This window comes from Phalacrocorax aristotelis, chromosome 6 (genome assembly GCF_949628215.1).
Source record: "Phalacrocorax aristotelis chromosome 6, bGulAri2.1, whole genome shotgun sequence".
Lineage (NCBI taxonomy): Eukaryota > Metazoa > Chordata > Aves > Suliformes > Phalacrocoracidae > Phalacrocorax > Phalacrocorax aristotelis.
This window is the reverse complement of record NC_134281.1, coordinates 18,636,422-18,741,220: the sequence shown is the minus strand read 5'-3', so window position 1 is coordinate 18,741,220 and position 104,799 is coordinate 18,636,422. Positions and strand designations below refer to the sequence as shown.

Genomic DNA, 104,799 nt, shown 5'->3' with positions numbered 1-104,799 from the left:
GGACTTTGACTCACTGATGTCTGTGAAACACTGCTACTAATTATGGGAGCACTAAAGGGAAGCCACAGGAAGTTTTCATGCAAGGCTCCCAAGTACTGAGAAGTAACTAGGGCACAGGGTTCTTTCTTAAAAAAAAAACCAAAGATACTGAAAAGCTTATTTGTTCCACGGAAACCAAGCACATGAGAGTTCCAAAAGGCTCCGGAAGTAAAGGCAGATGGAGCTAAAGCTCAGCAATTTTCAAAATCTGGCTTTTTAATTAATGCTTTATTCTTCAATGTATTGCTACAGTCAGGATTTACTTAAGTGCGATGATCTGTGACTGTGAAAAGGAGCCTGCACGTGAGTTTTTCATCTTGGGCTTTACCTTGGAACCAAAGTAAAAGTCTAGGTTCTTACTACTTCCGAAATAGAGGTTTATCCCAAGTAATTGATTTGCTGTCCTGTCAAAATATGCAGTGGCACGGTCACATCTTTAATTCTCTGACAGCTTTTTATCTCCTGAAAACACAAATAGCACTAGCCCTCCAGATCAAGTTCTTGGAAGACACAACATAAAGCACAGCAGTTACCCTCCACTTGCAAGTTGAGTACCTGCACTGTAACATCTTCAAAACAGCCACTGTCTCTTAAGCTGATGAAAATCTACTTCTGTGGAAAAAGGCTGTTAGGAGTTAGCACAGAATACATAGATTAACTCCCTCAGGTTTGTTTTTAGGCTGATCTTAAGAACTGGCTTCTTTGTGGAGCCCTCAGCATATAGACATACCATCAGAAATAAAACAATTGCATTAATATATGGTCCTCACTGGTTATACTGCACCAGTGACCCTAATGTATATTCACTTATGTGCTCTCAAACATCTGAGAACTAGTGTCAGGGTGTTGGGAAGTAAAAGCTGTCCAGGAGATAGATAGCAGTTATCTCTGCTTTACTTTGGGGAGACAGGAGTCCTACAAACAGCATTCAGGTTTGCCAGGACTGCTGTTGCACATTCCTCTGAACTTGTGCCTGTTACCAGGTAAATGCATCAAGACTTTTTTCCCCAAAGCCCTTGGCTCATTTGTTGTTAGAGTATCAACAGTGGGTCCAACAGCACTCACAGGCAGCGGAGCCTGAATGCACGGATGACTTTCCAAACAGTGTGGGCTGAGTAAACACTGAGCAGAAAGTCTGTCCTCTTTTTATCTAGTTAAAATTATGCCACATTGAAAAGAAAACAGACACCAGAGCAGTTTTTATCAGTACACACTGAACCTTTTGCTATTGTATTTGGCTTAAATACAAAATATTAAAGATATGAAGTAGATGGAAGAAGAACAAAAGTGACAAAACCATCTGAGAGTGTATTACACAAACTTGTGGATTACAGTTTATCTTGCAGAGACAAAATCTTCTCCTGCCATCAAGGTGGCAGTAATGCTTCTTTGACATTAATACAGTTGAAACATTCAGGACCTTCCCCTTGAAATGTTTCAGTTAAAATTAATTTTTTTCCATTCTTGCCTCATACTGTCTTTCAGATTGTTTCCTGCGGTAAACGTCATCTGCCAGAAAAAAAGGGTTTTTCTTATATTAGCGTTTTCCAAGTGCAAGACAGTATTGAATGTATGAAGCCAGTCACCTCGTTTTAAACTTGTCAATCTTTCTCTTGCAGACACTGACTGATAGCCAACTGAAAATTCAAGCCAACACAGATCCTTATAACCACTTAAAAATAGCTCATGTTCTTCCTCCTCTCCAGGCTAAAGTTCTTCCATCAGTCCTGATGAAATGTTTTCATAGGGAAACTAAGTTTCCGGTGTGATACAGTCACTTCTTGTCTACTTTCCCATGAGGGTAATTAAAAATACAAATGCCCAAACTAGCTGAAGCCAAAGGGAAACGAAATTTCAGGTGCAAAGTCAACGCCTGAGGACTGCCAGCATGGCTTCAATAATGTAGCTTTTTATTTTTAATAAACAAAACACAGGAATATATTCATCTTCATAGTCTTCCTAGCCATTCTTCCTGCCTCCCCTCACCCTGATCACCCCTAAATATCCATCACCAAATGGCATCTCTCACTTAAAAAAAAAAGTTTCAGTCTTGTACATTGCCACTTTGCATGAATTATGAAGCAGTAATAAGGCTAAACTGCACAGTTATTACTAATACTCACAGAGCATATAATATATGTATATATGCTACAATATAGTATATATATTGTATTACAACTATTATTACTATCATTTCGGCATAGCAATTTTTTTTGCAGGACAATAAGCTGAAATGGATGGTGTGCTTTAGTTTCTAACCTGACTTTTCTACTATGCAGATATGCCTCAAAAATATTAAACTGAAAAACCACAACAAAGCCAAGCCTTCAGAAGTGAGCAAGAAGCAATTCTGTTTGCAGTGAGCTTGTCAGCTATGGAAATTGTATCAAACCATTTTATCCTGCAGGAGACTCAACTAGATTTCCTATGAAGATGAGCATATTCTCACATAACATACGGCACAGCTCATCCTTCTTCGGAAGTACACAGAAATTTCTAGCAAAGTTTCTTAAAGAGACAAATGACACATTAAACGCTTTAAGTTCTAGAAACTAAGTGCTGTTTTCATACCTCTTTTTCAATTGAAGTCACCTTTCAGATGAACCCTCACCTACACTTAGTTTCTGACAACCCTGGTGAGTCTTTTTCAATGTAAAAACGTGTAATTTAGTATTCTAAGCCCAGTTTGTTTCTGTCCAGTGCCTTCTGCTAGGGAGGCAGAATCTGCAGTGTCACATCCCCCACTGAAGAGAAGTGCTGGACTTGCCGGTTATCGCTAAAGCCCCCCGGGTGAGGACCCCGCCATCAGCCCCAGCCACCCTGTTGTTGTGAGGGGGCCCCCCCGTGGCGTCCCCCGCTGGCAGGGCGGCGGCACACGGAACCAGAGGGAGGGAGTGGGGTGCCGGGGGGCAGGGGCGGTGCCGCAGGGACCCGGCCGCTTCTGCTGGGCCCTCACTTACAGAAGGTCTCCTTGCCAATGCGGACGTTGATCATGAACCACTCCATCGCTCCCCCAAGGAGGAAGAAGAAGGGTAGGAACCTGTAAACGCCGAAGCGCTGCTTCCCGGGCACCAGCCCCAAGAGGCGCTTCACCCTCTTGCTCACCAGCATGGGCGGGACGGGACGGGCGCCGTCAGCCCTGCTTCTCTGGGGAGGAGAGAAGGGTAGGCGTGTGAGAGGCGGGACTGGGCGGGCAACAGCCGACCCCGCTCTGGGAGAGCCCCAGGAGCGGGGCCGCAGTGCCCCGTCTTCCCAGTTACGCTGGGAGGACAAGAACCAAGTCACCCCCCACCACCACGACGGGCGGAAGGCCAAGGCGGCCCCTCCGCCCCGCCCCGCGGCGCGCAGCCAATCAGCGCGCGGCACCCGCCGCGCGCCCCTGAGCCGCACTCCCTTCACCTCCAGCCGCCGGCTCCAGACCCCCGGCAGCCGCCGAACGGAAGGACGTGGTCGGCGCCCACGTGACCCCAACGCGGGGCGTCTCGCCTCGCCTGATTGGCCGGGGCGGGGCTGCCGTGAGGGACCGAGGCCGTGAGGGGGCGGGGCCGCCGTGAGGTGACCGGGTCCGCCGCCCCCTGCCACTGCCGTCCCCCGCCTGAGGGGCTGGAGCGCGGCGAGCGGAGCCCACCCCCGGCCCCCGCCGCCACCCTCGGTCCTTCTCCGCCGGCGGCCGCTCAGCGCCGGCCCCCTCTTGCTGGGGCGTGTCGGGGCGTGGCGTGGCCCGGCCCACCCCCCGTCGGAGCGGGAGGCGGGGATTGGCGGCGCGGCGGGTGCCGCCGCGGGCCGGGAGCGGAGCGAAGCCATCCCCGGCAGTGCGCGGGCTTTCCCGAGGCTGCGGCGTCCGGCGGAGCGATGGCGGCGCTGGGCATGGCGGCACTGAGGAGGGTCAGCGGCGCGGCCCCGCGGCTCCTCGCCGTGGCCGTCTCCTGCCAGAGCTGCCGCCCCAAAGCCAGCCAGTGCCCCGGGGACGGCGGCCATGGGCAGCCCAGGGACCACCACCCGGCGGCCGCCAGCAGAGCCCGGCGCGGCGCCGAGCCCGGCCCCGCTGCGGGCAGCCAGCCCCTCCCGGCCGAGGGAGCCGACACCAAGACCTACTTGTGGGCAAGGTACCACGAGATGAAAAAGCTGGTCTACGGTAAGGGCCGCCTCCGGGTGCTGGGACTGCCACGTCCTGCCGGGCTTTTTCCTTTTTTTCTTTTTTATCCCCCTTTCCCCCCCCCCTCCCCGCTTTGCATCTCGGTGCCTTTCCCCGCGCCGCAGAACTGGAGATGTGCCCATCGCTGTGCAGCTGCCGGCGTTAGAAGCCTTCTCCCTGGCAATGCCATCTGCACGCCTCCATCGCCCCGGGCTCTCTGAGACGGTTTTATTTCTATTGAAATGTGGCCCCGGTCTTCCTCTCCCCATCCTGGGGTTCCCTCTGTGAACATCCCTCGGCTGGTCTCAACGTTTCAGAACAGGCTGAGTACACGGGGTCCTTCACAACCAGCACCCCTAACATGGATGTCATCATGGCAAATGGTCTAAATGAAGGGCTTGTTGCATTTTTCTCTAATTTGCCACTGGTTGGCATACGGAAAGGCGGTTAGACTAGGACAAAGAGACATGTTGACTGATGTGGTGAGGAGTCCAGGGTCCAACTTGTAACTCGCCATTGGCACAAGGGTGAATGTGGAGAAGACTGATGATGCTACTACAGCTACTAGGATGTCTCCTGATCCCAAGCTCAGTTTGTGTTACAGGCGCAAAACACCTTTTACTCACGTGCGTGTGTGTGCATGTGTTTGCCTCTCTGAGCAAGAAGTTACCTGGCTCCGTCAGGTACATTGACATCTTGCTAAGCAAGGAGAAAATTCATGCTACTCACCAAATCTGTCTGTGCATAAAATAGCACTGTGGTCTTTTTGGCAGCAGCAGATCTCCACTGTATTAAGCTCTCCTAAAAATGTGAAAGAACAGCTTTCATGGCATAAAGGCAGGGAACTTTTTCCTGCTGGTTTCTTGATTCTTGGGATACTGACGGTAAGCACTGTAGAGAGGTAGGAAGTGTGACTTTGTGTCTGCTGTTAAATAGCTCTCTGTTAGCTTTTAATTTATCTAATGGGTTGGAGAAGGGTGGCAGCCAGCCACAGGCATCTGGAAGAACCCTTTTGCTGTTCTGAGATTGGCAAATTCTGTTTGATCCGTTGGGTGCTCAGCCTGCTGCATTCCAGCTTTTGCAGGATGTGAGCTCCTTTGCCTGAGCCACTGGAGGCACTACAGGGTCTTTGACAGAGGACAGTATCTTCGTGTTAAATCCCTGCTCCAAGACTGAGTTGTGGTTTTAGCCCCACTGCTTGAAAGGAATTCCAACTTGCAAGACTTGTAAAGGTGTTTGGACCATAATATTCTCAATGGCTTCCCCCCCGCCCAGTGGTATTGAAAGCATAAATGAAGATATGTTAATAGACTGTGTCATGGTCTCTTGGGAAAAAGCTCTTTTTACTATGTGACAGATTGCGAAGTTTGTATTCACAGTTACACTTTGTTGCGCTGGAAGAGGTACAGTTGTTACTGGAGATAGACAAATAATTGGCAGGACTAAACACAAAATTAAGTTAGGTAGAGCAGACAAGATGAGTGTTACAGAGCAGACTCTACGAATCTTCAGATAACTATTAGAGATGTTAAATAAGAAGGCACTTGTTTAAAGAATAGTTCCCCAAACTAAAATCTCAAGGCTGTGCTGTTATTCAAGTCTTGTCAAGGAGAGCCATAAAAAAAAGTCGGTCCAAGTTGGTTTTAGTTGTTGCTTTGATGACTGAGTCATGCAAAATGTGGCATCAGTCTGTTCCTTTGTTCTTGATTTCTAACTCTGATGTAAAAGTGGGTGTCTGTGGTTGGGTTATGGATTTGAAAACCTTATCACGTCTCAATACTCATTGCATTGAGTTTGAGAAGATGCCTGTAGTGCTACCTTCTCCCTCCTTCTCTGGAACTCCACCTTTGAGGAGTCCTTTGCCCTATGTTGTCAGTTATTGCTGTTGGTTTTGGAGAGAGGTATCTGCCAGGAGAATTAATTATGTGTTTTCAAACCAGTTCTTGCTTAGGAGCAATGTTGTGTTTTTGTATGGAGGGGGTTCTAGCGATAAATGCTGACCAAGTTGGACAGGACGAGATGCATAGGACGAGAGCTTCTGTGCAGCAGCTCTCAGTGGTGGTACTGGTTTGGTGGCCAGAGCCCAGGCACCAGAAGTTTTCAACTTTGGAGAAACACATCTGCCTTCTGCCCGGTTTCATTGTGGTGATACAAACAACATTTCATTACCTGTAAGAATTTGAGGTTACTACTTCTACTTAATGCGGGCTTTGTTTTTTTTTCTTCCTCTGACAAAAGGAAAACTGTAATTGCATTTGTCAGAGGGGTGGTGTTGAGCAAGACTTGCTGTATTTTGGTTTTATTGCATCTGAAGCATCAAGGAAGGCTGATATACTCTCTAAGCAGTGTTGGAAGTCCTGCACAGCCAATCCTGAAACTCAATGGAACTGGCAAGCAAGTGAAGATTTGCCTGTAAATAAGTGTGTATGCTTTTTCCTAGATCTTTCAAACTTGCAAACGTAGCTACAATAAATCAGCTTTCCTAAGGAACCTTTACTGTTAAGTTCTTGCCTCTGCATGACAAGCTTGAGAGTGGTCAAGTGTGAGAACTACTGAGAACAGAGGCGTGTTTGCAGATAACAAGAACTTGGTTAGGCATTGATAGCACTGAGGATGTAGCTCAGAGGTAGTCCTTGCTCTTTTTAGTTTGAGATACCTTTGCATCTAAATAATGCAAGACACAGTCAGCAACATGTGCCCATGACGTCTGGAGACGGGAGAGAAGGCAACGCCCCTGTGTGGTCATTGCATTGATGATTTCAGTGCAGTGCACAGATCTTTTTTGCAACCCAGCACGTTTTGATTCTGCTTGTGTCGCTCATCTCAAGCAGGCACAAAGATTTAAGAGCCTCACTCTTTGCCAAACTAGGAAACGTGTCTAGTGCTATGATAATAAATGCCCTGTGAATCGCTTAGGGGAGTGTGCACGTTTCAAAAGTTGTGGCATCTACAGATTGAGCTGGGAGTGAAAATGACAATTAGCAGCCAGAACTGGAAGTGCAATCAGTTACATTAACTTCCAAATTCTGCTTTCCTAAATATAAAGGCTTTTTCTTGTAAAAAGCTGTTATATACCAGCATTCATCTGGTGCCTTTGTGTATATTAAAAATATTGTTTTGGAATGAAATGCTATTTTTTAATATTGTGTTTGGTTTGTGCAGATTTCACTGGTGAGAATTCCCAAAATATTTAGGCATAATGGCATAAATTCAATGGTCCAGCGTAATTTTCAGCACTCTCTCAACAGGGTTCCTCTTCATTTAATGCTCTTTAAGTAGTATTTCCCTCTCCCTACCGTCTTTTCAGAGGCATCTACTTTGGCTGGTTAGACTGCTTTGCAGTGAAATGGTGCAATACAACACTTCAAAAGGATAAAGAGGTACTTGGAAGGGAGGAAAAACTTGCAGTATGTCTTTAGAAAGCACGTCAGTGTGAGCAAGGGGAATTTTTTGATCCATGAAAAATGTGGAGGATGGTGGCCATCTGCTTTACAGTATCACTGTTTTCCTCGCTACTCTTACAAAGAAGTTAGCACAGATGTCTTCTTTGTCGGACCTCTGGGAGTACAAAGGGTGTGAGCTGCCTTTTTAAAGTATTCTTCACTAACTGTGCTGGGTCTGAGGTTGAGAAAAAAGGAGCATTTCCTGCATGGTGCTGGACGTACCCCCGGGGACATCCTTGACTGGAGAGTTTTTCACATCAGAAGGAGTCTTGGCGTCTCTAACCGTTGCTTACAGTTAATTACCTGTTTTTGTTTCCACCTCTGGGGTCCTGTTGGGGACTGAGTGCTATTGCTTTCTAACAATGTGGGCTATTGCCTGGGAAGAGGCACTTGTACTGTCATGAAGATACTCCGATTTAAGCAGCTGTTCAGGGACTCATAGCAGGAAAATGAAGGAGGTGGTGTGTGGTTACCTTGCATTTACACCCAGGCATAAAAAATGCATTACATCCAACATGCTTTCTTGTGGTCTGCCTTTGTTGCTGAGTTTCATCATGTACCAGGGATATGCAGACACTTCCCTTAAAACTGTCAAGAGCTGCAAACCGGAGAAAATTGTGCAAGTATGCATATTCTAGGAGTTTGTGTCTATTGCAAGAGCTGTTTTTTCGCCACTGTCCTCAAATGTACGCATGCCCGTTCTCCCTTAGATCATACTTCCTGGGTGAAGTGCTGAATAGACAGTGACTAACTGTGATATAATCTCCCTTTCCAGTTAGGACCCAGATGGAAAAAGTAATTGGGTTTATCACTCTTTTAAAACAACTAAAACTGGTTTGTTTTTTTTTTTCTTGCTGTAATTTATCATATCTGTCCAGAAATCTGTTTCAGTGTCTTGGTAGAGGAAAAGCAAAAGCTATCATCTTGAAAAATGGCATCTGGCATCTGCACGGGCTTCTGGAGGATGTCATCTGTTTGTTTTGACTTGACGATTGACATGCAAACTGAGACAAAGATCTCTGGCAGATTAAGTGCTGAATGGCAGCAGAGCAGTAGGACCCAAGTCTGCAGCCCAGGACTAAATTAATCACTCATAATTTGCAACCACCTGGATGGTTATCTTTCAGAAAAAATAAAAAGGCAACACAAAAAGCAAACCAAAGCAAACAAAACCCCAAACTTCGTAAAACCTGGCTCAGTAAGCCAGGCACGTTTTGGCTCTTGATTTGAAGCCCATCTTGCATGTGCACCCAGCTTCTGCCTCTTCCTTGATGTAGCCATCACCTGAAGAGAGACTGCATGAGCATAAACAGGGACTGACACTGACTGCTGTATTGAGGAAGGTGCTGCAAATGGACATTTACACTGAGCCAAACGTGCCACGTGAGTCTCTGGACTGAAACCCAGAGCTTTGTCCTTCTCTCTAGGAGGTCAGTGACTTTGAAATTACTGTAAATTTAAGATGGAGGATGACAGCGTGGAAAAAGCAAGCTGTCAGCAAGATGTTCCAAGTTTGGTTTGGTGATGATGGTGTGTGGTAGGAAACGCAGCAAGTAGATGTGTGGTGCTCCAGATGGCATGCGTAGGGAACATGTTATGTGTGAGGCAATGGTGATAAAGTATTTTAGCTAGTGTATTGGTCTTTCTTTGGTCCTTATGAGTAAGAGAAAACATGCTGTGTAAGTTAGTGACAAAACATCTAAGTGGGGTAAAATGAGCTGGGCAAGAGGCTGTCGAGGACAGCTCTGTGTGTTTGAGGCTGGCAGGGAGGACTATGACTTCAGTGGGTCTAAATATACTTCATAAATCATTCTGTGTGGCACAGTTAATACTTATGCTTCTCATCACAGATAAGGCTCACTTCATGCGCTTGGCGAATCTCAGACTACCCTTTACTTGTTACAAAATCACACCGCTCCTGTAGCTTTTCCTGGTAGTATTTTTGCAAAAGTTGTGGCTGGCATATGTTGTTGAATCTAAATGGGTCTTATGTCTTCTGTGAAAGGAGAGATGGGGTTCATGCAATGGATTTTTGCGCTGCTCTCAGACTATCAGAATGTGTTGCCACAAATCTTTTGCACTGTGATGTGATTATGTTGTGTCATTCATTTTCCTTGTCAGGGAGAAAAATAACACCCTGCAAATCCTTATGTGTGCTTAGAAAAAGATCTTCCCACAACTTATCTGGAGGTGAGGACAGGAAGTGGAGCTCTGTTTGTGGTGCAGAGAGCATTTATGATGAGAGAATGAAAGTTGTGATCATCTGAATCCTATTTACATTTCCCATCTTTTCAAATCCCAGTGGAAAGTACTCTGATTGCATTCATCCTCTTCAGTCTTTTCTAGGAACTTTGACACCAGCAGGGTCGCTGAAAGAGGTCTCTTGATCTTGCTGTGTAGCCAATAAGTCAGCCCTCCTACCTTAAAATACTGCTTTCTTTTCTGGTAATTCCCCTCTAGTTCATCTGGTGAAATGCATTTGAAGGCCAAAGGAAAGTGAGTTAGGAGAGAGGGATGGGTATGTTTTGTAATGCATCTCTTCCATGAAAAATAAATATTATATCTGAATCCTCTGTTTCTTCGGTCACCTCTTTGGATTAGTGCTTGCATATGTGCTTTGGACAATTACCTAAACTCTGTAATCATTCCAGACAAAGTCTTTATTGGGAATGGCTGGTATCTCTTTCTAATAATATTTTTTTTTGTTCTAGATTCAGATGAAACTTGGTTTTGTAGCAAGGAAGCAGTAAAGAACTGGCACAGGCGTTCTTGCTAAAAGCCAAAAGTTAAGGTAGGAAGGGAAAAAAATCCTAACTGTGGATGCTGTGTAGGATCTCAAAAATGTCTGCACTTTTCCTATCATTCGAAGAGAAAATGATCCATCTTTGTGGGGAGAGGAAATGTATCCTTCCCCTCTCTGTCCCCAAGTGTGGATGTGACTAGGCAACCTACTACAGGGAACTATTTTTATTGCTCTTCCTCGTCTTGCAATGGAGAGCTCTCATGGAGTGGGAAGCCTGGGGAGGGTCTGTTCCTGTCTCTCCCATTGTAGTGCAGCTAAAGCTCTCCGCTCTCTAGACTAGCTCTGAAAAAGGATATACAGGTAGTTCAACTGCTAGGTCACTTGGCCTCCATTTTCCCAGTGGTCTGGGGAGCAAAGTGTTATTCACAAGCATCTTGCACAGTAACCCTCTTTTGAAGAGACAAACCACACGCAAGGACTGAGCTGTTTCCGCAGCTGTTTATCAGAGGAAAGCCAATAACTTGTTGCTATCCACATTACATGTTCCAAGAGTGTAGCTTAATATGGTTTTTCTTACATTTTGTTGGTGTTTGTACAAAATCTTGTTTTATCCTGCCTAATAATAACAATAACAATAATTTTTTAAAAAGCCCTACCAGTACCTGTAGGATTGCTCTGTGAAGTCTGGCTGCTTCTGTGAGAAACAAAAAATGCCAAAAGGCAAACCTCAAAATTTCTAATTTTAAGTAATCTAGATTTCTCAAAGAGCAGAGTTAGCCTGTTTGTCTTGCTGAAGTTTTAAGTGAAGGGTGCATGTTTTTCTCGTGATACATTGCAGCAACCTTGCATGTTGGTGAGCCTGCTGAAAATGCAGCTGCTGTGAGCTAGAAATTTGACACTTAAAAATCTTGGGTCTGCTTTGTTTCACGTGGGCCAGAGACCGGGGGATGCTGTTTTGCAGCTTCCTGACACAAAAGGTCAGTCTTACTGTGAAAGTGGTGAGCACCATCACCAGACACACCGAGAGATTTCACAGTGTGCTTTTTCCTGGGGCGGATTATTTGAATGGCTTAAGGGCAGCAGCACTGTGCTTCTGCTGCTGTGAGGTACTTGCAGCTGATGTCAGGTCCAGAACAAGAAGTTGAGATTTCAGTGATCCTCACAGTTTCTCTAACCTCTCCCCTTTCCCTTCTCTTAGATCTTCTTCCACCAGGAGTCTGCAATCTCCTCAACCCGGCCGCTATCTATGCTAACAATGAGATCAGCCTGGGAGATGTTGAGATATATGGCTTTGACTACGATTACACATTAGCACAGTATTCTAATTTACTACACTCTATGATTTTCAACACTGCCAGAGACATCCTAATAGAACAATTCAAGGTAATGATGTGCTAAGAATTTCCACTCAATTAAGCTTACCACTGTCTTTGTGACACTCCAGATGTGCTTACAAAATGCGGCATTGAGCTTATGTGTCAATTTACTTGTTTTATTGAGATGAATTTCATGTTTCACAATCTTTGATTGCAGAAAGTTTTGATTGTATATGGAATTAATTTCCTTTGAGACAATTTAGCATGCCCTACATTCTGAGGTTTTATAAATATGGAGCAGGAACCTTAGTCTAGAAAGGTCTGATCTGTTTTACCTAACTATGGAAATAATGCCTACAGGGTTGCTTGTTCGAGGTATACATGATGCATAACCATGGACCATGGGCCGACATGGAACCTGTACAGGACTTGCTATGTGCAAGTCAATGTGGATGACACTGTATAGCATGTCCAATAATGGACACCCTGTTTGCAGTAGATGACTAGCCTGTGCATTTTCTTCTCATCATGCCTTTTTTTTTTGAGGGGTTCTGCAGTGCCATTGTTTTGCCAAATATATGCATCGAATGGAGCTTACTACAAGTGTCCTCACTGCCTGAATTACGTTTTCACTTACTTGAGCGAAACTAGTTTTGGGGATGCCCATCCTTTATGTCTTTTTCCATTCATCCACTTTCTTTGTTGATGGGGCAAAATGAAGTTCCTTGGCCAGTTTATGCCTGGGTGAGACAACCAGTACAACTAAGCCAGCTCAGCTGGTGAAATTATTTTGTTGATAACCCAATGCTTATGCCTCTAACAATGTCACTGTCTGTCTTCCCAGTATCCAGAAGGGCTTGGGAAGTATGACTACATTCCAGGGTTTGCCATACGTGGACTTCACTATGATGTACAAAAGGTAAGCTGTACAAATTTCAGTCTCCTGGGCTTTGTCTTCAATTGTGTTATGTTTTTAGTGAAAATACTTTCTGTCATTGCTCACAATAATATCGATCACCAAACTATCAGTGAAATACATAGTCTGGGTGGCAGTGCTTCTTTGGTGCACGGGTTCTTGCTTATAAACCTTCCAAGGGAAAGATGTGTTTTGTCTTTGCATAGCCTCTAGCAGAATTGGACATTCTAGCAAGGACCTCTGGTAAACAGCCTTGCCAATTTAAAAGTCAGTTAATTCCACAAGCTAATTAATAGAAAACTCAGCTTGTTTGTGTGATCATTTCTGTCTTTCAGGAAATTTAATCAACAAACTCAATCTTGCATTTACAAGTACTTGCCAGAAGCAGAGGCATTATGTCTTATTCTAATAATAGAAATGAGTTGTCAGGAGAATGCTTTAGGAAGCCTTCCCCACCCCCATCCCGAATAAAAGGACTGCTTAGAAAAAGATCCAAAGTACTTGAGATGCATGCTTCTTACAAGGACAGGCAAGCAAAGTGCAAGCATTAGCTTTAACCCTTTTCAGTACTTTGGATGGATTCCTGAAAGCCTGATGCCCAGTGGTGTAATGCTGGCTGCACAGCTAGGCAGTCAGGTGGGGACCCAGCAGAGAAAGTTGCTTCACTATAGTAGCTTTTCTTAGGTTGAGCTTTGAGCAAATTCAGGGAAGCAGCCAGTACAGTGTGTGTGTGCTGTTCTCCAGCAGTGGAGAAAAAAGAGCATGAAGAAAAAAAACCTATAGAGTTTTCCTGTGTCTTTTGTCCTAACTGAGGTGAAAGCATGGCAGCAGGCCACTCATGCCTCTGACTTTAGATTCTCACAGATCTACTTCTTACTTCTCTGTTTAAATATCTGGCTGATATGTCAGAGGAACTGAGGGGCAACTAGCCTAGCCAAGCAAAGCGCCCTTTGAGTGAGTAGGAGGTGAGAACTCTCTTTTGTCAGAATTGGCGTTTGCAAAACATGAAACACTGGGTAGTACCTATCTAAGTAAATCTTTCAGCATATTTTCCTGCACTCCTCACAAACTAGTGGGAGGTCTGCCCATGGTGTAACAAGCTGCACTGATATAGTATCCTGATAACAAAGGTGCCTGAAGGTTGTGAATGCTCTGTGGAATCAATTACCTTGCACTGTGATAGAAACAGCACATATAGTTTGATGCTGTGTCCTTATTCAAGTTGCAGAGTGATGCAGATTTAGTGTCAGTCTGTTTCCATGCCCTGACAACTTGTGTTACAGCCTCAGAATGATGAATGGAGGAGAAGAGATGACCTATGAATAGGGGAGTCTGATACAAAAAATGCAAAGAAAGCTCTAATGTTTGCCAGCCTGGTGTGCTCCTGAACATCTTTGCTTAAATGTCTGTTGGAGAGGAGAAATGGTGGAGGGAAGAGCTCTTGTGTAAAGAAAATGGCTGGGTGCAGCTGTGCTCTGAGCCAAAACTCGCCCATTTAGTTCTGCTTAAGATAAATGTGAGGAGAAATAGATCTCTTGTGCACACAAGGCTCATTTGGAATGTGTGCACTTTTGGAAGGGAGGTAAGAAGAGACTGTTTGAGTCACAGAAACATTGTTCTCTCAATTTTTCAACTGCATCCCTGTCCACGAACGTTGGAGTATAACAGATAGGGGGATTTTGGCTCATAGAAAGGTGGCTTTTTGGCAGAGAGGCCAATAAAAGGTCACAGTATGAATAAGTGTATGTAAAAGTGGCTGGGGAGTAAGTGCAGCTTAAAGTACATAGATGCACGATGTTTATATTTAATTTTATTTTCTAAATGTCATTTGTGTGGAACTTGAAACTTAAATAAGGTTTTAGCGTAAACCTACCCAATCCTAACAGTAAATATCTATCCCTTATTACAGAGTCTTCTGATGAAGATCGATGCTTTCCATTATGTCCAGCTGGGGACGGCATATAGGTTGGTCAGTTCTGAACATAATTTTCTAAATGCCCATATATGCAAAGCTGGATTACTAAATCTGAGTGTGTGTTTATGGCATATGGGTTGGTTTTTTTTTGAGCAGAACACAATATTGTCTGGCTTATCCTGTTTGCACTTGTTTCAAATGCTTACCTGGCATATAATTGCAGGGAGCTATTTTTCTCAAGCGTTTCAAGCCAAGCGTGGGTGGGAAGACCTGGAGCTTTTTGTAATGGATAATGACACATCTGGTCACGTACTCAGCATGATGTCTGAGTTGCAGCTACAGCATATCTGGGTTAACATCTGTGAGCAAACAGTGCAACTAGGAAAGGACCTGTCAGTAGATGGTCCACACACAGGCCTGTCTTCTCCAGGCAGGGGTGTATCCCAGCAGTGGTCTGCTGTGTCTTGTCACAAAGCTAGGAGGAGAGAGAGTAGTCTGGATATTTAAATAAAATCAGTGCAGACATGTCAATAAAGTAACGACGCATCAGAAACTGGGCTCAGTTTAAGGCCTAGGTTGTCCTGTTTCTCATTCTCTCTGTTGTCCTCTGGGAAGAGCTGTGTGTGCTTTGGAATAAGTGGCTGAAACAGTGCAGAGCAAACTTTTTCTCAAAAAAAGTTGTGAGGCTGGAGAATGGGAGAAAACCTTGCCCCAAAGTGGTGTGGGGTTGGTATGTAAGAAGTGGCAATTCATAGATACTGATACCAAAGCTCCTGTAAATCTGTGTTGTATTTCTTGAGCATGGAAGCCAATGGTTTTTTTCTTGAACTCTGCCCTTTTGCTGTTAAGCTTCAGTTACAGTAAACACTCTAAGAATATTAAGAAGGGAGTTTCATAATCAGAGAGAATTGGCTTTTTTGAGTGCTAGCTTTTGGGAGGGTGGAAAAGGAGGGCTTGGTACTGCCCCATAATTCATTTCAGCTTCATAAAGAGATTTTTAGCTAAAACACATTTAAACTCTTCCCCCTATTATCCATTTGTAACTACTCTTCTTGAAGTGTCTTTTTCCTAAGCCATCCTTTGCTTTTGAGCACTACTGAGGCAACTTTTAACTTCTCAGAGGCTGAACCATGATCGAATAGGAAAGAAGACCTGAGTGCTTGAGTAAACAGCCATCAAAAATCGTGCAAGAGACAAACCTGCAGCAGATAACCTGATGTTCACAAACTGTACAGTTCATAGCCATACCTGTGATTACAGTGTTTTGGGGAAAAACAGCGATCTCTGAATTGTCTTAGCGAAGAACTGGTTTTGCTTAGGAAAATTGAATAGGAGGGAAACCTCATTTTCAGAAAGCTCTTTTCCTACACCTTTGCATTTAACAGTGATATACCTCATGGAAGCAACTTCTCCAAACCTATAGTTATGCAGTGCTGCCAAAGTCAGGTCATGGGGCCAGTTTAGTGGGGCAGTCCCATCAGCAGATTGACAGCATATAGAGAGAAGCCTCTGTCTGAGCTCTCTGCTGGAATGTGTATAAAGCCCCTCAATTAACTTGAAGGAGCAAACGAAGTAGCTGAAGAATGTCTGGGGAAAGATTTTATGTGAATCTTAAGAAACTGTGGAGCTGTCAGCTTCTCTGGTTATCTCTTTTGTGCAGGAGAAATTTGTGAGTTTTAGAAAGGAGCCCGTTTGTCCCATCTTCTCTTCATCTGCAGTTTGTAACTCTGTGCAGACTGGTGATTATTGACAAGCTATTTCTGTTTTTTTTGTGTCTAGAGGACTCAAACCAGTGCCTGATGAAGAGGTAATCGAACTTTACGGTGGTACGCAGCACATCCCCCTGTACCAGATGAGTGACTTCTATGGCAAGGTATTGTAAGCCCTTTACAGCTATGATGCAGCAGGTCTCTTAACAGCTAGGAAAACAGTGAATTGTATGAGCATGTGAATGACTCTAGCCTCCCTTGTACTCTGAGAGGCTCAGTCCCTAGTGAGTTGCAGTGTGTGTTTTTGTTCTAGTGGGAATTTGCCCCAGAGGTTATTTAGCAGTTTAGCATGTGAAAGCCATCCGCAAAGCATTCCTAAACACCAGAGCTATTGGCCTAGGGCTGAATGGCTCTGGAGACTGATAGGGAGACGTTTCCTGCTTGTTCCTTGGCCAAATCCAGCTCCCAGGATACCAGGGCAGCCTGCGGTGATGGTGTTTGCAGTGAGGTGAGTGGGAGGAGGTATGGGTGCGTAGCAGCAGGGTGCTTGCAATGCCTTTCTCTCTTTGGTTTTGGGTAGGGTTTTTTTTTCCTTAATGAAAGGGATCCCCTTCCACACCTCTTCAGACCTATTCAGTGGATATTATTCATGGGGTTGCCATCCATCAGTGCTGGGGTTGTTTTTCTTAGGCAGAAAAGCTTACTGTCACAGTAAAGGACTGAAATTCTGTCCGTAGGAGCTGTAGAAATTCTTTGGTTGCCTGAACTAGAAGAAGTTAGGAGAAATTTTTCTTCCTCAACTGTCTAGTGTGGTGCAGTGGGTGAGAGGGGCCGTTCACATCGCTTTCCCCCCAGAACTGCTTTGTTTCTTGCCCTTTGTTAGTTCAGTTGCCTTAGGGAAGCTGGAAAGAGAAGGGCAGGCTTCCTTTGGTAATACCCCTTTGAGTCTGCTGTGTAAAGTCTCCAGCAAGGTCACTTTTTGATTTCTCTCTCTCTTGGGAGCAATTAATCTGAGCTATTGCTTTCTGGATAGTTTATAGCTCAATGTTATTTCCAGCTTTGAAACAGCATGCTTCTGTTTAGAATTTTATATCTGTCTTTAAACTGTACTCGAATAGCCTCCTGCTGTGCAAATCTCCTCACTCCTGGCAAACTTGAGATGACTTCACCTTTCTTTTTAAATAATTGTAAACATGAAATCTCCTTCAAGATATGGCATTTTGGAGGACCAGGTGCTCATGCCAAGGTGCCCTTCTGTGCTGCTTTGTATGTATGAGGTGTTTTCGTCTTTCCTGTAGTTAGCATTAAAAAATTTGATAAAACATTTGGCCACAGAAGTAGGGATAGTAGCTTATGCTTTGCGAAGAGGTGACTCTCCTCTCCTAATATATATAATGAACTCTGTAAGCTAATATGTGGATCCCAAAGAGAACAAAAGTATATGCAACTAATGATGTTTGCATCCAGCAATGTCTGCTCAGCCTGTGCCACTAACATATTAGTGGGAAAGCATCTGGGTTAAGACGACTGCTGGTGTGAGCCAGTGCAGTGCAGTTGGTGTGGAGTGAGGCTTTATCCGGGGTCTTTGATCTTGTCCTCAGTAGTCTGCCATGCTGATTATGCTGCCTGTATGGGTAATAGGAAGGTCTACCAGGTCAGTGATTCCAGGCAGCAAGGCATAACATAAGTGGACTGATGTAGCTGAAGTGTGTTAATATTGTCCCTTAAGGCTTTTCTTGATCTTCTATTGGCAAGAGTCTGTGGGTGGCTACCAGCATCCCAACCCCTGCAGTACATAGGCACAGATCTTGCCCAGGGTTAGACAATGCAACTAGTGTGGCTTTTGCTGGCAGGACTAGTGCTGGCCTGTAATGAAGGTGGGGAACTTAATGAGTGTCGTGGAAAAAGCATATGTAGCATTCTTTCTAAAACTGTAGTCCAGTTTTCATCCTGACTTGTGTCAGTATGTCTGTTATAAGGAAGTTGAGGCAACTAAAGGGATGGTGGGAGGCTGGACTGGCCTTGTAGGATGATGGCATAAGGCACAAAAACAAAATCAGAGTTGACTACCTACAAGGTAAGTCTTTGCTGTTAACATTGAACATTTAACTGTCTCCTCTACACTTAAGGTCTTGGTGGAACAGGTAATTTCTCTGCTGTGCTCTGCTAAATACCATACCTAGTGATTTCAGTAGGAACTGCCTCTCTGTGTCCCTCTTGCTTCTTTCCCAGAATCTCTGAACAGGAAAAAAGGGTGTGTGGGGTGTTTTAATGAAATTTTGGTTTTGCTAGTGGGACAAAAGTTCCTTTAGCAACCACACATCAAAATAGACAATAATCTGTTGAAAGGATTCAGTGAGTATCACTAAGCGGCACCACCATGTGTGATATGTGGCCCAAACCAGGGGGTGTTCCTTGCATTCTCTTCTGCTGTAGGTCAAGTTGTCCTGTGCTGGATGGATGGATAGAAATTGTATAACCCTCATCACACCAACGTAGCTTTTGATCGCAGCATTTTTTAGTAATGGACCTCAGGCAAAATACTGTTTGTTATTCCTTTGTCCTTTTGCATCTTCTTTCTTCACCCCAATATATGTTCTAATATTGCCTTTATATAGTGCTGCAGACAGAGTGCTAGTCTCTTGTTCTACCCTTACAAGACCAGACTAAATGGGAGATGTTACTGTTGTTATATCCTGGCATGACAGTGGCACATGTTTGTCATTAGGCAGCGTGTGCCCTCTGTCAGCTTCCATCATGTGTACCTTCTGTGATCTTTAAGGTGCCGCTTTCATGTTTGTCTATCACATAGCTATAATAAATGCCTTCTGATGTGGACCAGTATGATCCTAGAGAGTTGTAACTTTGTGGCTGTCAGTCATGGATTGCTCAAAGCTCACATGCATGGGCATGATGGAACTGGATTGCCAGGGCATCTCTGGTGACTGGGTTCATTGAGAGGTCTGCATACTTCCCAAATTGCTTTTCAAGTACAAGATCTTAGGAATGGTTCCCTTGGCTGACCTGGCACTTCAGCATTGAAAGATGAAAAAAATTTATTCCAGCTTCAGCTTGTCAGTGAGACTCACCGTAGTCCTCTGCACAGGTGGTACATAGTGAATAAACAAGCTTTATTTTATTGGAAAGCCTCTCTGGAGCCAAAGCTGGCTGTTGACCTACTGATAGGTTTGTGATGGATAGGCAACAAAAATAGCAAATGTATAGAAGAGGTGCAGCCTAGCCTAATGCAAGGTGAGTTATTCCTTGGGCAGGATTTAATTGTCCATTTCCACTTGACTGCTGGGTTGGCTTAACTTCTTTTTCTTCTTTGTGCCCACTCTGGGTTTTCTGTAGTGACTCAAGGACAGGCAGGCATTGACAAACTGCTTATTGGCGTGATTCTTGCATTGCTGTGTTAAACCTCACTGGAATGTGGTTAGAGCAGCTTTGGTGCCCATGTGCCCAATATCACAGCCTGGTTTAGATGAATAATGGAACACCTCCAGCAAGGGCCATAGCTGCTTCTGTAGCAGAGGGTTGTTTCTTGGCACTCATGATAATGCCAAGAGGCCAGGTGGGAAGCAGAAGGCATGGGTTTGAAATAAAAGTTAGAGTCTAGGTCTGACTCCATGTTCACTCCATGGTGTTTAATGATTTCTGTGAAGGAGAAGCCTCTCTCTTGTCAAGTGTTAATGCATTAGGTTAGCGTTTTGGTGGAGAAGAGATGGTACTTGCTGAGTGGTTGGGACTTTCCACAGTAGTGTTTTTCCTTTTGTTAGCCTGGAATGTCTTCCAGATGGTACTGGGTGATATGAGTTTATTTGCTGGCTTTACTCTTTTTTTTTTTAATGTATTTTTTGATTAATGTGTCTCCTTCATTTTTTGCTTTCCAGGGTCCATCACTCAAGCAGTTTATGGACATTTTTTCTCTTCCTGAAATGACACTGCTCTCTTCAGTCATTGATTACTTCATAACGCATGGCATTGAGTTTGACCAGGTGCATCTTTACAAGGATATATCTGTAAGTAAAATGTCAACTGCCTCATAGCTCATACCACATCAGAATTGCGAGCTCTTTGGCTTGTTAGCACTGGTGAGCTCTGCAGTACCCAATCCTAAGGGGCTGTTAGTGAGTAGCCTAATATGACAGTGTTGCTGCCCCTTTAGATTAAAGTATTACCAGGGAATATTCAAAGCTGTGTTTTCAGAATATGTTAGGTTTCTGTCTGTACTACAGAGTTGGTGTTGCTGTACAGTATCTCCTGCAGGAGCGCCTAGGCTGATTAGGTTGAAGGTCCTTCCATGGAAATATGTCACAAAGCTTGTGTAAATGTTTTCTGGTTCTGCAGACTTTTAAGCTCTATGTTTTCCTGTTAATATCTCATTTTTCAAAGGCACTTGGTCTGCCCAAACAGTTTGCTTTATACAATGACTGTTGTGAAACACCTGCCCTTGCCTGCTCTGAGAATCTACCCCTTCCCTTTGTAGCTACAGAGTAGTCTGATCCTTTTGGGGTGTTTTCCAGTGGGTGATTGTAGCTTTCAAGAGCCAGTTAGTCCAAGGTGCTAACTGTGCCCTCCAGCTTCAATCCTGGCATTTGAAAGGACTGCATGGGATTAATAGCATTTTTAGGGGCTACTGTTTGAATTCTTAGTTAATGCTGTAGGCAAGATGTAAGTGCTTGAGATTGCTGCCCTGGGTGGCTTCTGTTGACAGAGGATACGTCTTCCTTGGTAGCCAAGCCTTATCACATGCCTTTTCCATGGAGAGTGGTTTTTGATTTGTACCTTATGGGAATCTTATGCTCATCCATTGGTAGCAGCCCATATGTACACTGTTCAGTCTTCTTGTGAGGGAAATGGAGCTCCACATCTGTGCTGCTTCTTTTGTGATAAGGATCCGCCCTGTCAGCTTTGCTGCAGCCTGGGATTACAGCTTACATTCTGACCTTCTGTTAGCGTTTGATAAGAGCGTGCCAGCTAGTTGCCCTCAAGACCTTAACCTTAGGGTGTTGGTTGTTACAGTTGTTTTCGCTCTTGGGGGAGGGAAAACAGGAAGAGGGAATAAAGCTGAATCCTGAGGCCTTTTGTCACGACTGTCTTCTGAGCCTTCTTTTGAGGTCAAAATGGACTTGTTCCTAACTGAAATCTTGAGAGCAGGTGCGTGGTTGCCATAGCCTAATATGTACTCAGTACAGGCTAAACAGTGTGCTCAAGGCCCAAAGAAGGCCCAAGAAGGCCAACAGCATCCTGGCTTGTATCAGGAATAGTGTGGCCAGCAGGAGCAGGGAGGTGATCGTGCCCCTGTACTCGGCACTGGTGAGGCTGCACCTTGAGTACTGTGTTCAGTTTTGGGCCTCTCACTACAAGAAGGACATAGAGTTGCTGGAACGTGTCCAGAGAAGGGCAATAAAGCTGGTGAAGGGTCTGGAGAACAAGTCTTATGAGGAGCGGCTGAGGGAACTGGGGTTGTTTAGCCTGGAGAAGAGGAGGCTGAGGGGAGACCATATTGCTGTCTACAACTATCTGAAAGGAGGCTGTAGTGAGGTGGGTGTCGGTCTCTTCTCCCAAGTTACTAGCGATAGGATGAGAGGAAATGGCCTCAAGCTGCATCAGGGGAGGTTTAGATTGGATATTAGGCAAAATGTCTTTACTGGAAGAGTGTCAGGCATTGGAACAGGCTGCCCAGATAGGTGGTGGAGTCACTGTCCCTGGAGGTGTTCAAAAAACATGTAGACATGGCACTTCAGGACATGGTTTAGGAGGCATGGTGGCGTTGAGTGGACACTGGACTTGATGATCTTAGAGTTCTTTTCCAACCTTAAGAATCCTTAAGGATCCTAAAATTCTAAAGCTCAAAACTCTGAAGTGCTAATCCTGGCATTTGTCTTCGCATACTTTGCTGAGGGATGTGGTTATTCCTGAGTGACTGAGGTAGGCAGAGAAAAGAGCTCAAACAGAAAATCTGTGCCAATGCCTGACATCTATACTGAAATGGTGGGGGCTGTCTTGTGCTCTTACCAGGTGACAAAGGTTCCTTAGCTGTCTCCCAAGATGTGAAACAAAAGAGTAAACACCTCAAGTGTGTGTATACGAATGCACGCAGTCTAGGAAACAAACAGGAGGAACTGGAGCTCCGTGCCCACTCAGACGGGTATGACATCATAGGAGTAACTAAAACATCGTGGGACACCTCAAACAACGGGGGGATCGCAATGGATGGTTACAAGCTCTTTCGTAAAGACAGACAAGGTAGAAGAGGTGAAGATGTTGCACTCCACATTAAGGAACACCTTGAATGTATCGAAGTCAACTATGGTGATTGCGACTGCTCTATCGAATGCCTCTGGGTTAAAGTCAAAGGGGGCATCTCCAAGCAGGACCTCACAGTGGGCATCTGCTATCGACTTCCTAACCATGGTGACGATGCCGACGAAGCGATATTTGGGGCACTAAAGCAAGCTTCTGGCCAACAGAACCTGGTCCTGATGGGTGACTTCAACTACCCAGACATCTGCTGGAAGAACAATATGGTAGCTCGCATGTCATCCACCAAGTTCCTGGAATGCACAGAGCACTGTTTCCTGATACAAATGTTAGATGTGCCAGCCAGGAAGGAGGCGCTGCTGGACTTGCTCTTCACAAACCAAGAAAACCTGCTTTGTAATATCTCGGTTAGTGATAGCCTTGGCTGCAGTGACCACAATATTGTGGAGTTCAGGATCCTGCTGAGTGTGCTGAAGGTCAGCTCTAAGACAAGGATCCTTGATTTTAGAAGAACAAACTTCAGTGGACTTGGGGCTCAATTGGGAGGGATACTATGGGAAGCTTCCATGGAAGACAAAGGAGCTGGTAAGAGCTGGGAGTTCTTCAGGAACTCTCTATTGGAAGCACAAAGCCAATTTATGCCGTACAAAGGAATAGGAAGTAAGCGGAGCAAGAGGCCCCCATGGCTCAACCATGACCTCCTGGGTCTACTCAAATCCAAAAGGGAAGCACGCCAGAATTGGAGAAGTGGAGGATTATCTGCCGAGAACTACAAGGGCATAGCCAGAGAGTGCAGAGACACAGTCAGAAAAACAAAAGCCCAACTTGAATTTAAACTGGCTGTAGATGTCAAAAATAACAAGAAAGGGTTCTTCAGACATGTCAACTGTAAGGAGAAAAAGAAGGAAAACATAGGCCCACTGTTAAACAGAAAAGGAGAATCAATCACCAATGATGCAGAAAAGGCAGAGGTCCTCAACACCTTCTTCACCTCTGTCTTTACCAGCACTGTAGGGTCCCAGGCTTTGGGAACAAAATTGCCGATTGAACCAAACACCAACCCACCATCGGTGAAGGAAGAGTTAGTATATGAATTACTACAGGAGCTTGACCCCCACAAATCAATGGGCCCTGATGCCATCCACCCGAGGGCGTTGAGAGAGCTGGCTGACATCATTGCTAGGCCGCTCTCCATAATCTTTGAGAAGTCATGGAGAACGGGGAACGTCCCAGAGGACTGGAGGAAGGCAAATGTTACCCCTATCTACAAGAAGGGCTCAAGGGAGGATCTGGGTAACTACAGGCCCATCAGCCTTACTTCAACCCCTGGGAAAGTTATGGAACGAATCCTCCTGAGGGCCATCACAAGTCAAATGAAGCACATGATTGGGAAAAGCCAACATGGCTTCACTAAAGGCAGATCGTGCTTAACAAACCTGGTGGCCTTCTATGACAAAGTGACTTGCGTGGTTGACATGGGGCAGGCGGTGGACATTGTCTACCTGGACTTCTCCAAGACCTTTCATACGGTCCCCCACAGTCTCCTCCTGGAGAAATTGATGTGTTATGGCCTAGGCAAGTGGTCTGTGCAGTGGGTGGGGAACTGGCTGACAGGCCGCACCCAAAGGGTGGTGGTAAATAGCTCTTTCTCAAACTGGCAACCTGTCATTAGTGGAGTCCCCCATGGGTTGATATTGGGCCCAATGTTATTCAACATCTTTATAAGTGGTCTGGGTAACGGCATTAAGTGTATCCTGATGAAGTTTGCAGATGACACCAAGTTGAGTGGGGAAGCAGACACTCCAGAAGGCAGAGCTGCTCTGCAGGGAGATCTGGATAGGCTGGAAGAGTGGGCCAGCAAGAACCTTATGAAGTTCAACAAGGAGAAGTGTAAGGTCTTGCACCTGGGAAAACATAATGCGGGGGTGCAGCACAGACTGGGATCCACCTGGCTGGAGAGCAGCTCTGTGGAAAGGGACCTGGGGGTCCTGGTGGACAGGAAGCTCAACATGAGTGAACAGTGTGCTGCGGCGTCCAAGAAGGCCAACAGGATGCTGGGTTGCATCCAAAAGGGTATTGCCATCAGAGAGAAAGAAGTCATTATCCCACTCTACTCAGCGCTTGTCAGGCCACACCTGGAGTACTGTGTACAGTTCTGGTCCCTGCTCTACAAAAAGGATATGGACAGGCTGGAAGGGGTCCAGAGAAGGGCCACCAAGATGATCAAAGGATTGGGAAGCCTGCCCTATTGAGGATAGTCTGGGAGAACTGGGTTTGTTCAGCCTTGAGAAAAAGAGGCTTTGAGGGGATCTCATCACCGTGTACCAGTACTTAAGGGGTAGTTACAAAGAAGATGGAGACTCCCTTTTTACAAGGAGTCACATGAAGAGGACAAGGGGGAATGGACACAGTTGCTCTTGGGGAGATTCCGATTGGACACAAGAGGGAAATTTTTCACACTGAGGACAGTCAACCATTGGAATAATCTCCCCAGGGAAGTGGTTGACTCGGCCACGTTGGACACCTTGAAGAGTCATCTGGACAGGGTGCTGGGCCATCTTGTTTAGACTCTGATCTTCCTAGAAAGGTTGGACTAGATGATCCCTGAGATCCCTTCCAACCTGTGATTCTGTGATTCTGTGAATTCTTACTTTTTTCTGTACAATGAGGATAAACAAACATTTTTGCAAAATTTATCCCTTTGCAGTATCTGAGTGCAAGCACAAAGCAAGGTTTTGTGACATGAGTGCAAAGATCATTCTGTGCCTACACAGATGGGTGTCTGAGAGGACTCGCATAGCCCAGCTGTTATTACAACACAGGGTCACAGTGGGTTAAGACACGTCTAAACCTAACACTCTTCTGTAATGCTTAGTGGTAATTCTTACTGCAGCACTGTGTGTTTGGGCACAGGTTGAGTGCTGCAGACACTATGCTGAGTCAAAAGGGCACACCCTGAGGCAATGGTAAAGGTTGCAGCTGACATGTAAACCACGTACTCTGGTCATACCAGTCTCATCGCTTCATATTTGAGAGTAAGAACTAACTACAGTTTACCCTGCTTTCCTTTGTAGGAGTTTTTGAGCCCTGTTGACACCTCCCCAGGGTGCCAAGATTTTAGATGCAGGAACTTCATAGTTCTTCCCCTTTTTATTTTTTTTTTTAATCTTTTGCTTTTTTGGGGCAGGGGTTTAGGGAAGGAGCACACTGGAATCTCTTTCTACTCTGCAAGGTAGTTTTGACACAAATCCGAAGCGTTGCTTGCTTTTAGTGCCAGTGCTGGCCAAGAGAAAGTTGTTTTCTTGTTAGCACACTTGCTTTTTGTTTGGTTTTTTTCCAATAATGCAGTCTCTTGGTGAATGAGATGTGACCTCTGCCTTTTTATGATTCAAATCCACATGGTGTAAAGAGACTCCTAAAACTGTTTTGAAGAGGTATAGTCTCCTCCTTCATCGTCCCTCAACTAAGTTGTAAATTCTGGTTCTCTCCCAGCTTTGAAGGAGTTTATTTTTGGGGTGATGAGCAGGTTTCACCAGCGCAGCTCCAGGTGACTGTGTGGTGTTGTATGCAAGTGTCACCGTAGGATTGTCAGTGGCAAGTGTGGGAATCCAGTCTGAAAGGGAAACTCCCAAAGGAGAACATGTAGTGTAAAGTGATTTAAGGGTCCTGGGGAAAAGCAGCATTTCTATACCCGTCTAAAATGTCAGGAATGAAAATGGTACTGTTAAAATAAGAATTTGGATGTGCAAACGCTGCCAAATGTGTTCCTGCTCTGGAAATTGTTTTGTGTATCTGGCATATCTCATTGGATGGAGGCTTGGGCAGAATCTCAATTAGGTGTGTCTAAAAATGTGTAGCATCTTGGCCTCTGCCTGACAAATAGAGGATATTCGAATGCCCTTTTCAATACGTGTTTTAGCTTGCCTCCCTCCTGAAAAGTGGGACAGCTCTGTTTTGGAAAAAAAACCCTCACCCTCCTAGTGGAAGCTTCTGCTCTGCCTGTGCCCACTGGACAGCTGGAGCCTGCAGCTGGAGCCCTCCTTGGCTTGTGGGGAGTGTTTTGCAATCACAGATGCTCACCTCTGCTGTTTGCTTCAGCCTATCCTTCGGGTCACGTTTGGCAGAGCTTTCACAGGCATAGGGAGGAAGAAAAGCCAGCTAGTGTCTGGGCCAGTATGGATTTGGGGCAGTAAATGGTTTTGGAGTTGCACAGTCTCGATTGCTTTGGTAACCACCTGTTAAGATGTGCTGGTTTGGGGAGCAGGAAGGAAGCTGTGCTTTCCTGGGTAGGTTTTGAGGTTTTCCCCCTTGTACTGCATCAGCTGAGCTAGCCACTGTGGTGTTTTTTGGCATATTGGTAAGCCTTGCTGTACAAGGTCCTCTGCTTAGCATTAATGTAGCTTCTGTTCATTCAGCAAGAAGAGGGGATGTGTCATTACTGCGTTGGTCCTCAGTGACGGCAATATGTTTGCATGCTGGGAAATAGGAATGCCATATGTAAAACAAACTTTTTTTTTTTCCCCTGTCCTTTCCTTTAGGATGCTATTAGAGATGTACATGTGAAAGGAGTGATGTACAAATGGATTGAAAAAGATATGGGTGAGTTAAGTAGAGGTCTGGTGCCAAATCCATTTTGATGTGTCCCGTACTATGTGTCATTCTGTGTAAGATGACTGTGTAGGCCCTACACACAGTCACAGGAATCAGGGGAATGCAGAACTTAAATACTTAATTGTCTCATACCTAAAGGCAGCTGAGGGGTAAAGTGGCATTAAGAATCAAGTGGTATTTAGGGTCAGGTGGAGGATCTATTTTAATGGAGAAAACAGCTACCTCATTGCTTGTTTCTGATCTCCTTCAGCCTGTAAGCAAGGGGTGTTGGTCCTTGGCATGATGTGAACATGCAAAGGCACCACCTCTGAAGGCTTCCTGGTCATTCAGGGGAAAGAAAGCTCCTGGTAACAACATGGCCTGGAGTAGCTGTGCCTGTCCCTTGTGACAGTTTGGTATCAACCCTCTTTTTTTGCCAGCCTTTTCAGTTCCTCAGTCTTTCTCTTCCTTTGAGATGGGATTGATGAGGATAATGAAGGCCATTTTGTCACCATGGTGGTTTATTACCTGCCTGCCTGAGGTGGATCCAACTCAGGACTTTTGTGTTGCTATCGGTATAGGAGCTAGGTTTGTTTTCTTTTTTAAAGAAGTGTGGTCATGACTTATGTGAAAATGTTTTGATTGATGATGTCTGTTCTATTCCGATATAGAACAGTATATTCTGCATGGGGATGAAATCTATGCTGTGCTAAACCGACTGGTGAACCACAAGAAGAAACTCTTCCTCATTACAAACAGCCCCTTTAGCTTTGTGTGAGTACCATTATTGTACATCGATGGGTCACCACAGCACAGCAAGAACTGTGCAGTGCGGTCTCTCCTGTAAGCATCTGAAAGTTGTATGCTAGGGTGTTTTGTGGCAATAGTCATGAGTGCTGTCTGGGAACAGGTTGTGGTGAACATTGCACTCCAGAGTGCTCTCTACGTCACTGACTCTCACTTTTTGAAGAAGATATGAGGCTATGGCTGGCCACAACATTACAAAGCTGCCGCTTTGGATTATCTCTAGCAGCTTTTACTGCATCACAGACTTCTCTGGAGTTCCCACGGTACAGGAGAGAGGGTGGGACAGCTTGAAACGGTCAAAGTGCTATGTCAGTACTCCATACAATGAGGCAGCCTTGGGGGGTTTGCAAACGTCTATGCTTTCTTCTCTGTTACTGAAATTAGAGTAAATTTAGAACACACTGTTGTAAAGATGCAGAAAAAAGTACTGGATCTGCTAACTTTTCTGTTCCTTTGCCCTTAGGGACAAAGGAATGAAACACATGGTTGGCAAGAACTGGCGGGACTTATTCGATATGGTCATTGTGCAAGCTGACAAGCCCAACTTCTTCACTGATCGGCGGAAGTATGTGTCCCAGGGCAATACTGCACTGCTGCATGTGGGCCTGAGGTTTTGGGCCCTCTTTCCTGGAGCAAATGGCTCCTTTTACCTCCCAAAAGAGCAGTGGTTTTCTAAGCATAATCTAGGTCCAGTAGGCATCCAGCCTTCCTGTCCTCTCAGATACCCTCTGAGGAGATGAAAAGTGACCAGTCTGGGAATAAGTGGATAGAATAGGTAGTGCCAAGAAAGTGTGTTCCTAATATTGGCTGTCTTAAGCCTCATCAGTTTTGTCATGGTCTGGGCTCAACTTAAATTTTTATGAATAATAATGTACTTAAATCTTTAGAAAGCAGAGGAGTGGAATGGTGTGTATGAGAGCTGGCCATTTCTTGGCTGTAGGTTTTGAGACTGTGCCAAAATCCTTTTTCTGTTCCCCACAGCAAACATCTGTGTGGTTTATTTTTTGGGTTTGCTTTTTTTTTCTGTTTCTGTATACATGGTGTTTGATAATTGGCAGCTCTGGAAGCCTTTGTACTTGGTGGCTAGGTTTTGTGGTCAGTGAGGAGCTGCCAAGGAACTGGCTGATATGCAAGCTGCTGTCTTTGCTTTGCTCTTTGGATTATTTGCTTTGGGAACTTGTCTGCTTTGTTGCCTCAATTATGACTGACCAGAAATTACTGCCCTTCAGGGAGAGGACCATTCTTTCCTCTTTATGTATTTTCTTTCCGCATTTCCCAGGCCATTAGCACAAACAGGAGTAAACCTACAAAATGGCTTTATGAGCTGTGCTGCCCTGGTAAAGGTTTTCTTCGCAGTTTGGAACTCTTATCCCGAGAGGAAGAAACGTTTGATTGAGCATGAATGTCCATGGGGTCAAGTAACTTAAGCCTTGTTTTGCTTCTTCTGTCCAAGAGGAAGGTAACGAGGCAAGCTCAGGAACAACAGGAGCCAGCTCGGGTCCACTGCCGAGATCAGCACAGAGACTGCTTTCTATCCACTCTGCAGAGTGCTTTATCCTATTAAGACATTCCACATCTCTCTTGGGCTGGGGCGTAGCCAGACTGGAACAGGACACAGTGTGTTTCATGGCAAAGCCTTCTTGGCCTTAGCATTTCAGAGGGAGTCTTTGTTATTATTATTTTTTTTCCTCTTCTCTGTATTTGAAAAGCAAGAAGAGTTGTTAGGGATATTGGCATGAAATGGTTACAGTCAATGGAAGCATTTTGAAAAGCTATCTCCCTCTCGCACTTTCTCTTCTCCTGAGAAAATAGTGCAAAAGGCCCAGAAGGCCACTTCTCACGTAGAGCTTTTATTATGAGTTTTTACATAGGTAAACGAGTTTTCTGATTCAAATGTTGTGGTTGCTGGGTAACAATCACCAAAAATCAAAAGAAGTTGACGTCTTCCCCCTTTTTTCCCCAGACCTTTTCGAAAACTGGATGATAAAGGATCACTGCAGTGGGACAAAATAAACCAGCTGGAGAAAGGAAAGATCTACAAAGAGGTAAAGTGAATGAGTACATAAGGGGTATGAAGCAAAAGTCTGCAAAAGTATGAAGCAAAAAAGAAGCAAATGGTGGGGACTTGTAAGACACCTGCAGTTTTGGAAGTCACTGGAAAACAGGAAAATCTGTTTAGTCAAAGTGGGGGAAAATGATGGGTTCTTCTGTAGGTCACTTGTGGATGTTTGGTGTTGTGCCTATGATAGAGTTAGAGGGCACCTGTAAGGAGACACGCTCTAGGCTCTGTGCATTGCGCTGGCTGGTGGCAGCAAGAGATGCCCTCTGTCCACATGCAGAGAGTTCTTGCTGGCCTGGTAGGACACTGTACCCCCAAATGCTTTCAGCATGTCTCTTAGCATGCTATGGAGCCATAGCTTTGCAATTTGCATGCCTCTGAAAAGTCTTTAGCTTCTGCTGGGATGTAAGCATTAGAATAAAGGGTCTTTTTGTATATCAAAAACCCTGGCAAGGGCTGTGTTGCCTGTCAACATGCGATAAACTGACCTCTTGAGAATGGTGAGAGATGCTTCATGCCCGGCATAGAAAAGGCTGCTCTCCCAACAATCACAGTGTTTTACAGTTGCAAGGAGGCAGACCCGAAGTAAAGTATACCAGAGCTTTCTGCCAGGAAAGCTTTTTGTCTGCAGCTCTGAAACAGTTTCGTACCCAGGTCCCTGTGTGGGTCATTCTGCAGAAAGGTATGTAATGGGAGTGATGTATTCCACCCAGCTCAACTGGGCTTGGCATTAGAGGTGGAGGGACAGACACAAGGGAGGAAAAGGCAAACAAGGGCCAGTTAACTTAGGGTGCTTGCCTTTCTGTCCAGGAAGACCTGTGCTGAGTTATCTCTGCCGGGGTGAGTTTTTCCCCGTGGCTGCCCTGTTTGTGTGAGAAGGGGTAGTAGGGAAACATCCTCTGTGTGTGTAGCAGGGGTCAGTGAATGCCCCCTGCCCGAGCATACAGTGAAACATTGACCCTACAAACTCTGTTCTGACATTGTACAGCATAGCCAATAGTGCAGTTTTCCCTTGGCTCTTCTGATGCTGTGGTCCTGAAACTCTTGTCCTGGCAGGGTTCCCAAGAGCGTGCTTGTTCAGGGTAAGAAGGCAGAGCTCTCTGCAATCTGGTGTATATGCAAAGATTTCCACACTTCACTCCAAATTGTCCTCCATAAGGTTGGAAAAGGTGTACTTGTAGAGGATGGAATTCAGAAACAAGGGTGATCAAACAGGGACAAAGCCTGGCTCCCATCTCTCTCCCCTTCCTGAAGGACAAGCATGTCTGAGGAATGGGCTGTTACTCTGGTGAACTTGCTGCCTTGGGGTATTCTCCTTGCAGCTGGTCTCTCCCCAGAGAACAAATTGCCTCTGGCTTTAGGACAGTTTGTTCTCGGTTATGTGAGCTGTCCAGTCCCACGGGACAAACTGTTAGTGAGATGTAGTCAAGTAGCTGGGACCTGACCTGTGGTAGAATAGTAGGTCATGTCCTTGAGTAGTGCTATTAGGAAGCCTCTAGCCTGCCCAGTGCATCTTGTCAAAGTGCTCTGCTAGCATCCCATCCTCTGCCAAGAGCTAGGAGCTGGGAACATGCAAGTAGAGCTCATACAAAGACTCTCTCCCATGGACAAGCTTTCCCAGGGTGTTAGCAGCTCCCTCAGGAGAAAAGGTACACCTCAGCCATGGGGTTTATTGCTGAATTAAGTCCTGCTTTTATCCATCCTGTGGCCACAGGTTGCTCACACGCATGAATGGTGCACTGAGGAAGGAAAAAGATAAGGGAGGAAGGCGGGATGGGTAAGATTTTGGGCTCCTCTCCAGTTCTCCACCCCCACGATGTTCACCTGACTGTATCAAGGTTGTTGCCTAACACATCTTGGATGTGACAGAGTGTGTATCCTGACTGTAGTCAACCCTGTCCCCAGCATTTTTGGTTCCTTGGAGTGCCACAATAAGCTTCTTTCTGGCAAGTGTTACTGGCCATGGTCTTTGTTGTGCTGGTGATGTTGCTAGAAGCCTCTGACCTGTCTTATCACAGAATCATAGAACAGTTTGGGTTGCAAGGGACCTTAAAGATCATCTAGTTCCAACCCCCTGGCCATGGGTAGTGATACCTTCCACTAGACCAGGTTGCTCAAAGCCCCATCCAGCCTGGCCTTGAACACTTCCAGGGATGGGGCATCCACTGCTTCCCTGGGCAACCTGTTCCAGTGCCTCACCACCCTCACAGTGAAGAATTTCTTCCTTATATCTAATCTAAACCTACCCTCTTTCAGTTTAAAGCCATTACTCCTTGTCCTATCACTACATGCCCTTGAAAAAGTCCCTCTCCAGCTTTCTTGTAGACCCCCTTCAGGTACTGGAAGGCTGCTATAACGTCTCCCTGGAGCCTTCTCTTCTCCAGGCTGAACAACCCCAACTGTCGCAGTCTTCATAGGAGAGTTGCTCCAACCCTCTGATTATCTTGGCAGCCCTCCTCTGGATTCGCTCCAACAGCTCCATGTCCTTCTTACATTGGGAGCCTCAGAGCTGTACACAGTACTGCAGGTGGGGTGTCATGAGAGCAGAGTCAAGGGAGAGAATCACCTCCCTCGACCTGCTGGCCATGCTTCTTTTGATGCAGCCCAGGACACGGTTGGCTTACTGGCCTGCAAGCACATATTGCTGGGTCATGTTGAGCTTCTCATCAACCAGCGTTGCCAAGTCCTTCTCCTCGGGGCTGCTCTCAATCCATTTTCCACCCAGCCTGTATTTGTGCTTGGGATTGCCCTGACCCATGTGCAGGACCTTGCACTTGGCCTTGTTGAACCTCATGAGGTTCACATGGGCCCACCTCTCAAGCCAGTCAAGGTCCCCCCTGGATGGCATCCATCCCTCCAGCATGTTGACCACTCCTCACAGCTTGGTGTCATCGGCAGTGTTGCTGAGGGTGCACTCAATCCCACTGTACATGTTGCCTACAAAGATGTTAAGGAGCTCTGGTCCCAATACTGACCCCTGAAGAATGCCACTCATCACTGGTTTCCACGTGGACATGGAGCAACTCTGAGTGCAACCATCCAGCCAATTCCTTATCCACCAAGTGGCACATCTGTCAAATCCATGTCTCTCCAATTCAGAGACAGGATGTTGTGTGGGCCAGTGTCACGTGCTTTGCACAAGTCCAGGTAGATGACATCAGTTGCTCTTCCCTTACACACCATGTTGGCTGTCACCAGTCACCTTCTTATTTTCCATGTGCCTTGGCATAGTTTCCAGGAGGACCTGTTCTATGATCTTGCTGGGCACAGAGGTGGGACTGACTGGCCTGTAGTTCCCTGGGTCTTCCTTTTTTCCCTTTCTAAAAACTGGGGTTTTGTTTCCCCTTTTCCAGTCAGTGGGAACTTCACTGGACTGCAACAACTTCTCAAATATGGTGGATAGTGGCTTAGAAACTTCATCCACCAGTTCCCTCAGGACCTACAGATGCATCTCATCGGGTCCCATGGATTGTGTACCTTCAGGTCCCTTAGAATTACTCGAGCCTGATCACCTCCTACAGTGGGCGGTTCTTCATGCTCCCAGTTCCTGCCTTTGCCTTCTGTGACTTGGGCAGTGTGGCTAGAGCCCTTGCTGGTGAAGACCGAGGCAAAAAAGTTACTGAGTACCTCAGCCTTCTCCATATCCCAGGTAACCAGGTCTTCTGTTTCCTTCTGGAGAGGGCCCATGTTTTTCCTAGTCTTCCTTTTATCATCAACGTACCTATAGAAGCTTTCCTTTTTGCCCTTGACATCCCTGGACAGATTTAATTCTATGAGGGCTTTAGCTTTCCTAACCGGATCCCTGGCTGCTTAGACAATTTCTCTGTATTCCTCCCAGGCTACCTATCCTTGCTTCCACCCTTTGTAGGCTTCCTTTTTGTGTCTGGGTTTGTCCAGAAGCTCCTTGTTCATCCATGCGGGTCTCCTGGTGTTTTTGCCTGTCTGCTCTCGTGAAGTCCAGGGTAGTGAGCTTGCTGTGTGTCCTCCTTGGTGCCCTAAGGATCTTGAACTCCACCATTTCACGGTCACTACAGCCAAGGCTCCCCTTAAGCTTCACATTCCCCACCAGCCCTCCTTGTTGGTGAGAACAAGGTCCAGCACGGCTCCTTTATCGCTTGGAGAAGGAAGTTATCATCAAAGCATTCCAGGAACCTCCCAGATTGCTTATGTCATGCTGTCTTCTTCCTGTCCCCTGAAGCACAGCTGTATGGCAGTTGTGCTGTGGGTACCTCATATGAATGGGACCTCACAGATCTATGTTTTGCACTGGGGACTGGGAAGTTCAAGTGATGGCCTCTAATCCCTTCTTTCTCATAGATGCGGTGTTTTCGGTTTGTGGCACATATGTACCCCATCCCTCCCATAGTCTGTGATCTCAGGAGAGGAGGAGAACAGTCAGCTCCTGGAGGCCACATAATAGGTCTGTGGCTCAGTGGAGGTCCGAGCACAAGTTTCCTGGTTGTCAGGTCCACCGCTCTTTGAGGTGACCAGAGCACAGCAAAAGGACGATCCTCCTCCCAAGGCTGTGGTCCATTTCCCTGCTCTGCCAGTGGCTTCCTGAGCAACCCTCAAGCAAGCAGCAGGAATGTCATGTCCAAGAAATGTGGAGGCTGTGTGTAGGACCTAGCTTGTGTTTGGGGGTTTTCTATCCAGGACAGAGCTGTCGGGTATGCATGCTAGCCTGGCACTGGAGACTGTCTGGAGAGATTGCTGTTGAGCGGCTCGCAGCTTTGCATTGTGCTGGCACAGTCTAGTCTGCTGGTGTTGATGGGGCCTTTTCCTTTCTTAGTGGGTTTTGTTTCCATTGTGACTCGTGGAAAACTTGCATGGAGATGGAATGGGGTCCCTGCAGTCTCCTCTGTGGATGGATGGATGTTTGGAAAGCCTTGAAAGCTGCTCTGTGCTGTGCTTTAGCTGGTGCTTTGGGGTTTGGTTTGTTTTACTTAGCTGTGAATCTGCCCAAGCTGCCTGTCTTTTTGGCTTTGTTAAGCAATTCCTGTGAACGTGTGGGGGGTGTTAATCTTTTGGGCTGGGATGGTGAGCAGTGATGTGAGAATAGTCTCAAGTGCTCCTGACTCCAAAAGCCGTGATGTGCCCTGTGAAGTGAAATCATGATCACACCTGAGCCCAACAACTTCTAAACCCAGAACACCTGGGGTTCTTTCTGTCCATTGCTTGAGCTTTTCTAGTTTAGGTGGCTTTCACTTTTGGCCTCTGAACAGCCTCATTTTGTTGCCTTTTCAGTCCATGTAGTCCTCTTGATTTGCTGTGCTCTAGAGCACAGAATTTCCCCTGAATTGCCTGTTGGGTTTGGAAGAGTTTTTGCCTTTTTCTGTAGCCTAAGAAAAGCTGAGTGATATACAGAGAGGATGTCACATGGAAAGAAAGTGAAATAAGGTGGGGAAGGACAGAAACCCTTGGGTTTGGATGGTGGGGGAGCAAGCAGGTTAACGTCTCATGAGAGTGCTCACATCACAAGATAGCACATCTAGTTGCATTGACAGCGCTGCTGGGGAGGCTGCCCAGTACCATGCAGTGAGGATGGAGGCATTTGGCCTGTAACCACATTTCTCTCTGTGCTCCTTTTACTTGCAGGGTAATCTCTTTGATTTTCTGAGGCTGACAGGCTGGCGTGGGTCCAAAGTGCTCTACTTTGGTGACCATCTGTACAGCGACCTCGCGGTAGGTGGAAAGATCTCTACTCTCCAGTGGGATGGGAGCAAGCCTGTGTGACTGTTGTGATTGCAGCTGTGTTGGAGTGTAAGGCAAGGCCCTGATCTGAGTGCTCAGGTCTCTGATATGCTGCGCTGGCGGCTCTGCAGGTTGCAGCATTTGGGGCACACATAGGACACATAAGCATCCCCACTCTGCTGTCAGGCAGAAGCAAGTAGTGGAGAAAGGGCTCCTGAAGTACTTTCTGTGGGTAAAGAGCATCTGCCGGTCTGTGAATCTAAGCGCAGTTTGTGTGGATCCCACTTTTCTGGGTGCTTCACACAGCTGATCCTGGTGGCCAGAAGATGGCTGTTACTGGCATGACCTGGCATGGGCCATGGATGCCTGTCCCCTGAGAATCTAAAATGGAACAGACCACTTTTCTAGAAAACAGGATTGTGTTTGGCACGTCTTTATGTTGAATTCTTGGTTGTTTTTTCACCCCGATGTCTAGGATCTCATGCTGCGTCACGGCTGGAGGACCGGAGCCATTGTTCCTGAACTGGAGACGGAGATTCGGATCATAAACACAGAGCAGTACATGCACTCCCTGACCTGGCAGCAGGCTCTGACGGGGCTGCTAGAGAGAATGCAGGTAAACAGCTCCTGTCTGAGCAGGACAGGTGATATGTTGCCTTGTGGTCTGTGTTTTGGGCTTAGTATGGGAATCATGGGATGTATAATCTTACCTGTGTTCTCAAAAATATCTCATCCTTCTCCTGGTGCAGTGGACTCATGGGTTTGTGAGTTACAGTGGAAACTGGGGTGGGGCTGAGGTGTGGCCTACAGTACTGAAGCAACATGATGCTTTTTGCTGTTGTCTTTGCAGATGTATCAGGATGCGGAGTCAAAGCAAGTATTGCTGGAGTGGATGAAGGAACGTCAGGAGATCAGGTGAGTGTTGTCCCTCTCACTCACGAGGTCTCTTATACCTCAGGGTCCGTGACATGTACCTGGCGCTCGGTCTGTTTGTAACTTGTTCTCGGGACAGTGGTGCTGCAGCTGTCAGCCTGTGGTCCTCCCTGGTGTCTCCTGTCTGGGACAGGGGAAAGCAGCAGTGCAGTCCTGCAGCCTGGGAGGTTGGACTGGTTTGAAGGCAGGGTGGAAAATGGGAGGTGGTGTCACCCTGTGCTGGGGGCAGGGGGTTGATGGGCTGTCTACTACTGCAGCTCCTGGCACTGCGCATGGGTCCCTGCCCATAACAGGTACAGTAACAAGGAAGAGCAAGAGTGCATTGAATTTTCATGACAGTCTCACTGCACAGGGACTGGTCTGCATTGCAACCTGGGTGGGGGTGTACTTAGGGTGAGCCCAAAACATCTGCTGGGATGGGGGTGGCCCAGGACTAAGGGATTGGAGAGGGAAGAATCTGTGACCATAGCCTTTTATCTACAGTGCACTATCTCTTTTCTCTTAGGTCGCTGACAAAGAACCTGTTCAACCCCCAGTTTGGAAGCATCTTCCGCACCTTCCACAACCCCACATACTTCTCTCGACGGCTGGTGCGGTTCTCCGATATCTACATGGCATCCATCAGCTGCCTGCTGAACTATGATGTGAATTTCACCTTCTACCCTCGGCGCACCCCTCTGCAGCATGAGGCTCCACTCTGGATGGATCAGCTCTGCACGGGCTGCATGAAAACCCCCTTCCTGGAGGAGATGGTGCATATCCGGTGAAGGGCCAGGTACTCTGGGCAACAGCACAGTGCGAGTCTGTACATGGGGCTGGGCTGCTGGGCCAGCAGCACCTCTGTCTACCACTAAAGGGCGTTTGACACTTACAGATGCGTGTAGATGATGTGTTGTTTTTTTTTTTCCCCTTCACTGGCTCCACCCCTTTCCCTGAGGTGCTTTGCAGGCTGTGGAGAGGATGGGTGCTTCTTCTGTGCTGTGAGAGCCACACAGACTCCTCTGTAGGAGTAGGTGAGATGGAGAGCCAGTGCTAGTGATGGGAAGCTGCCGCTCCCTGCTCTGTGCCCAGAGAAGTGGCTCAGAAATGGAGTCCCGAGGCTGGTGCTTGGTGAGCGCAACACACCAGCTGGTGCCGCTGGTAGGTAGCTGCTAGTTAAATATGCAGGCTGTGGAATTCTGGCGTGGGGAGTAGGTCAGAAGGTCTAAAACACATGGTGCTTTTGGTGACATCGGTGGCATGTCTCAAAATTTTTTGAGTGAGCTTAGTGTATTTTTGGGGTTTAGTGCCACATGACATCAGTATTTTGGCAGTTGATGTTGTATGGTCTGTTAGGATGTGTTCAGCCTTTCAGGGAAGGTGCAGGGTTGGCAGCAGAGGTGGTGGCCTTCCACCTGTCTTTGCTGAGATGTGGCCTAAGGTGTGTGGAGGGGCTCGTGAGGATGTCCTAGGAGGTGTGCGCGTGAAGTACTGCTGGGTGTGGTGGGTCAGAAAGGGGACCGTGGCCAAGCAAAGCATCGTAGTGCCTCCTGAGGAGGAGGAAGAGAAAAGAGGCGAGCGTAGTGATGCCAAAGCATAGAGGACAGGACAAGAGTGACGGCCTGGAGGCCCAGGCAGGTCAGAGCAACTCTGGGATGTGAGGGGCAGAAAGTTGGTTCTTCACTCAGCTTGGGGTCATGCTGTTCTTGGCCAGGCTTCCACCTGCCCCAAGGGACAGGCAGGATGTTGGAGGGGTGAAGGGGCAGTTAGGTGGGTAGGAGTTGTTGAGAGTTTGTACCACCCTGATGCTGGCTAGCCCTGGGAAAAGGGAATGTTGTGCCGTCGGAAACCTGAGTGTGTGGGAAGCCAATGGCTCTGGGATGAAGGGGTAAGAGGCATCCCTGGCGGGGCGGGGGGGGAGCTATGGTCTGTGAGGGGCCCAAAGCATGCAGGAGATGAGTAATGGGGCTGTTCTCCCTGGAGACAGACACACGCAGGGGCAGTCAGGGGACATTTGAAGGCAGAGTTCTTGTTGCAGGCTCTGGATGTTGGTTGCCTTGGTCTGCCACCTCCTCCCCGCTGCACCATTTGCAGGTGGCAACAAGGGTGACAGTACCAGCTTGCTTGGGGGGGTGGTTGGTGTTGAGGTGACAGGTGGGGGGCAGGGAGAGAGAGGGAACACAGAATGGATGCACTTCTTGTGCTGGGTCTGGCCGTGAGTGGGCAAGGAAATGGGTGAGCAACCACAGCATGTGCAGCTCTCAGTTTTGAGGGAGGCTGGGGGATTAACATGAGGACAGGCAGCGGCTGCGGCAATTGCTGTACGGGCTGAGTGTTGTGAATGTGAGGGGCAGCTGAGGGAGAGGAACGAGGTCAGTGTGGAGGACCCTCTGCCAGGGAATTCCTCAGAGAAAAGCACTGAAGTATGTGTGTCAGCAGCCCTCAGTGAGACACACACCTCGCCCCCTCTCCTGCACATTCCTCCCCAGTGATGTGCCAGGCTGGCCTCTCAGTCTGGCAGTTGTGTCTCACTGCCTTGTCTTTGTGTAATGTGCCAGCATGTTGCAGCCTTTCAAAATGCCTTGCTCTTGACTCAGGGGCCTGGATGATTGCTGTTAACATAGGTGCTCTAATCAAATGGTTGTAGTATGTGCATGTGGCATTTGTTGTCTTTGTGCCGTGTGTAGTGTGACAGCTCAATAAAAGTCTGCAGCATGCAGTAACTAACTGACTAACCAACTCACTCCAGGTGTGTTGCTCATCTCTGTTTTCCTGCCCTGGGAGTGCAGCTCTGGATGCATGCCCAAAAGCCTCGGGTGCACCTGGGGCAGGTGTCTTAGACCAGACCTGAGGTGTCCAGCACAGAGCAGTTTGTGCCCTATATGGCCGCAGTGCAGGCACCGGGGCCACCTGGATGGATCAAAAGGGGTATGTGGGGAGGTGAGTAACTGGCATGACTTGTACACTGCCTGGCACGATGTGTCAGGTGAGGGCTAGTGTTCCCTGGGGGCTGTTGCACACAAAGCCTGCTGAGGCGGGTGGCTGCTCTAGCCGAGCCCCTGGTGCTGGAGGTGGGTGCTGGGGCACGGCTTTGGCGGGCAGCACCGCGCAGAGGGCAGTGCAGGGTGAGGCACCAGCCAAGAGGGGTGCTGGGCGGAACCGGTGCCGCTGAGCTCTTTATTTCTTTCTGCCCGACGGGGGCCGTGCGGTGCCGGGGGCCGTGCGGTGCCGGGGGCCTTGCGGTGCCGGGGGCCTTGCGGTGCCGGGGGCCTTGCGGTGCCGGGGGCGGCCCCTCACTGCAGGAAGCGGCGGGTGTCGGCATTGGCGTCCGCCAGGAGCGAGTCCTGCGGGAGCAAAGACCGACGTCAGCGCGCGGCGGGCGGACGCGCGGGGCAGGGTGGGGCGGTGCTGTGCTCACGTGCAGCGGCTCGTAGTCGGGGGCGTGGCCGCCGTACAGCGGGTTGGGAATGGCGACAAGCGGCCGTTGGGGGCGGGGTCTGGCGGAGCGCGGCCCCGCCTCCGGACGCGCACGCTCCCGCGGCGGCACCGCATTCTGCTCTTCCTCCTCCTCGTCCTCCTCCTCGGGGCGAAGGCCCGCCTGCGGAGGGCGGTAAAGGTGAGGCGGCGTGGGATGGGCGGGGCTCCGAATGGGCCCGGCCCTCGGCACTCCCCCGCACCACCACCCAGGACCTCCCCCTGGACACGGCACCGCACCAGCGAGGGCCCCATCCACGCGTGGCTCCCGCCGCCACAACCCCCAGTACCCCTTGGGCACCCCGCAGGTGGTCGGCGCTTCCCCAGACTCCGGCCACCTCCCCCCCCCAAAAGGCGCCGCTCACCCCCCGCCCCGACCCTCTCCCCACAGGCTGCGCTCACCTGAAAATACCCGAACTGCCCCTCCCCACGCCGCCGCCTCACGCAGTAATAGGCAGTGCCGGCAGCGACAGCCAGCACCAGCGCGAAGCACAGGGCTGTCAACGTCCCCGTGGCCACAGAGCCCGACGCTTGCACCACACCGTTCACCTGCGTCCAAGAACAGCCGCCCAGTTACAGTGCTCCCCTGGCAGGGCAATGGGATCTGCCATACAGCATCCCTGCTATGTCTCCCCGGTGTGACTGGGGGCAGCCCAGCCGAAATGAGCTGTGCCAGGGGAGCAGAGAGGATGAGGCCAGTCCTTGGGATGACTCAGTTGCCTCATCTGCATTCTCCGGTCTGGTGCCAGCTGTTTCAGCACCTTCCTCCCCCATTCATGCGCTCAGACACTCACCTGACCAAGATGAATGGTGGGCGGTGGGATCCTCAGTGGCTCTGCAATCGCGTGAATGATGCCATTGAAAGCTATGATGTCCCACTCCACAATCATCTTGTTGTTGATCCCTTTGGCATCCTACAGCACAGGACAGAGATGGTGTCACCTGACCAGAAAGCCTCTATGGTGTTCCCTGTCTCAAGAGACATGTGGTGAAAAGTTGTAACGGGGGTTTTTTTGACTTCCACTGAGGTTAAACCTACTGAGTGCTCTGTGCTGTTGCCCACTGGGAGGTCTGATACGTGGAGGTCATATCCTGACTGGGATGGGATGATGGTGCCATTTGTGAGGTTGAAGCTGAAGAGGACGACATTGCTGGATGACACATGGAGCTTCAGTTCTTCTCCTGTCAGTGTCTGAAAAAAGCAACAGGCAGCAGGGATGAGAAATGGCTGTGCTTGCTCTCCCCCCTTCCCTCCAGCTGTGCGCAGCCCCTACCTGGCCTAAGCGCAGACATTCTCCACAGCCACAAGACAGCTCAATTCACGGGCAATGTGGCACAAAAATACTATGCAGAGGAGGGGGGAGTGCCATCCTTAGAAACAGTCAAAGCTCAACTGGAGAAGGCTCTGAGCAACCTGGCCTAAATGGCTTTTCTGAGTGAGGGTGTTGGACTAGGGACCTCCAGCGGTCCCCTCTGACCTCAATTCCTCTGCCTTCCCCAGACTCTATTTCACATCACCATCACGCCAGCTTTGGCAGACTCCTGCTCTCCTCTGGGCCTGATAGTTCATTCCATGTGCCCTCGAGTGGCTGCTCATCCCTGCTTGCTTACTTCATTGTCTGCGAAGCCAGAATTCAGAGGGACAAAGAGAGTTTTGGGAGCGGAGTCATCAGACAAATAGATGAAAAAATCCAGTCCTTCTTCTGTGTCATTGGCAAAATCAAGCAACATCTGGAAAAGATGGAAGACCTTCCCCATCAACACGCTGCTGGCAGCTCAGTGCTGCTACCTTCCCCAGCCCAGGAAACATCCCCCAGCCCTGGAAAGAAAATGCCTCTGTGTTCTTTCTACTCCACGTGCAGACCAAACCACCACTTCTCCCTGTTATGGCTGCTCCCTCCACCCTCCTCGGTACCAGCTGCTGGCCTAACGAAGAACCAGGAGAGCATCACTTACAGAATAGAAGGTGGAGAAGCGAGTGTGGTCTGCGAGTACATCAGGGAGCTTGCCGCTGCACCAATACCCATCTCCCACAAACCCATCACGGCAGGTGCAAGTTACATCTGCAAAGGACCACCAAGATGCAACTTAAGAGGCCGATGCAACTTAAGAGGCCAATGCTGGCTACACTGACCACCTCTTCTTTGTCTTCTGGATACCCCTCAGGACGTTGCCTCCTGACACAGGCATGAGGACAGGGGGGATGTGCTCACCTGCCTGTGCCCCATCCTGTGAGGGCAGTTCTGTGCCAGCTGCCCCAACATGCCTCTTGTGCCTGACAGGACCATCCCCAGGAAACATGCTTGCGCCACTCACCCTTCTCCCGGTAGCAGAACGCATCCCAGGTCTCGCTCAGGTTGCTTCGGGGGCCATAGTCCACGATGCCCACTCGGTTAGCCCCACAGCTGGGGTTAGGGTAGGCCGTGGGGTATCCGGCTGTGCCATTGTCCAGCCAACCCACCAAGCACAGATGGAATCCCATCTAGCAGAGGAATATGAATGATTAGATTAAAAAGAGTATCTCTGGCCCATGTTTTCTGCCCTGATGCATGCTCCCCTTGTGCAGCCTTATCCAACACCCCCCCACAACACCTAATGGGTTGGGCAGTGCCAGAGTTCTCATTCCAGCGTGACCCTCCAGCTCTCCTGGTTTCATGGATGTAGTTGGAGCAAACAGGGCCTGGCCAAGGAGATGAGAGGTCACCCACCCCCACGTCCTGGGCTCGCTACTGCTGGCCCAGGCCTGGGGAGAAGCACTGCATGTCCCCACCCCATGAGGCGATGGAGCCAGCCCCTGCCCAACCTCTGCATCCCTGCCCTGACCTGCTGTGCTGCGGAGAGCTGCTGGAAAGTGGCCAGGGAAGCGCCTTCTGCGGCACAGGCCTTCTGAGCCTGCTCGTAAGTGAAGTCATACTTTTTTCGGGGTGACTGCAGATGAAATACACCCATAGTCTTATCTGCAAAATACCGAGGCCAGGGAGCATCAGTACACTAGAGAGAACAAGCAGCCTCCCTGGGGCAGTCGTGTGGGTCCCCTGTGTGAGCACAGACAGCACCACCAACAGAGGATGCTCTCTGCTGCATGGGATGTGGCCTCAAGTAAGGGTGAGGTGGGATGCAGCATGGCTTCCTCTGAGCTCCTTGCCTTCCATGAGGGAGTCAGTGCTTACTGGCAGGTTAATCTCACCAGAAGCCATCTCACATGTCACACAGAAGCCGACAGGGCTGGCTTATCTTCCACATATGACACATAGGGGAAAAGGAGAATGTGAAAACCAGATCCAGCTACAGAGACAAGTCCCTAGCCCCTTGGCCATCCCACCCTCCAGCTCACCCAAGGGGTGCCCCAGCCAGGAGGAGAAGGATGAGGGTGTGTGACCTCTCCCTGGAACGTTACCCCTGCCACTGCAGGGCTGAGCACGCTCACCATGAAAGTGCAGGTCAGTGCAAATGGCCTCCCGATGGCACTGCCCATTGTCTTCCAGGCACCGGTCTGTGGGGGGCACAGCCTCTTCCAGGCACTGGATCCCGTCACCAATGTAGCCCCGCTTGCACTCGCAGCGCCGCTCATTCTGCAGCACAAAGGAAGGGTGGCATCTGTCTGAGTGCAAACACACAGATGCCAGCCTGGGGATCATTGTATCCCTGTGAAGATGGGGAATGAGCCTTCAGAACACCTCTGCAGCCTGCTGGGACTATGACAGAGCTACAAAAGGCCACATGGGCTCTGTTCTACCCCCACATCCAACTGTACGTGAACCAAAAAACGTCACATTCAATCCTTGTCACACTATTTGAAAGACCACTTTGCTTTAAGGTACATGGTTCATGATTCTTGCGCTACATCATGCTCCCAGTCCCAGCTTCTGCCCTGCACTGAGCAGCTCACGTTCCTCTGCAAAAATGGCCAGCATCATCCTCAAAGGACCATCCTGGAGCCCCCAAAACAGCCCAGAAATCCCACAACTGATACAGCTTATGCCCCTTTGACAGAGAAATGGGGAATAATGGCCTCAGCATAATATCACCAAGACCATCACCACATTGAGGGCATGGCACCTGCCTGGCAGTAGGGACCTGCAGGATGACCACAATAGCTGAGGGGACCAGAGTGGAGGGGCAGGCCTGGGGACTGCAGCAACAGGGGACACTGTCACATCACTGTCCTCCAGCAGCCTGAAGCATGCCATTCTGCTCCCACGGCAGCCACCTGGGCTGTTCTCCCAGGCACACAGATCTCCCTGGCCGTAGGGGATGTACTCACGGGCCCGGTGCTGATGCAGTTGGCGTGCTGGCTGCAGTCCCCGTTCCTACCATCCATACACCTGTCTATTGGGTCGCAGACGTAGCCGTCGCCTCCGTACCCAGGAGCACAGGCACAGGAGACGTTCACACCAACCTGTGTGCACTGTGCGTGCCTAGCACACCCCCCGTTGTCCTTGCTGCACATGTCGATCACTACAGGGATAAAAGCGTTAGATTAACTAAAATACCTTGCTAGGTGTTCTGGTGGTCTGTCTGTCCTGCCAGTCATCCCACTGATATGGCCATCCTCCACAGAGCTGCTCGGGAGATGGTGACCTATTGTCTTGCCATGTTGCCTGCTTTCTCCTTCACTCACCACCCCTCCACGTCAGCCCCTTGTGGCTCCCCCGCTACCTGAGCATGTTCTTCCATCTCCTTCATAGTGTAGGTTGCATTCGCAGAGGTTGCTGGCACGGCAGACAGCCTGGGGGTGGCATGGTGGAGAGCAGGTGGGTGTCATGACTGAAACCAGAACACACATGGGTCAGGATGATCCAAGGGCTGCAACGTGGGCACAGCTGCCATCGCCAGCCTCTGCCCCAGGCTACCTGCCCCCCATGCTGCTTCCTTTCTCCCCCGTTTTTGCAGATGCCTCACCCAAAGCCAGAAGACTGTTACTCCTTCATATAAGCCTCAGGCCTTCAGCTCGCCCTCAAGCTCTTTGTGGAGCACCTCTGAGCTCAAGGACTTGTTCATGATCAAGTGCAGCTTTCCTCCTCCTCCTCCTCCTCCTCCTCCCCCCCACCCCAACCCTTGTGAAATTCAACAGCAAGGGCCAGATCTCAGAATGAGCCCTGCAATTGAGAGTTCTTTTTCTGAAGATATTTCTAAGCAGCCTCTTGAACAATCCAGCTGCTGGGAAAGCGGCTGCATAGCACCAAGTCACAGAGAACAGCGGGTGGTGGGGCTTGGCATCCCTCACCTAGTCTGATTTCGCAGTGGTCTCCAGTCCAGCCCTCGGCACAGAAGCAGAAGCCATCGCCATGCAGTCCTCCGTTGCACACACCGTTCTCGGTACAGTTACACTCTGTGAGCAATGGATAAAAACCACTGTCACAGCATCTGCTTTGGTGGCAGTGAAAGGCCATGTTCAGGCCATGGGACAGTCATGTGGCAGAAGCACTGGCTTGTGCGGGCAGTGCATGAAGGCAGGCACAGCAGTATGCACACATCCCTTCCTGTTGCTACCAGCCCTGGCCCCCGGCCCTGCAACACGCACCCTTCATGGAGGAGGGGAAGCCTCTCTGCACCCATAAACCCTCATTGTTCCCCTCCCCTGAGCATTTCTAGAGATGTATTTTTCCACTCTGAGTCCCTGTAACCATACAGCCATCAAAAATGTTCCTGGAGATCCTGTAAAGCCCAGCTGGGGATGGGGGAATGGCGAACTCCCTTTTCCTTCCCTTTGCCTCACAGAGGCACAGGTCCCTGCTGCGCATGTCTCAGGAGATGCTCTTTCTGTACAGGGTTCATCACGACTTATGGATTTGTCACCCAGCCCAAAATATGTTGTAACTCTTTCTGCCAGACAGGGGCTCTCAGCTATGCATGACAAATGAGAAGGAGGTTTTGACCCTGAGGCCTCAGCACAGAAGGCAACCCATCCTTCTCAAACTACAGCTATGTTTGCCCAAACAGCTGTCCTGCCAAGATCCCACGGAGGGCCCCAGCCCCAGAGCTCTGACCTGAGTGGGACTGATGCATATGTGGCAGCACTGATTCCCATGCTGTAAGCTGCTAAGAGGTCAGCGTAGCACCCACCCCCTCTCCAAGTAGCACCATGTGCACAAACCCTCTGCATTTCTGCCACCCCACAGGTAGAAGCAGTCTTACCTCGGCAGTCTGGCCCGTATCTGCCTGGTGCACACAGCTCACAGCTGGTCCCGATGAAAGCCTCACTGCAGTTGCATCTCCCCGAGCCACTGATTTTGTCATCACAGGTACCACGGTTACTGCACGGCATCTCCAGCCCTCCTGGGCATGCTGCAAATGGGACACCTTAGTGAGGCTGTGGTGACAAAGTGACCTGGTGCTGGAGGAAAGCCACCCACTGCCCTGTGCAAAGCCTGCACACCAGGTGCCATGTGAGCTGCTGCTTATGGGGTGCTTGGACCACAGAGACTGCTCAGCAGCCTGGGGAGTGAGTGCTGGGGACATCCCATGACAGTAAACCTTAGGAACAGGGGCAACAGGGACAAATTTGGCGTGGCTTCCAGCCTGGGAAGAGCCTCTGCTGCAGTGTGCTGAGTCTGTGCTGGCCCACCCCATGCTAACCTGGCAGCAGACTCATCCAGGATGTGAAAGCTGCCCATAGATGAAGCACAGAGGGCAGATGCCAAGGAATGGCTGAGCATTGGCAATATCTGGGGATGAGTGATGTGTCTGACAGCGACCCCTGGCAGCCCTGTGCCCAGGGGTCTCCATAGGGACAAATGGCTCTCCAAGGAAAGGGGATTGATTCCCTGTTATGATACCATCCACATGCACTCCCAGGGGGTTGTTCCCTGCACCCTCTACAGACTGCAGCTCCTAGCCTGGAGTTTTGCCCACCCTTCTCCAGGGAAGTACATTCAGGGACACCAGATGTCTGTGTTGAACCAATAATGCCACCCTCCCACTAGAGAAAGGGCTGAGAAGGGAAAGGGTCACGTGGCTCCTTACCCCGACAGTCACGGCCATAGTGGTTGGCACAGCACTGGGGGACCCACTGGGTGGAAATGCAGGTCCTCTTGCAGCCTCGTTTCAGGGGCTCCCAGTGTCTTCTGAAGGTGTCCCATGGGGAGGGTGGCCAAGATGGCCGCAACAGGGAGTTGCGGTGAAACAGACGTGTGTTCCTCAGCAGCTGATTTCCATAATAGTAGCAGCGCTTGGTTTCGCCCTGCAAGGAAACAAGCAAAACACAGAGGCTGCCACATTGGTCACTGACGTCTCACCTTGACTTTTCTTGTGCCACTCATTCAGTGTTACAAGTAACAGAGGCTTCCTAACATGCGATGGGGCTGGGGACAGAGGACCCACAGATGTACTTCAGGGACATGCCAGAATGCCAGAAGCCCAGCAGAGGGACACAACGGGTGATGCATTGAGAGTGGGGTACAACCACTGCCTCCCGAGGCTGCTCACCACCTGATCCCTGGTCCATCTCCAGCGGCCAGGCTGAGCTCTTTTGCTATAAAGCACCCAGAGAAGCCCCCAGTGCTGCTGCAGTGACTGTCACCATTATTGGATTGACCAAGCAAAGACCATTGGAGCCCCTGACCCCATGTTGCTCAGCCCAGCTCCTGCCCTATGGGACCATGTGACTCGGGGCAAGGCATGGACAATGCAACCAAGCCAAGGGAGTTGCCACATGCAGATGTGCCTTCATTTTGCTGCTGAAACATGAGGGGAGTGTGGGTATTGTCATCAGCCCTGTAACAGGCCTCCTTGGTGACAAAGCTGTGAGCTTTACCCGTTGAACAGAGCCAGCAGGGCAGGGTGGCTCGAAGCCACAGAGTCCACAGCTCTTTGCAGATCTCTGTGGAGGGGAGAAAGAAATGTCACAACAACTCAATATGTGTTTCTGCCTCTCAGCTGCTCAGAGCTTTGCCGAGAAAGAGCAGCAAGCCCTCCTGATATCCCTCTTCCCACGCATGGGGCTCAACAGGTGGTACAGATCCTCATTGGCCTCATCGCAAGTGCTCACCTGCAGCTCAACAAAGATGAATTCATCACACCGAGACCCCAGATCCGGTGGCTCCAACAGTCTATTGATGCCATAAGCAATGCCCCCATTGAATTCCATGTGCCTCTGGATGATGGTGGCACCATCGTTTCCCACCAGAAGTTCCCCCTACCAGAGGAAGAAAGCAACTTGTGATCCTATATCCTGGCTGCACCATCCAAAAGTTGCCCTTTTGAGCTGCCATGGCTTCTCAATCACCCCAAGAACACTCCAAAATCTCTGTGCTCATGTTCTTGACCACCCTTCCACATTGCCACTTTTCACAGCCATCTCTCCTAAGAAGTGGCCTCTGTTCATGTACCACATGCTCTGTAAAGGTCATGGCACCAAGTGGTTGGCTTTGCAACCTGATCATCATGAAGTGCATGTGCAGGTACCACATGCCTCTTCACTTTCCTGCCAGCTGGCCACAAAGTCTTGAGCCTCTCTACAGGCTCAGCTGTAGCCAGGGGAATGGGGTGTCTGAGCCTGCAAACACCCCAAATCTGTGTTCACTTCCTGCTGGTGACCAACACAGAGCATCAGTTGCCCTGTGGCTATGCTCAGAGACACTTGCTCAGTGGAAAGACAAGCCCAGCATTGCCATCACTCACCACATGGGTTTTGCTGCAGCTGAACGAGACGGTGGAGCCATGCATGGTCCGTATGGATTCAACCTGGGGCATGTTACCAGCAACAATCTAAGAGGTGAAAAAGAAGAATAGAAAGGGAGAGACCGGCAAAACTGACAGTTTGTACTTCTAACAGGATAGTGCTGCGTAAGGACAGGGGTCATCAGCCACACTGAGATGGGGTGTGACATGGCAGCATGTGAAGTGGGTGGAACAGTGTAACTATGCTAGGTTAGTCACAGATTCCTGAACAGTGAGAGACCAGCGTGCATTAGCAAACCCTGGTTTTGCTCAGCTGGACTTCCTGTGTTCATCACCCCTATGGACAAGAGCCTGTTTGTGAGCCTTGCATTGACACGCTGGTGGTGATGTGGGCCCCCCTCAAGAAGCTGATGACGGAAGGCCATGCTGCACCAGAGGTTCATGATGAAGTGGTAGTTGCCTCAAATGCTCTAACAGCTTTGGCTCTTCTCAAGATATCTAATATGCTGCATGTTCTGCAGCAGCAAAATATTTGGCAAGGTTGCTCTGGTGTAACCATAGGCAGGTGGCACCATATGTGGCTTCAGGGGGTATGAGTCTTTTTGTTGTCACATTTACCTTTATGTCCCTGATCATGTGTGCTTTGAGGTAGGATGCCAGGACGTCCCGATGCTCTCTGCGGTACAGCCACTTCTGCCTCTTCTCTGAGAGGGCGTTAAATGCAGCATCTGTGGGCCACAGCATCGTGAATGGTCTATGCAGAGGGTCACTAACCAGTGGAAGCAGCTCTGCATCCTGTCCAAGATAAGAGGGGATACAAAGAAAAAGCCACAAGCCCGAACTGAACATGTACATGTATGCACCACCTCCCCACAGAGCAGCAGGAGTCAGGTCACTCACCTGCAGCAGCTTGCTATAAATGGTGTACCCAAAGGCCTCTGCCACTTCTGTGATATTTTGCTGCACAGGGAAGAAAGCAAAAAATCATCACCAAGAGGTCCCCCTCCAGGACCTGGAGCAGTAATGCAAGGGAGAAACCAGATGGTTAACAACTACAGTAGCTAAACACAACAGGTTTATCTCTGTCATCATCACGCTGATGGATTTGGCCTGGCGAGTGCTGGCATTCAGCAGCTGCCAGTCTTCTGACTCATCCTGGGTAGGCACTGCTATGATAGGAGCTGGGATGAATTTTAGCAATCTGTTGTGCTGTACAGAAAATGTGCTATTTACTATAAAATGTAGGATCTATAAGCTCCTAGCTTATACCAGAGAGACATTTGCAATCTCACACTGCAATCTGCTCTGCACTGGAAAAGGAGCATGATGGTTGGCATGGGACATGATCTCCCTGCCTACTTCCAGTACTGTTGTTCTCTAGTGATGAATCACAGCTCCTTCTGTCCCAAATATTGCTATGCAACAAAGCTGTCACCTTCACAAGCCAAATCCATGCTCTCGGACATCCCCTACACAGCTAGGAAGAGAGAGGAAGAGCACCCCATGTGTCCTTGGGCTGACAGTGTGGGTGGAAGGGCTTGTCAGGGACAGCACTATCAGAACTGTTGGGAGAAAGATCCAAGCCCTGTCCTCACCACGGCAGTTATCAGGGCACAGTCACTGCTTCAGACTTACCTGTGAGATCTTTGAGGAAATGTTACGGTCTACCAGGTCACTTGGAATGAGGATCTTGTTGATGAAATGAATGACCCCATTCACGCCAATGATGTCACTCACGACCACTTTGGCTTCCCCATTGAGATAGATGCTATTCTGAAAGAGAAGGGACGCAATAGGTATTCCTACCCACAGCACTGCCCTATAAGTCACCTACAGGCCTCAGGCAAGTCACTTGCCACAACCATAGTGGCCTTCAAATGACAGAAAAAGTTACATCATGCCAAGTGGGACAGGGAAGGGAATTGTGGCAGAGAACTACCTCTTTCACTGTGATCTTTATTTTGTGGCCAGATAAAGATGTAAGGGACTCCTGAACTTCCAGGTCACTGAACTGCAGTTTTTGGCAACCGACCATATGGTAGCGAAGCAGGTCCCGGAGGAGACCTCTGCTCCTCCACTCCTCAAACTACAGATAGAAAACAAAAATGAGATCTCACTGGGGGCACTTTGTGGGGTGGGTCATCCCAATGAGGGATGACCTGGATTGCCCAAGCCTCCTCTGACCCATCCCTGCAGGAAAGCCAGTCCCCCCAAAACACGGTGAATGCACAAAACCACCTGAGAACTTTGGGAAACTTCAACCAGCTTGACACCACCAATATTCAGCTCCCTTGATAGAGGACAAATTACCACATTGGCCTTGAAGAAGTGACACCTGGGACAGGTTGTCATTGGGAATTGTTCCTTTACTGGGTAGATGGGGGGCCATGGGAAAAAGATCGGGACTAGTGGCATGAAGCTGGACAACAGGACCTGTGAGAGATTGATTTAGGATCTTCCATTACACCGACAGCAGAAAGCTGTTGATCAAGAACCTGTCTGGTTCAAAGAGTCACAAATAAGGATCTCTTTCTTCAAGTCTCTGGATGCCCGACATCCCACTTATTGGGACTAGAAGGAAGGGACCAGTGGACGCAGAATGGCAGGGCCTGAGGCACAAAGCAGGAATAAGAGGTTTTCATGAGAGATGCCATGGAGTCGTGCCAGCCATGGGTAATAAAAGTCAGCATGCATCAGTGATTGGCACAGTGCCTCTGAGGACCATAAGGCAGGGTCTCCAGCAAGGTTCTCCTTACAACAGGAGCCATGTCCACTCCTGCCCAGATTGTCTCTGTAGTGAGCCAGCATCCAAACCTCTGCTCTTACACTGATGGAGAATGGGGGATGCCTTTAAACCTCTGCAGTGCAGCCTCTTTGCTTCAATTCACTGTCCAGAACAGCCCCAGAGGGAACATTGCCATGACAGGAGCTTGTCAAACACCTGACAGTGCTCGGGATGGGAGGGCACTTACTGTTGTGGTGTTTCCTATGAAATCTGTCCGTGGGATGAAGACAGTGAAAGGTCCTGCCCCACTGAGCTCCTTGATGTTTTCTGCCTGTGGCAGAGAGCATTTGTGGGAAGGAAAACAGAAAACATGGTTCCAGTTAGCAAGACCCTATGCAGAAATCCCCAAGTGGAATTTACTACACAGAGACAAGGACAAAACTGTTTCTAACCAACCAGTATCATCTTAAAGAACACGGATGCATCTTCAGTCCTTCTGAGCTCCTTAAACAAAGAGAAACAGCTTGTGTTAGCAGAGTCCCTTCCACTTGCTCCTCACCAGTCAGCATGGTGACCTGCTCCTTCCACTGCAGGTCACTCTCCCACGCCAATGAGACACACCATAGTGATCTTTCCCTCCCTCTCTTGCCAGCACTGTGGGCACGGAAGACATAGAGACTACAAAGCAGGCAGTGACCTCTGCCTAGACCATTCACATTGCAGATGCTGCAGGGTGGAAAGGACAGAGACGAAAGCTGGCTGCTTCTGCAGCAGCTGTCTCATAGGTTTAACTGCCCCTGTGCTCATGGGACACCTCAAGTGCTTCACAAAACCTCCGCTTTAACCTCACTGTGCTGCCACTACCAGTTCTGGGCTGCTGTCTGGAGTGGCAGACACAGGCTTAGCAGGGATAACTCCCCCTCCTTATCACACTAACTTTCAGTAAGACCAGAAGCACAGAATGAAGTCCATCTCTTTTCTCCTGGCTCTGCTGTGGGGACAACAGCTTTTATTTGCCATTACCAAAAAAAGCTCACCAGTTTGCCCAAGGACAGCCATTGTACTGGCAACAGAGCTATAGATAGAGTACTGCCCTCCAGACAGGTTCGCAAGTCCTGGCATGGCCCCAGGGGACACCTGCCCTCATCCAACAGACTGGGAGAAGTGGGTTCCCTTGGGAAAAAAAAGAAATTACTCCCATTTGCTTATAACATTAAGAAAACAGCACCCTGGAGGTCTGGCCAATGTTTCTGACAGAACAGCAGAGTGTTCACATCATGACTCGCTTTAGAGCAAAGTCACTGTACTCTGATTCTCTCCCACAGCTGGCACACTAGAGACACCTATGATTTATGGATAGTTTGCTTCAAAGCACCTGTTTCCACTCCTACACCACATGTGTCAATATGACACTACAGATCTGCTCACCTGCATCTTACACTTGGAGGGGAGGGAGTGGTTTGCTGCAGGGCAGGGGGGCCAAACACAAAAGATACTGTGCATGCCTCTCACCTGATACACTTTGCCACGACAGGTAAAGCCATCTCCAACACTGTGCCAAGAGCAGGAGCAGTTTCGAGTGCCAGGGCCTGTGTACTTGCAGAGACCAAACACACTACAGCCTCCGTTGTTCTAGCAAGAAAGGCAAAAGGCTTGCATGGAGGGGCATTACCAACAATTTGAATAGCCACTTGCATACAGGAGCTGCTAACTACATCCAGCCCAGTGGAAAGGAAACCATTCCTCCCATCTGTCTAGTGCCTTAGAATAAGCCTCACCCAAATCCTCAAGGATTTTCAGCACCAAATCCATCCATGAAACAAGACATTCACACCTTCCTTTGGAACCCAGAGTGATGGCAAAACCCATGATTCAGAGAGACATTTTGACATAGCTGCGATGCTGTGAGCACAGATACTCTTAAGCTTTTGAGCATGTCCCACACAAAATGGATGCAGAGAAACAAGTCCACATGCCTGTAACCCTGTATTACTGTTTCCACACTGCTTCTCCCATAAGAGGGAGTGCCAGGTGGCCAAGATACTTGCAGGTCACTGCCAGAGGCAATGGAAACCAAACACACCAGGAAATCCCTTGGGTATGTGAACAGGCAAGACAGCCAGCTCTAAACAAGCAGGCTAACCCTATTCTTGCTTTTAACTTTTGGGAGAAAGGATGTTTCAAAGCTGTGGCCTTCACCTCTGGTTACAGAAAATGCAGTCATACCTGTTCACACAAGTTGATGGGGTTGCAGTGGCTCACACCATCCCCACTGTAACCAGGAAGACAGTTGCAGGCAACCTGGAGGGAGAACAGATGCTCAGTCTGAAGCTTGGACGCAATAAAGAAAACACGCAATGGCTGAGCTGGATGGAAAGCATTGTGATATAGCACCCGTCACTACATTCAAGAATAACCATGCTTGTGTCAACAACAAATAAAACCCAAGACTGCCTCCAGCCTCTGTCCAAGAGAAGGCATATGCTTTTAAGGCAATAGCAATCTTTTCACGCCCTTGCCAAGCAATTTTTCTATGTGGAAAGTAACAAGCACAAGGCAGTACACTGCAATGGGAAGGATCATCTCTAAGAGAATTACACACCTGTGACAACCTCCATAATAATGCTGCCCTGACATCCATCTTACATACTCACCTTCCTTGGACCTGTTTTAAAGCACTCTGCGTTGGTGTGGCAGCCCCCATTGCTTTCAAGACAGAGATCAATTTCTGCAGCAAAACAATAAGGCCACATTATTGCTGAGGGCTGCTCAAGGCAGCTGGTAATTGGTGACCCAAAGAGGTATTGGGAAGGCAACAGGGAAGACATTCCCAGCTTGGGAAACATTTTGGTGAAAAAGTGATTTGTGGTAGCAAAGGAATAGGATACAACTGCAAGTTCTACTCCTGCCACACGTGGGTCTCTGAGTTGTGATAAATCTGCCCACAGAAAATCCCATGCCTGCCTGGGTGTGCTTTAAAGGATATAAGGGGACTGGACTCTCCTGCAGCTCCATCTTCATCTCAGAGCACCACTGTGGGAGACTGCCCTCACACCCTGCCCTGGACTTCTCCATGACATGCGTCAGGGCAAGAGACCTCTCAGGGCTCTTTTGGTTTGAGACCAAAACACTGGTCTGAGGCCATCCAGCAATACAGGTGCTAAGGGCAGCGTGGGCTCTCTGCCTAGTTTCAGGTGGCACTGTGCTGGGACAGTGATGACCACTTCACTAATCATGACTCAGGAGAATGCTGAACACATACTTACAGGTATGTAAATACACACATACACGTATGTACATACACCTCAACAAAAAGCAGAAAGACAGCTGAATCAAGATCAGCCAGCAATTACTTGCTTTGAAATAATCACTGCATGAACAAAGTAAAAGGAGAATTGAGTTATTCAACACTTCAGCCTGAAATTTTATCACTTTTAGTCTGACATTCCCCCTTTGTACAGATGATGCCTCACTGCTATCACCAAAACATGAACTGAGTGCTCACCCATGCAAAGCATCCCATCTCCAGCGTAGCCTTCCTTACAAACACAGGTTCTCTCTCCTGGGGACACTTTAGTACACACAGCGTGTATGGAGCAGCCACCATGATCACTAGCACATGGATCTATTTCTGTGACCACAAACAAGAGAAGCAGAATCAGCTCAGAGCATCTAGGAAAGACGAGCTGTGCCAGAATGATCATCCATCTTAACAAAAATCCCAACATCATATTAAAATCCCTTTGTCTCTCGAGGAAACTGAAGGTCCTTTAAAGAAAGGCATGGGGCCTCACCCAGAGTTCAAAGAGGCCAGTCCAAGAGTCATGCTGAGCTTAAGTAACCCCTAAATTGGACTAAGAAGTCTTTCTGTCACAGCATTTAGTCACTGAGGACTAGTGGTTAGGCAAGAAAAAAAAAACCCCAACCTTTTCCTGTACATCATAAGTGTTTTTTTCTCTTTTTCCCCCCTCACTCATTTTCAAACAAGGGCAATACTGAAAAGAAACTGTGAAGTCTACCAGTGTTTTGATTGTTACAGTTTTATCACTCTGAGTGTGTTTTTCTTCTCTACTTGCTTTTGACATAGACCAGGTTTGTATGTATCTCAAAAGCAGCATCATTAAACCCTAGCTCATTTTGGCACAACTGCCACACTGCTTCTACCTGATTCTGGCATGGCCAGCAAATAGGAGGAGCACAAAATTCTAGGGAATTGAAGCATCATATTCCAGGGACTCATGGAATATGCCTGCCTTTTTGTCCCTCTCTCACAGGCTCTAGCAACATCAAAAGCATCCTGTGTAAAGCTCCAGACTGGAAAACTTCTCTACCAAAGCATGGTAGAGTTCACGGTGGATGGCTTAGAAGAAAAGGATTGGAATGATCTTTCCCCTGGCAACAATACACCATTTATTTCACAAACAAAATCCTTGTCTTTGCGTAGCTTCATCAGGTGTTTGCAAGCCTTTAATCTTGCCCACACTTGCTGGACATACCTATGCAATGGGTCCCATTCCCTGTGTATCCAGCAGAGCAGAAGCACTTAGGTGGGGAATCTGCAGAACTATTGAGGCAACTGAAACAAGAAAGAGATAAACAATCACTGATGACACCTCCTGATTTGCTCTGCCAGTGGGAAACACTATTTAAGTCTGGCATGTGCAAGTTAGAGTTCACACTGACCACAGGAGGACCATGCCTAAAGTTCTGTATATTTCTTTTCAGCACCAAATACTCAAGTCACACTCTCCGGGGAGCTGGCATCCAGGCACAGGCTTCACACCTCGCACAGTGCACCTGCACCATGTCCATGTGCTTCTGCATGTTACAGTGGAGACGGCTGGTACCACAAAATAGGAGACCAGACAACAGATGGAGAAGGCAGCAAGAGGGAGTCATCAGAGCCCATCAGCTTATTTAATTTAATTCCTTGGTGGGGGCAGGCAAGGCAGAAAGGACTTATCAGTAGCTGTTTGTTTTGCTCCGTGAAAAAGGCCAGACTTGGAGTACCTTGGAGTCTCTGCTTTCTCCCATCCACAAATACAGAAGGAACTTGGAAAGAATTTATGCTTAGACAGACAAAATCCTTAGGGAAAGTGGATGCGGCTCAGCACCAAAGAGAGTTCCCAGTATGGAACTGACATTCATGTACTTTTAATGAGCAGGCACCTCCTCCCAGCTCTCTGTGAAGCCCTAAACACAGAATCACTTCTATGTGAAATATTTACAAACACATATGGCTTTCTCAGAATGACCCAGCCCCTTGACTGTACTTACTTGGCCATTTGATGGCAAGTGTTATTGCATAAGTCAGTCTTGATTCCTGCAAGAGAAATGCAAATGTTACTTGGCATTTTTAGTTTAGGACTTGCTGGAGACATTTCTGCCATCTATAGTAAAGGACTCTGCAAACAGCCTCACTGCCACACTTGTGGTGCCCTGACTGATGATGGGACACAGCAGCAGTTATGCTAACTCTCACATCCTAACATGGCAGCAGGAAAACCTCAGGGGATTTATCTTCTGGCATTTTGCAATGAAGTGAATTCAGTGTTCTCTGTCTGAGCTAACAGTTCAATTTCATCCTACCTGCATGGTCTCCATATTACCAGGAATGAAACAAGGCCTAAAACCTCATTAATCCAGACATCCAGGGCCATTTGGCTTTGCCCCATTCAAAGCAAAAAGATGAACTTGTTTCATGCTTTACATTTACACTAGACAGGACAGCTCCACTCAATTTCCATTTCTAAATGCCCCCAAAACACTTCACTACAAAATCAATCTTTGTGCACAAATCTTCAAGATCCCAAATTATTTAGGAGCTAATGTTTCTCCCCCCAGCCCAATGGTAATCATAATCCCAAATCCAAGGAAAAACCATCTTCAACACATTACTTTGACACACAATAACAGACTAATTGACAACTGCAAACCATGGCCCGAGCTCGCCTAAATCAATAGACCTTGTGAGCAGAAAAAGCAACTCAGCAGACACACTGGAGCCCTTTGAAGGCTTCAAATCAAGCCCTGCCACCTTCTTAGGTGAGTAACAGGACTTGGTCAACCCAATCTGGCTGGGAGCTTCCATCTCTCTCCCAGGGCGAGGCACTGTTCTTGAAGTACCTCAAATCTCAGTGGGACAGAAGCAGGTGATATGCTTTTCCCTACATGAATTTCACCAAAACAACTCCAGGGCTCATGTACTGTTGAAGAAGTCAAACCACAGATGCAGCTCCTGCAGGAATAAGCTAGCACAGTCTGATAAGATTTCTGGGGGATGCAAAGCACATGCAGCTGTGGTCACCTTCCTCAGCTAATGCATATCTCTCTGCCCAAAAGGAAGTATTACACCATGGGCCTTACTTACAGTCACTTACTTTCTCGGCAGGTAGGACCTTTCCATCCTGGGAAACACTCACAGCTCCCGTCCCCTTGCAGTCCGTCATTACATATGCCATTGTCGCAAGCACATTCTGCAGAGGGAATATAAACATTCACCACTGTCAGACCAACCAAGTCTCTCATGCAGAGCCTCGCTGCCATTTTGTTCACTGCTCTGTTCCTAATCCAGTGATTCAAGCTGCCATAAAAAAACAGTCACAGGAATATCTCTTGTTCCCTTCCTACCAGGCCAAAAAGCCCAGGAACAGACAACCCACCTCCACTTTCTATAGTTTGGGTGACAGCAGGATGAGCGGCATCGCACAGTCACGCCTTGGTTTTAGGATAAAAAATGGGGTCGCTCTTCTGGCTGACCACAAGCGCTTACTCCCACTGTCCCTCTCTCAGTGGCCTGCCTGCTGTTTGCCTGTCTCAGAGGTCTTGGGACATTTATTCCCTCCCACCAACCCTCCTGAGAGTTGAGGTGTGGCCACTTTTCTCCCCTAGCAGGCAGGATAGTAGAGACAAGCTACAATAGCCATTGGTGTCACCTGATTTGCAGTCAGCTCCGTATCGGCCCACTTCACACATTTCGCAGGCAGTGCCATGGAAACCCTCCAGGCATCGGCACTCTCCACTACCCTCGATGCCGTCCTGGCATTCCCCATTCCCAGAGCACCACTGGCCTGGCTTCCCTGGGCACATCTCGCACATATGTCCATAGTAGCCTGGGCAGCAGACAGACCTCTGGGGAACCAACAAGAACAGGTCAGGGTGAGCTGTCTTGTGCAGCGCAGACAAGGTACAGTACAGCTTTATTGGTGAAGCTCCTCCACTCATTTAACTATGTGATAGCCATCATTTCTGACAACATGTGAAAGGACCAGATGGGTGTGGTTAGAACAGAGTGAGCCCCCCAAAATGGGGTGCTTTTTTGCCCAGAGCCTCATGTAAAGGCCTGCACTGCCACTTGAACAACACTGGGCATTTGGTAATGCAAATGTTCAGTCCCACACCCATCCAGCCTATCTCCTGCCTGTGACCCACCAGTCCCACCTATCTCCCACTGTGCCCCACACTGCTGGGCAGAGAAAAGCTCTGTCAGAAGGTAATGTGGTTCGGAAGCCTGATTTAACTGCTCTCATTTCCTTCTGCATCTACCTATGGAGGGAGGCAACCATGATGGGACCAAGTTGGACAGTACAGGTGAAGAGAAACATCATGAGGAGAAGGAATGCAGAAGTGCCCAGTGAGGTACAAATGCTGACTGAAGCTCTGCCTGCGAATACCATATGTTCAACTGCCTCTCTCCCTTCTTATTCTCTTATTCACACCAGCAAGAGCTCAAATACACACAAGTCTTTCTATTACCATTTCCTCTTCAATTGTTTTCTCCCAGCCACACATTTTCACAGAACTGGTGGGGGCCATAATAGCTGTGAGACCTTCTGCTCTGCACTTTGGTTCGGCTCTAATTAGTCATCAGTTATTTGGGAAGGCACATGCATAAGCAAAATATCATCATTCATGTCTCATTTCCTTAGGAAACCAGACTACAAACATTCAACTCCTTCGCTTCCTCTGCAGGGCAAACTCAAAGTAACAACATCAAAGCAGCAGACCACAATCCATGACTGTGCAGACATTTCCGCAGGTTTGTGTTTTCTCCAGTGCCCTCTATCTCCAGGATTGAGAGTGACTCCCAGACAAACCCAGCCTCAGCAATGCAATGGTATAAATGCATCCAGGACTTCAGCCCAGGCTGTATTTCTAATACCCATCTTGCTTTTGTCAAAATGAATCCGAGGCAAATGTTTTTCTTACCAGAGAAACTTTTGCACAGGTGAAATGGCAGCCAAGTATTCCTGTGTCCCCAGAACGTAATTCACAGCGAGCAAGATTCTTGCTGCCTGGCAATTCCTGCAGGTATATTTAACATAGATGCAGACAGAAGATATTACAATATTTAGACAGATAGTACATTTTGGCACATATGGCGGTGTTCTTGCCTAACAGAGGAATAATGTTTTTTGTCCTACAGGAACAGCCCTAAAAATTTGGACTTCCCAGAGCTGAGGCCAATGAGGCATCTCTAGATGCGAGGTCACCACACATAGTCTGTTACCTGCCAAATTAATGGTATACATGTCAGTATGAATACTGAGAAAAAATAATTGGAAAATGTTTGGCATAGAGTAAAGTAATGAAGCCTGAGAAGCCAGATGTGGCTCCTAGGCAATTCCTAGCCAGCATGGAGATGAAATGTTTAGTTGTTTTCTTCTCTGGAAACATTTGTCACTCACCCACAAACAAGCTGCAGGCACAACCAGCCCATCTATGTAAATAAATCAATGGTCTGGGCTGGGAAATTGCTATTGGCACCCCTAAGCTGGCTTTCCTTGATGAAAACATCAAAAGAGTAAAGATTTAAAAAGACATCTCTTTTTCCCCCTAAGAGGGGAAACTGCCCACACTGGATGCTCTAAAGGACTCCTGAAATTCAGGCAAAGCCTGATGCCAGGTCTGTAAGGAGCTTCATGGTTCATATTTGTGTTTTCCTGCATAAACCTCCCTTGGTGTCTGCTTTCTCTTACAAATCCTGCTAATGAATGAGCCACAGAGGATTCAAGAGCACATTTTTTCAGCTATCGAAATGACACCTATAGAGCAATAAAAGGACATCAAAGCACTATCTGCAAACAGTCTGTGAGATGTCACATGAATCAGAGACTCACCACAAGAACTGATCCAGAAGGACACTTGATCCCCTTCTCACACCTGCCGCATCTTGACTAGGGCACAAAGAACAGGACAAGTCACATATGTGCCCTCTACCCACGTCACACCAAGACACTAATCTTGAATTACAAATGATGCTGTACAGGCTGCTGGCTAGGACAAAGACAAAGACATATTTATCTCCATGTCTCAAAAAGCGAAAAAAGAAAAATCACGATGCATGGCCCTCAGGTCCTGGCTGCTATCAAAGGCTTCACACAAGGACTTATTTCTGCACTCCAGTGATGTACACAAGGTTTTATGTCTGCACTCCAGCGACTGTACCACAAAACAAACCAGAAGGGGTCCCATGTTACACTTCTGAGTCTCTGAGCTGGGGCAGGGTTTTCTGCAGGCCTGTAGTTCCTTCATGAAAGGCTGCAAATACTTTTTTTCTGATCTGTACGTGGGCAGGCCTGCCTCACTCTGACCCTGCAATCTTCAGATGGCGAAGAGCCACGAGACACATGCAGGCTGGACTTTGGCCATGACTCCCAGGCAGACCACAGCATTTCCATTCTATAATTGGGCTGGATTCTACTTGCACAGCTGAGTATCTGGGAGTCCCTGCACCAGCCTGCCCCACGGTTGTCACTGTGAGAGAGCCCCAGCAAGTGAACTAAATGTGATTTGCATGGGAGCTATATACAGCACAAGAGCTGCAGATCTGTTGCATTGGAAGTACAGAGTCTGAGGCTAGAAAGTACCAAGTCTCCATGATGTCCCATTTCACATGAGGCTCATCAGAGGTCAGATCACAAGCTACTGTCTCATCCATGTGTAGGATGTGTAGGTCTTCTGCTGTTCATCAGTTTGGTTCAGTAGGTAGAAAACTCTGTGAAATAGTGGTCAGCTTCTTGGTAATCATCATTACCTTTTGTATGGTGGTGGTATTGGCAGTGCAACGATTCTTCTGTATCTGGAGGACTTGTGAAACCCCAATCAACACGCCATTCTTCGTCTCAAGAAATTTTCCATCCAAAGGAATATTATTGACAAATTTCTGCAAATGAGAAGGGAATAGCTGAGACGATAAAATTCAACTCCTTTTGCATGGATTGCTTGACAGCTGTCAGACAGCCACAGCAGGCAAACTGTAAAGGTGTCCAAAACAGACATGGGTGTATCCAGCCACCAGCCTTCGAAAGTGATAGGTCTAGCCAGATTCTCAAATGGCAAAACAGTCTTCCCTCCTTACCTGGGTGCTGTTTTGATAAAACATTAGCCAGTAGGAAAGCCCTAACATGCTGTTCTTATGGATTCCACTTCTCAAGTCTGCAGGTGAGAGCTTCTCTCCCAGTACAACGTGGTATAGCACTGTCTGATTGTCCTAAATCCACAAAAAACCCAAATGTTAGGACTCTTTTGACTTCCTAGACTACAGTTCAGTCAGAGGTATGGCATGAGAAGAGTTTCTAAGCAATCTGTAACAGCTAATTAAGCCCAGATAGCCTAGTAACTCCCTATCACAGAGGACTGATCACACCTGATAAGTCTATTACTGGTTGAAGTCATAAATGGTTTTTGGAACCTTGCAAAAGGTTAAAAATTGCCACAGATATGCTACAGCCAACCAGAAAGGGGAACATGTTGTGCCATCTATCCACATTCAAATCTACTCAGAAACTTGCATTTGGAGTCCAAATATTCCTTTTGGATCCCATTGCAACACCCCAGGAAACACTCTGATTTGTCTCTTCCACATTCTTCCTAGCTTTTAGCATCAGATGTGCTTCTCCTCTCCACGCTCAAATCCACTGAACTCAAGTTTATGATCTGACAGTGTACATGTCCCTGCACCTACCCATTACATATTCAAACTGAAAGCAAGCAGTGAGCTTACCAACTGTGTCACATTGGCAGCACGGCAGTACTCCTCAATGGAATTGTTTCCAGGAACAAAAACTGTATATTTTTCAGAGGACTCTATTTTTCCAATGAGCTGGTATTGCTAAAAAATGCCCAAACAGTGACATTAGCAATTACACTGGTACTCAGTAAAAACAAAAACACCCATGAAATCAATTAAAAAGGCAAGAGCGCTAGAGGAAATGCTTGAAAATGGGATATACAACTTCCACTCAGTCACACATGTCTATTTGCTTGCTCCTGCTCCTGGGCTGATATAAGTGCAGCTTCTTGATTATGAACAAGCCTTCCTTTTCCTCTAAGTTCCTCTGCACTGTACAAGCATGAGAGCACCTGCAGTAGACAGGTTGTCTTTCAGTGTAATAACATGCCAATGATAGAGAGATCTAACTGCAGTATATGCAGTATATTGATCACCCTTTGGCTGATCAAAAGAGCTTTCCTAGAAGAACACTCTGGAATGGTAGGAAACATGTGGTCTCTCTTTTCTCACCAGGCAGTCCAAATTTTGTCCCACCAGTACAGGGTAAATAAGGCATTTGCTCAAAACACAGTTCTGACAACCAAAACAGTGCTCACATCAGCTACTTACCTGTAGCAACTCCTTGAATGTGCTGAATGAGGCAACTGTCTCAAGCTGTTTCTGCAAACCTGGAGGACTTGGTGGGATATCTCCTGAAGGAGGCAACAAAACCTGCAGAAAAATTGAGTTCATAAGCTAGGCTGGGCAAGGGTCTCTTGGGGAAATCACACTAGCCTCCTGCCCTGCTTGCAAGACAGACAGTTAGAAATGGCCTCATTTTACACAATTCTGCAATAAACTTAACTCTTCTGTCAGCCAAGAGAAGAGGAACTCCTCTCCCGTTTGTCCTGGAGACAAATATTTTAAACATTAAACAGGAAACATCTGTCAGGACCTTGTGATAACCAAATATATTTTTGCCATTATACCCCTTCCTAACCATCCAGCCATGTATTCCTTCTTGGCCCCATTACAGATGCTGCAACACAAACCTGCAACATTTCCTAGTATCGCATGTACTGATGTACCTTACTGAGGACGTGAATAATGCCATTGCTGGCAGGGATGTCGCTGATGACTATACTTGCATTCTTGAGGGTTAATACCTGCAAAAGTATCAGAGGGAGAAGCAAAAGGTTTAGAAATCTCTAAGCAAGTTCAAAACAAATGTATTGTTCGTTCAAGATTGCACATGGGTACAATTTTTAAAAGATGTCTGAGTTTGAGGGCATCAGTGTCCCAACCAGGCTCCCCACTGGACACAGCAGCTCTTAACTAAAAGAGGTTTAATTTGGTCCTGGTACATATGTGTTATGTAAGAAACCCTTACACCGCTCCTGGTGTTTATCTGCCATCTGATCTGTGGGTTGAGGCTAGGTAATTCTGGTCTGTCATATTTTTTGAGTTTTTCAGCAGTGAAGACACCTTCAAGAAAGTGGGCCCTGAAGGGAATAAAGGCAAATAAAGAAAAGATTAGGACACTGTGATAACAGGGAGTGAAGATCATACATTCACGTCTCTCACATAAAGTAGTTAAGCATGTGAAGTGCATGATGGATGGAATTACTTGTCCTGATTCCATATGCATCTACATGATAGGGAAAATCTCTCTCTGCAAATACATGAAAAATAAACCCACTTCCCATAGCCTGTGGTCTGTTATGTTTTAAATGCCTACTAAATACTTCGCCTGCTAGATACTTAATCTTACTTCTATATTTGTCTCAACATTTTTTATTTGTCTTGTACAAGCAGAAGTCCAGCTCATGGCTTTGTTACTGTTGTTTGGCAATATAAAGCAAAAGCAGGAGTCCCCTCGTACCTGACTAAAAATGGCAGCATGTAGGGGGTCAACCAGAAATCTTTCTCAGTCTCACTCAAGTTTTTGATAGCTGCCTCCGAAGGCACCAGGACAGTGACATTGGTTCCTGCTGGGATGCTGAAGTGAGATTTCTGTTGTGCAAAGCACAAAAATGAACAAATAAGACATGCCAGTGCCACATCTATACCGCAAAATATAATCAACAGTCATCCTACATATGAGCTCCAGCAGCACAGCAGGGTCTCCTGTGCATGGCAGGTAAATGCTGTTGGCCATCAATGAATGCTACAGATGGTTTCACCAAAACAATTGACACCTGTTTGCCAAGGGAAAACCTGCTGCTTTAAGCCCAACTTTTGTACTTCAATTAATCTTCAAACCCATTTAATCATATGCATAAATCCTTTCTGAACCCTCAAGATCAGTTTTGGGGGAGGGACAAAAATTATTCCTGGCAAAAGCAATGTATGCAGCAAGATAGGTAAGCTAAAGCTCAATTAGATGCTGTACATCATAGCATGCTTCCACAGACTTGCTGCAGTCTGCAGAGTGTCTGTGTCATTGCCACGCTGGAGGCAGGGAAACAGTAACAAGAAAAGGAACAGTCTAACTTCTCAAAGCATGCTCTTCTGAAAAATGGCTATTATAATACTAACCCTTTTTCTTTCCCTTCTGTGCTATTTTATGATGGCCAGGAGTTACAGATGATACAACCATGAAAATTAAGTGTAACACCGCCCCAGCTTCCTCTAGTGCTAGAAACAAGCCCCCCAAAACACATTCACGACCCTCACTCTATCACAGACTCCAGAGGTTTTCTACATTCTTGCTCTGTAATGATTTCTCCTTTGCTGTTGTTTTGTTTTTCTATAATGAAAAAGATAAATGGGGTCACTTTTTCTCTAACAGCAGTGTTTACAGAGACTTCACTTCTACTGAACTTACACGTGTGGGCATCCCATGTCTGTTCTTACCTTAAGCCAGTCATAGAAGCCTGCGAAGTGGGAATTCCTGGCCAGCTCCTTCCAAATAGAAACAACAGAAAGGTTACCCCTGCTGAGCGCTGGGATTGCAGGATTGAAAGACCCAGGAAAGAAGCCCTTTGCAATATCAAATCTGGCAATAATGACTTAGACATTCTTCTCTCACCTTACAACCATTACAGGCACTGTGTAACATGGGGTGGAATGTTCACTCCTAAATTGTGTAGAGGACTGTTTCCTGATACAAATGTTAGATGTGCCAGCCGGGAAGGAGGCGCTGCTGGACTTGCTCTTCACAAACCAAGAAAACCTGCTTTGTAATATCTCGGTTAGTGATAGCCTTGGCTGCAGTGACCACAATATTGTGGAGTTCAGGATCCTGCTGAGTGTGCTGAAGGTCAGCTCTAAGACAAGGATCCTTGATTTTAGAAGAACAAACTTCAGTGGACTTGGGGCTCAATTGGGAGGGATACTATGGGAAGCTTCCATGGAAGACAAAGGAGCTAGTAAGAGCTGGGGGTTCTTCAGGAACTCTCTATTGGAAGCACAAAGCCAATTTATGCCATACAAAGGAATAGGAAGTAAGCGGAGCAAGAGGCCCCCATGGCTCAACCATGACCTCCTGGGTCTACTCAAATCCAAAAGGGAAGCACACCAGAATTGGAGAAGTGGAGGATTATCTGCCGAGAACTACAAGGGCATTGCCAGAGAGTGCAGAGACACAGTCAGAAAAACAAAAGCCCAACTTGAATTTAAACTGGCTGTAGACGTCAAAAATAACAAGAAAGGGTTCTTCAGACATGTCAACTGTAAGGAGAAAAAGAAGGAAAACATAGGCCCACTGTTAAACAGAAAAGGAGAATCAATCACCAATGATGCAGAAAAGGCAGAGGTCCTCAACACCTCCTTCACCTCTGTCTTTACCACCACTGCCGGGACCCAGGCTTTGGGAACAAAATTGCCAATTGAACCAAACACCAACCCACCATCGATGAAGGAAGAGTTAGTATATGAATTACTACAGGAGCTTGACCCCCACAAATCAATGGGCCCTGACACCATCCACCCGGGGGCGTTGAGAGAGCTGGCTGACATCATTGCAAGGCCGCTCTCCATAATCTTTGAGAAGTCATGGAGAACGGGGATTGTCCCAGAGGACTGGAGGAAGGCAAATGTTACCCCTATCTACAAGAAGGGCTCGAGGGAGGATCCGGGTAACTACAGGCCCATCAGCCTTACTTCAACCCCTGGGAAAGTTATGGAACGAATCCTCCTGAGGGCCATCACAAGTCAAATGAAGCACATGATTGGGAAAAGCCAACATGGCTTCACTAAAGGCAGATCGTGCTTGACAAACCTGGTGGCCTTCTATGACAAAGTGACTTGCCTGGTTGACATGGGGCAGGCGGTGGACATTGTCTACCTGGACTTCTCCAAGGCCTTTGATATGGTCCCCCACAGTCTCCTCCTGGAGAAATTGATGTGTTATGGCCTAGGCAAGTGGTCTGTGCAGTGGGTGGGGAACTGGCTGACAGGCCGCACCCAAAGGGTGGTGGTAAATAGCTCTTTCTCAAACTGGCAACCTGTCATTAGTGGAGTCCCCCATGGGTTGATATTGGGCCCAATGTTATTCAACATCTTTATGAGTGATCTGGATAACGGCATTAAGTGTATCCTGATGAAGTTTGCAGATGACACCAAGTTGAGTGGGGAAGTAGACACTCCAGAAGGCAGAGCTGCTCTGCAGGGAGATCTGGATAGGCTGGAAGAGTGGGCCAACAAGAACCTTATGAAGTTCAACAAGGAGAAGTGTAAGGTCTTGCACCTGGGAAAACATAATGCGGGAGTGCAGCACAGACTGGGATCCACCTGGCTGGAGAGCAGCTCTGTGGAAAGGGACCTGGGGGTCCTGGTGGACAGGAAGCTCAACATGAGTGAACAGTGTGCTGCTGCATCCAAGAAGGCCAACAGGATGCTGGGTTGCATCCAAAAGGGCATTGCCATCAGAGAGAAAGAAGTCATTATCCCACTCTACTCAGCGCTTGTCAGGCCACACCTGGAGTACTGTGTACAGGTCTGGTCCCTGCTCTACAAAAAGGATGTGGACAGGCTGGAAGGGGTCCAGAGAAGGGCCACCAAGATGATCAAAGGATTGGGAAGCCTGCCCTATGAGGATAGTCTGGGAGAACTGGGTTTGTTCAGCCTTGAGAAAAGGAGGCTTAGAGGGGATCTCATCACCGTGTACCAGTACTTAAGGGGTAGTTAGAAAGAAGATGGAGACTCCCTTTTTACAAGGAGTCACATGGAGAGGACAAGGGGGAATGGACACAAGTTGCTCTTGGGGAGATTCCGATTGGACACAAGAGGGAAATTTTTCACAGTGAGGACAGTCAACGATTGGAATAATCTCCCCAGGGAAGGGGTTGACTCGGCCACGTTGGACACCTTGAAGAGTCATCTGGACAGGGTGCTGGGCCATCTTGTCTAGACTGTGATTTTCCTAGAAAGGTTGGACTAGATGATCCCTGAGGTCCCTTGCAACCTGAGATTCTGTGATTCTGTGAAAACTATACTTGAGCCATTAAAAAAAATATACTCCCAAATAAACAAACTCTTTTCAACTCATCTGCAATTGCTCATGTTTACCAGAGACAAGGATTGAATCCACAATGGCCTTTGATATTTTTAATGACAGAAAACTGGCCTAGCAGTTCTGACCTGAAAAACTTTCCAAACAAACAAAGAAAGATGTCTTATCGCATAGAACAGACAGGGGTGAAACAGCTTAGAAATTATTGCCAATGTTTTCACAAACACACTTGTCTTGGCACCAGTTCTCTGTGGCCTTGGGCAGACATGTGCTCTGCTGTCAGGCTGGTGTTGGGAGAAGGAGTCAACTCAGGTAACAGAAAAGGAAAATAAAGCCAAGCCATTTCTCTCCAATGTCAAGAAAGCCTCAGACATTTGCTCTGTACTCACTTTTAGAATATCCCCATAGCATGTCACGCCATCCCCCATGTAACCTTGAGGGCAAGCGCAGGATCTCTCTTCTCCTCCAAGGGGTACACACATAGCCTGCAAATACAAGGAAAGAAGAAATTAGAGAATAAACGCAGGTTATGCAGTGTTACACTTATCTAGAAATTGAATTCTGGCCTCCCATGGCCTGGGCTAGAGGAGCACACAGAAGCACCTTCCTCCTGTTGCCTTTACAGTGGCACTGAATTTATACCTCATGCAGCAAATGCGAGCTTTGTTTGTATGAACTCACAAAAATCAGAGGATCCACCTGGGTAAATCAAAGACCAAACCTTGTAACACCTCAGTGGCATGCTAATAAGGTGATGTAATGTAAATTGTTGCAATTCTCTTGATGCCGTTGCTGAAAAACCTCTGTCAGGGAGCAGAAAAACCTCCACTGCCATGCTAGCCTTGGGACAGCACTTTAGCTTCTCACCAAGTCATGGCAGCCACCGTTGTCCATGAGGCACGGGTTGATTGCATCACAGTTGTGGCCATCACCAGCATAACCCCTCTTGCAGACACATTTGCTCTGCAAGAAAGAGACATTTCAATTTTATAGACCTATCAGAACATACTCATTTGCTACCAAAAAAGGCCTAGGACAGCAAAACCTGTTCTTAATTTATTTTCCCAAGTTTTCTTCGTGGTCTCTCAAGACCTGGAAACGTGGAGATATTTCCTTAGCAGGGCATCATCCTCTATCACAGCCCACATGCTGCCTGATTACTCAAGCGCATTGATCCCTTGCTTTGCTTGGCTGTGGAGGGGTCACTTGAAGATGATGGTTTCCATCTTTATTTCCAGCTTTTCAGGGAATGACACAGACTTAGCAAATGGCAGAAAGAGGGGTTAATTTCAAAGCTTCCTGCTTTCAAGATAGCTAGAGAAGCAGTTGCACATCTCACCTCACTAAAATCTGCTAAAGATTTGGCATCTTTTCTCAGCATGTTGTCCAGCAGTCCCTGGCTCAGTAGGAAGAAGCACCCTGAGAAGCCACCTCTCCTGTGTGCCTTTCTCCTACCTCAAGGTGCCTGACTGCCAGTCCAGCTACCTCCATGGACTATCTGAACAGCTGCACATGCTTTTCTGGATATTTTAGCATTGCCCAGAGACAATGCTGTAATCTGGGAACAAGGGGGACACAGCAACTGATGCCTTATACTGAACCATATTATTAAGTGCTGTCTCTTCCCTTTGCTGCATAAAGTTTCAGAGTAGAGGAGCAGCCTCAAACACATCAGTGCATCTCACCTCATACAAGTACACTGTGTGGTTTTAGCTGCAGCCAGTGTTTCTGGCAGCAGACAAGCAGGCTTTGCTGCTGACCAGCCCAATTTCTACCTCTGGCAATCCCAGGCCATCTCAGAGCAGCTTAGGAAATGTTAAGTCCACCATCAGCCTGCTGAGCATTGATCATACCTGGCCAGGGCCGACATAAATGCAGTCAGCGTTGATGTGACAGTTCCCTCTGCTCTCCAGCATGCAGTTGTCTATAGCCATGCAGGTGTTCCCATCCCCAGTCCAACCTGTGTTGCACTGGCAGGTGGCGGTGCCAGGGCCCGTACTGGTGCACAGGGCCTCCAGGAGAAGGGAGAGAAAAAGAATTACACTCAGCAGAAGGGAGGGAGTGCAGTGCAAATACAGCAACAAATCTCCTTCATCAGACTGTGAAGAGTTTCTGAATGACCAACTCTGATTCTAGCACTGGGGGTGTAAGCGTCTTCTCCAGAAAAGTTCTTGGCAAGTTAATGACAAAATTATTCTGGAAACATTTAGTGTTTTCAGAGAGTGAGACACCTGTGTCTAGAGTGGCTCAGGACTCCTATGGCATTCCCTACCATCCTGTAAAGCTTTTCCATTACAGAAGAAATAGTCCCCGAAGAGGAGGAGCACAATCTCCTGCCTGGACACGCAGGATAGAATCAATGATGGAGGGCAGATCTCTCTCAGGAAAGACCTGCTTTGTACTCAGTGCCATTCTATTTCCTTCTACATGGCCCAGTGATTTCTTCTCACTGTGGGGTCTAAATTATGATGAGGTCTGACCATTTGCCAGTCATTTCCATTATAAAGGACCACAGTTCTTTACTGAGGATAATAATGTAGTGTTGATGGTTACTAGAAATATGAGTTGTATCTCACAGCTAAGCTTTAGCCTGAACATAGCAACAGGGAAACTAACACATATTAGAAGAGCTTGAGGGGAAAATTAATACAAACCAAAAATTACCTGTAGACCTAATCTCTGGAGCTGCCAAAATATCTGGTTCAAACCAGCCAAGCTCTCCCTGGGGTATCACATTTTTGTGCCAACCCAAACGATTGACAGCCTTATGATGACTGTGTCCAGGTACCATCTTACAGACAGGGAAAGTTAGCACACAAAATGTGTAACAGTCCCAGGAGTCCTGAATTCCTGCTCTGATTGATAGGAGCTGCTTCTCCACGCTTCGACAGTCTGACTCCACTTACATTATGCGAACAGCCTCCTCGTTCTGGCTGACTGCACAGGTCAATAGGCTGGCAGGAAAACCCGTCACCTTCGTATCCATCCATGCAGACACACCTTAAAAGTACGAACACAAAAGGATCACAGATAGAGCAGCTCCCTGTGAAAGCCTTCAGAGAGCAAAAAGGCAGTTTGAGCCTCTCAAGCAAGCAAGAAACTGGCTTTGATTTTTAGCCTGTTGGCTGCATTACTCAAATAGTCCTGTGCACCAAGTAGGCAGAGATATATACACAATTACAGGGCTGGCAGTCTCACAGCTGCTAAGTGCCTGTACAATGACACTGTGCCACCTGAAAGTGTATGCCAGAAAGACTGACCTTGCTGTGTCATTGAGGCTGCAGACAGCATTCTGGTGACAGTACTGGGACAACCCGCTTGGGCCACAGTTCTTGGATGTCTTGTCACAGAATTTCCCGGTATAGCCTTCCTTACAGGACCAGGGCTGACACACACCACCACTGCCAGGCCTGTTGTCACAGACACCATGGACACATCCACAATCTGTCAAGTACATGGAATAAGATCAGTAACTACAAAAAGTCCAGGATCCACCACTGTGACAGCATGTTGTAGATTCCCAACTTTCCTCCACAACCTCTTGTGACACCAACTGATCACCCCATTTGTTTTTGACAGACATCCATATAACTCAAAACCTGGCCAGGGAACAGATCCTGTGACTGCCTGGGTCTATGCTTTCTATAGGCTGTAAGGACAGGCTAAGAATTTAGGCTACCAAGCTCAAGGTACTTGTCAGCTGCCTTTTCTTTCCTAGCAGTAGAGATCTAAATAGAAGTCCCATACCTAAATTTAGCTGATGTTACCAAGTGCCCCATCACCTCTGTCAGATCAGCCATGTTTGCTCCATCGTTGTTTGAAGGGACACCCATGATGACATTTCTGTCACTTCTTCCGTGATGCTGGTGTTGTGGTTTATCCCCAGTTAGCAAATAAGCACCACAGAGCCTCTCACCCACTCCCCCCACCCCAGTGGGATGGGGGAGAGAATCGGAAGAGCAAAAGTCAGAAAACTTGTGGGTTAAGAACAGTTTAATAATTAAAATAAAATAGCAATAAAGATTATTATAATTATAATAATAATAACAACAATAATAATATAATGAAAAGGAAAATAACAGGGGGGAGAGAGAGAGGGGCAAAGCTGGGGGGTGCGGGGGGGAGAAACAAACAAGTTATGCAACCGCTCACCGCCTGCTGACTGTCACTGCCAGCCCCTGAGCCGTGATCGCCGCTTCCCCCATCCAACTCCCCCCAGTTAATATACTGGGCATGACGTCATATGATATGCAATACCCCTTTGGCCAGTTTGGGTCAGCTGTCTTGGCAGTGCTCGCTCCCCTCCCAGCTTCTTGTGCACCCAGCAGAGCATGGGAAGCTGTGAAAGTCCTTGACTAGTGTAAGCACTACTTCACAACAACTAAAACGTCAGTGTGTTATCAGCATTATTCTCATACTAAATCCAAAACACAGCACTGTGCCAGCTACAGTGAAGAAAATTAACTCTGTCCCAGCCAAAACTATCCCTTCTGGCAAGATCAGCTGTCAATCCAGGATACATGAACCTGCACTACATCCTTGCCCTACATTTTCCTCTAGTCTCTCTGTCAGAATTACTAACCTTCGTCACAGTTCTCGCCATGCTTGTTTGGGTTTGAACAGATGTGGCAGGCTATTCCTTTGAAACCTTCAAAGCACTGGCAGTTGCCATTCCCTTGTATGCCATCGCTGCACTGGAAGAAAAACAAAAAGAAAACCAAAGTGATTGAAACTCAGGGAACCAAGGCAAAGCCAAGGCGTTGATATCTGTCAAAGGCACTTTGATACCTGCAATGAAAAATAGGACTTTGAAGAGTGGTGGTAGTAATACAAAATCCCACATAGCCAGAGCTGTCCCCAACAGTCATGACATGATTCACATTAGAGCTCAAGACAGAAAACCCACTGAGTACGTGCCATTCTCCCTGGATCTTCTGCTGTCACCACTGTGGGCTTAGCCCTGGAACACAAATTCTGAATTGTACTTATCTACAACTACATTCTCTAACACCCCGCCTCAACTGCTCATTGCAACACAGCAGGATCTTTCATACTTACATTTCCCCGGCCATAACATGGACTGGAAAATCCCCCTGGGCATGGCATGCAGTCTGGACCAAAGAATCCTTTGCAGCATCCAGGTTTCTGAAACAAAAGTGAAATTGGTAGGGTATGGCATGACTTAACAAGAATTGCCTGAAGTCATCCTGCCCTCTTAATTCTGAAATCCTGGTCCTCCTCTTTGCCATGGACTGAAATGGACTGTCTCATTTGGCATCTGTGTTTCTAGGAGTTCCTGCACTTAAATTTTTTTTCAACAATACCCCTCTTTCTGCTCACAGCCTATTCTTCTCAGAATAAATCACCATTTTCTGCTCTCTGGCTTCAACAAATATAGTCCGTGTTTTCTATGAGCTTTCGTTTTTTTAATATTGCTGGCCCACTCACTCCTACTTTATCCTTGCTGGGGACTGCGCTCCTTTGGAGGGATGTAGCAGTCCTGGATAGCAGGCCTTGTTATGACTGACCAATGGAAGAATAATCACAAGACAAACAATCAGCAGTATTTAATGAGACACCCACAAATCGTTCCATATCATTGGCACTGTGAGAGCACAGGAGCTGCAGACAAACATGGGGTCCATAAACTCACTAAGAGCGACTGTCCCAAATCATCTGACAAAGTTTCACAAACAGGATGCAATCACTTCACAGCTTAGAGTACTTTCCCTGCACGCAGCTTCCTTTGGGAGAAATGATAAGACCAGGGTGCACTCAGAGAAAATATGCCTCAGCTAATGCTGCACCATTTGTCTCATGGCTTCCCCCAGCTTGGCTGGTCACAAATGGCGTGCTTTATTTTAATTATTTATTGTACTCAGGTTTAACTGAGCTGCTTCCTAACATTTGCAGCAGGTTCATACTGTGTTCTCTGTTTGCCAAAGAAAAAGCGTGTAGCCAGTTCATGTGATGGTCCCTTTGCATGGGACAGATTTCCTTGTGCTCCCATCCAGCTCTCTCTTAGCAAAAGAAGTCAGAGCTCTTCTTGATGAATGAGGAAGAGCAAAACTGAGTTCCTTTCAAAGGGAATGTGGTCTTCAGTCACACTCACCATGATGGTTTGATTGCAGTACCTGGCACACCCCTTCTTCAGGACATTCAGCCCTTGTAGATCATGGAAGTAGACACATTCTTTTGGGAAGAGTGTTGGTTCCTGTACAAACAAAACAAGTCACCAGCACTGTAACCTTCCTCTCTGCTCTTTTTGCTGCAGAGAGCAACTATGCCTATCTCTTTGCTGAGGAAGTTCACAGAGGATCCAAGGTGAACAAGATACCATTATGGCATGCCTATCATGAAAGAAGGTACATGGCAGCTTCCCCTTGCTCCCAGCGTTCCCCAGGTGTGAGCCAAGGTGCTGCCCTTTTCTTCTAATAATAGTGTCTATGATAAGGGAGGGAGTGAGAGTAGGGGAAGATCAACAGGGTGGGAGGAAGAGAGGGAGAGGAGGCAAGGGGAAGGAAAGGGTGGGGCGGGGGAGAAATAGAGGCTAAGAAAGAGAGGGGGTAAAAGGGAGGAGGGAGGGAGAGTGGGGCAGAGGGGGAGTAAGAAAGAGAATGAGAGAGTGAGGGAGGGAAGGAAAATGAGGGAGGGAGGTGAGACAGAGAGTGGGAGACGGGAAAGAACTGCAAATAATTTTGGAACAATGCTCAGTGACCTGACATGGAGTTAGACATGGGCAGAATCAGGTCCCAGGAATATTCTGGCTTCACTTGCTTCAATCAGAGAGGAAAATGAATTACTAGTGATTTTGCAGAACTCTACTTCAGACATTCATGCCGAGACCACATCAGCAAGTTCTCTGAAAGTCAGATCTCTCAGAAGATACCCAACAGTTAGTAGTGGTGAACACCTCTCCGGCTTTCACAAAACAACATCTTGGGCCTGGCCTTCACACAGGGATTTCCTGGAACTTGCTGTTCTGCTAAACTCAACGTGGGATAACTCAAATACCAGCACCCAGCCTCCTCCTTCTCCTTACTCCACGTTCAGCTAGTTCTGCTCATGTCTGAACAAACAGGGAGCACAGGCCAAGAACAAATTGCTTCTCATCCTCTGCTGTGCAGAGGGCTTGTTGCGATTCTCTGGTCGTGATATAGGCAGTGGTAGTACTGAATGGTACTAGTGGGATCAGGCTTGGTTCTAGCAGTCTGGAGGAGCTGGCAGACTCAGCATGTGAGCAAGAAAGCTCTGCCTGAGGCAGAGGAGAAGTGCTAAATGCTGGAAGTCTACAATTCATTTAGCCCAGATTGCCTTACAGCTCTCTCCATTGATTCAGCAAACAGACTTCAGAATAAGAAATAGCACAGAGAGGTTAGCGGGTGAAAATCTGGGATCACAGAGTATGGATATATGGGGAGTATGTATCCTCTAACAAGCCTCTCTACTGGTTGCCTTTCCTGCTCTCTATTTATTTGAAAGTGTCTTGGGTTAGAAACTGTCTATCAGTGTGTCTGTATGTCATCATGCAAAGAAGAAATTACTGAAATAACCACAAATACTTACCATTTCCCTGCTGCCAGGTGGGCAAATGCTGTTGTTGAGGGCCTCACAATCCACACAAGAGCCCTGTTAAGAAAACAGGAGGGGAAAAGTTAATCTTCTCAATGGAACCCATTCTCCATGCCAAGAATGCTACAGAGCTACTGTTCCCAGTATATATCCAAAACATCACACCATGTGTCAGAAAAATTCCTAGGAGGGAGTTTCCACACTCTGAAATGGGTTAAGTTTATCACTTAAAATAAACTTATATCACTTAAAATAAACTTAAAATAAATGATTCCGTTGTCTCGAGGAGATGCTTGCAGCTGACTGCAAGATGGGGTCTGTATACCCTCCATAAGTCTATCAGCCACTAGACATGCAGCTATACTGGAAAACACTTCGGGCATCCATGAGCAGGCCTCACTAAACCAACAAGTTACGTGGACCCTTTGGCCACTTGGGATTAACCATGTCTTTCCAAATCAGGTACCTCTTGCCTATTCAGAGCCTCATCTTCTTTCTTCAGTAACCTACCAATGATCAAACTGGGGAGCAACAACCTAAAATAAGGTATACAAAACTGTTCAGGTGAGAATATCGCACAGCATTTGTCGCTCATGCTGGTGAATGACTGCTTCCTGTCCAGACTACAGGACATGAATGCTGACAGCAATGGGAACAAAGCATTGTCAGCTTGCTGAGTTAGCAGCTATGGTGTGAAGAAGACCATATAAGGCCTTACAAAAAGGAAAATGTACTTCTGAATCAAAGGCAGGACAGGTGCAAGGAAAGAACAACAGCCTACAAGGAACATTTGCTGATTGCCAGCAAAGCAGTGCCAAGTGCTAGCAGAAGAAACATTGATGGTGCTGATACTGGATAAGATCACATCAGGGGACCGCTCAGAGAGAACGTGTTTCCAAAATGTAATTTACACAGCCTACTTTTGTCCCTCCAGGTCAGTGTGGGATCTACAGCAACGACTAGTGTGAGAATGAGAGAAGCTGACTTACTGTCACAATCTTATGTTGCTCTTCATTGCATCTGTGAGGCAAAATGGGAATTATTGAAGGAGGGATGAAGATGCCGTCCAAGGTATGAATAATACCATTTGATGCCACAATGTCTCGCATGTTTAAGGGGATCCCTGATTCACCCATCAGAATTCTTCCCTGATGCAGAAACACAAATAATTTATCTGCATTTTAGCCCATTAGACTATATAAACTACAAAAAGCCAATGCGGGAAACAGATGGGACACAACATGAAGTGCAACCACACAATAGATCAAGCCTCTTAGTGGAGTCACAGGTTGGATAAGAAGCAAGCTAATTCAACGACCTCACTTAAGTCTAGTTTTTTAAGCAGAGGAAGAAGCGGAGGTGAGCTAAAATCACATTGTTAGGAACCACATCCAGACTTTCTCCTAGCACAGGAGGGTTTGCTCAAAAGGGTTTTGATCCGTACTTACATCTGCACTGATGTTGATGGTAAGTATCTGGTTAGCCATAGTAACAATGTGTGGCAGCATTATCAGTTTCTCTACAGTCACCTGAAATAAAAACACAAGGAGACAGTACCATGAAAAAGCAGGGTCAATTCAATACAGCTTACAGAACCCTTCATGATTCCCACCACTTAAAAACCATTGACTTTAACATTTACATTTCATGAAATATATTAAACATAGTGGGTAAGAGGGAAATCCAGGACTTTGTGTGAATTGTTTGGAATACCACAAAACAGTGGTGCCGGCGGCAGCAGCCTTGGTTTTCATTCCTTGTGTAAGTAACAGTCCAGCACAGCTGAAATCAAGTCTCACTAATAGTGCCTCTTACTAATACAGCTGTAAGTAGGATCAGAGTAATGAGGGGATTTTCCAGGACATATTGAATAAACAATGAAAGTTCAGCTGGAAGCATAATAGAGAACATACTTAGACTTAATAAATAAGCTTATTTCTAAAGGCAGAAAAAATGTAAATGGCAGCTACTGTACTGGGAAACTTAATGATTTGAGAAGTTCTGAGAACCAAGACAATTGTTACTTTTGTGTCCAACAAGTTATTAAAAAAAAATCTCAGCTTGTTACCATGTTGTTATTCATCAATTGCAAGCAAAACTATGTTTTGCTGTTTTAACAAAGTGCTACTCATTTTCTCTATTGGAATTATGAAAATCACAAGGACAGACATTTGCTTCTCAGTAAAGAATGGCAATAATATTGATATTTCTTAATGAAGGACATGACATTGTACTATAATACTTAAGCATTCACTTCCTCCACAGGGAGGAAGGTTTTGTGTCTAATTTTAAACATTTCTCTTGTTTATCGTATAAGGGAAAATGTCTTGTCGATGCACTGTATTGGTTTTATTTACTCTGCCATTATAGTACTCAGCAATGTTGGTGCAAGAATTGACAGCACTGGGTCAGATCACAGGCTCACTTGCACCAGTTCTCCATCTCTAATGTAAGCCACTGATGGAGCATAAGGAGAGAGGAAAAGGAGCAGGGAATTTGGACCAATTTTCACTTGGCTATAACTTCTGTGTTGCTGCTATTAGTGTTTTAGGGAAACTGTAGGCTGGAGAGTTCATAATTAAGGTACACCCCTAATTAATAGTTTAACATATTAAAGTGATAGCAAGAGAGCATTTGCCTGCAGCAAACTCTGCTGGACAATATTTTCATTGTAAAGGCCACCCAGCTAAGGAGCACCATCACTCCCAGGAAACTCAGAGTTTCATGATAGAAGAACACAAGCTGTCCCTTTTGGCAACCACTTTCATGGTAAACATGTTGCCTCATCAGATCCTGAATCACATCTCTGCTCCTCCAAGGAAAGTCCAAGAAGTAGCAGCTGAAGTCATCGACACTCCAACCTCTGTGCCAAATGGTGCAGCTGATAACATGCTGGCCTGAAGGACCCCATTATCTGGAATTAGAGCTGCCTGCCTTACCGCTGCTGAAGTGTAGATATGATGTTTCACAAGTTCCTGAAGCTTATTTAGGCCCTAAGAAAAGAAGAGAACATAAAAATTAGACACCCCTTCAATGCTCAGGAGTAAGAGAAGGCAACTACATTGTCTTTTAACTAATGTCCTATAGCAGTGAATTCACTTGGTGAATAAGTTCCTTCATTTTCCCCCACCCAAAGCCAGGGTGAGGAAAGAAACCCAAACATCAGATTTAAACAATCTGGCTAAACATTTCTCGTTGCAGGTTCCACCAGCATTCACGTATCTTCCAAAGTCTTACAGAAACAGAGACGTGGTTTAGCCATCTCCAGCAAGAACAACTTTCAGCAATGATCACATTCCAGCACAGCTTAGTGCAACACAGTTAGCTCAGGATGTCTTAAAGTACTATGAGCTCCCACCTCTGTGAAAAGATAAATGAGCCTTCCATCTCTCAACTTATCCACACCATCGTTGCTAGGTACAAACACGGTAAAGGGCCCTGGTCCATCCAGTATTGCAGGCAGGCCACAGTTCTGCAAAACAATAAAAGATTTCATTGTGGATCTAGCATGAGTTACTATGGGGTTGTCTATCAGGAAGGGAGAGGAAACTAAGCAAGCCACTGGAGGCAGAGATATTGAAAAGCAGACATACACAAGAGGCAGCTGGACATCAAGGATAGGTATGCAATATAACAGAGGCATAAACATCACAAAAACATCGCTTGGACAATGAAGCCACTGGTGTGAATGCAACTAATGTGAACAAGGGAGTACTGGGCTAGTGCTCCCTGCATGCTTTAAATAACAAGTACAATGTCTCCTTCCCTGGAGACATTCAAAACCCATCTGGATGCGTTCCTGTGCCCCCTGCTCTAGGTGTCCCTGCTCAAGCAGAGGGGTTGGACAAGATGATCTCTAGGAGTCCCTTCCAACCCTTACTATTCTGTGATTCTGTGATATAAGGAGACTAAAACCGTATCTTTTTGCCTGAGGAGAAGAGAAAGAGAATCACGTTTATAATCACAACTGCAGTTAGTGAATTTTGTAAACAACTAACAGCCACAGAGCTGAAAAGAGGCAGGCCAAGACTGTGAGCAATGCTAGAGCAGATCCATGACCTCCATCAGGAAGTAAAAGGAAAGATCAGTCTGTCCCTAGTGAAAATGCTAACTAAATGAATCCTGGGCAGCAGCCTCAAGGGTTTATAACCTGAGGACTACTTTTATTTACAGAGCTACACCCTGAAAACAGGTAGCTACAATCTAGCTTCACATGGCAGCCATGAAACCTTCACTCTTTGTCCTGACAGTGGTCAAGAACTAAACATGCTTTGGAGAATAAACTGTCCAGGGGAGAGGGGAAGGGAAGGTGGGAAAGCAGATGGGAAAGAGGCATGTATGCTTGCTGCTTGTACCAGATCCCTTATAGATGTGAAAACTCCAATCTTTTCCATTACATTTGCTTATGTAAAATAAACAAAATAAGAAATGTCACAGAAAAAAGCATACATAAAGAAAGCCAAACTACTGAGATGTACTTAAATATTATTCAAAATTCCCACAAAAACAGCAGCAGGCTTTCCAACAGCAGCAATGCCACACCTCTATGGGGCAGGCACAAACACCCTTACCTCCAGTATAGTTTCAAATCTACTGAAGATCTCCATTGAAGCAAGGATCTCACCAATGGTTTTCTGTAAGAAGAGACAAAGAGGAAAAATAAATGGCTCGGGCTGAAGTGAGGTCTGAGCACGTACTGGAATGCCCTTGGCCAGTTTATGTTTGTGGTTTGCATGTAAAGATCTACAGAGGACCATCATCCTCAAAGTCTTCAATCCCTCAGTATAGGCCAGCTGACCTAGCAAGGACAGAGCCTGCAGTAACTTAGGCACAAACTCCTTCCCATGTACAACAAACAGGATTTTCCAAGGTACCATGCACTTGAGCACTCTTCTGCTTTCCTACTCCCATCTGAAGATTAAATTAAATGAAGAGGCAATTGCTTACTATCATTAAAACTAGAGACACACTACTTTCAGTGGTATACAAATCAGTTCTGAGCTGGTAGGTAGTGGACCTGCTTTGTCATCTCAAGTCTCCTGTACTGTAAGGCAATTGTTCACTCTGCCACCTGCAAATGAGCCCCAATGCTGAGAAAATACAATACAATATTCCTGAAAACACAGAGGAAACAGACACCTTCCTTTTTGCCATGTTGCCCGTGAAGACAAAGGCAACAGGAGAAATGTCTCTTCAAGTATTAAAACTTATGAAATTGACCTTTATTTGCAGGAACCTGCGTGGTTTTTTGGCAGAAACTGCTTTCCACACAACACACAGAGGCACAGACCATGATTTCCAAGGGACATGGGTACAAAGGGATTTGATGCCAAAAATGTCTCATGTCATCACTAGCCTTCATTGCAAAGCCAACATCATGAGGTAAGGACTGTTTGAAGCAGTCCAGAGAAAGACAAGCTCTGCAGGGAGCACTCTCACTGCCCTGCCATCCCACAGTAACCACAAACCCTTCCCTGCAGGTATCTGAGCACACAAATGCAGAGGTCCAGGTTCCCTTCTAGACTTCAGATACTCCTTTCTGGAAAACATCGCCATGAGAATGAGGAATACTGAGAGCATCTTAAGTGACAGCAGACTTAAACATCAGTGATGGGCACAATTAAATCCATATGAAGGCCCAGAACTTGTACAATTGATACACCATCCTTAGGGCACTTTAGCTGAAGAGCTGCTAACACTTAACACACACTCCAGCTGCTTTTTAAACACATGAAATACAACCATAATATTACACAGTCTGACTGTTTTTATAGGTTAATTACAATGGTGTAAAGTAAGTGCAAACTACTACCAAAATCCTGCCAAATCCAAAAGCTTGTGTCATTCTATGAGTAATCTTTTTGCAAGGAAATAGGAGGTAACAGTGCCTGCTTTCTGCATATAGAAACAATATAAAAATGCTCAGGCGTAGCAATGTAGTAGCTATAGCAAAAACTTCTCCCACCTAACAGGGAAAACTGCTTACCAGAACTTGAACCTGAAACCACTGCCCAGTGTCTCAAATTCAAGACATGACTTCAAAATGCAAAAGTCTAATGATTATTTGTCCTTATTTTACATATTTTAAATGCAAAGACAACTTTTTATTGTAATTTCAAAATGCAGCACAGAGCAACTAAAGAAAATATTAATTTTATTTTTATGTGAAAAATGCACTTTCAATTTATCCTGTAAGATACACAATCTGTAAGACACTACTGAAAAAGAGCTCATTTGCTATGCAGGGAGTAATCTTACTCATGAAAGTAGAAGTCTCTACTCATCCAAGCACTGTAAAAGCATCATTGAGATGTCTGGCTGATGCAGTGCTATTAGTTACTTCTAATGGCATGCTGACGTAATAGTGCTTAACAGGCCTTATCAGGAGATGAAAACAAAACACATAGCCTTTTCCCTTTAAAAAAACCTCACTATTTTGGTAGTTTAATTATGAAAATAGATTTTTTTAAATGTTTATTCTGCTGTCAATAAAACAGAAGAAATATAAATATCTACATACCTGTGGGTTTCTGATGTTGTCAGTGCTGGTTTTTTTCCTTAGGGTGTTAGTGATATGAATGACACCATTGGCTGCTGGTAGGTTTGGTTGGATAACATTGTACAGTTCCCCTGGCAGGTCTCGATATCGAAACGATTTGATGTGCATCTGGATAATAATAAAAGGTTATTTTATTGTGGTATATCTGTGGTATCATGATAGATCTATACATCATTGTTCCCTTCAGTTCTCTTGACCTATGGGTCAGGAAGGTGGAGGTACAACCAGAGTTACTCTGGAAAAAGTAAATTTAAGGGGTGGCCTGGGTGTAAAACAAACATCCCACCTCTACTTGAGTTTGGGCAATATTTTGATCTTGGGAGTACTTTTAAGTCTTATTACTGAAAGAAGACCTAATCTGGGACAGACAACTCTACAATTAAGTTTGCCTGAGTGTGAACAATGTTTGATTCCAGCTCTGGATCACAAAAGGATGCACTGACCATTAAGTAGCTGCTGCATCAGTCTGCCAAGTACAAGGAAAGAGGCTTAGTGCAGAGAGTTTGGAGGCAATCCTGGAACTACAGCTTTGATTGCAACTTTTATTGGCTCATAATGCCAACAAGGAGTCTTCATAACAAAGCCAAACCAGTCTAGATCACTAAACTATAATCTGGTCCTTCCATATTGTATACAACCATTCACTGAAGCTGGGCATATGGAGGTGTTCCAAGGGTAATCTACAAACTAAGCATCAAGGTATTGGTGCTGCAGCCATAAGCCAAGTTTGGGCAAGCACAAATTCTCTGTGCTTTTTATTTTACCATGTGCATTTCTTGAACTGCTCCTCCCTGCCCTGAACTTCAGTTCACATCACTAAGGATTCTCGCTGAAACAAAGGAAGGGGTGGGCAGACTTCCCAGATCAAAAAACTCCTGAGTAAACAAACAGGAAAGAAATTTAAAAGGTGCATCAACAAGTTCAGTTCGGATTCCCTGGCTCCAAATAGTGCTTCGTCCTTTTGATGCATGCAGGGTGCACGTATTATTACCTAGACCTCAAGGCCAAGGCTGGATCCTCAGAGAGGAAACATATGGCTCTCCTTTGGCCAGCTGTAAGCATGCACACAGGAAAAGTGCAGGACAGTGAATGCTGGAAAATATGGGTCAATTGGAAAAGGGAAAAGGGAAAAAAGTCTTTCATATCAGAACATAATAAAAAACTCCTTGCTAGGATGACTAAGAAAAATAAAATAGAAAGAGGGGAAAAGGGAAACTGGAAGAGAAAATATTCCCCATGTGGCTGTGTCTAAGCATACTGTTTCCAAGGAGAAGCATTCAGTCTGAAAAGAGACTTTGCTGCCTCTACCATGTCAGCCACATGAATACTGCAGCTGCTAATGGTGTAGGGAAAAGGTGTCTTCTCCAGACTACATATACAGACCAAGGAAAGACCATTCATAAGTCAGATTCTGGCTAACTGTTGTCTGCAAGACAGGAGAAATGCTTGCTTGGGGTGTCTGGTCTTGTCTCCCACAGCATTCTCCTGGAGAAGCTGGCTGCTCACGGCTTGGACAAGTGCACTCTGTGCTGGGTTAAAAACTCGCTGGACGGCCAAGCCCAGAGAGTGGTGGTGAATGGAGTCAAATCCAGTTGGTGGCCAGTCACGAGTGATGTTCCCCAGGGCTCAGTGTTGGGGCCAGTCCTGTTCAATATCTTCATTGATGATCTGGATGAGGGGATCAAGTGCACCCTCAGTAAGTTTGCAGATGACACCAAGCTGGGTGGAAGTGTCGATCTGCTGGAGGGCAGGAAGGCCCTACAGAGGGACCTGGACAGGCTGGATGGTTGGGCCGGAGCCAATGGTATGAGATTCAACAAGGCTCAGTGTCGAGTCCTGCACTTTGGTCACAACAACCCCATGCAACGCTACAGGCTTGGGGAGGAGTGGCTGCAGAGCTGCCTGGAGGAAAAGGACCTGGGAGTGCTGGTTGACGGCCTCCTGAACATGAGCCAGCAGTGTGCTCAGGCAGCCAAGAAGGCCAATGGCATCCTGGCTTGTATCAGGAATAGCGTGGCCAGCAGGAGCAGGGAGGTGATCGTGCCCCTGTACTTGGCGCTGGTGAGGCCGCACCTGTAGTACTGTGTTCAGTTTTGGGCCCCTCACTACAAGAAAGACATTGAGGTGCTGGAGCGTGTCCAGAGAAGGGCAACAAAGTTGGTGAAGAGTCTAGAGAACAAGTCTTATGAGGAGCAGCTGAGGGAACTGGGGTTGTTTAGCCTGGAGAAGAGGAGGCTGAGGAGAGACCTTATTGCTCTCTACAACTACCTGAAAGGAGGCTGTAGCGAAGTGGGGGTCGGTCTCTTCTCCCTAGTAACAAGTGATAGGACAAGAGGAAATGGCCTCAAGCTGCGCCAGGGGAAGTTTAGGTTGGATATTAGGCAAAACATCTTTACTGGAAGAGTGTCAGGCATTGGAACAGGCTGCCCAGATAGGAGGTGGTGGAGTCTCCATCCCCGGAGGTATTTAAAAGAAGGGTAGATGTGGTGCTTGAGGTTATGGTTTAGTGGTGGACTTGGCAGTGATAGGTTAGTGGTTGGACTCGATGGTCTTAAGGGTCTTTTCCAACCTTAACGATTCTATGAATCTATGATTTTATGATTTTCTCTGGCTTTGGACACCACAAAGGAGCTTGCTGTTCTGACTGCAGGCAGGCTGATTAGAGAAAAAGGTTTTCTGGTTAAGAAAGTGCACCAAGAAAACTATGCTCAAGCTCCAGACTGTCCTACATGAAAGCAGTGGTCCAAGACTTCAGTTCAGGAAGATACTTTACCTGGCTACTGAATGTTAGCTGATGTCCTGACAAGGTCCACACAGTCTTGGCTTCTACCATGTCTTCTACCAAGTGCAGACCAGGAACAATGTGCATTCTGCACAACTGCTCAGCAGTGGTATCCTTTGGGAAATAAAGACATCATAAAGAAGATAAATGACACGTTCTTTAAAAAACCTAATTTACTGGAAGGGCCATAACATTACCTTTCTCCCATCTAACACATACAGGGAAATTCTTAGTGTACAAGATTGAGCTTCCCTCTTCATTTTGGTTCACTGGAGTAGCACTGTGGCAAATTTTTTGCTTCTGTTGTGTACACATTCAAACAAAGGGAGACTGATTAACCTGCAGGTGACTTTAGAGGAACCCCCTAGACAGAAACCTCTTGGACTTGAACAGTTTAAAAACTATCCTTGCATGCTCCAGATTATAAAACTTGCTGAAGCTCCCCATACACAATCTTTGTTTACGTTGGACCATGTAGGTGGTCTAAGCTGCTGAATTTACATTTAGTTTCTTCCTTTCTTTTCTGGGCTTTCCAGCACTGGTGTTTTTTAAGACATCAGGGGCCTTTCCTGATGTATTTTCTATGAATCCAGAAGATACCATGATGACCTAGACACAAGGCCTGACTTGTGTTAGTGGAAACCTCTGCTCAACAAGGTAGTAGGAGACAGCTAATGTCCCTGGCATTTGTAGGTTAGGATTTGCTCCCTAGACTCTATGTGAGTTACTGCTGCTGCATAGATAGCTTTGCTATCAAGCAGATGAATATTTCTAAACCAGTTGGAAATGCAATGTTCAAATGGGGTTGGTCTGTCTGTGTTATTTTTAAGACATTTACCTTCTCATATTGGAGTGCCAGCGGCAAGCTAGCTGCCACCTGAAACCCAACAGGCACCTTGCTAGCATGCAGTTAAAATCCCTATTGCATTTGCAGCTCAGTTGTGCTGATTCTTAGCTCTGTCCTGAGAAAATGGATATACACCTTCTCATCCTAATGATGGATAGCCTGGTTGTGGGCTTAACTGTGCAAAACCTACTGCAAATGAACACAATTTAATTAAGAAATAATAAAAATAATAATATGACCTGCAGGACCTACTTGTTGAAGCCTTGAATTCTCAAACTCTTGTCCTGGCTCCCATAGCTGTTTTCCCCAGCCCTGCCATCCTTGCTTTCCCCATTAATAAAATGAGCTCTTCTGAAGCAGTTGACACCATACCCACATCTAGGGCCATTGGTCCAAAATCCAATACTTTGATGCAAATCTCAGCCCCCTTTGAAAACCCCACCCTCAAGTAGTGAAAAGCCACCTAAACTTTTGAGAAGAGTTACACACAGGAGGTTCAAGCTTGAAATGAAGAATGGCCAGAAAAACTTACACTTCCTGCCATTAAAACCAAACAAACTCTGTCAATATTGAAGAGAGAGAGAGAGGTTTTAAAAATAATGTGAGGGATGTAACATCCTCTATAAGACTGCAACTTAACCAGACAATGAAGAGTCTTCTGAAGAGATTGTTTCTACAAATACTGCCTTCCAAAGTTTCTCTCTCATGAGTCAATCAGTTTTTACAGGCTGCAGAACTCAGGCAGGAAAGAATCATAAGACTGCAAAAATTTGCTAAAACCAAGAAAACTTACATTAAATTCCATTCTGTCATGAATCGGAAGAAGGGATGGTACAAAGACTGTGAAAGGCCCGTATTTAGTCAGCAGCAGTGAGCAACCAGAAGCTGTAAAGAGAGCGGCAATGTGAAGTAGTTACTTGGCATATGGTTTAACTCCAGCAATACTTTTTCCTCTTGTTAACAGCATAATTCAATTTATACATTTTCAGCCTGATGCAAGTAACTAGCACTTGTTTACATGAAACTAGAGGGAGTTTGGTATTGCCATCACAGCCCAGCTTGATTGCTATTAGTTTTAAGCACTTGCCCACAAGATTTCTGAAGGATTGACTTTGGTCCACTTCAAATCACTGCTGAAATCTGCAGTATTCATAACAATAAATTTGCAATATTCATAATAATTTTGTTCTCACATGCTTACTACCTTATACTTGGGTCAAGTGTCCTCTGTCTTCCCCTTGAAATAATGAATTTTTGGGTGTCATCAGGATTTATTGAGACTAAATACTTCTTGAGAAGCTGCTATGAACCCACAGTTGTCAGTCTTCACTCAGTCATCAGTGGCCCATCAACAAAGGTTATTAGGTATTAAGTCCCACTGCACAGGAGCTAGGAACCCAGAGATTTTAATGCAGTTGCCCATAGCATAAATCATGGAAAACATATGCAAAAAATGAGTGTTGGCAACACTGATATGTAGCGGGGAGGGATATTCACAAAAGGTAAGCTGAGCTTTGAGCCTGATCTCTATGCTTCTGTAAAGTTAGTGGACGTAGAGAAGACTGTGCAGTGGATGAGCTGGAGAAGGTATCTAACATGCTTTGACATGAGCTGAAGGGTTCTCATTCTTTCCTTGGATTACAGTGAGGCAAAAATTAACCTTTGCAGATATCACCCCCCACACTTGCAGTACACAGGTTCTGAAACAGTCTTCACAGAATCACAGCATGGTAGGGGTTGGAAGGGACCTCTGGAGATCATCTTGTCCAACCCCCCTGCTTGAGCAGGCACACCTAGAGCAGGGGGGGCACAGGAATGCATCCAGACGGGTTTTGAATGTCTCCAGGGAAGGAGACTCCACAACCATTCTGGGCAGCCTGTGCCACTGCTCTGTCACCCTCACAGGAAAGATGTTTTTTCTCATATTTAAGTAGAACTTCCTGTGTTCCACCTTGTGCCCATTGCCACTTGTCCTGTCATTGGGCACTACTGAAAAGAGTCCAGTCCCATCATCCTAAGACCCTCCCTTCAGATATTTATAAGTATTGGTGAGATCCCCCCTCAGCCTTCTCTTCTCCAGGCTGGACAAACACAAATTTCTCAGCCTTTCCTCATAAGGGAGATGCTCCAGTCCCCTGATCATCTTGGTAGCTCTCCGCTGGACTTGCTCAAGCAGTTCTGTGTCCTTCCTAAACTGGGGGCCCAAAACTGGACACAGTACTCCAGATGTGGCCTCACTAGGGCAGAGTAGAGGGGGAAGATAACCTCCCTCAACCTGCTGGCCACACTGCTTTTAATGCATCCCAGGATGCCTTTGGCCTTCTTGGCCATAAGGGCACATTGCTGGCTCAGGGTCAGCTTGCTGTCCACCAGCACTCCCAGGTCCTTCTCAATAGAGCCACTTTCCAGTAGGTCAACTCCCACCCTGTACTGGTGCATCTTCTATGCTTTGCAAAGAAATTCCTCACTCGGGAAGTACCACGGTGCACAGAATAAAGCCTTTTCATCTCTATAATAGCCATTCACACATGTGTGCTGGCAAGGAGGCTGTTTAAGGGCTTAGTAGAGGGTGCATGGCACACGAGCCTCAAGCATCACTGCTAGAAAACTCAGCAACAGCTGAAAGATTGCTGAGCCTTAAACATAGATACTGCAGGTGGAGGCACACTGGTGGTTTGATACCAATGGGTTTGAATCACACCTCCAAAGCACATTTTCCTTCTTCTGCAAATATGGTACATCCTTCACCAGGACTGTCAAATACCTAATACTTATCCACAGTGCTCTCTGCAACAGTCTCCTCAATTCACCAGAACTGGTAATGAGTTCAGATATGCGATGTGTTGAATTTTGCAGCCATGGTCACAAACTGCGAAATAGAGCTATTATGCTGAAATGGTTTTAGCCTTTTCTGACACTCTTGTTCCCACATTTGCTCCATTCCCCAAGTTCAAGAGACATTTACCAAACATTTTCCTGGCGACGTTTAATTTCCCAGCCAACCTTCCTCGTGAATTATGCTGATTTATCTCACTCAAGAGATCTTTATAGCAACTTATCCCATCTCCAATCTCCCCTTCTTTACACACACAGCTAAGAGACAAGAATGAAACATAACAAACCATTATAAAACAGTTCATAACACATTCAACAAATGTGAGTAGAACAACCTGTCAGTATGTACACTTGAAAGACAAATCCCAGCTTTAAGATGTAGATAAGAGCTTAGTAACTTCTGCCTAAACTAAATGACAGGAAAAATGATGCATACTTCCAGAATGCAAGCAAATTTGGACCTACGCAAAGAGAATGAAGGTGCTTTCTCAGATACAATCAACGTAAGGATTGTCTGCTCTAGAGTTCAGGATACAGATAGCCACAATATATTTATCAACACATTTCTAACTACATATTCAGACAATATCAGTCATTACAGCATCTGAAAATTCAATGTAATGCATAAAAAACACAGGCTAAGTAAAAATCTAGCAAACAGCTCCTATGTGACCCCTCAGCTTCAGTGACAAGTGCCAGCTCAGGCACATCAGTTAGCTACAGTTTGTCTTAAACCAAATGAGGGACCCAGGCAGGCTAATGACATTTCCAGAAAAGCTTATCTACATGTGAAAATCTCCATCCTGATTCACACGGCTTTATAGTCGTTACTCAGAGACTACTTAAGATCACTGGCCGATAACTGTGTTTTTTCCTGTTTGGGTTTTGTCCAAGTATTGGTGCTGCTCTTTCTGTTTCAGGGATGCAAAGACATGCGACATGGGAGGAATTTGACATTACTCCAGCCTCAAAGGGCTGAGTGCCAGCTGCTGGAGAACAGATATGCTAAGGCAGGGACTGTGCTGAACACCACATCCTGCGCTTCTCTAGCGTATCTTCAGAAAGGGAAGCCACTGTGTTTCAGTCCTGGCCTGGAGCACACAATGAGCAGGTGGATGCTAACAGTTTTAGCAGCACCGGAGAAGGAAGGGTCAAGGAGATGAGACTGCTCTTTCCCTCTCCAGTCTCTCAGAGAAGCGCCACCTTTTCTTGGTAACATACAAAATCCTCAGTGAAGCCCTCCTGGTGTTTGGGGGGCCATTATGCCAAAATCATCCTATATCTGGCAATATTTGCCATCCAAGGCTTATGAGCTTCTAGGGTTTTTGCGCCAGAGGACTCAGTGAGGTCTGGTGTTTCTTCCCTCAACTTCCCCCTTCCCTCTTAATGGGCAACTATAATTAATTTCTTGCTTACAGGCCTGAGTGGGAGGAGAGCCAAAGATTTAGCCCTCAGTATCAAATGTGGGCAAATGTGAGCAAAGAAGAGTCACACATCTCCCTTTTAATGACTGATTATTAACTGATAATACCCTACTACTACGAACAATTTGGGGAGCTACATGTCCAGTTCACATCGCAGAAGACTCTGCTGCCCCAGATTTAGAGCATCTCGTGACCCACATGCCAAAATTTACAATGACTGATTAAAACTCTCTACTTTCAATGGGCTTGTTACTAACAGGCTCTTCTCAAAAGGTGACTCTGGCCTATTCTCTGCAGTTAACTCTCATTTTCTTCAAAATTCAGCTCATCCAAACTCAGTTTCCATTCTAGCTGCAGAATAAGCTTCTGTAACAGGAATATATAAACTGGCTTACCTAGGATTCCCCTTGGAAATCATTTCACACGTGGCAGTCACATTGCAAATATACTGCTGGCAACTGTTGGGAAGTACAGAACACTCAGACAAAGGAGTTCTCCTACTCATCCCAGGCTTGCAATCACAAGATGCCTAAGGGAAGGAACACAGTGATTATAGAACTGCATACATCATCTTTTACCCAGTAAGTTACACAACAAAAGAGCTCTCTGGTTTCCCTTTGCAAAATCTGAGGTGAGGTGAGCAGATCTGACCAACACAATGGTGAGCTCTTTTGAAGAACTTCTCACCTGGGCATTTTTCAGACCCTTACAGGTCGCTGACGTGCTGTTATTGCCCTTACCTCTCCTGGACGTCTGTAAATACAAATCGTAGAGTTTTCTGGGCAGCCTCCATTGTTGTTAACACAAGGGTTTATGGGCTGGCAAATCTTCCCATCTCCTTGAAATCCTTCTTTGCAGGTACACTGATATTTTTGTGGTCCAAGACCCTTACATACAGCAAAGGGGGAGCATGGAGAAGCAGCACAAGGATCCTGAGCTGCAATTAAAGACATGAGAGGTAAGAGGAACCAAATCTCTCGTTTCAAAAAAGCACTTACTGCAGCACAGCAGAATGCAAAAGGCCTGGAAAGAATGAGTATAAGGAATTTATACTAATAAGCTTCTAAAATTTCCCAGGAAAATAAAATAATTTCAGACAGCAGATTTTTTTTTTTTAATCTGAGGAATTTGGATGATACATTTTCCATGTTACTTCAGTAACAGAAGTGTGAGTGACAGAGGATGCTTGGATTTACTTCTGAATCTCCATCATATCTGAGGATACATGAAACTGCAGTTTGGTCAGCAAAAACTGCAAAAAGGCAGTGAAAATAGACCTATACATAGCTAGCTAATCGCATGCATCTTATTGAATTTCTTTTAACAAAACTTGAAATCAGTGAAGAAATCCTCCGCTTACCGCCTTATTATTTCAATTGGTACAGACTCACCAATATCCCATTGTCACAATTATGCAGTACATACTTATAAGCAAGTGCTGGATGGAATCTGCAACTCTAATTCACGAACAACTGTGAGGAGAGCCAAAACTTTAGCCCTTAATCTTAAAGGGATTCCTAAAGTTCAGGGTTGTAGGCCTCTGCAGTGTATTAGGCACTGTATTCACAGTGATCAAATTTATCCAGAGATACTAGTGCAATAAGATTTTTCCAAACAGAGGAACATTTAGGGTTACAGAGAATTTCTCACCTTGGCAAGTGCTTCCACTTTTCCTGTAGCCCAGCTTGCAGTCACACATCGCTGTCCCATCCCTTACCACACATTCGCTGTTGGCCTCGCATGTCACACCCTTGCAATGGGAAAGCTCTGGAACCACACAGCAAAGAGAGTTTCCCTTTGAGCATGCAGGGCACTGTTGGAAGATACAACTTACCTTTCCTATCTGGAAATGAAGGCAAATGTGGTTTCCAGAGGCCCCCAAGCTGGCAGAAAAGCCAGGGGATGTAAGCAGTGTAGACAGCTCTAAATCACTGGCAGCCTAAGTAGTCAGGTCCCACAAGGCTTAGAGAGAAGAAAGGATCTATCTGGTTTGCAGAAGAAGAACTGGAGCACAAATAGATGGTACATCTTGGCCGCTGTCACAGAGTGGGGAGCAGACCCCAGCGTTTTCCTCTGTCTAGATGTCTAGTGCTTAGATCATGTTCCCTCTACATTCCCAAGCTATTCATTGCCCCCCAGCTCCTTTTGGGACACATGCATCCAAGCCCATGTCATAATTTAGCTCTAACAGTCCCTCTGCAGCTACCAATGTATTTACCTTGGTCACACCTGGGGCCAGTGTAGCCTCCATAGCACGTGCATCTTCCATTCCCAGTGACACCGCTATTGCATTCCCCGTGCACACAGTCACACACTGGAAAGAAAGTTCAGACAAACCTGACCTTCAGCTACAAGGCAGTGCACAGGGCTCCAGGCACACATTGGCCAGCTGCTCTGGGTCTTGGCACCCTGATTTCTCAACAATAATCCACAGCAATGTAGCTCCTTTTAAAAATAGGCCATGCCAGTCAGAGCTTACAGAGGGCAAACTGCATGTCCTGGACTCAAGAAGACAAGCCTGCCCCGTAAGAGCAGCCCTGAATACAAGATCTAGACCAGCTTTTCAGGCACATCTTTTAACTTTCCACTCCTCTAAGTCTTCTGCAGCCAGTGTGGAAGGAGGCAGCATTATAAGATCCTACCACATCTGTGATCCTAGCACTGGTATCATGTGAGCACAACCATGAAGATCACACCTATCTCACCTGTGTGGATACAAGGGAACCAGGAGTTGGATGAAAAGGGCTCCTTTAACAGCCAGGCTTCACTGGTCATAAATCACTTCCAAAAATGCCATACATGAGAAGCAGCACTGTGTGTATTAATTTTCTAAGGAGGGCAACAAGGAACAAGCTGGGAGACAAGTGGGGCAGTTACAGGACTCTGGAAAACAGTTGGGAAGTGAGTGTGGGTTGTTTCAGGGATGTAGGTAACAGCCTGGCTGGAAACTGGGATAGCCCTGGTAAAGGCAAAGAGAAATTTACAGTAGGACAAATGGACTGATTTGAGTGAAAGAATGAGAATCATTTGTCTAATGGGACAGTGGAGAAGGGCACAAAGACAAAATGCCAAGACACATGTTCTTGAACACTGCCAGCTGGCATCCTCTCTAGCACCCTTCCTCACTCAACCTCCCCCTCTTCCTTCTTTGCTCTCATTTATTTTTGTGCAGGTTTCACTTGAATTACTCATTCTTACCTGACTGACAGTCTGGGCCAAAACGATTTTTATCTCGACAACTCTGGCAGGCAAAACCACTGTATTGCTCCTAGAAGGACCCCAAAATGTCCCGGATGTTAGTTTTCTGTATCATTGCATTGTTCCACACATCATTATAGTTCAATGTTTCTCCCCATTTCTGATTTTCTGTGACAGCTGAAGCAATACAGTGAAGAAAACTGATCTGTTCAGTGCTCTAATAGTATTAACCAGCCCCCATGGCAAAGATCACAGCATAAGCTGATGTGCACAGGGCATGCAAAACGCCAGCAAAACTCTGTTGGGCATTGAGGAAACAGTGTCCTCATCACAAAAAGACAGGAAAGTACCAGATGGCTTCTGATATCTCTCTGAAAAAGGAATTTTCAGAGACTGGGACTTTTGACATTGATTTTACAGGGCTTGGGGACCTTCAGCGTATATTTTAATTGACACAAGGTATCTTTCTGTTAAATCCAAAATCAACTTTTCTCAGACAAGGGCCCAAGAGGTATGATTTTAGCTCACAACACTATTAATTAAGGATGCTGTAAAAACATACAGTTCAAGAAAGTTTCAAGTCTGATACTAATCCATTAAGCTAAGAATTTCAGAAACACTGCTCTATATGATTTAAATGTGCAGGAATTGTTTATGCTTTTTTGTACTAATTCTGGAACTAAAAAAAAATGTCCTAAATTCTTTTTCTTGCCTCTCTTGCTTTTCCTGAGAGAGGGAGGTTCTGCCTGCCAAGGTGCAGGACAAATTCATTTGGGAAGTGTATCATCCAAGTCTTGAGAAGGTGCAGCTCATTAAGAGTCAAGTATCTCAGGGCTTCTTGCAGCCACAGGCAGACAGAGATTATTTCAACTGATCAGTTGGTTAAATTCATGCAATTATTTCTTCATTTCTCACTAGAGATCCTTCCTAAGTCCATACCCTCACCAACAGTGTCTTAGTGCTATTGCAGACCACACCAATCCTCCAGGAAAATCACACTGATGCTGGAATGAAAGAAGCTGCTTATGACCTTCCAGGCAGAAGGGCAGCCTTCATCTGAAGCATCTGCACAGATGCTATACAACTGCCTTTGACAAAAGCACATCACCCTCAGAATAAATCATGCACTGACCTTGCAGATGCAGGTCCCATTTTGCTGGATACCATCCAAGCATGTCCCATGTCCACTGCAGGGATTTTGAGAGCCACCTGGACACTCTAAGCAGGCAAGACAAGATTAGCTTGAACAACCAGCACCATATCCGTCTTTCCATCTCCTCTTCCCCCATGCATTCCAGCTGTGCAAAAGCAATGGCCCCTTCACCAGCAAAGTCCCTGCCTGCTTACACAATACACCTAACACTGCCTCAGAGCCGGTGAATATGGCCAGAAGTGCCACCAAGGAAAAATTTGCCTGCTATATAAGAAAAGTCATTTATTAAAAGTCTAAGGAAATGTCCGAATGGGCCATAACTAACTAAATTTCAGCAAAGGCATTTAAACATGTTTTGATGTTGAGCCACTGTTGCTAGCATCAGCAAGATGCAGTATCAAACATCCAACAGCAGTTCTGAAACTCAGGACAGACGGGAGTCTGCTTTGCACAGATACTGAGCATTCTCAGCTTTCCCTGACTTCATGAGGAGCTGGGAATGTGCTCAGACAAACATGGTCCACATATTTTTGGAGCGGGGTACCTCCAAATTCTGGGAACTATTTCCAAATATTTTAGACATGTAATTCTTCTGATGAAGTCCATTGCTTATTCAAACCACTTCTGTGTGAGAACAGGCTCAAGCTCTCAAATGGCCTCCCATTTTCTGCAGGGCTGGAGAGTGTCTTTCCATATTCCAACAATTAGTCAATCACATGCAAAGTGTTTGGCTTAGTAGGTCTTCCTGTTGGATTTTTGAGACAAGACAAACCAAATTCTCTTTACTTGACATAAACTTGAGTGGGAGCTTTGGGACATGTATTTTCATGTTGGGTTGGAATTGCTAAGTATTTTCTGTGGCTGAATGGCTGACTAACTCAGACTATGTACACACATGCACACATGGTACATGCACTGCAGACTACAGGGACATCAGAAAGAAGTATCTTCCTCTTCCTTTGGAAACTTTCTTAAAGAGGAACAAAAACATCCCTTTCCAAAAGCTTATTTTTAAAGAAGAGACAAAAGGAAGTTCCACTAAAGGAGGTTATGTTATGTGTTAAATGTAAGAGGATGCAACTCAATCTGAAGCAAAGGATTCCTTCCCCATTATATGCTGAACCTCCCAGACAGATAATGGAGTCCTTGTAATTGTTCAAGGAATAATGAAAATTAATCACCTCAATGCATATTTAATGCCTCATGTTAAAACTGATTTGACTCATTCAACAGCTAGAGAGTGTTGTAAAAAGATGAAAAACTTACCATAGCACTCTGTACCCCAGAACCCTGGGCAGCACTTTTTCTCCTCAATTTCTTTCTTACATATGTGATGGCACCCTGGCTGGGAAAGGGTATTTTCTCCTAACTTGACAGTGAATCTTAAAAAGAATAATCCAAGATTCATGATTACAACACAAACATACCACACGCTTGTTGGAGGGTTTCTAAGCAATCACACTGTAGTGCACTGAACTCTGAAGGGAAGGAAGGGCACTCTTTTCGTTCGCCATACATGCATGCAAGAGTTTGCGCTTGGGTTGTGTCTTCACTAAGGATGCCCATTGATTTGAGCCTCAAAGATTGGGTGCAAGAAATCTGCCAGGGACTGGATATGGGACAGGACCCTGGGAAGTCTGAGGACATCAGGACAGAAACCTTGGATGCTGGAGGGTTAAGACAGCATAGAAACAAAGTTAGGATCTTGGGGGTGACTCAACATTAGACTTCACACATAAATAACCTTGAAAGAACAAAGTCTCCTTGCAGGACTTGTCCCTTTCTGTCTTGCACTAAAGATTCCAGACTGGGATGCTGGAAATTTGGATTTAATAATTGTGTTATTCACAGATTCTCTATGCAATCTTGGACAAACCCCTTAAGTCCCCAAAAGAAGCATCATCTTTTCAACCCTTCATCCATCACCTCCACGCACAGGGTAAGGCCTTGATGGTAGTGTCTCTTGTTCTGCATGTATGTAGTACAGAACTATTCCTTGGACTCTTCAACAACCACCACAAGACCAGATAACACTCAGAAAACCTGCATACACTCACATTATTCTTACACTTCACTTTATTTTTGGCACAACATCCTTCCCCAAAGGAACTTGGAAATTGTCTTGATAGCACTGCTGCTTTGGCTTCAGTGTGACTCCTATGTGTGTCCATGCAAAAAGTGCTATAAACTGCAAAACTGCTACAGCTATTTTTAAAGTATTTCGACAGAATAGTGAATCACAGAAAACAGTAGACAATGGAGCTATATATTAACTGTTAACATACACTACTGAATAGATATGCAAACAATAACCTATAGTGTTTCGTCTTTTAAAAACTTTCTGATAAGTTCAGTTTTCCGTCACCCTTTTTGTATTACAGCCAAGCTCAACAGAATAGAAGCAGGGAACACATGAACAAGCAATTGTCATAAAGCAAAATAGGAAGGTAAAAAGTTCAGAGGATTATTGCTGGAATCTGGGAGGATATACAAGGGGGACTATCATTATATTATTTTCTTAATAATCCACTACAAGATTCTGGGTCTGAAACAGGCTTCTATGCTAGACAGACTTCTGTTAAATTGCTACAGCAGGATTAGCAGACTCAGGCTGTTCAGGGCCAGTTAGAGGTAATTATAATGCAATTTGTTCTGTGTATATAGAACCTCATGCCCAGCAAAAAGTCCATGGGATTTGCAAGGAGACAAAAGCAACAATAATAGGGGCCATAAATTCATTTCTATGCACCCGAAAACAAAACCCCTTGAAACTTTAGAGCTCAGAAAATGGGTATGCCATCCTGAAGGCATAGACACTACTCCTTGCATAGCAGGGTTGCACCAAAACCTTAACAGGGTTAGGAAATAAGCCTTACCTGCAGTCCCTTACTCCTGATCCTTGGGTGCTCTTTAACCAGCCTCCTGGACACAACATTTTAGGTGCTGCAGCACAAGCAGTACACACTGTATTCAGGGTTAACGTCGTCTTGATATTGCATTGCATGGATTTTAACTTAAAAAGAAGAAACAGAATGGAAATAAGCCCAAAATTAAATTGTTACCCTAGCCACTCATCTTGCCAACCTTTAATATCCTTATGAACATTGCACCATTCTTTAGATACCACTGGGGAGGGCAGTGACCAGTGCAGCTGCTGGGAGGTACACTACACACTCATGGGCCACATCATGCCATGCTGCTGCATGCTACTCCACTTGGATCTCAGCTAGAAGGCAATAGGGCAGATCACAGCTATCTTATTTTCCCCTACACCTCACAGCAAAAATTCTAACCATTTCTAAAATAATCATAACTGTGCACTGTAAATTTAAGCTGATCTTTTGCAAATGTGTGTGACAGCGGTATGTGAGGACAAGCCCTAAATTAATAACCCTTGCCAGAAGACACTGAATTAAAAAGCAACACAGTATTTCTGTTTTCCATGCTGTTGATACGATCCAGTTCACTGGTGCTTTCATTGCTGTTTCGTGGGTCTGAAGAACCAAATGCATTAGTTCAGTCTATCTGCCAGAGACCAGGCGCTGCTAACACAAATGCTTCTCATGGCAATTTTCTTCAAGAAGGTGTGGGGGACAGGGTGGTGGATTAAAAGGAAAGGTGCGCTGCACCTCTCTGACCACCTGGATGGCCCTTGATGCTTTGACCCCAGGTGAGAAGGACCCCATAGACAACACTGGCAAGAATATCAGCTAGGAGACTTGGATAATTTACACGGCTGGTGATAAATTCAGCATGAGTCTTTCCACCCAACTAGAATAATTTCAGGGGTTTAGGCTTCCTCACAGGGCTTTTCTGTACCCCTGTACCCACCAAGTCTGCTTCTTCAAATGAAATACAGCCAGAGCCAATGAAAAACATACAGCCTTACAGCAAATAATCACCATATGCCAGCTTGTCATTAAAGCTTGTGATTTTACCCCAAAAGGGTTTCCCTGTATTTCTAAACGCCTGGAGCTGACCCACTGCACAGAAACTTCATTGCTCATTTTAAAAAGAGGCAATGCTTGCCACTGACGATGCAGAGAAAAGCTGGGAGCCATGAGCTGTGTTTGACCCAAAAGGTCATCAACTGGAAAAAAAACCTCACAGCTCACCTCAACTGTGCCTCTACAGGCACTGCATTTTATAAAAGTAAAAACATTAGATCAAATTTTGGGGGAGGCGGCCTTGATCTGGGATTTTAAAAGCCAATCCTGAGCAATGCTGTTAATATAGCAGCTCTCCTGTGCCCAGAACCCCATTTTGAATTCTCATTAGCAATCTCAGCTTTGCTTCCTCTGAACTTAAGCCCAAATGCATACATTTTCCTCAAGGCAAGGGAGGAAGCCCATAGCTTCCCATCAGTTATCAGCAGCTCAGGAAGGCCCTCCCAGATGATAGCCAAGAGACCCTGTCAGGAAAACCTCCTGAGAGATAACCCTCAAGTCTCAGGTCCACAGGGACATCCCCTTGGAATGGTTTCCTGACTCCCACCCACGTTCCCTCTGCCTAGAGTTGTTGAGCTTTTTCTCATCATTATGGATCCATCTTTTGCAGCCACCCATGCAAGAATGCTGCCCAACAAAGAAAGCGATTCCTTTGCCTGTGGTGGCCCTCACATAGATATTAATTTCTAGTTGTGCTTTCCTTACTGTGCAGTAACCTCCAGTTCCTTTGGCGGCAGAATCCCCAAGGAATCTGTTATGTCAAGGACTCTCTTCCTTGCATTACAAACAGCTCAAAACCAATCTGAGATCCACCAAATCCACCTATCCATTTTCTGTGAGCACCAGTTTTACTCATTTTATGCAGCAGGACAGAGATCAGCTCTGCTGTTCCTTACATCTCCACCCCACTGGCACACAGTGCAGTCAGAGATTTCCCCTTTTTCATGGAGCAAAACAAAGAAGACATCCAATATGAATGGATAATGAGGTGCTACCTCCAGAATACTCTGTCTCAAAAGATCAGCAGTGCCATTGATGGGGTAGGGAAGAAGCCCATCTAACCAGATGACTCAAGTACAAATTAGGGCTCCAGGTTAAAGCTGGGCTTTTGAAAGGAGCCAGCTGAAGCCAGGCGCCTGGTTCTGAACAGAACAGTACATCTCCTGCCTTTCAAGTCCCAGCTTTTACCTTCACTGAGACAACATCTCAGAAAGAGGAATGGGAAGATGACCAAGGAAGAAACGCAGAGGTGGACGCCTTCCCATGAGTTATGATGTTAATGTTGTCAGAATCACCTGACAAATCTTTATCAGGTGTCTGAGCCACCCTATCTATATGAAAAAGACCACTACCAGTAGAGCACAAAACACTAAATTAAAACTCTCCAATCTTTTATTTTATCTTTACTTCCAGGCATCAGGAGTTGGCTGTCAGACATCGTTGGGCCATTAAATGTGTTCTCTGTCATGGTGGTGGAGGAAGACACCATTATTCACACATTATTCCATTTTTCTTCTCTTTCCTTCATCATCAGTGTGGCTCCATTTCCAAATGGAGATGGACACTGGGAGAGGAGAAGGGCTGTCACTCATTCCTGTTGGCATCTCTAATTACTTGCAAGCCTCTAAGACAAGAGAGTTACCCTACCTTCCTGGGACACTTCATGAGCTTTAGGCAGCTTTCCAGTAAGATCTTCCCCTTTTTATAAGGAAATGTGCTTGTGTCAGCAGCAACAGGCGGGAGGAAAGAGGAAGAAAAGAGCTGTGTGGAAAATAATTTTTTAAAAAATATTTCCCTTATTTGAGTGACAGAACTGATGAAGCAGTGATTTTCTGGAGTGTTTTACTTCTTAGGAAAGCAGAAGAGGGGATCAAGAGACTGAAATGCAACATTTTGGATACTCAAATTTTGGAGACGATGAAAGGTAGACAGGAGTTTGAGTCAGAGGTGGCTCCTGGGGCATAACCTCATGGAAAACAATGATGTACTACTCTTTTGGGCTCATCTGTGACTGCTGTTTCTAAGTTTGAAGATGCTGGAGAGGAAGCAGTGAGAGGGAATGCCTGCCCCTGTGATGCAGCAATGGTGCCTGGCAGGCCAAGAGTCAGTGAGGTGCACGGTGGTTACACCAGGGAAAGGGGGTGAAAACAGCCACTGTTCTGATCAGATGATATTGTGAGCCTGGACTGTGTTGCACTTAATGTACAAAGCAACAGAAAAGGAAGACTGGTGCTCTCAAACACCTCCAAAATTAACGGAGGCTTTTAAAGCAGAAGACTTCTAGCTGGAGCCAAAAGAGGTTAAGAGCCAGGGTGCCTCTGTCCATACTGAGCTCTGTCTTGCCAGGGCTAGGCTGTGCTGTCTTCCTGCACTCAACCACATGCATGTGCATGAGCAGCTGCTGCCCTCTGTGCTTAGCTGAAACATATCTGAGCTTCTGAATGCTGCAGTGTTTCCTTCCCTCCTCTTACTTTGACACAGATGTCCCTTACTTCTCAAGTGCTCATGCTTCTCAAGGGAACAAGCTGGGGACAGTTTTTTTTTAAGGGCCAGTTTAATTTCTCTCATTTCATCCCTTTATCTTTTCCTCCCAAACAGTAACACAAATTCTTCTGCACGGCAAAACCTCAAGGAAGAAAGAATAACACATTTGGCTGTCAGTGTTTGGCTCCAACAATCCTGGGATCCAGTTCTGGAAATGAATAATCACCAAGTTTCCAGTCATTTGCCCTTTACAAAACAGAGCTGTAGACACATGCTTGAGTCATTATAGTCATGTACCTTCCCAAGAAGTTCTCAATAACATTTTAGCTGAGCAGATTTGTGGCTCCTGGACACCAAACCCTTCACATTTGTCCAAGGAAGACACTTTTCAGCATAAGGATGAACAATCAAGCTCAGAGATCACATAACGCAAGATCTACTGTTGCTCTGGGCATTTCCCACCACCTCAGCTGCAGAGCACTGGAGACACAGGGATCCAGAGAGCACTCCCCTCATTTCCCACCTGCCTCTATTCCTCCTCCAGCACAGCCTAGGACTGGCCTCCTCCAAGCAAAAATGTTTCATGTTTCTCACATCTGCTGCATCTCCCCAGCCCATACCAAAAGGTATACAAAAAACAAATCAGGCTAACAGATTTGCTGTCATGTTTGAGCCATCAAATCAGAGCCCTGAGGCAACATCACTGAAAAATAGCTAGCACAAAATCTCTCTTTTCTCTCCTGATGGCCCCTGCAAGTCTCCTGCAAGCCAATGGAGGCCTCTTGTAGGATCACAGCACTTCTACTGCAATTAAATCCAGTGGTCATCCTAAACTATCGGAGAAGGCTTCATTAGACCCTTGTTTTTCCTTACCTCCCATTATAACCTTTCAAATGTTTCTTCTCTTTCTTCAATAAAAGGGAACCTTTTGGGGAAAAAAAATCTTGAAAGGGGGGTATTTTTCCTGGATTAAATAAACTGCTGCAGAGGTGATTCAAAACATTTCACTTTTCTGTGAGTGGGTACTTATTACCTGCTATTTTAACTGTTTCATGCCAAGTCAGGCACCTCAGTGATTAGAGAGATCAATACAGGTCTCAAGGCCAAGAGACCAAAATTTCCACTTACACCAGCTGAAGGTGTAAGCCTATATGTCTGAACACACTACTATACTGGAACCCATCTGCCTGGAAGCCATACTTCCAGACAAACTAAGAGCACTGGTAGAGACACTTCTTTAAATCATGTTTGTACTACCATAGAAGCCCAAAGGCTCATGAGGTTCTTACCTTAATTTGCATACTTATGAGTCATTTATGGCCCTTTTATGAAAGGGTCTATACAAAAGCTTCCACCCAAAGTTCTGACGCTGAAGCATATTTTCAGTGCTCTGGCTTTTCCTAAATTAAGTCTTTCAGACTCACATGCACCTTCCTTAGCACAGGTCTGTCAACTCTCCACAAGGCCCCTCTTTGTCATTCAAGGCAAGACAAGCCTTCCATAGCTCAGACCCCCAGGGAATAAGATTTCCAAACACCCTGCACAACTTCTGACTTCATAGGCCAGTTTATTCCTCCAGCAGCAGGACACAGCAAAGGCGATGGCAGACAACAGTCTGAATCAGTATGAATCAGTATGAATTCTAGGCTACAGAAAATGGGATGCCTCACCATGGAGCCTAGACCATAGATCTACAAAGAGGTCATACATTCTCCTAGATGCTGCTGCTAAACACAAGAATGGAGATAAAGAAATCAAAAGAAAATCAACAAAATCTAAACAAAACTGAAAGAAAATGGAAAGTATTCCACACTCCTTAGTGTGAAGCCACTGGGAAACGTACTTGAAACAAAGGTATATTTACCCTGTTGCAAAGCAACAATTTGATGAGATTTTTTTTTTTTTTTTAAATAAAATTCTCCTGGGAAACTTATGGACCTGCCCTGCCAGATGCTAAGCTTCCATAACATGTACTGAAAATAGCAAAAGACAAAGATGCCCAGTCCTTTCTTATTGCTACATTTGCATTCAGTGCTGACTATAAATACAAATTTAATCTCATCTAAAATTCAAGCATGTCCCTTCAACCTGATTATTAGTTCCTCAGTTTAGACTACGCACATACATACCCATAAGCAGAGACTATACCTTACAGTCCTGAAGTTTAACTACAGGTGTATTTGGCACCTAACTAAATGTAAATGAAAAAAGGAGTTTTGAGCTGTACTATTTCATAACAAGCAACCATACAAATATGAAGAACCATTCAGTAAACATTTAAACAAAGACTCACAGACTTACCTTCTGACTCTCGCAGTCAGCTGTGGGAGTGAAGCATGCTGCTAAGAAGAAAAACAGCAACCCAGGAGGAGGCATTTTCATGCTTTTACAGGCAGGACCCTTTCCACAAAAGGGGTGGCAATAGAGGCTGCAATTTCTGTAAGATAAGACTGCCTACTAAGAATCAGATCCAAGACAAACCAGAGGTTAAAAGTAAACAGGGAGAGAGCATTTTTGCACTGTGGTCTTTGGCTGCAAAGCCTTCGGAAGAGGATCTGCTACTTCTAGCATTACATCTGAATCAATACCACCTTTTTCTTTCTTTCTATTCTTTTTTAAATGCACAAGCAGAACTCCTTAGTAAAAGGTTTACTCAAAACAGGAACATGTACGGATTTCCTTTTACATATCAGTTCAAAACAGAAGGAAGGAAATCCTTAGTTTTCAACTAATTGGAATGAAAAGAGGTTAACTGTATGCTTGACTGAAGGCAAATCCAATGGCCAAACTTAAATACCATGAATTCATGATCATGAAGGGTAAGTAAATTTCCTTTACCACTGATGTTAATATGTCCACAACACCTCAAACAGAAGGTAGACCTGAACATTGCCTATCCCAAAGTATGCATGAACAAAGCAATGAGAGTGACGCGCTGCACTTCAGAGCAATAATATAAGCACATCCTAAGAATCAAGCAAGCGTTTTCAGTAGGCTTTGATATTTATTTGATATATATGAGTTTCTCAGCAAGAAAAGCATCACATTTTTCAGGTGCTATGGCAGCAGTGGCAAAACACATAATTTTCCAAACACTCAGCTGACAGCTTGATGTCAAGGAGCATTTCCATAGTACTCAGAATAAGAAAGTCCCAAAATGGGATTAAAAAAATACATGCTAGCCTGAGGTATGGTCTGCAATATAATTTCTCCTTTTGGACATCACAAACAACCAAGGATTGATTATCAACAGATTTTACATGGACTTTCTCTCCCTACACTGCCAAGAGAACCCATTGTACTGGGCAGTCTAAAGCCTGCTTCTGTTAGTAACAAATCCTACTAAGCAATGAGGTATCTTTTCATTTTTGAGGCATGAAGGTGCCTAAATGAAACTAGGGTAGGAAGCTACTCTTGTGTTTACTTAAATAATTGAAAGCATTCAATTTTTTTTCCCACTACATACACAAAAAGATACACATACTAACATATAAAGTATGTAAGAACTGCTATACTTACTGGTGCCTTTAATTGTGGTTTACGCCTTCCTCCATAGTACAGAGACAGCCAGCATGATGAACAGAAAGCACTATTTTATATCCTGCACTAACAGGAAGCAGATAAGGCACACCATCCACTGCAACCCATGTGAGAAGTACCAAGAAGTACCAGCCCACAACTCAGTCTGCTTGTCCCATTACAGGACAACTGCAGCCCTGGGACCATTGGTACCCAACAGACGGCACTTTGTCAAGGTCAGAGGGTTTGCACAGCTCTGGAAACCATTTGGTACCCTGCAGATCTGTGAAATGAGGCAGAGGCAACATAGCTCACTGTGGTGCTGATGGGATGGCAAAGTCACAAATGGACACTGGGGACATTCCTCTAGAGGGGGAAGCTGTACAATGCTTTCTTTACCTACAGTCATTGTACTAGACTGGCCATGTAAACAGAAGAATGAGACTACTTCTCTGCTCCATGATACCTGTTAGGCATACACAGCTAAAACAGGCAGCCTAGAAGGACGTTGACTGCTTGTTGATGGGTTTTCCAAGAGCTGCCTATGCAGGATAGGGATTAAGTTGCCAATCCTGGGCATCCACCACAGATAGCTGATAAGCTTTTAAGGTGAAAATAGCTTACCCCAAGGCACTTGAAGAGGGATGGGCATCTTTCAATTAATCTTC

At 46.3% G+C, this 104,799-nt stretch overlaps 3 protein-coding genes across 7 annotated transcripts; 1 reads left to right on the top strand and 2 right to left on the bottom strand.

The window, feature by feature from the left end:
- Window positions 1-1,236: 1,236 nt before the first annotated feature.
- On the bottom strand, window positions 1,237-3,699 carry UQCC5 (ubiquinol-cytochrome c reductase complex assembly factor 5). The gene is made up of 3 exons (XM_075096358.1): window positions 3,439-3,699; window positions 3,000-3,186; window positions 1,237-1,548 (listed from the first exon to the last, which is right to left on the bottom strand). The coding sequence occupies exons 2-3, from the start codon at window positions 3,148-3,150 to the stop codon at window positions 1,487-1,489; spliced, it is 213 nt and encodes a 70-aa protein (XP_074952459.1). The 5' UTR covers window positions 3,151-3,186; window positions 3,439-3,699; the 3' UTR covers window positions 1,237-1,486.
- Window positions 3,700-3,756: 57 nt separating this feature from the next.
- NT5DC2 (5'-nucleotidase domain containing 2) lies at window positions 3,757-37,434 on the top strand. The gene is made up of 14 exons (XM_075096352.1): window positions 3,757-4,174; window positions 11,559-11,743; window positions 12,521-12,595; window positions 14,502-14,557; window positions 16,287-16,380; window positions 20,110-20,238; window positions 27,022-27,082; window positions 27,745-27,847; window positions 28,344-28,445; window positions 29,844-29,925; window positions 35,535-35,621; window positions 36,106-36,246; window positions 36,481-36,545; window positions 37,069-37,434. The coding sequence occupies exons 1-14, from the start codon at window positions 3,892-3,894 to the stop codon at window positions 37,328-37,330; spliced, it is 1,725 nt and encodes a 574-aa protein (XP_074952453.1). The 5' UTR covers window positions 3,757-3,891; the 3' UTR covers window positions 37,331-37,434.
- A 2,271-nt stretch (window positions 37,435-39,705) lies between these two features.
- Window positions 39,706-104,217, bottom strand: STAB1 (stabilin 1). Of its 5 annotated transcripts, none has more exons than XR_012661086.1 (70): window positions 104,132-104,217; window positions 102,914-103,049; window positions 97,058-97,194; window positions 95,448-95,563; window positions 94,161-94,246; window positions 93,029-93,098; window positions 92,049-92,144; window positions 91,481-91,597; window positions 90,571-90,767; window positions 90,226-90,359; window positions 88,537-88,664; window positions 86,365-86,456; window positions 84,716-84,838; window positions 81,904-82,050; window positions 79,955-80,017; window positions 78,742-78,855; window positions 78,323-78,376; window positions 76,832-76,912; window positions 76,373-76,531; window positions 75,378-75,440; window positions 73,924-74,025; window positions 72,870-72,956; window positions 72,394-72,505; window positions 71,072-71,255; window positions 70,718-70,811; window positions 69,665-69,823; window positions 68,679-68,774; window positions 68,201-68,296; window positions 65,213-65,260; window positions 64,239-64,369; window positions 63,747-63,858; window positions 63,445-63,522; window positions 62,987-63,088; window positions 62,369-62,476; window positions 61,724-61,855; window positions 61,400-61,528; window positions 60,483-60,539; window positions 59,572-59,667; window positions 58,299-58,494; window positions 57,744-57,839; window positions 56,641-56,686; window positions 55,860-55,939; window positions 54,869-54,994; window positions 54,018-54,091; window positions 53,590-53,664; window positions 52,876-52,995; window positions 51,820-51,867; window positions 51,611-51,694; window positions 50,578-50,724; window positions 50,274-50,411; window positions 49,539-49,598; window positions 49,257-49,433; window positions 48,639-48,725; window positions 48,007-48,153; window positions 47,773-47,838; window positions 46,983-47,199; window positions 46,155-46,304; window positions 45,244-45,348; window positions 44,676-44,783; window positions 44,281-44,474; window positions 43,444-43,588; window positions 42,840-42,973; window positions 42,333-42,498; window positions 41,973-42,079; window positions 41,291-41,747; window positions 41,056-41,208; window positions 40,811-40,930; window positions 40,419-40,565; window positions 39,961-40,140; window positions 39,706-39,886 (listed from the first exon to the last, which is right to left on the bottom strand). XR_012661086.1 is itself a non-coding variant. In XM_075096328.1 (70 exons), the coding sequence occupies exons 2-70, from the start codon at window positions 102,992-102,994 to the stop codon at window positions 39,836-39,838; spliced, it is 7,845 nt and encodes a 2,614-aa protein (XP_074952429.1). In that variant the 5' UTR covers window positions 102,995-103,049; window positions 104,132-104,217; the 3' UTR covers window positions 39,706-39,835. The 5 variants fall into 5 exon arrangements, 3 of the variants coding, with proteins under 3 accessions (XP_074952429.1, XP_074952430.1, XP_074952431.1); XM_075096328.1 differs by having other exon boundaries at window positions 41,628-41,747; XM_075096329.1 differs by having other exon boundaries at window positions 41,628-41,747; window positions 102,914-103,066; window positions 104,132-104,194.
- Between the last annotated feature and the right edge of the window lie 582 nt (window positions 104,218-104,799).

What these genes read in the sequence shown, in the direction of transcription:
- UQCC5 (XM_075096358.1), bottom strand. Translation starts at nt 3,150, where the DNA reads ATGCTGGTGAGCAAGAGGGTGAAGCGCCTCTTGGGGCTGGTGCCCGGG. An exon ending in CATTGGCAAGGAGACCTTCT is followed by an intron (nt 1,549 to 2,999) that starts GTAAGTGAGGGC and finishes TTTTTCTGGCAG; the next exon opens with ATGACGTTTACCGCAGGAAA.
- NT5DC2 (XM_075096352.1), top strand. Translation starts at nt 3,892, where the DNA reads ATGGCGGCGCTGGGCATGGCGGCACTGAGGAGGGTCAGCGGCGCGGCC. An exon ending in GATGAAAAAGCTGGTCTACG is followed by an intron (nt 4,175 to 11,558) that starts GTAAGGGCCGCC and finishes CCCTTCTCTTAG; the next exon opens with ATCTTCTTCCACCAGGAGTC. An exon ending in TCCTAATAGAACAATTCAAG is followed by an intron (nt 11,744 to 12,520) that starts GTAATGATGTGC and finishes CTGTCTTCCCAG; the next exon opens with TATCCAGAAGGGCTTGGGAA.
- STAB1 (XM_075096328.1), bottom strand. Translation starts at nt 102,994, where the DNA reads ATGAAAATGCCTCCTCCTGGGTTGCTGTTTTTCTTCTTAGCAGCATGC. An exon ending in ATGGGACCTGCATCTGCAAG is followed by an intron (nt 93,099 to 94,160) that starts GTCAGTGCATGA and finishes GGGTCCTTCTAG; the next exon opens with GAGCAATACAGTGGTTTTGC. An exon ending in CCATCAACATCAGTGCAGAT is followed by an intron (nt 76,532 to 76,831) that starts GTAAGTACGGAT and finishes TTTCTGCATCAG; the next exon opens with GGAAGAATTCTGATGGGTGA.